The 112,272-nt window shown below is 39.8% G+C and overlaps 2 protein-coding genes across 3 annotated transcripts; one reads left to right on the top strand and one right to left on the bottom strand.

Moving 5' to 3' along the window:
- The first annotated feature begins 16,562 nt into the window (after positions 1-16,562).
- Positions 16,563-23,572, top strand: TMEM14C (transmembrane protein 14C). 2 transcript variants are annotated; one of them, XM_053601576.1, is made up of 6 exons: positions 16,563-16,658; positions 17,678-17,748; positions 18,088-18,164; positions 19,029-19,130; positions 22,080-22,167; positions 23,044-23,572. In XM_053601576.1, exons 2-6 carry the CDS (start codon positions 17,726-17,728, stop codon positions 23,096-23,098), a joined length of 345 nt encoding a protein of 114 aa, XP_053457551.1. In that variant the 5' UTR covers positions 16,563-16,658; positions 17,678-17,725; the 3' UTR covers positions 23,099-23,572. The 2 variants fall into 2 exon arrangements, with proteins under 2 accessions (XP_053457551.1, XP_053457552.1); XM_053601577.1 differs by having other exon boundaries at positions 16,571-16,767.
- A 10,346-nt stretch (positions 23,573-33,918) lies between these two features.
- MAK (male germ cell associated kinase) lies at positions 33,919-111,069 on the bottom strand. The gene is made up of 15 exons (XM_053601566.1): positions 110,983-111,069; positions 95,952-96,283; positions 88,854-88,908; positions 88,069-88,190; positions 84,944-85,023; positions 81,347-81,479; positions 71,203-71,374; positions 69,757-69,924; positions 65,222-65,572; positions 54,111-54,283; positions 52,145-52,293; positions 45,017-45,148; positions 42,340-42,414; positions 39,916-40,035; positions 33,919-35,392 (listed from the first exon to the last, which is right to left on the bottom strand). Exons 2-15 carry the CDS (start codon positions 96,050-96,052, stop codon positions 35,238-35,240), a joined length of 1,986 nt encoding a protein of 661 aa, XP_053457541.1. The 5' UTR covers positions 96,053-96,283; positions 110,983-111,069; the 3' UTR covers positions 33,919-35,237.
- Between the last annotated feature and the right edge of the window lie 1,203 nt (positions 111,070-112,272).

Below are 112,272 nucleotides of genomic sequence, written 5' to 3'. Positions count from 1 at the left end.
ACTCTGTCACTAGATAGCCTCCATGACCCAGAACCCTTTATCCTTGCTGACCCCAGGACCTGACATTTACTCCTGTGAAATTTTGCCTTCCTGGTTGCCATCGTATGTCAACTTGTTCCCATTTTCCCATTTGTATTGCCTACCTTCATCCACAAATTTGAGTCATTTGACTTGAAAAACTATTAATGAAACTGATAGGTGTTAGGTGTCAATTTCAGTACATGAGACATCTCCCTTGAAGTTAAAGGTGATTTGTGAACCCCTTTTACTAAATACCTATTTCCATAGGGTGGAAGTAGTTTCATATCCTAGTTAGCCTATGTTCACCTGCCACGATTTAAATGGCAAAGTCTATTTAATCTTTGAAACTTTGTTTAATGGGCTATATTGTCAATTCCTGCCTTTAAAGATTCTAATGGTTTCAAAGTATGTTAAGATTTGGGGAAATTATAAGCTGAAAGAGTTTTTTTGTTTTTGTTTTAATTTTTATACAAGCTGTATTATACAATATAATATTAAAAACATGGAGCTGAATCAGGTATGTGTATGTTTTGTTGTTACAAAAAAACTTCTAAACTGTTTTCTAAAGTGGTTGTGCTATTTTTCATAGCCACTTGCAATATATGAAAATTATATACTATTAAGAATAGAGTATGAATGTTTTTGCCATAACAAGTAAGCAAGGAGATGGTTATGTTAAATCAGTTAGATGTAAGCATTCCACATTGTATATCAAATCAACACATTGTACCCCATAAATGTATTAATGTACACAGTTGTGATTTAATGAATTAAAAAATAAATTCTAGTTGCTCACATCTTCGCCAACCCTTGGAATTATCAGTGTTTTGTTTTTTTTTTTAATCAGTGTTTTTAATTTTAGCTATCCTGTAGCCATGCAGTGGCATATTTATTATGGTTTTCAAATAAAATTTCTTTAAGGCTAGTCATGTTTAGAATCTTTTTGTCTCCTATGGCTATTTATGTATTTTTCTTTTCTTCTTTTTTTTTTTTATTAAATCATAGCTGTATACATTAATGTGATCATGGGCCACCATACACTGGTTTTATAGACTGTTTGACACATTTTCATCACACTGGTTAACATAGCCTTCCTGGCATTTTCTTAGTTATTGTGTTAAGACATTTACATTCTACATTTATTAAGTTTCACATATACCCTTGTAAGATGCACCGCAGGTGTAATCCCACCCATCACCCTCCCTCCGCCCACCTCCCTCCTCCTCTCCTTTTCCCGCTTCCCCCCATTCTTAGGTTGTAACTGGGTTATAGCTTTCATATGAAAGCCATAAATTAGTTTCATAGTAGGGCTGAGTACATTGGATACTTTTTCTTCCATTCTTGAGATACTTGACTAAGAAGAATATGTTCCAGCTCCATCCATGTAAACATGAAAGAGGTAAAGTCTCCATCTTTCTTTAAGGCTACATAATATTCCATGGTGTACATATACCACAATTTATTAATCGATTTGTGGATCGATGGGCATTTGGGCTTTTTCCATGACTTAGCAATTATGAATTGGGCTGCAATAAACATTCTGGTACAAATATCTTTGTTATGATGTGATTTTTGTTCTTCTGGGTATATACCTAGCAGAGGAATTATAGGATTGAATGGCAGATTTATTTTTAGATCTCTAAGTGTTCTCCAAACATCTTTCCAAAAGGAATGTATTAATTTGCATTCCCACCAGCAGTGTAGAAGTGTTCCCTTTTCTCCGCATCCACGCCAACATCTCTGGTCTTGGGATTTTGTGATATGAGCTAATCTTACTGGAGTTAGATGATATCTCAAAGTAGTTTTGATTTGCATTTCTCTGATGATTAAAGATAATGAGCATTTTTTCATGTGTCTGTAGGCCATGTTCCTGTCTTCTTCAAAGAAGTTTCTCTTCAAGTCCCTTGCCCAGCCTGCAATGGGATCACTTGTTCTTTTCTTGCTTATACGTTTGAGTTCTCTGTGGATTCTGGTTATTAAACCTTTGTTGGAAACATAACCTGCAAATATCTTCTCCCATTCTGATGGCTGTTTGCTTGCTTTACTTTGTTCTTGGCTGTGCAGAAGCTTTTTAGTTTGATCAGGTCCCAATAGTGTATTTTTGAAGCTGCTTCAATTGCCTGGGGGGTCCTCCTCATAAAATACTCACCCAGACTGATTTCTTCAAGGGTTTTCCCTGCACTCTCTTCAAGTATTTTTATAGTTTTATGTCTTAAGTTTAAATCTTTAATCCAATGAGAGTCTATCTTAGTTAATGGTGAAAGGTGTGGGTCCAGTTTCAGTCTTCTACAGGTTGCCAGCCAGTTCACCCAGCATGATTTGTTAAATAGGGAATCTTTTCCCCACTGAATGTTTTTAATTGGCTTGTCAAAGATCAAATAACGGTAAGTAGCTGGATTCATCTCTTAGTTCTCTATTCTGTTCCAGACATCTACTTCTCTGTTTTTGTGCCAGTACCATGCTGTTTTGACCCAGTTGCCTGTAGTGAATAGATACTCCAGGGGGTTGCACCTGCCTGAATCACAAGGAAATCTATTTCTGCTCAGCCAGGCTGCTGCGCTCTGCCTCTATCTAGCAGGGGGAGGTGAGGCCTGACAACCTTGGGCGCTTGATGGAGGCTGGGTGGGTGTTCACTCAGTTCCAGCCCTGCCCCTGATTGATGTTACTGACAGAACAGAACAGAACAACTTTGCAGGAATTTGTTTCTGTCCCTGCTAAATTCCCCTGCAGAAGAGAAGCTGTTTTGCGTTCCCAGAGCCTTTGCCTCAGGGCCTATCTTTTCTCTTGCAGGTTTGTATTCGGTTACTTATCAATTCTAGCCTCCTATCTTCCTTTGTCTATAGGCTGATGATCCCCTGAGGCTGGGTGCATCTTAGGCTCAGTAAAACGGTCCTCTGGGTCAGCCCTGCCCTGGGAACTTCCCGGCTCTGCGCGTGTGTTTCTAGTCCCCGTGCTCCACCCAGCCCGGTACCACCTCAGGCAAACCCTTTAATCAGGCAAACCCTTTACTCACAGGGCCTGCGTTTCCATCCCAGATCTGTTCCGTGGTAGTTGCCACCTGAGTAGATGCCTGGCCTCCTCTGGTTGTCCAGGAAGACAGGGAGTGTGGCTTCAGAATATCTGGGAGTGAGCCCTATTGTTGCTAAAAGACAGCTGCTGGTCTGCACCTCAGGGCACGGCCGCTCTGGTGTGGTTCCCTCTCAGCCGACCATCCTCTCCTCACTCCCATGCCCCAGAGTCAGCACTGCAGTCAGCTGCAGTTTAGGCCCTGTCCACACTTCTCGAATAATCAGAATAATCAGGCCTGTCTGGGACAGGCCTCCAGACCTCAGAGTGAGAGTGGAGGGGAGTGCTGGGAGCTCAGATTTGCAGGTAGAGAATATATACAGTTTTATACAGTTTTATGCCTGGCAGGAGAACGCCATGGCACCCTAGTAGGAGAGGTAGATCCAGTTTTTAGAGGGTCTCTCTCGTGGAGTGTAGTGGGAGGAACTTTGAACTCTGCCCATTTGTTTGTGGGGCACTCTGAGCTGTTCTCATGGGGGAGGGGACTCCCGTCCACTTCATGATGGATTTTATACCTTTTTTTGTATCCTTGAGGTCACAGCTCACCACAGCGGGGTTGATGTGCGTTCTTCAAACTTCTCTCTTGGTGCAGCTCAAATCCACCAGGTTACTTGCTAAATTTCTTTCCTTTAACTCTTCTTCTGGATGGGAGCCTCTGTGGAAAGCTGGCTTCAGTCCGGTTTTTGTTTTTTGTTCTTTGGGTTTTGCTTTTTGTTTTTGTATCTTTTGGTAAACACTTCCTTTGAGGAGTGTGGATTTGCTGGCTTATAAATTCCTACCTTCATGCTTAATCTCTAATACAAGACATAAGCAAGAGAGTGGAGGCCTAGAGGTTAAGGCCCAGGAGCTAGATAGCCTGAGTTCAGAACTTGGCTCTTCTGCTTTGCTATGTGCCTCAGTTTCACCATCTCTTTGGAGTGATACTCCCTCTGTGCCTCCTAGGGTTGTTGTGGGAATTAAAAGGGTCAATGTGTAAAGCCCTCAGAGCAGGGCTTGGCATGTCATCTGTGCTCCGTGAGTACTGGTTATTATTACCATTGCCCTTTTCCTTTTTACTACCATTGTAACAGTAGTAAGGGTATATTTTGTCATTTGGACAAAATGGCAGCTCAGTTGATGTTAATTACCTTGATATCTGAGAAATGAAAGGGTGGGACACTTCAAGGGAGAGGATACTGTAAGTGGAGATCAAAAGGAGATAAAATTAGCTAGGTTCAGTGGCTCAGGCCTGAAATCCCAGTACTTTGGGAGGTTGATACAGGTGGATGACTTGAGGCTAGGAGTTTGAGACCAGCCTGGGCAACAAGGATAGCACCACCAGGTGCACACCTGTAGACCAGCTACTCAGGAGGCTGAAGCAGGAGGATCACTTGAGCCCAGGAGTTCAAGGATACAGTGAGCTATTTTGCCACTGCAAAATAGGGAACAGGATAAGTCCCATTCTCTAAAAAACTATAAATCTTTTTTTTTTTTTGAAAGGAGATAAAATCTGTGATAGAGTTTGTTATGAGAGGTCAAGTAACTTTGATAGGGGTTAAATAGAAACTTGTGAATTTTTAGGCAAATTAATACAACTTGGAATCTGTTGTATCAGATTTTTGTAGCAATATAATACTTTAAATCAGGGGTCCTCAAACTTTTTAAACAGGGGGCCAGTTCACTGTCCCTCAGACCGTAGGAGGGCCGGACTATAGTTTAAAAAAAAAACAAAACTATGAACAAATTCCTATGCACACTGCACATATCTTATTTTGAAGTAAAAAAACAAAACAGGAACAAATATAATCACACCGCCACATGTGGCCCGCGGGCCATAGTTTGAGGACCCCTGCAAATTCTCTGTGGTTTGGTTGTAGCTTGGAGCTTTGACCTCTCTGACATAGAAGTGCGTTGCACTTTCTGATTCAAGTTTATTTAGGGGAATCCTTTGGTTCAAGATTTCTAGGATCCTGGTGCGGTTCCTCCACATTCCTACCACTAGTGGCAAAGAAGGGTGGTGCCAGGTTGTGAATGTGTCCCCCAGAGTTCACTTATTGGAATCAGTCCCCAGTGCAATGGTGTTGAGAGGTAGGGCCTTCAAAAGGTGATTAGACTAAGGGGTCCGCACCTTCATGAATGGACCAATTTCATCATCACTGGAGTATTATCTCAGGAGTCGTATTGTGGGAGTGGGCTTGTAATAAAAGGATGAGTTTGGTTCCCTTCCCCTCTCTTCTTTGCCTGTGTTCTCTTTCCACTCTGCCTTTTGCTCTGGTGTGATGCAGTAAGAAGGCACTCACCATATCCAGGTCCCTTAACCTTGGACGTCCCAGCTTCCAGAACTGTAAGAAATAACTCTTCCTCATAAAATCTTCAGTGTCAAGTATTGTTATTGCAGCACAAAGTAGACTAAAACAGGTGATCTGAGTAGAAATGAAGTGTTGGTGAGGAAAATATATGAAATTGGTCGAAAAATAGGGGTTCATGTCTAATGACGGTTCATCTCCGTCAACCTCACAAGCCATTGGCATGTGCAAAACCTAGTTGCTAAATGTATTTGTTTCTCCTGATATAAATGCCTTTACTTTTGCTCCTGAATAAGAATGGTTGATGTTCTAATTGAGGTGATTGCATTGTCTCACTTAGGCTTCAAGGAAGGTGACAGGGTTTTTATACGTGGTGCTTTAAAAAAAATGGAATATACATTTGCTTTTGAGACTTCAGTTCTGTTAAAGAAGACAAATATTTGCACAATATAGGGGAAAGCTTTTAGTATATGTTAAGTATAAGTAAGTAGTTAGTAAACAGAGTTTTTAAAAGTATAGAATTCATAAAATGAGTTAAGTAGTAAATGGAGCTATGTTCAACATAGGCAGGAGGGAATAGAAAGTTCAAGATACCCAACATTCCTAGGCACTAAACATACTTGGGACATCAGAACACAAACTATTATGATGCATGAAATATACAAGAGGTACTGAATATTCATAGTGCACACATCACATAAGAACACAGAATAGTCATGAGGCCACTCATTTCTGTCTTCAAGTGTCTTGTGTCCACCAAACAATAAAACCCAGGGCTGCTCTACAGGCCAACAGGCAGAGCGCAGCTTCCTGTCAGCCCTACTTGTGCCTGCATCTCTTTGATAGAACAAATGTGCGTCATTGGCTCTGGGCACCTTCCCTCTGTGGGTGCCCTTGCTGAAATCTTGGCCTTCAGCACCACCACCAGAATCCCAGAGGGGCGGTAGGTGGAGGATGGTGGCACCTACAACACCCTGTGTGTGATGTGGGATTTAGGTAGTATGCTGCTTCCTCCCACCAGGCTTGCACCCTCCCCCACTGCATTTATTTATCTCATCTCTTTCCTCTTGATTCTCCCTGCCTCTTTGAAATTGAGTTAATAAACTGTGTCAGTGACCATTGAGAGCTTTCCTGATAGTGTTCCACAGGTCTTTATATTTCTGACAGGGCAGCAGTTCATATCAAAATATAGAATTCATTTGGGGGCTCATTTTGTTTCCCTTTCCCTCATAGGAATGTGTAGCTATGTCTAGTCTCAACTCCGTGTATTGAACTATAGTTTACTATTAACATAGAAGCAGATTTTCCTCCTTCCTGATCCTGAAAATGCCCCATATACCACCTCCATCTTGCCCCCTTCAGTTCCACAGCCATCTATTATATGCCAGGCACCGTCCTAGATTCTGGGTGTTGAAAGGAAAAGTATGATCCCTTATACAATCCCTTCTCAAAGGACAAAAGGTTTGTTAAATAAATTAATGTATTAAATGCAATGGTCTGGTAGGGGCAGTTAGTTTAATGAGTACTAAAAGAAGACAATGAACTTTTTGGATAAGGACAAAAAAGGCTTTTATGGCTGAGGGTACATGGTACTCTCAGCTGAAAAAGACTTAGCTGCAAGAACTGAGAGCAACTCTGCTTATCATAGACTTTAACAGAGGTCACTGGGATATATAAATGACAAGGACACGGGGGTATCCAAGGCTAGAGCAGAAAGAGACAGGATACAGCAAGGGCAAGCTGTCTCATGTCATCGACTCTCTGCGTGTTGTCTTTGTTCTCTCTGCAGACCAACCCTCTCGCTTCTCCACATCAACTCATCCAGTGACCACGTATTTACTGAGCGCTCAGTATGCGCCGTGCTAAGTGCTGCATAAACATCTCAGCTCTGGTAGAATTGACACACTGGAGTGGGGAGGTAGATGTAATGAGTGAGTTGGTTACAGAGCATGTTAGGAGGGGAGTGCACATGGGTTGTAGTTTTAAATAAGGTGTTCAGGAAAGGCCTCACTGAGAAGTGACATTTGAGTAGACTTAAAGGAGATGGGGGATTAAGCCAGGAAGTAGACAAAGCAGATGAAGCAACTCTTCACATGCTCTGACATGGGAGCAAGGAGGCTGGAGCAGCACCAGCAAGGGGAAGAAAGAAAATTCTGAGGTCAGGGAGGTCGATTTGCAGCAGAACACTGCATGATTTAAGGGAGCCGCCAAAGCGTTCTGAGCAAAGTAGTAGTATAATCAGACTTACACTCAAACAGGAGGGCTCTGGTCACACTGTCTTGAGAACAGACTAACAGACTTAGGGCAGTTTTGCCATTTACTGTGTGATCCTGTACTCTCTGCCTCAGTTTCCTCCATGTGTTGTAAAAGCAAGAAGTAAACATTATCTTTACCAGATGGGGTTGGCATGAAGATTAAATGAGTTAATGCATGTAAAGCCCTTCCATGTCTGGCATATAATAAACATATGCCAGTGCATATACTTTTGCTAATATTATTATTGCTCCAAAATGTGAGGTCTAGAAATATGTGGAAGATAGGGTAGGTTGAGAAAATAGGTGATTACTGTTTAATGTTTTAAAAATAAATAAATAAAATAAAGTAATTAAACACCAAAGAAAAAGAGAAAATAGGTGTTTTTTTTCATAACTTCATTTATTAATTTCTTGGAGAAAAGTTTATTGAGTGGATGATTTTGCTTTTCAAGCAATGTTCAAAAATAGTCCCAAAGATGTAAAAATTGGTATGATGGATATTTGGTGGACATGAATTACATTGAAACACTGCAGGTTGGGATTTGTTTTTGATGTTTTTGTTCAGGGGCCTGTTAATTTGCAAAGTCAACACATTCAAGGCTCCCAAAATGATAAAATGCTGCTTAAATTGAAGCCCAGTCCCTCTTCTCTTGTAGCAGATGGTCTCTATTGCTCTGTGTTTACAGGTGTGTGTGTGCTGCAGACTCAAGACCTCTTTGTGGGAAAAAAGTTTAAAACCTATCCATAAGCTCTAGTCACCAAATCTTGGTCCCACTCCTATGACAACTTTTGTATGCAAAAGTTCCACTAATTCAGTGAGGTTTCCAGTAATTCAGTGAGCTAGTAGTTAACAGCTGAGCTATCTCCTAGAGATGTTAATGCAATCTAGAAACACAAATCAATAATTGATTTACTCTGGGACTAATTGAAATAGAGCAGAAATTTCTTTTTTTTTTTTTCAATTTTTTTTTTTTTTATTGTTGGGGATTCATTGAGGGTACAATAAGTCAGTTACACTGATTGCAATTGTTAGGTAAAGTCCCTCTTGCAATCATGTCTTGCCCCCATAAAGTGTGACACACACTAAGGCCCCACCCTCCTCCCTCCATCCCTCTTTCTGCTTCCCCCCCCCATAAACTTAATTGTCATTAATTGTCCTCATATCAAGATTGAGTACATAGGATTCATGCTTCTCCATTCTTGTGATGCTTTACTAAGAATAATGTCTTCCACTTCCATCCAGGTTAATACGAAGGATGTAAAGTCTCCATTTTTTTTAATGGCTGAATAGTATTCCATGGTATACATATACCACAGCTTGTTAATCCATTCCTGGGTTGGTGGGCATTTAGGCTGTTTCCACATTTTGGCAATGGTAAATTGAGCTGCCATAAACAGTCTAGTACAAGTGTCCTTATGATAAAAGGATTTTTTTCCTTCTGGGTAGATGCCCAGTAATGGGATTGCAGGATCGAATGGGAGGTCTAGGTTGAGTGCTTTGAGGTTTCTCCATACTTCCTTCCAGTACCTTTCCGGTACTAGTTTGCAGTCCCACCAGCAGTGTAAAAGTGTTCCCTTCTCTCCACATCCACGCCAGCATCTGCAGTTTTGAGATTTTGTGATGTGGGCCATTCTCACTGGGGTTAGATGATATCTCAGGGTTGTTTTGATTTGCATTTCTCTAATATATAGAGATGATGAACATTTTTTCATATGTTTGTTAGCCATTCGTCTGTCATCTTTAGAGAAAGTTCTATTCATGTCTCTTGCCCATTGATATAAGGGGTTGTTGGCTTTTTTCATGTGGATTAATTTGAGTTCTCTATAGATCCTGGTTATCAAGCTTTTGTCTGATTGAAAATATGCAAATATCCTTTCCCATTGTGTAGGTTGTCTCTTTGCTTTGGTTATTGTGTCCTTAGCTGTACAGAAGCTTTTCAGTTTAATGAAGTCCCATTTGTTTATTTTTGATGTTGTTGCAATTGCCATGGCAGTCTTCTTCATGAAGTCTTCCCCCAGGCCAATATCTTCCAGTGTTTTTCCTATGCTTTCTTTGAGGATTTTTATTGTTTCATGCCTTAAATTTAAGTCCTTTATCCATCTTGAATCAATTTTTGTGAGTGGGGAAAGGTGTGGGTCCAGTTTCAGTCTTTTACATGTAGACATCCAGTTCTCCCAACACCATTTATTGAATAGGGAGTCTTTCCCCCAAGGTAAGTTCTTGTTTGGTTTATCAAAGATTAGGTGGTTGTAAGATGTTAGTTTCATTTCTTGGTGTTCAATTCGATTCCAAGTGTCTATGTCTCTGTTTTTGTGCCAGTACCATGCTGTCTTGAGCACTATGGCTTTGTAGTACAGACTAAAATCTGGTATGCTGACGCCCCCAGCTTTATTTTTGTTACTAAGAACTGCCTTAGCTATACGGGGTTTTTTCCGGTTCCATACAAAACGCAGAATCATTTTTTCCAAATCTTGAAAGTACGATGTAGGTACTTTGATAGGAATGGCATTGAATAGGTAGATAGCTTTGGGAAGTATAGACATTTTAACAATGTTGATTCTTCCCATCCATGAGCATGGTATGTTCTTCCATTTGTTAATATCCTCTGCTATTTCCTTTCTGAGGATTTCATAGTTTTCTTTATAGAGGTCCTTCACCTCCTTCGTTAGGTATATTCCTAGGTATTTCATTTTCTTTGAAACTATGGTGAAGGGAGTTGTGTCCTTAATTAGCTTCTCATCTTGACTGTTATTGGTGTATACAAAGGCTACTGACTTGTGGACATTGATTTTATATCCTGAAACATTACTGTATTTTTTGATGACTTCTAGGAGTCTCGTGGTTGAGTCTTTGGGGTTCTCTAAGTATAAGATCATGTCGTCAGCAAAGAGGGAGAGTTTGACCTCCTCTGCTCCCATTTGGATTCCCTTTATTTCCTTGTCTTGCCTAATTGTATTGGCTAGAACTTCCAGCACTATGTTGAATAGTAAAGGTGACAGAGGACAACCTTGTCTGGTTCCAGTTCTAAGAGGAAAAGCTTTCAGTTTTACTCCATTCAGTAAAATATTGGCTGTGGGTTTGTCATAGATAGCTTCAATCAGTTTTAGAAATGTGCCACCTATGCCTATACTCTTCAGAGTTCTAATTAGAAAAGGATGCTGGATTTTATCAAATGCTTTTTCTGCATCTATTGAGAGGATCATGTGATCTTTATTTTTGCCTCTGTTAATATGGTGGATAACGTTTATAGACTTGCGTATGTTAAACCAGCCTTGCATCCCTGGGATGAAGCCTACTTGATCATGATGAATGACTTTTTTGATGATAAGCTGTAATCTATTGGCTAGGATTTTGTTGAGAATTTTTGCGTCTATGTTCATGAGTGAGATTGGTCTGAAATTCTCCTTTTTGTTTGGGTCTTTTCCTGGTTTTGGTATCAGGGTGATGTTTGCTTCATAGAATGTGTTGGGGAAGATTCCTTCTTCCTCAGTTTTTTGGAATAATTTCTGCAGTACAGGAATAAGCTCTTCCTTGAAGGTTTGATAGAATTCTGGAGTGAAGCCATCTGGACCAGGGCATTTTTTAGTTGGAAGCTTTTTTATTGTTTCTTTGATCTCAGTGCTTGAAATTGGTCTGTTCAGGAGGTCTATTTCTTCCTGGCTAAGTCTAGGGAGAGGGTGTGATTCCAGATATTGATCCATTTCCTTCACATTGTCAAATTTCTGGGCATAGAGTTTCTGGTAGTATTCAGAGATGATCTCTTGTATCTCTGTGGGATCAGTTGTTATTTCCCCTTTATCGTTTCTGATTGAGGTTATTAGAGATTTTACTTTTCTATTTCTAGTTAGTCTGGCTAATGGTTTATCTATTTTATTTATTTTTTCAAAAAACCAACTCCTTGTTTCATTAATTTTCTGAATGATTCTTTTGTTTTCAATTTCATTGATCTCTGATTTGATTTTGGATATTTCTTTTCTTCTACTGAGTTTAGGCTTAGATTGTTCTTCTTTTTCCAATTCCATAAGATCTCTTGTGAGATTGTTGATGTGCTCTCTTTCTGTTTTTCGAATGTAGGCATCTAAAGCGATGAATTTTCCTCTCAAAACTGCTTTTGCAGTATCCCACAGGTTTTGGTAGCTTGTGTCTTCATTGTTGTTATGCTCAAGGAAGTTAATGATTTCCTGTTTTATTTCTTCCTTCACCCATCTGTTATTCAACAGAAGATTGTTTAATTTCCATGCCTTTGGGTGGGCTTGAGCATTTTTGTTAGAGTTGAGTTCCACCTTTAGTGCCTTATGGTCTGAAAAGATACAAGGTAAAATTTCAATTCTTCTGATTCTGTTGATATTTGTTTTGTGTCCCAGGATATGATCAATTTTGGAGAATGTTCCATGGGGTGATGAGAAGAATGTATATTCTTTATCTTTGGGGTGGAGTGTTCTATATGCATCTATCAAGCATAGTTGTTCTAGGGTCTCATTTAAATCTCTTACATCTTTGTTTAATTTCTGTTTAGAGGATCTGTCCAGCTCTGTAAGAGGTGTGTTAAAGTCCCCTGTTATGATGGTATTATCAGATATCATATTGCTCAGACTGAGTAAGGTCTGCTTCAGGAATCTGGGAGCATTTAAATTGGGTGCATAAATATTTAGAATTGAAATGTCTTCTTGTTGTAGTTTTCCCTTGACCAATATAAAGTGACCATCTTTGTCTTTTTTGACTTTAGTTGCTTTAAATCCACATGTATCTGAAAATAAGATTGCAACTCCTCTTTTCTTCTGAATTCCGTTTGCCTGAAAAATTGTCTTCCAACCCTTGACTCGGAGCTTTAATTTGTCTTTTGAGGCCAGGTGTGTTTCTTGCAGACAGCAAATGGATGGCTTGTGTTTTTTAATCCAGTCAGCCAATCTATGTCTCTTCAGTGGGGAATTCAAGCCATTAACATTTATTGAGATAATTGATAAGTGTGGTAGTATTCTATTCGTCTTATTTGGTGAGAGTCCATTGCTTAATTTTATCTTTTGCATCAGTGTGGAGGTTAGGTTTTGTCCTTTGATTTCTGAGTTCTTACTTTGCTGCTGATCCATTGTGGTGGTCAGTGTGCAGAACAGGTTGAAGTATTTCCTGTAGAGCTGGTCTTGTTGTGGCGAATTTCCTCAATGTTTGTATATCCGTAAATGATTTGATTTCTCCGTCGATTCTGAATCTTAGCTTAGCAGGGTACAGAATTCTGGGCTGAAAATTGTTCTGTTTAAGTAGATTAAAGGTAGATGACCATTGTCTTCTTGCTTGGAAAGTTTCATTAGAGAAGTCTGCGGTAACTCTGATGGATTTGCCCCTGTAGGTCAACTGGCGCTTACTCCTGGCAGCTTGCAGAATCTTTTCTTTTGTCTTGACTTTGGACAGGTTCATCACAATGTGTCTTGGAGAAGCTCGGTTAGAGTTGAGGCGACCCGGGGTCCGATATCCCTCTGAAAGCAGTGTGTCAGACTCTTTGGTGATGTTTGGGAAATTTTCTTTTATAATATTCTCTAGTATGGCTTCCATTCCTCTGGGGCATTCTTCTTCCCCTTCTGGAATTCCTATAACTCGTATGTTGGAACGCTTCATAAAGTCCCATAATTCTGACAGTGAACGTTCTGCTTTCTCTCTCTTCTTTTCTGCCTCTTTTACTGTCTGAGTTATCTCAAGAACTTTGTCTTCTACCTCTGAAATTCTTTCTTCTGCATGGTCTAACCTGTTGCTGATACTTTCCATTGTATCTTTAAGTTCCCTAATTGACTGTTTCAGTTCCTTCAGGTCTGCTATATCCTTTTTATATTCTTCATATCGTTCATCTCTTATTTGATTCTGTTTTTGGATTTCCTTTTGGTTATTTTCCACTTTATTAGCAATTTCCTTCATTGTTTCCATCATTTCTTTCATTGTTTTCAACATGTGTATTCTAAATTCCCTTTCTGTCATTCCTAACATTTCTATACTGGTGGAATCATCTGCAGTAGCTACCTCATGGTCCCTTGGTGGGGTTGTTCTAGACTGGTTCTTCATGTTGCCTGGAGTTTTCTGCTGATTCTTCCTCATGAGTGACTTCTTTTATCTGTTTCCTTGCCCTAATTTTCCTTTCACTTCCTCTTGCTCTTTAAGTTCTTATGCCTGTGGACTAAGGGTTATAGGACCAGAAGGGTGAGAAGGTTGAAGAGCAAAAAAAGGGGATGAAAGAAAGGAGGACCGAGTGATAAGAAAAAAAGAAAGATAGAGAAAGGAGAGGGGGTGGGTATAAGGAATATTGACAAAAAGAAGAGAGGCACAGAAAGAGGGAGACAGGGCAATATAGGTGTACAGTAGGGTACTTTGACACAACCTTAAAAAAACCCCACCTTCTGGGGGTGCCCAGTTGCGTGGTTCCCTTGAGGTCAGCAGCTCTTTGCTAACCTGATCAGACACAGTACCCCACCTCCACCAAGTAGAGAGGAAAGACAAAAATGCTATAAATCAAACCAAAAGAAACAAACAGAAAACTTTACGGGGATAAAATTGGGTGAAAAACCAAATTATATCGGTAGAAACACTAGCAAAAATGAAGTTGAAGTTATTAAAAAAGGCAGCAATGGGAAATTATAATTAAACTAGGAAAATTGAGAAAGAAAAAGGGATCTGTGTGGAAAAGATTGAAATTAAAAAAACAAAAGAACATCAGCAACGTCAAAATAAACAAACAAAAAAAACAACCAAACCAAAAAAAAAAAGAAGAAAAAAATACACAACCAAAAACAAAGCAGTTTGTATATGTTATTGAATATTGTCTGGGCAACACGTGGTCTTCTGGGGTATGAGATGTTAGTCACAGTTCTGATACGACTGGAGGCTGCTGATTTCTCAAACCCCAGCAGGTAGACACCCTAAATCTCTCTTCAGCCTACTTAAAAGGCACTTTGAACTTGTAAACTTGCTGAGCAGAAGCTTTCCCAGCTTTCTCGCTGGAATCGCTGCTGAAGTGGCTATGCACTTACTCAGTGTGCCAAAACCGATCTCACTCTGCCCCTGAGGGTTAGGGCTGCAAGGCGGCTCAGACCCCACCCTTAGGCTACTTGGTTGCTGGGTTACCAGCTCCCACCCGTTTCTAGCTCTGCGACCCTGAGGGCAGAGCTTGCCGGGGCAGATCACTGACAATGGATCCGTGTGACCCACCACCAAACACTATCAGCTCCGTCTGGCTCAGCGGCTCAGACTGGGGCCCTAGACAACGGCCAAAGTTCTCCGCACTCCCGCTCAGGCCTTCCCCAAGGCAGCAGTGCCAAGTCCAAGGACATCAAAACAGTTCACAGGTAAGGCCTTTCTGGTTTGCAGTCTCGCTGCTACTGAACTTACAGTTGTGGGCGGGTTTAGACGGATTGAACACACGCGACCACTTGCCGGCTTTCCACTGTTTTAGTCCTCCTCTTGGGGTCCAGAAGTCTCTCGCTGACTCCCTGTATTTTCATAGGAGTGATGATAGGCAGTTCCCACCAGCCAGAGATGCCTGGAGTCCTATCTCCCCAGACTCACGGTGCCCAGATGCAAGGAAGCTGTTACTCGGCTGCCATCTTACTCCGCCTCTCTAGAGCAGAAATTTCTTTATGACATGTGTTGGTTGAGGAATCACAGTATGTAAGGCAGTGTACTGTAGATTTAATGGTGAAGGCTTTGAAATTAGATCTTACTTCAAATAGCAGACCTACCAGTGACAGGGACTAGATGTAATTTAGTTCTCTGAGGTTCAATTTCTTTCGCTATAAAGCTGAGGTGGAGCATCATGGTGCTCTAACTAAGGTTTGCATCTGCATAGGGACAAATGAATCCCTAAATCCATTCCCAGCTGCTTCACACAAATCCCATTGTTCCTTGTTCAGGAAAATCTTCCATTTAATTGGTGAGGGTCTGGCATCTTGGAATTGCTCTTGGTTAGTCGTTATCAGCTTTGGAGGGTTATAAGCACAGGTTTCAATTTTGCTATCTGGAAAGCAAGTACTTTATGCCCTACAATTTGCTTTATTCACTGAATTCTTGAGATTAACCGATTTTGATGTTTGTATAAGTAGTGTAGAGCAACTGAACGAATGGTGGTTCAAGAAATAGAGAAGAGGCAGTTCTGCAGTGGCAATGGGGCTAATGCAATCAATGGCTGTGGACACTCAGAATCCACAAATGTTGGTGGAATTTAGACAATCAACAGTAGAACCTCTACAAGTTGATCATCCAAGGGACTGTTAACAAACTACAAAGGAGGGTGGTAAACACTGGAGGAACTAGATCTTCTGTACTGATACTTACATGTGGTGCATGTCCGGTCTATGAAAATTAGGTCGATTTAAGGCACTGGTCAATGTAGGGAGGTGGTCAACCATGGAGGTTCTATGTTATATTCAATTTGGCCTCTCTCCCCCTTTAAGATGCTGCTCTTAAAATGCTCCTCGACTAGCCTTGCTCCGTAAGATAAATGCAAACACCGAAGTAACCCACTTATTCTGTGGCCACTACATTGTCCACAGGTAGAAAATAGCCCCTTCCTGCAACAACGTGATCCTGCTAGAATTACAATTTTCCCCGACAGCTCGCTCTCCTGTACTTCTGGTAATCTGCCCCTCTATTACTGGGGACCTCAGAATCCAGCTTCAAAAACTCTCCTCTGGCACAGCTCACGGAGCCTTACGCAAGACCCGATTCCAACTCTGGGTTTCCGGCTTTTGGACAGGCAGGCCAAGCGGACTGGTACAGACCGGCCTGTCCAAGAGGACCTGGGACTGCGAGTTAGGCTTAAGATTCCTTCCGCAAGTCCCCGCCCCGTTCCCTGATAACGCTGCGCCAGTCACGATGCCCCGCCCCGCCCCCGGGTGCCGGCTGCGCGCGGCTACTCATCGCCCCAAGCCCCGCCCCCGTGACGCAGAGCGCGCGCCGCGCCGCGCCGCGCCGTTTCCGGCAGGACCTGGGTTCTTCCCCCAGCGGGTTGTGCGCCCTTGGCGGCCTTCGCAGACCTTCGGGAACGCCGTTCGGGTACTTGGGGTTTAACATGATTTTATACCAATTTTGACTTTTGGGATTATTTAAGAGGCCTCACTGCCGCCTGATTTTCGTCCCTCCGCCATCCAGGATTTAGGCCGCGGTGAGGTGCTTTTCGCGTTGCGAATTTTTGCCTTCCTTAAGATACAGTGTGAATCCTGCAGAACCCCTGAGCTCTTGAAGCAGGGGCTTACCCTTGTGTATAGTATAGATTCGTTTCCTGGAGATTTTGCTGCTCCTTTAAAAGTCTCGGTAGCTCAATGCCTCTTCGAATTCATGACTCTGGGCACAATCCCCCAAACTCCACTCCAAAGCTCCCCCTTTCATGGAAACCATTCTTTCAAGAGAACAAAATTGGTATGTATTGCTTCCCATTTTGCTAGACTCGCAGGATAGAAGCTGCTTTTCTTTAAGAAAAGAGGAATTACTTTTCCAAGGGTGCAGTGTTACGTGTAATTACTCGGTTTCCGTGTATTTTATTCTCCCCGTCTCAGTTGAACGAGAATTAGGAGTTTATGTATAGAGAAGTTTCTAAAAGTTAGTTTTACAAACGTTGAATATTGAAATAATTTGGTTCTTGGGGCAGGGTCAAAAAGCAGCACCATTCCTCTCCTCAAAAGAGACATTGAGATAGTTGAATGAAGGGTACAGGAGCGTTTGCTTTCCAGTTAATAACTTAGGTAACTGATGAAATGGTTAACACATCACCTGTATAGAGCTGGTCAATGGATCTCGCTCCCATGGGCTAGTGTTGTTAGAATTGAGGTTGTTACAAAATGGTATCTGTTCAATATTTAGTGTGTGTTAAGCACTTTTACGTATTACCCCTATTGAATGCTCACAACAGCCCCAGGGCATTGGTACTTACCTTCCTTATACAGTGAGGGATACTTACAGAGGTTGGGTAGCCCCTTACCTCTTAACCTACTGAAGTCTAGAGCTTGGACCCACTTCCTTCAGTCTCCTGGAGAGCTGTGCCTTTAACCACCTCTAATCCACCCCATTCTCTGTAGGTGCAGGCCTGGCGTAGTCTCCTGTCTGGACAGAGTGAGAAGTGAACAATGCAGAAGGACACTGGCCCTCTGTAAGTGCACAGTAAATGGGAATGGAATAGCCAGGAGCTTCTTGACACCAGAGTTCCTTTCCTCAGCTGAAAAGGGCCCTAAAAGTAGGCTGCCTGGGGCAGCCTGTGGGATGGAGGATCGCAGACATGTGGGCCAGGGACCTGGATTTGAGTCCAAACTCTGCCACTGACTAGTTGTGTGACCCTCTTCAAGTCATCCAACCTATGTAGATTTTATTTGCATTTGTACAGTGATAGGCTGTGTCTTGAACGATGACTTTTTAATCCCATCCTACAGTTATGTGGTATGTTTTTAAAAACACGATTGGCACTGACTTCTCACTCTTGTGTTTTTTTCAGAGTGCCTTTGCATTGGTTTGGCTTTGGCTACGCAGCACTGGTTGCTTCTGGTGGGATCATTGGTTATGCAAAAGCAGGTATGGTTTTGAAGTCTTTGTACTGAGCCTGTTAACTACTTCTTGTTTCTTTGAAAATTGAGGGTCTCTGAAGACCAGTCTTGTGTGAGCAAGTTTTCTTTAGGCCCCTGAGCTTGACATTGCAGGCTTCATAGTCAGCTTTGTAGCTCCTGCACTTGCCCTTTGGTTATCTGGCTGAGCTGAGCCAGGCTTCTTGTCGAATCAGTTGTTGACTCTTTATCTATAGGTAGGTAGGAGGGGTGGTTGTAGATTGTTGTTATCATTAACTGCCATGCATCAGCCAAAGTGCCATCTCTGGGCTCTTTGAGTAGAGGAAACCTCTGGTCTTCAGAGACTCAGGTTTTGAAGTCTCATTAGATTAGGTGGGAATGTGTAAGTGAATATACCTGTTTCTACCACTCCACCACCCCCCCCGCCCCCACGCCCCCAATCCTTGCCTGCATCCCTATCCTAACACACACACAGCGGAATTCTTAGTTTCTAAATTTTTTAACTGACTGACCTCACTCCCCTTTCCTTTTTTTTTTTTGATTTGCTAGAGGTCCTGCCTGTGCACAACTCCAGCCCTTGCTGGGGTTTATCAGGCCTGGTTAGAAAGAAGGTCTAGCCACAGTGCCATCTAAGGAGGGAAGATCTCTATCCTTCCTTAGATGACAGTACCCTAATGGCATGTGGTGGAAAGACCCTGACTTCTCTTTTAAGATAGCAAACGTCCTAAAACATTTTCCTGCTTGATTTCAGCTTGGTTATGAGCTGTGTGGGAAGGAGTTATGTCTGCTGTTTTCTTCTGTAGGGAAGGGGAGTCTGATGGATTCTGTTAACACGTCTGATGTTACAGTGCAGCCGTCTGTTGCTTCCTTCCAGGTAGTGTGCCGTCCCTGGCTGCAGGGCTCCTCTTCGGGGGTTTAGCAGGCCTGGGTGCTTATCAGCTGTCTCAGGATCCCAGGAACATTTGGGTTTTCCTAGGTATGTATTCCTCATTGTCTTCTTAGGGTGGTTATGTATCCAGCATGCCCCTTTCCAGAAGCCCTGGTAGGATGTGTCAAGTTCGTCATACTTAATGACAGTTTTACTGCTTCTGCCAAGTTTTAGGTTTTAAAATGGGAGAGGGGGGAATTGTGCTGGTTTCTGTTTATCTTTTATATACAGAATATGGAAGAGTTCCTATACCTGATGAATTTATTCACCCAGTAAAATTAGGTTTTGAGGTTGCCCCCTGAAGACCGTCTGCTTCAGCCTTTCTAAGATATCACATGTCTGGGTTAGGTTCACATTGGTATTACATTTTCCCATTTGCAAATCACTTACCCTATAAGTAGTCAGTTAAATGTACAGGCTGTGCCTTCAAAGAGTTTTCAGCTTAATTGGGGAAGTAAGACATGGGCATAAAACAGACTTCGTGGGACTGGAAAAGAACTCTGAGCAGCAGGCACAGGGAGGGATGGGGGAAAGGAAGACCCTTATAGGGCTGGCTTCTAGCACATTGCTCTTGGGCTCCATCCGCATGACAGATACTTCTAGAAGGTGTGGGTTCCTCAGTGCCTCCACAGACCACTGTGTGAGAACAAAGGCAGTGTGGAGTGGGGAGAAGCATGGTAACAGGGTCTGTATTTGGCAGCTGTGGGCTGGGAGGAGAAGTCAGTATGGCTGATGGGTGGGCACAGAGGGTGGGTGGATTCCAGCTCTGCCTGGCAGCTCCCTCCTCTCCTTGTGCTGCAGAGTGGCTGTCAGCCTACTTTCACTGTCTCTGATTCCACTCCCCACTCTTAGTAAGTGACCTCATGAGAGAAGAGACAGCAGTGATCAGGGCTCTCTGAAGTCACCCCTCTCTAGGCCTTCCCTTTGCCTGTTTCTCTCCCCTTTCAAGACCAGTGCCCCCACCTGGGCTTGGGCCTCTTCTCCAGAACTTTGCACCAGCAAGAATCCTGTCTCTTATTTACATTCCCCCTTTAGCTTGATCTCTCCCATTGACGTTCACATGTGCTCATCTCTCACCATTTTTTTTTTTTTTTTTGTAGAGACAGAGTCTCACCTTATCGCCCTCGGTAGAGTGCCGTGGCGCCACACAGCTCACAGCAACCTCTAAATCCTTGGGCTTAGGCGATTCTCTTGACTCAGCCTCCCAAGTAGCTGGGACTACAGGTGCCCACCACAACGCCCAGCTATTTTTTTGTTGCAGTTTGGCTGGGGCTGGGTTTGAACCCGCCACCCTCGGCATATGGGGCCGGCGCCCTACCCGCTGAGCCACGGGCGCCGCCCTATCACCATTTTTTTTTAAAGGACTCTTGTGCCCCCACTTCTTCAGTTGCTTGCTTTTTCCTTCCTCTTCAGAAACTCCTCTTAAAACACCATCTGTGCTCCCTGTCTCCATTTCCTCTCCTCTCGCATGTTGTGGGCCATGCCAGTCTCCATCCCTGTTCTCTGTGTCTCCCCAGAGATGCCAGTGGCCTGTGTTGTACACACTCCAGCACGTTTCAGCTCTCATTTTACCCGGCTTGTTAGCTGTCCTCAACTCCAGCTCACCAGTCATTCTCCAGCTTCCTGGTTTTCCTTTTTAGCTTTTCCTTTTTAGCTTCTCTTTTGCCCACACTTTTTCCTTCCTGGGCATTAAATATTGAAATCCTTTGGGCCTGGCCCTTTTCATCTTTTTTATACTCTCTCACTTGACAATGTCATTGGAGCCCAGGCCTTTAATTACTATCTCTCTCCCATGCTGTACTCTATGTGTACGGTTGCTCGCTTGAGATATTTCAGATATCTCACAGGATCCGCCCAGACTGGACCCTGGGATCTCACACACACCTTATGTTTTGTTCTCTGTCCACTCAGGTCTTGGTTGCTTTCTTCCCCCAGCCTTTGTAGTTCATCAGTAGTTCCTGGCAACACCGCTCCCTGCACATACCCTGAGCTGCCCTGTTCTCCATCTCCACAGCCACCCTCCTTCACCCAGTTATCCCTCTCTTGCCCTGCTTTCACGAGGAAGTTTCTTCATTGGTATTCCTAGCATTCTCCACTTTTCCTTTAGTTTGTACTCCAATTATATTTTTCGAATGCAGCTCTGTTTACATTTATCTCTGCTTAATACCTTTTGATAGCTTCTCATCACTCTCAGGATGAAGACCCATCTCTGATATGGTCTTCAAGGCTCTGTGTGGTCTGGCCCCTCTTCCTCACTGCTTGTATTTTGATTTCCATGCCACCCTGGCCTTTTACTTCCCTTGAATGTGCCATCCTCCCTCTCACCACAGGGCCTCACAAATACTGTTTCTTCTGTCTAGAATTGGCTTTTCCCCTTTTAGCTCATTAACTCCTGCTGTAATTCCAGATCTCAACCCAATCTTGATTTCCTTGACTAAACCTTGCAGTGATCTCCTGAATAGGTTGATCCCTCTATTATATTTTTTATGTAGCCTTAATTGTACCTATAGGACAAATTACGCTTTATTTTCATTTTGTGCAATTCTTCAAAGTCTGTCTCATCAGACTTGAAACACTGTAAAAGGGCAGAGGCTGTTCTTGATAACCATTTTATTCTCCAGCACCTGGGAGGTACTTTGACATCCAGTGGGAAGAGTGTACAGGGTAGAGGAAATCATATTTGAAAAACTCTTACAGCATTTTTGAGAAAACTAAGACAGCAGTGGCTAAAGAGGGTTTTGTAGAAGAAGAGTGGTAAGAGAAGATGACAGGAAGGCAGGTGGGTCCCAGGCCGTGAAGGGCCTTATTTGGCTAATCTTTATGCTTTGACCCTTCCTGTGGGGAGCCTGGAAGTGCCGCCTACCTGGAGAGGGAGGAATAAGTGCAGGATGGGGCCTAGGCCTTGAGAGATAAGTGGAACTTTTACCACTTCTGGTATTTTTGCATAAAAGATGTAATGAATGACTTTTGACATTTCTCTTTTGTCTTTTTCATCAGCTACATCTGGGACCTTGGCTGGCATTATGGGAATGAGATTCTACCACTCTGGGAAATTTATGCCTGCAGGTTTAATTGCAGGTGCCAGGTACTTCCCATTGCATTATGCTTAACCAGTAGAGAGTTCAGTTTATTGCCCAACTTACTTTATGCATTAAAAAATTTGCTTGTTTTAGTAAGCCTAATACTAGGCATCATTTAAAATTATTTAATTTATACACCAATAGGAAAGGCTGCAAAAGCAGTAGCTGATTTAATGCCACAGTGGCGTAAGTGTACCATCTGGTCCATCCTGGCTCCTTCCTGCAGTGGCAGAGGCTTTAGTTTAAAGCCTCTGTTCTTTGTGTGACTTGCAGGGTGGGCTCCGTATTTTTTAGCTGAATAGGTGTTGTCTTTGAAAATTTTGCTAAAAGGGAATTTTGATTGAATCTTACTTTCTAATTTACTCCGATTATAAAACCTAAGCCAAATGGTTTCTTTATAAAGTTCATCATTAAGTAAAATAAAGACATCCTAATGTCAGTGAAGTTTTAAATAGATTTCAGTAAAAGATTGTGTACTTTAATCATAATGATGCTGTCAAGCATAATGATTTATACTTGAAGCAAAAGAGTCAGTACAGACCAAGGTCAAAAGCAGCAAATGAGGAGGTGGAGATCTGCCACCAGTTAACTCTGTGACAGTGGGGAGGCCTTGGTCTCCCCTTCAGTTTCTTCATCTCTTCAAATTGTTGGCAGTTAGATCTGGAACTGCAGCTCACGTGCGATTTTAAGACCTTGGCATATTTTTTTCTTTGGTTCTTCTGTGGATGGAAGTTTTATTCATCTCTGACTACTCTGTCTTGGAACATCCCTTACCATGAAGTTATGAGGGACTTGCAGAGTCCTAGTCCCTTAAAAAAAAATCAGTCACCTGTTCTGTCATTTTCCTGACCTTTTTTTGTTTGTTTGTTTGTTTTAAACAGCTTGCTGATGGTTGCCAAAGTTGGAATTAGTATGTTGAACAGACCTCATCAGTAGTGATCAATGTCCTAGCTTGGACTCATGAAGAATTTAAAAGTCTCTAAGCTTCTCCTGTTTTCGTGTATCAAGAGAGAAAAATGCAGCATTTCTGTATCTCTGACATTCTACTTAAACAAACACTGAACTTAATGGGAAAATTATCAGTCTTTAGTGTTATAACCCTACACAGGTGACAAATGTATAACACAAAGCTTAACAAAACACTCAGTTTGATTCTTACATACTGATGTTATCTCTTCTTTCTGTACCTATAAGTAAAATTTCAAGGGGTAAAATTTTAGGTGTCAACATTGGGTGCCCTGAAACCTCATGCCCTAGTCCCTTAAAAACTTCTGTTCAGGGGAACAGAATGAAAAAAATCTTTTAGGAGATTTAGGGTATCTGTTCTTTTGCTTATCTTAGAGCACAGACCTACTTTGAAATTATGTTAAATGAAATATGTAATATTGATGAAAATAAAGTTTACTCTAAATGATACTTTCTATTGTGTCTTCATTACCAGCACTGTGAGCATAAATGTGATGTGGTTAGCCGGAAGATGAAGATAAACACGAATATATTTAGTTAATATTATACTTAAGAATTACCCATTTTGAGTAATTTAAGGAGCAAGGAAAGTTACTCTTTGATTATATATTGTGTTAAGGATTATTTTAAAAAAGATCTGTAAGGATGTGGAAGATTAAGACTTGCATAAAAAATATTTTGGTTAACTAGTTCATCTATAAATGGAAAACAGACTTTTTTAGAGCTTGAATCACCTAATTTGGTCTCTACGTTGGATACATTAATTGCATACTGGTACCTTTTCATTTTTTTCAGCATTAAGAATTAACTGAATCTGGTACCACTTGCTTTAGTTTTTTTTCCTTCTGTAAAAAGGGAAAGATATGTGCTACACACCTCTCTTCTAACTGGCATTGTTTTAGAATATAATTCAGGCACTTTATGTGTTTGCTTAAGCTCCTTGAAAGTAATCCTAGCATACATGCTCACACTTGCCTTTGACAATAAGGGCACTTGTGATGAGACAGGCTGTCCAAAGTCCCCAGGTTTTGTGCTGCAGTGTCAGTCCTGGTTTCTCACGTGCCATGCCGTGTTTCCAAAGGGCACCTATTAGGACCACCTTCAGCCCTAAAGGAGGGACCCTAGTGCATCAGACCCCAAATAACACAAAGTTCTGTGAAGGTGGGAATTAGTTTAGCTACAAAGCAGATACTTGCATGACTATTTGATCCCCAGTAATAAGCTCTGAAAATTCTGAAGCTATCCACAGATGGGTGACAGGTGTTCATCACCTGCTAACACTGATGAGGCCCTTGCCAAGACCCCTCCTCCCCTTCGCCACAAGATTCCTGGGTATTTACTGTCCTGAGGATTGTGCTGGGTCCTAGAAATACGCAAAGAGCAAATCATGGTGCTTGCCCTACGAGTCTAGTGGAGGAGACTAAACAGATAAAGGCGGTATTGATGTAAGTGCATCACCCGGCGATATACATTATGGTCGGGGCACAAGGAAGAGTCAGGATAGGCTTCACCAAGGAGATGATAGTTAAGCTGAGCCTTGGAAGGTGAGGAATTCACAGACAAGGACAGGAGCAAATGTTGGAGATACAGGGACCAAAACATACAGAGCCTCAGAGGCATGACAATACCTGGCACTATTGGATAAAACAACACCCAAACTTATCTGGACAGGAGATGTAATTCTTTTTAATGACTTTTTAATGGAATGGATGTTTACCAGTTTACCATTGCCCTACTGATAGAGATAGATCTTGTTTAAAGCCTTTCACTCTGTAGTATTACAAAGGATGCTGTACCAAGGCACATCACTAAATCCAGGTGGTGCACATGTGCAATGAATCTTGAGGTTATATTCCTGAAAGCTCAGGCAAAGTGTATGAGCCTTCAAAATTGTGATTGCGCTCCAAAGAGCTTACACTAGTTTTACACTTCCACCAATACTGGTTCAGAGATTTTGTTTTTCTGCCTTTGCTAATATTAGGTAATCAGTTTTTTTGTTTGTTTGTTTTTTACCTTTGACATTAGGCCAGGAGTCTGCCTGCAAACTTTTTTCTGTAAAGGACCAGATAGTAAATAATTCCAGCTTTGCAGGACATATTCTTTGTCCCAACTACTCAACTGTCCTTCATAGAGCAGAAGCAGCCACAGACAGGACATAAACTAATGAGGGTGGCTGTGTGCCAGCAAAACTCTGGACCCTGAAATCATGAATTTCATATGATTTCCACATATCACCAAATAGTAGTAATCTTATTTTGAGTTTTTGCAGCCATTTAAAAACAAAAACCACTTCTAGCTTGTCTGCACAAAGGACTGGATTTGGCTCCCTGACCACCATGCCAGCCTAGGATCTACACCAAAAAAGTTATCTAATGATCCTAATCATTTAGTATGGAGTTATTGAGCATCTTTTCATATACTGATGTATTTTTTTCTGTGAGCTGCCCTTTCATATTTTATGTCCATGTTTTTGGTTTTTTTGTTTTCTTATTGAAAACATTGAACACTTGGACAGTGCCCGTAGGTCAGTGGGTAGGGCACCGGTCACCTACACCAATGTAGGCGGGTTTGAACCCAGCCCAGGCCTGCTAAACAACAATGACACCTGCAACAAAAATAATAGCCAGGCATTGTCATGGATGCCTGTAGTCCCAGCTACTCGGGAGGCTGAGGCAAGAGAATTGCTTAAGCCCAAGAGTTAGAGGTTGCTGTGAGCTGTGACGGCACATCACGCTGCAGAGGGTGAGGGCAACAAAGTGAGACTGTCTCAAAAAAAAAAAAAAAAAAAGAAAACATTGAATATAATAAAAAAAAGTATTCTTTATTCAAGATATTTTCCTCTGATTTATTACTTTCTTTTGATTTTATTTATGGATTTTTTTTGGTAGAAGTCAGATATATTTTTATGGAATCAAATTCAACATGTTTTCTTTATGGCATTCAGATTTTGTATCTCACTTAGGAAAACATTTCACATTTCCAGACGGTAAAATGAAATTCTCACATTTCTTTTCACTATTTATGTAATTTTTTTAGGTTTCCACTTTTTAAATTAATAGCGTGCATATTTGTGGGGTACCAGGTGATGTTTTAATCTTTGTGTACATCATAGGAGGGTTCAATCAAGCTAATTCACATCTAGCATCTTGTCAATTTAGTTTTTTGTGGTGAGAACATTTTTATTGACAAAGAATTTACTTTTTGCGTGATGGTATAAATTAGCGATTTGATTATTTTCTCTAAAAAACAGCTATTACTTTATCTGTTGAACAGTGCATCTGTTTCCTCTTCGCTTTGATATATTACCTTTATCAGGTACTGAATTTCTATGTTTGGGATTGGTTGGAAGGATTTTCTAGCCCCTTCCATGGATTTATCTTCTGTCCCAATTACAAATTGTATTAATTTTTTGATCACTGTAGCTTTGTAATATATTTTGATATTTGGTAGAGCAAGTCTGTCATTGTTCCTTTTTAGACTTTTCTTGCCACAGTTGCTTTTCCAGATAAATCTATAATTAGCCTTTTAATTTACTTAGCATCTTATTAAGATTGCATTGAATTGTATAGATACATTGAAGTAGGGACTGGAAAGCTTTAAAACATTTACTCATCAATTCAGGAACATTGTACATCCCCTCATTTAATTCAGGGCTTTGTGTGTGTGTATGTTTTTAAAGTTTTAAAGTAGGAGTGCCCAGCCCGTGGACGCAGGGGCATGCTGATTTGTGAGGACTTTTTTTGCTTATCTATGGTACGGGATATCAGAAAAAGCATACACAGACCTTTTTTTTTTTTGCTAATCAGCTTTTGTTAGTATTTAATGTGTGGCCCAAGATAACTCTTCTTCTTCCTATGTGTGGCAGAAGAGAATAAAGGTTGGACATTGCTGTTTTAAAACAATTATTTTAGGGTTTTATTCACGTAGTTCTTTACATTTTAAGTAAGATTACTGTGGGATACTTTCTTATTATAAATGGTAATTTTTTTCATGTATTTTGTACTTGGGTATCAACCTGAACAAAATTAACTCCTGGCATTAATGTAAATGCTTCTGTCAATTCACTCAACCACATTTACTTACTTTAGGTTTTTATTATCTACTCTATTTAATCCTATGGCTTCGTGTGATAGAAATAATATGCTTGTGATCACTGGGAAAATTCACCACAGTTCTAGAGACATTAAACAAGGCAATAAGAGAAATAAATGAGAGTTCTAAATTAATAATAGGAAAGGAAAGAAATTAAAACACTTAAAAAAAAAACACTTTTAACAGCTAATACAATTACCTATTTAGAAAATCCAACACAAGTAACTAAAAACCTACCAAAGATCTATAGCAGCAAGAAATAAGATCAACACCCAAACCAATGGCTTTCTATCTGTAGCCATCATCAGTTCTCTCCCATGCTATTGCTAACACTCAAGTCCGAATCTTACCCACCTCTTAGCAGGTTATTTAAATAGTGTAATAGGACTCCTTGTTTTTATGATTTGGTCCTGCAATTCAGTTTTCTCCCTGGTAGGCAGAGGCATATTTGAAGTATAATTAGACTACTGGACTTGAAACTACTCGGTGGTCTCTCATGACATACATCTCTATAACATCCTGTCCTTTCTCTTAATAGCACCAGTTACAATTTGTAAATATTCAAGTATTTGTGTTTGTTTAATGTCTGCCTCTAGAATATATGTTCAAAAAGGGTAGGGAAAATAAATATTCACTATACTTGGTACATAGAAGGCACTTTTGTAAATATTTGGTGATTAGATTGATAAAATCTACTTTTAAAAAAGATTTTATTTTTTAGAACAGTTTTCAACTTAATAAATTTAGAAGATAGTACACAGAGTTCCCACATACCTTGCACCCAGTTTGCCCTATTACAGGTACGTATTAGCATCTTACTTACACTGGTATGATAGATACGTTGCACTAATGAACCAATGTTGATATTATTAAATAAAGTTTATATTTCTTTTTTTTTTTTTGGAGATGGAGTCTCACTTTGTTGCCCCCAGTAAAGTGTCATGGCGTCATAGCTCACAGCAACCTCAAACTCTTGGGCTCAAGCGATAATCTTGCCTCAGCCTCCCAAGTAGCTGGGACTACTTGGGAGTCCCAGGTAGGTGGCAGGGCCACAACACCCAGCTGTTTTTAGAGATGAGGTCTTGCTCTCGCTCAGAATGGTCTCAAATCTGTGAACTCAGGCAATCCACTCACCTTGGCCTCCTAGAATGCTAGGATTACAGCCCTGAGCCACCATGCCCGGCCCTTAAAGTTCATATTTCATTCAGATTTCTTTAGTTTTTAACTGATATCCCTGTTTCTGTCCCAGGATACCATACAACATTTAGTTGTCATATTGCCCCAGGCTCTTCTTGGCTATGACTATTTCTCAAACTTCTTCTTTTTTTTTTTTTTAATGATTTTGAGTTTTGAGGAGTACTGATCAGGTACTTTGTAGAACGCACTTCTATTAGAATTTGTCTAGTGTATTTCTCTAGGTTAGATGGGGTTGATGGGTTTTTAGAAAGAAGAGCAGAGATAGCTACCATGCTCATCACATCCTATCAAGGTTACATGTATTAACATGATGTTTGATGTTGACCTTGATTATCTGGCTGAGGTACTGTTTGTCAGGTTTCCCCACTGTGAAGTTACTCATTTCCTCCCTTTTCATACTAAACTCTAGATGTGGGCATTGTGCACACTCTACAAGTAAGGAGTAAGGAGTTATGCTCCACCTCTTTGGAAGCAGGGTACCTACATAAACTATTTGGAATTCAGAAGCAGGGGAGATTTGTCACCTCTCCCTCATTCATTCATTCACTTCAATATGGACTCGAATGTTTTTTCTTTGAGTTATAATACAATACTTATTAAATTTTGCATCTTTGGCTGTTGGAAACTCTTTCTGTTGGTTTCTGTATCCCTTTGACATAGCCCATCAATATAGGCTTTTGGGGATGGTTTATGTGTGTTTTTTTTTGTTGATGTTTCTAAAACTTCCCTACTCTCTGGCACTACAAGATGCTCCATTCTCATCTTGTATATTTTCTGCCCTAGTACTAGAATCTTGGCCATTTCTCCACAGCGCCTCAGTTCCTTTCATTAGACGATGGTATTAGGAACCAGTATCTGGGTGCTAGGTATGCTTCTTACCACTGGGGTGAAACCCGCATTTTTTATTTCATTATTTTATACTTTTGTGCTTAATCTCCTTTTAAAATTCCTTTTTTCCCCTAGTTTCTTTTTCTTTCTCTTTTGTTGAGAGAGAGAGAGTCTCAGTCACCCTGGAGTTGAGTACCATGGTATCATAGCTCACAGCAACCTCAAACTTTTGGGCTCAAGCAATCAATCCCCTTTCCTCAGCTTCCCAAGTAGCTTGAGACTACAGGCACACACCACTATGCCCGGCTAGTTTTTTTGTTTGTTTGTTTGCAGTTTTTGGCCAGGGCTGGGTTTGAACCCGCCACCTTCGGTATATGGGGCCAGTGCCCTACTCCTTTTAGCCACAGGCGCTGCCCTCCGGATAGTTTTTAATAGAGACATAAGTCTCACTCTTGCTCAGGCTGGTCTTGAACTTCCACACTCAGACGATCCACCTGCCTTGGCCTGCCAGCGTGCTGGCGTTACGGGCATGACCCACTGCCTCCCTTTTTTCTAGTTTCTTAAGCTAAATGGTCAAATTCAGCATATTCTCAGTGCTCCGTATTTTTTTCACAAATGGATCAAATATATAATTTTTTTCTCTGAAATCTCTTTTTGCTAAACATTACAAGCTTTAATATAGTGTTATAGCATCCATTTCTAAAGGGTTTTTCGTTTGAATTTTGATTAAGTGTTTACAACTATATTTTTTAATTTTTAAATGTTTAGATGGTAGTGTCATGCCTTTTTATTGCTATACAAGAATATACATTCTAGTGTATTTTATTACACTGTAGAAAAAGAATGTAGCCTACATATTTCTACATTTAACAATTGAAGATTTTCTTTCTGGCCTAACACAGGGTTAAATTTTTTGCGATGTTACATGTATTTGAGAGAAACATGAAGATTTTCCTTACTGGTTAAAGTTCTATATGCTACATATTGGTAGCATACTGGTAGTTTATTGTTATTAAGTATTCATTTACTTATTTTAGGTCTCTAAATCTGTTTTCTAAGAAAAACTTCCCCCTCTGATCATGGTTATATTATTTCTGTATTTGTGAGAAATCCTTGCTTCATATATTTATGTTGTTTTAACATTTTAATTTGAAAATTTTCAAATCTATAGAAAATATGTCCTTAATCTAGTTTTAACAATTCACCAGTTGTTAACAGTAGGCCCATACTTTCTGTCCCCCTTCTCTCTTTGAATACACAGACACACGAATACAGATGAAAAATCTTCAATAAAATATTAGCAAGTCATATCCAATAATGTATAAAAAATGTCATACAACACAACCAATTGGGAATTATCCCAGGTAGGTAAGGCTGGTTCAACATTTGAAAATCAATTAATATAAGTATCACATCAACAGGCTAAAAAAGAAGAAAAATCTCATGATCACATCAATAGATGCAGAAAAAAATTGACAAAAACCAAAACACCCACTTATAATAGTAACTCCCAGCAAACTAGGAATAGAGGGGAACTTTCTGAATTTGATAATACACATCTATAAAAAACCTATAGCTAACATCGTACTTAATGGGGAGAAAGCAGATGTCTGTCTGCTCTCACCACTCCTATTCAACACTCTATTGGACGTGATAGCTAATGCAGAAAGACAGGAAGGAAATAAAAAGGTTAACTCTTTGGGGAGGAAGAAATAAAACTCTTTTTGCTTGCAGATGACATGATTTTAGAAAATCTCAAAGAATCAACAAAGGATCTCCTGGAACCAAGAAGTGATTATAGTAGGTGTTAAGATATAAAGTTAATACACAAAAGTGAATTTATTTTTATATATTAGTAATGAAAAACTGAAATTTGAAATTAAAAATACAACACCATTTACCCTAGTACCAAAAAAACTGCACACATACTTAGGTATAAATCTATCAAAATATACATATATACGATCTACATGAGGAAAACTATGAAAACTAATCAAAGAAGTCAAAGGTCTAATAAATGGGTGACAGTCCATATTCACAGGTGGAAGACACAATATTGTCAAGATATCAGTTCTCCCTGGCTTGATCTGGATTCAATGCAATCCCAATCAAAATCCCAGTAAATTATTTTGTGGATATTGATAAACACTTTGAAGTTTATGTGGAGAGACAAAAGATCCATAAGTCAATACAGCCTTGAAGGAAAAAACAAGAGTGAAGGAAGAGACAACCGGATTAGTGGAATGGAACAGAGGACCCAGAAATGGACCCCGCTAAATGCAGTCATCTCTAAACAAAGAAACAAAGGCAATTTAATGGAGAAAGTCTTTTCAACAAACGGTGTTGGAACAACTGGACATTAAGATAAAAAAAAAAAAATCAAGACCTAGAACTTATACCTTTCACAAAAACTTACCTAAAATGGTTCACAAATCTAAACGTAAAATGCAAAACTACAAACCTCCTGGAAGATATGATAGGACAAAACAATAGGCAGCCTTGGATTTGGTGATAGCTTTTTATATACATTATCAAAAATACTGTTCATGAAAGAAAAAACTGTTAAGTTAGACTTTATTAAAACTAAAAACTTCTGCTCTTTGTCACACTGTCAAGAGAAAGACAAGCCACAGACTGGGAGAAAATATTTGCAAAAGATATACCTGATAAAGGACTGTTACCAAAATAAAGAACTCTTAAAACTAAAAAATTAGAAAATGAACAATCAATTTAAAAAAAATGGGCAAAAACTGTAATCCTAGCACTTTGGGAGGCCAAAGTGGGCGAATTCCTTGAGTTCAGGAGTTTCAGACCAGCCTGAGCAAAGCAAGACCCTGTCTCTACTAAAAAGAGAAAAACTAGCCAGGCATGGTGGCAGGTACCTATAGTCCAAGCTATTTGGGAGGCTGAGGCAAGAGGATCACTTAAACCCAGGAGTCTGAGGTTGTTGTGAGCTATGATGCCACAGTACTCTACCCAAGGTGACAGAAGGAGACTCTGTCTCAAAAAAAGAAAAAAAAAAACAATGGGCAAAAGATCTGAACAGATATCCCACTAAAAAAGACATACAAATGGCAAATAAGCATATGACAAGGTGCTCAACATGTCATCAGGAAGTTGCAAATTAAAACAGTGAGATACCACCACACACCTATTAGAATGACAAAATAAATCTGGCAGCGCCCGTTGCTCAGTGGGTAGGGCGCCGGCCACACAGACCAAGGCTGGTGGGTTTGAACCCAGCCCCGGCCAGCTAAAAAAATAACAATGACAGCTGAAAAAAAAAAAAAAAAAAAATAGCCAGGCATTGTGGTGGGTGCCTGTAGTCCCAGCTGCTTGGGAGGCTGAGACAAGAGAATTGCTTGAGCCCAAGAGTTTGAGGTTGCTGTAAGCTGTGATGCCATTGCACTCCAGACACAGGCAAGGAAGTGGAATAACTGTGTCTCTCATTCATTGCTGGGGGAACGCAAAATGGTGCAGCCACTTTGGAGGACAGTTTGGCAGTTTCCTCACAAAACTAAATGTGCCCTTTACCATAAAATCCAGCAATACCCCTCCTTGACATTTTTCCAAATGAGGTGAAATCGAATGTCTATGCAAAACCATGCACATAAATGTTTATTGCAGTTTCATTCATAATTGCCCAAACTTGGGACTAATCAAGGTGACCTTTCTTTTTACCAAGTTTTCTTTTTTTTTGTTGTTGTTGTTGTTTTGAGACAGAATCCCAATCTGTCGCCCTGGGTAGAGTACCGTGGCCTCACAGCTCACAGCAACCTCCAACTCTTGGGCTTAAGTGATTCTCTTGCCTCAGCCTCTCAAGTAGCTGGGACTACAGGCACCCACCGCAACACCCAGCTATTTTTTGGCTGTAGTTGTCGTTGTTGTTTGGCAGGCCTGGGCTGAATTTGAACCCAATGGCTCTGGTGCATGTGGCTGGTGCCCTAGCTGTTTGAGCTACAGATGCCTAGCCTCAAGGTGACGTTTCTTCAGCAGGTAAATGGATAAACAAACGATTATTGTTCATTTCAATACAATGAAATATTATCCAGCAATAAACAAAATGAAGTATCAAGCCAAGAAAAGCCACGGAGAAACTTTAAACGCATATTACAAAGTGAAAGAAGCCAATTTGAATAGGCTGCATATGATTCCAACTACATGACATTCTTCCAAAAGAAAAACTATGAAGGCAGCAAGATCAGTGGTTACTCAGGGGCTTGGCGGAGGGAGGGGTGAACAGGTGGAGCACAGAGGTCTCCTAGGGCAGGGAAATTTGTGTATGATACAGTCATGGTGAATACACATCTTGTATTTTGTCAAAACCTATAGAATGCATAACACAAAGAGTAAACCCTAAGATAAAATATGGACTTCAGTTACACATAATATTTTACTAAATATTACTGTATAATGGTTTCAACAAATGTCCCACGCTAATGCAAGATGTTAGTAATAGGGAAAATTGGGGAGGAAGACATGAGGAATATAAGGGAATTTTCTGTACTTTTTGATCAATGTTTCCATAAATCTAAAACTACTTTTTCAAAGGTCTACTAATTAAAGCAGCAACACCAAATAGACTTCCGGGTATAAAGTTTAAAAATGTGAAGAAAACACACAAGTTAACTATATTCATTTTAATATCTATTCAGAGTTTAAAAGTTTCCCACCAACACAAAAGACTTTTTTAGTTTTGAGACATTAAACTGTACAAATACATATAACCTCTAGGATAAATACTCTTTAGATTTTAACATTTTTCAACATCTGAAATCTGAATAGCTGAATCTTCTATACATAAATACCGTATCATTTTATAATCCGCCTTTGGATAATGTTCACAAGAAGACACCAATTACATTAGCATTTGTTTCAAAGTCATAAAATACATGGAAATCTAAGTTGTTCGTAACACTATTATTCTTTAAAAAGAATATATAGTGCTAATCTCCAGTCCATAAAGTAGCTGGTTTAAACAGAATAATCCTAAATTCAAAATGTCTTTAAAATATCAATTTAGACATAAAACTCAGAAAAAAAAATTTATGTGCAACCACTGCTATAGCAGCTGAACACATTTGCTCTAGAGCAAATGTGAAGGTCACGGCTGAGTCAGTGACCTGCAGCAGCACTAGTAGGTTTGGGAGGAACAGCTGGCACGTGTCATCTTTGTGTCCAGTGGACATTTTTAAAGTCCAATGAACAAACATCAGATGCAGTTTTAAGGACTGACTTGAGGTGAAGACAAGACAACCTTGACTTGGTTAGCACAGAAGCCATCAAGCCAATGCAGTCACCACGAATTCAACGCAGTTATATCGGGCAAGAACAAACAAATAGACTTTCCACTAAAATTAGGTGGCATAACTCGGGTATTCTCTATGTTAAAGATACATTTATTTCTAAGACATCCAGCTCCAGATTAGAATTACCAGCGTTCCCACAGCTTCACAGCAAAAAACCAAATGATAATTGCCCTCTTTCTGTCATTGCCAAAGTGGTAGGGCAGAGCCTTAGCCAAATTAAGAGCCACAGCAGACAGCCCACTGAGATCAGCCTAATTTGCTATGGAAAAATAACAAAAACCCAAGTCTCTCAGGTCAAGCACTGCAAAGTGATGAAAGGTTAAATTATTTAGGCAAATATACAACAAATGAAAACTGTAACACTCTAAACACTTTCTCTCTGGAGACTTTTCTTTTAAAGTTTCTTTTGAACTTACGATCTATTAACATGTAGATCAAATGCTCGATACTTTGGCAAATAGTTTATTCAATACTTTGTTAAGTCCTACTCATATACCAGCACTGTGGGCAACGATGCCAAGAAAATGCATTTCATTTCTCAGAAAGAAATAAATAGGAGGTGATTTTTGCTCTTCAGAGTACCTACTATTGCATTTTTCTTCCAGAATTCAGCAGAAATAGATATGTGTAGACATTTCCCAGGGTTTGTGGGGCAATGCTGTGGGACTTCACACCAGAGACTCCTACCGATGGCCTCCGTACTTAGCCACCCAGTCTGTCCTCCCAGGGACTGAGGGAACCGGCTGCACGTGGTTCACGATATTTAGGTTTTTTGCTGTAGGGTTGTAAGGAGGTCCTGAAAGCTGCCCCCGACCAGTTTTTGTGCTCCAGGTATATTCTGAAAGAAATCAGAAGCAGACATTAGAATTTTATTTTTTTGATTATCAAATTCAAAATAAAGCAGTTTGTCCTCTCATTTGGTGGGGGAAATCGGAATACAGCCTATACAGCCCAAGATGAAGGGGGAGGGGAGAGGATGGGTGGAGGGAGGGTAACTGGTGGGACCACACCTATGGTGCGTTTTACAAGAGTACATGTTAAATCTACTATGTGTAGTATATAAATGTCTTAACAAAATAACTAAGAAAATGTCTATATTAACCAGTTTCATGGAAGTATTTCAAATTGTATATAAAACTAGCACATTGTACCCCATAATTGCATTAATGTACATAGCTATTATTTAATAAAAAAATTAATTCAGTAGTCTCCAAAATTTAAAAAATTTTAAGCCCCCAAATTCTAGGGTAGTATTATACTGACACCGATTAGAATTTTCAGTAGCCTACGAGCCAATATTCCTAGTTTGTAGTACTGACACTGCTCATATTGCCAATATTTCACATTTGGATAGGAATACCAAGTAAGATGACCAAGAGAAATTCTTGGTTCAAATTCAATGGGCAACACCCACACACAGTGTTAGTGGCTTTGTAATATCATACCGTGTCAAATCAAACACAGTGTCACTACAGAAAAAGTATTTGGAACTGTGAAGCTATACAACTCTGGCTTCATGGGGCTACTTTAGACTTCTTTTTAAGTGAAATGAGGTTTTTCAGAATCAGGAGACTTCATTTTTTTTTTTGCTTTTTTGAGACAGAGCCTCAAGCTGTTGCCCTGGGTAGAGTGCCATGGCATCACAGCTCACAGCAACCTCCAACTCCTGGGCTCAAGCGATTCTCTTGCCTCAGCCTCCCAAGTAGTTGGGACTACAGGCTGCCACAATGCCTGGCTATTTTTTGGTTGTAGTTGTCGTTGTTTGGCAGGCCTGGGCTGGATTTGAACCCGTCAGCACTGGTGAATGTGGCTGGCGCCTTAGCCGCTTCAGCTACAGGTGCCAAGTCAAGACTTTATCTTTCATTGGGAAAATTACAGGTGATAACACAACCCCCTCAAACAGTAACTCATTTCTAGGATCCCAAACCTTTAATCACAAGTCATTCATTTGACTGCTTAAAGATCTGTGAAAATTTTAAAATTTGTTAAACATATGTTATCTCAACAATTTATAACCTAAAACTGCTTAAACATTGCAAATGCAAAGCGATCATTTTAAGGGGAACTTTAATGTCTTCTTTGGTGCCCTCCCCTCACCAAATTTGTATCACAGGTACTCTCCCTGAAGAGGGCTATGTCATGTTGCCATTCGGGATTTGAATGTCTTTTCATACTGTGTCACAGCTGCCATTGTTGGAGTAAACTCCAGGGGTCGATACTGAGATGAATCCAGCTGCTCTGCATCCCTAGCCCAGCTATCCCATGTTTACTGGAATGGCCTCCCCTGTTTTCTTACACTTCCTACTATAAAACTGAGAGGCAGGAGGTCATGTGCCACTGACCTCAATTAGGTGAGCAAGGCACTGAGTGCAGGCGCCCTGGGGGAGTCAGACCCTGCTGCTGCGAAGTTTAGTTGAGGCTGGGCGGACAAGAGCTCTCCCTTCCATGGTGTGACCAGTCATTTCATCCCACTCTTTAAGTGGGATTAAAATTCTCAAAGTCAAAGCCACTATAAAGCTACCTAATGAAGGCAGGGACCATGTGTCTAGAAGGACCAGTTAAGGCATTGTGTTTTCCAGAAACAGCCCTTTAGTTACACCCTTTAGAAGATGAACAACATCACCTGCCAAATTAGTGAGCTCGCAGGAGGGCCACAGGTCAACATGGTGCCATGGGGGGCTGGGAGTGCAGGAGGGGATGTGAAGGGAGGGACAGAGGGAGAGGCTATAAGCCCAGGAAATTCTAGGGCCGGGGAAAGGGAACACAGCCTTAAGCTAACGGTGAGGCTCTTGGGGTAAGAAGTGAGGGTTTGGGGGATCAACAAAAATACAAGCTTTTTTTCAGGTCATGACATAGCCTCAGTCAAGTCCTAAACACATTTAAATGAAACTGTCCAGGCCAGCATTTTGTAAACTTTTCTGAAAGGAAATAATTTTGCTAAGAAGGTGACGGTGTTGAGATTAGGAGTCCTATCCTAGAAATAATAGAGTTTTAGGACACAAGCACCCATGGTGAAGAACCCAAGGGCTGACAGAGGAGCCTGAATCTCATGGCAGGCCAAGACACGCTTTTGTGCCCTAGACCACCCACACCTTGCCACCTCACCAAGAGTGGAGCAGTCAGCTCTGCAATATTTGCTGTGTGTCATGTCAAAGGCATTTAGCTTCCTGTAGAAATGTGCACTAAAGAAAGGAGTTTGCCTTGAGCTGTGGATTTAATCAATACAACTATAATGTAACTTTTTGCAAGATATAAACAACTGTGAGATGGAGATGATCTATAATAGAAACCCTGGCAAGATTAAATGAACTAGGGTACAGGGAGTCTTGAAACAAGGCACTGGGCATCTAAAGGGGGCTGTATGTGAAAGAAATCACTCTTTGAACTCTTTGTTGTTTCAAAGCCCAAGATGAGGAGATATTAGGAGGTTCAGGAGGAAAGGTTCCATGGGAAGGGAGGAAGACATTAATTTGATTTTCCTTCTCAAAATGAGAGCGAGTTTGAGAAAGAAGAGTAGACTATTCGAGGAAGGGGAAATAGTTGAGTAAATACGGTAATGACCTTGTTTTATTTTCTTGTGGGAAACTGTCACCCAAGTGGGAGGACTGGAAGACACATCTCTTACAGAACAGTGTTTTCCTAAGGATTTGCATTGACCACTTGACAGTGGTTAATATTTACTTCTCTTTTTTACCTCTCCTCCTATCACGGTCTGTAGAAAAATATGATAAGCAGAGTAAATGAAGAGATGAAAAGTTATCAGAATGCATTTACTTAAAAAAGTGAAAACAGGAATATGCATGCTAATCCAACAGAACAATTAAAGGTCTTCAATATCTTACAAAAAATATTTTTAGTAAGAGCCACTCTCAATTACTAAGATCGTGTCAGACAACAAAATAATTTAAAACATTATGATTACCTGTTTTGTATTAAAAATTGCTAAGTCATGGCAAATGATTCGTTGTAAGGCTGGCTTAAAATATTCAAGGTTTTATAAAAATCACTGCTGTACATAAAATGTTCATTTATATTTTTGTTTCAGCAGAGAGAGACTGAAGCAGTGCTTTTCACAGATAAGGTAACTGAACAGTGTTTGCTTTCAGCAGTTTTACTGTGGTAAGAAATAAAAAATTAAAGAAATCCAGTGCTTTTTTTTTTTACATTTTTAGCTCCAATAGCATAAACTGTAAAGATTGGCAACTCTGGGCTTGATACCTATAGTTCAGTGGTTAGGGTGCCAGCCACATACACGGAAGGGGATGGGTGGGAGGGGGGGGCCTGCTAAAAAACAATAACAAAAAAATAGCCGGGTGTTGTGGCGGGTGCCTGTAGTCCCAGCTACTTGGAAGGCTGAGGCAAGAGAATCTCTTAAGCCCAAGAGTTTGAGGTTGCCATGAGCTGTTACACCCCGGCACTCTATTGAGGGTGACATAGTAAAACTCTGTCTCAAGAAAAAAGATTGGCAACTCTGCTCAGGAGTTTTAATATAGGATCCTGGTTAGGATAGGCCATCAGATACTTTCAGAGTCACCTTTTAAATTAAACCACAATTAGGAATGCTCCCGAACTTCTGATTCTCTGCCTTTATTTCAGGGGCCTCAGTAGGATATCTATTTCAGATTACAATAATGCAGAGAACAATCATGGGCAAATCTGGTCAGCTCCAGTATGTACAGCATCCTCGCCCTCGCTCCCAGCGTGTGCCCTGCTTGTGGCTGTCACGTGCTACGCCGTGACATCCGAGGGCAGAGGGATAAACCCTCCACCAACTAATACTACTGCAAAGCAAAAGGCAGGGTGTGAAACCTGCCACTGTTAATTTCTATCTCTAAACTGCAACTGTAGGAAAACCACAGGTTAATGTAACAGACTGTGAACGTTTACTGAGCTTTCACTCTGTGGCAGCAGGGCCTGGGTCTAAAGGCCTGAAGAATACATCTTCCCACAACTCACCATGTGTACAGCACAATCTGTGGCCGTGGGCTGACCCAGTGTCTATGTCGGCTCCACTAGCTGTGTGACCATTCAGCAAGTTACTTAACGTCGAGTTCCTCATCCATAAAGGAGAGATCTTTGGACACCACCAGGTCACCATGAGGAGTAATGCCACCATCCCACCAAGCCCTGGACTTGGTGCCTACCAGGGAGTAACCATGTAATCAGAGGCAGATTTTCTTATAATTTTTAGACTCTCAGAGCCCATTTTTGGCAGAACAACAGGACGTTTTGCCAACTGTGTTAGGAAAGTGAGACTAAGTTAGAAGTCTTCACTAGGGAAAAGTGAACGGACAAACTTAAAAAGGAAAAAGCTCCTTTCTGCTCAGAAATCTCAAAAACTGTGTCTGAAGCTGTTCTTACCTGAAGCTGATGGACCAATAGGTGCTAAGTGGATCCTCTGGCCAGCTGACCCCACTTCTTTTTTGAGAACAGAGGGAATATATCCTGACGGATTGTAAGTAGCATAACTTCCAAGATTCCCTAGTGACATATCACAAAGTGTCATCATCAGAACACGAATATTTTAAGGCTCCACAGAATAACTTTGAATATTACCCAGTAACTTCTAAATACTAATTTTTTGAGCATCTTTTATCTTCTAGGCACTGTGCTATGCTTGTTATAGATATTATTATTCTGTCCATATAACAACCCTTTTAGATACATATTATTATCCACACCACGTGGCTCTTTGAAGTTAAGTAACTTACCTAATTTTCACAGTTCATGAGTGAGTGACTGAGCTAGAATCTGAACTCCTGGCCTAGGCATGTTCATCCCACCCTGAATGCATCAGGCCTTTTTGTAACCCCAGTTCTTACACGGGGGTGTGTCTCCTGCCACAAATCCCTCGTCCCTGAAGGGCTCTCCGTGTCTGTCTTCATTTTGTAAAATTGTTGTAAGCACAGCTGTTCTCGTGGGGTTGTCTACAGCCTGAGTAAGACTGAGCACAGCCCTTGGCATGGGCTCTGGTACTTGCAATGTCAGCACCACCACCATCATCATCACTGTTAGTGAGTGACCAGTCTGGGCAGCACAGGGATGGGCTGAAGAGGGAAAATCTGAAGGCAGGTGGTCACCGCTTTGGCTGAAATGAAAGGCTGAGGGTCTGAACTGAGGCAGGCATAGAGGGACGCAGAAGGGAACAGAGCAGGGGTGGCAGGGGAGGAGGGGAGTATGGACCTCTAAGTTTGCAGCTTAGGTGACTGGCTGGGTTGTGTAAGACCAGCAGGAGGGGAGTCAGGTTTAGGGGAGAGATATGGTGCCTGGCATGTATTTGACTTGAGGGCAAGTGGGCCAGCTGGGAGACTGGTAATGATCAGGGTGTGGAGGTCGTGGAGCAGTGGGCTTGGAGGGGCAGCTCAGAGAGATGGCAGAAGGTTCAAAGAGCAGGACTAGATCCCCAAGGAGCCTCTCATTGAAGGAAAGGAAAGAAAGGGACTCTGGGGAGCAGAGAGAACAGGTGCATGGCAGGAAGAGCAGAACTGCAGAGTGTGAGGGGACAGGAAGGGCACGGAGGAGAGAGGCCGATGGAGGCAGCGCTGCCAGGGACCCGGCCACTGGGGCAACGTCAGGGTCTAGCAGGAGCTGTTTCAGTGGCTTGAGGCAGGCTAGGACAAACCACAGGGAGGTCAGGAACGAACGGGAAGCGGTAAGTGCTAAGAAGCCAGCCATGCAGGCAAGAGAAAGGTTTGCCAGCGAGAAGGCAAAGGGACTCTGAGCGCTCTGATGGTTTCAAAGAACTGTCTGCTTGGCAGCTACGACGGCAGTGAGTTTGTTCACGTGTCTGAACTCTGTGTCCCTGCTGTCGCTCATGGGGCTTCCATACAAGTGTTTGCTCTCAAATCATGGAAGGTCAGACAGCAGTATTACTTACGGGGCCCTAAAGGCTGTGACACAGTAAGCACGTGTTGACAGTCTACACAAAATCTACTGACTTTTGCATAAGTACAGCTGCCTACTTTGACCTTCCCCTCTTGGGAACTCTTTCTGAATCTCTAATCAGTTCTTTACCTCAAAAGACTTTGTGAAAGGAACTTCTAATCAGTGATCACATGTCAGAAGCAGCTTCAGATCATGGCTCTTGTCCCCTCCTCATCCTCAGAACAAACATTTACTAAATGCTCAGTGGATGACAAAAATCCTAGGCATGGGTACATAATAACGCCTATGTCTTATTTTTTCTCCACTTTATAAATGGTAAAATTGGCTTAAATAATTTGTCCCAAATCACAAAAGCTAGTGGTTGACAAATGAACAGAAAATTAAGTCTTCTTAAATTATTTTGGCATATCTTGAAACACCTCGTGAGCTGCATTTTTTTTTAGGTTAGAGCCAGTGTTTAGCACTGTTGAAACCAATGACACCAAGCCCCTCAAGCCCCTAAGATGCCCACCATCTCTATCAACCCAGTTAACCTTTTCTTTTAAATGATTGTTAAAGCTTAAGGAACCAGTTTCAGAACTTAAAAAGTTTCCAGGAATATTGATTGCAAAATTAGAAAATTCTCTTTTAATTCTTCTTAGCAGAATTATTTGCTTGATTTCTTTGATAAATCGCCATAATTAATTTAAGAAGACAAGCATATAGCTTTTTGAGAACAAATTACTCTTAGAATCTCAGCTTCAATGTTCCTGATGAAATACTTGTCCTTCTCCCATTCCTGAGCTGACTTCCAAAAGCAAGTCACCCTGGCTTTTTATGTCAGAATCAGGGGGAAATGTTGAAAATCTGACAAGAGATTCAAAGAACAAGTTGTACTCATATTTAATGCCCAGAAATTACCTTGTGGGTCCTCTAATTTTTCAGGAAAACTTTCATTGCATGATAGTTTTTCGATTGGTTTAATTATGCTTTCTTCTGAAGAGAAGGCAGATGGAAAGAATGAATAGTAAGGAGAATATTTTAGGAAAAGCAGAGAAAAAAGGGATTAGATGATTAATGAAAATATGTAGAAAGAACTCTTAAAATGAATATATGTGCCCAAGTCTGGTCAAAGCTTTTATTTGATGCCAACTGTATATTCCCTTGCTACTCAAAGTTATCCTGCTGTTATTTAAAGGGGTGAGTATAACTGGTTGATTCAGTGAATATTATTTTTAAATACCTGAGGGAAAAAAAGTAAGTAAATTACAGCACTATAGCATGTAACTCACCTCAACACCAGTCCATGGATAAGCTAAGTCTTTAAAAAATCTGGAAAACTTGTAAAAAGTCTAAGTGTATCAATGTTATATCAGAATACCTCATTAGACTACTCATTTGCTAGAACAGCAATGATCAAACTTTTTGATCCAATAACATATACATTTTTAAAGAAAGACTTTGTACTCTTTTCACAGACTTTTAATTTGATATCTAATTTTAATCATAAAGTTAACACGTGCAAAGAATGCTATCTCTGGCATATTGTGATTATAGGCATTTTAAAAATACAATTATTACTTTTTTTCTTTAAACATAACCAGTGGAATCTAAATGCCATGGTGACTTAAAAATCTGACACAAAAAATCATGAACAAGTTCCCTTTTTTTTTTGGAGACAGAGTTTCACTATGTTGCCCTTGGTACAGTGCCATAGCATTGTAGCTCACAGCAACCTCAAACTCTTGGGCTTAAGCAATTCTCTTGCCTCAGCCTCCCAAACAGCTGGGACTACAGACGCCTGCCACAATGCCCAGCTATTTTTTCATTGCAGTTGTCATTGTTGTTTAGCTGGCCTGGGCTGGGTTCAAACAGGCCAGCCTGGGTGTATGTGGCTGGCACTGTCACCACTGAGCTACGGGTGCCGAGTCACAAGTTCCTTTTTCACATTGGGAAATTTCATATTAATTCCTTTTCCCTCTAAAATTATATTTTTATTTATACCCCAACTTCCAAATTTTATCTAAATATAATCTTAGGCTTAGAAGTCTTTTTTTTTTTTTTTTTTGCAGTTTTTGGCTGGGGCTGGGTTTGAACCTGCCACCTCCGGTATATAGGGTTAGCGCCCTACTCCTTGAGCCACAGGCACCACCCGGCTTAGAAGTCTTTAATCACTCAAAAATGTTCATAAATTTAAAAAAATTAAATTTCTTATATCCATGAGTATATGCAATATTTTTTCTGAATTAAGTTAATCATAATGATAATGATTCATTATGTACAATCAATAAAAAAATGACTATCATATACTTAATTACAAAACATACAAAAAAGCTTTTATGGAAAAGCATCTCTTAAGAAAAAGGGAACATTTTTCCAGTAGTTTACATATCAACAAATGAATAATTATTGCTAATCACACAGGGTTGAGCATCAGTGCCATTTCTTTTCTCTCTCTTTTTTTTTTTTTAGAAACAAGAGTCTCACTTTGTAGAGTACTGTGACATCACAGCTCACAGCAACCTCCAGCTCTTGGGTTTAGGTGAGTCTCTTGCCTCAACCTCCTGAATAGCTGGGACTACAATGCCTGGCTTTTTTTTTTTTTTTTTGCAGTTTGGCAAGGGCTGGGTTTGAACCCACCACCCCTGGTAAATGGGGCCGGTATCCTACCAGCGAAGCCACAGGCGTCGCCCCTTCTCTTCTTAATTTTTGGAGAAACCTTATTAATACAAATATACACGTGGAAATGAAAGGGGTCTTGTTATAGCTTTGACGCTATTCTTTAAACTCTCTTCAAAATTACACGACCAAAAGTCGTGATCTTATAAAAAAAAAATTTTTTTTGAGACACAGTCTCACCCAGTCATGTTGGATAGAGTGCTGTGGCATCATAGCTCACAGCAACCTCAAACTCTTGGACTCAAGCAATCCTCTTGTCAAGTTGTAGCTGGGACTACAGGTACCTGCCACAACACTTGGCTAGTTTTTCTGTTTTTAGTAGAGATGGGGTCTTACTCTTGCTCAGGCTAGTCTTCAACTTCTGAGCTCAAGCAATCCGCCCATCTCAGCCTCCCAGAGGTGTGAGCCACCACACCCAGCCTAAAATATATATATATATATTTTTTTTTTTTTTTCTTTTACTCAGTTAGCTCTTCCTCCAATTTTCCAAAAGCTAAGAACTGAAACCCAGCTGACTTTAAAAAGGATTTGTTCTCCAGTCATCAAGGTCATTTTCTCAACAGTGACATCAACATATCAAATTTTTCATTTAATTGGCACCTCAGATATTTTTACATTTTGGGGAAACAGGAAACACACCAGAGTAGCCAGTGAAAAGTCCGCTTTTCTTTTGCATGGAAGGACAATAGTAATCTTGCTAAGGTTTTCCATTTGGGGAAAATCCAGATGGAAGGTGAGGATCTAGCAAATGATTCCCTTAAAACAATCTGGGCTCAAGTACTAGCTGGAAAACCTTGGTGTATCCCCTCTAGGCATACACATATTTGGGTTGGAAGCAGGTAGGTGCAATATACTTAAAAGTAAGCATCTATAAAAGAAAACAGTGCATATTTATATTTTAAAAGTATTCTTGTGTTACCTGCATTATTTCTTTTGAAAGCAAGTTCTGTGCCCGTGGGTCCCAATGACTTAGGAAACAACTGATTGTTCCACGCATGTGGGGCTATATCCTTTCCACTGGCTATCAAGGACACATTCTTGGGATTTACACCTTAGAAGAACAAAGCAGTCATGTCAAAGGTTAGTGTGATCATAAACGTGAAAAGAAAACATATGATACATTCAAATAGAAACTAGAACTACCTTGGACAAGAGGATGGAAATAAATTTAGGTTAAAATGTAGCATCTATTTGCTCTTTGATGAACCCTAACATGACTCCAAGCCTGAACACAACCACCGGAAATACTCACAGTGTACTTTATAAACAGAAGATACTGTCTATAATACAAGTAATAACAAAGTTAATGTTCTTGCTAAATGTCTTGTAAAAACTGAGGTGGCACAATTTTTTTTTTCAAAAACATGACATGTCCGTGTCATTTGCTTGTTTTGCTGTCTGCTCTGGGCTGGACACTTGGTGTGGTGGGGAAAAGAGACACATGAACAGGAGCTCAGGGAAAGCCGAGAAGTTATAAAATAGATGTGTGCAGATCCATCTGTGATGCTTATGTGTATCTCTGACATAGTAAAATCCAAGGACTACATCACCCGTGAAGCAGAAAGATGTGGGAAATGAACTTGCCAAAGAGGACAGTTTAAACTATTTGTGCTCTTCCGACGTCCTTGGGCTTTGGTGCTAGTGGTTCAGGGAACTTGCTTTTAAGAGATTTGAAAACTTCTTGAGCTTGTTTTCTTTCTACTGATAATTAAACTTGATTGAACTTGTAAGATGCTAAAAACATCAACGCAGTTTACTTTTAGGTCATACAGTTAGTGTTTTCTTTAGTTAATATAGAGATCTTTACTATATCTAAACCTAAACTAAGACTCCTTTAATTTAGGCAGTTAGAACTGTGTCCAGGCAGTAAGAACTTTTGCTTTTTACAAGTTGAACTCTTTAGAAAGGTTCCAACTTATGAGCTATATAATAATATCCCTTACTTTGAAACCAGAAATACTGAGCCTCAAGTTAACCCAGCATCAGGTCTCTTAAGGAAACATTCCATCAGACAAGTAAGTTCCCTTTCTTACAGGATATAACTCCCCTAATAAAACTCCTACAAATAGACTGTAACAGGCAATTCCCTGATAATAAAGAAAATGTATTAGGTGGCAATTACTCACATTAAAAACATCTTCACCCAAAAAGAAAGTGCAGAGGAGGGGGAAAAAAATAAAAATCTCTTTAAGTGAACACAGTTTTCATAAACATAGTTCAACAAAGAATGGATCTTAAATATTTAAGTTATGTCATTAATCCAATTGCCTTTGGCAATATCCTTTATTTAAAAGTAAATTGATACATTCTTGAAGATAATCGGTTTAATTCAAGGTCTTTTTAAGATAAAGATTCCAATTTTGTTGAAAATAGATACATCCTAGAATTTAAAATTATTTGTTTATAAGATTTTATTGGTCACCTTCTATATAACAAACACTGTTAGGAAGAAGCAGAAATGAGTATAATTTGAGATTATAATCCACATATGATAATAATTGCTCATTAAAAGTCAGTTAGCAAATATTTACTGAGCACCTTCCATGTGCCAGTGTGTGTGGCATTGGAGAAAAAGCAGTAAACAAAACAGACCGGTCCCTATGCTTTTGTCTCTTATAATCTAATGAGAAGGACACATTCATAGTTATAATTAAGTAAATAATTAGCAGTATGCAAATTGTTTAGAAGAATCTGGTGCTGGCCAGGCAAATAACAGAAGCAACTCAGCCAGTCTTTCTTTCAAAAAAGCAATTTTAGGCTGAAATGTGAATCACGTTTAGTGGGTGGGGAGGTGTCCTTGTAGGAGAAGCAACAGCTTGGGCAGAGGACCTGTGGTGGGGACGTCCTCAGAGGTGGTCAGCATGGACTCAATAAGAACTAGAAGGGGTACGAAATGAGGCTGGACAGGGGAGGAGGGTCAGATCACTTTGTACGTGGTGTTAAGAAGTTTTAGATGCAGTAGAAGAGGGCAATACAGAAGCAACACAGGACGTAGAATAAACAGGTGGAAGTAAGAGCTACATGGGAAGGATTCTGTGGATCCTTCTCTCATGAGGAACACCGGGTTTTAAACGTGCTATTTAAACGTGCTCTTCTAGCCGGCAGTGGTGGCTTCTATTCATGCTGACGGTCCTGGTTCCAGGAGCAGAGGGTGAGACCGGAGGGCACCTGCTAGCGTTACATTGCACAATCTATTTGCAACTACCTTGTGATAATTAAGTACCTAAGGCTTACAGGGTGAGCGGGTAGATGACTGAAGTCCCCTTGTAAGTAACAGAAAACAGAATCTCAAAGTCTTGCTCCAAGTACACAGCTGGTCAGTCGCAGGTCAATAACTATGACTCTTGCGTCTCTTTCCCTGAAGGTCAGTGTCACAGATCTGCCAATCCTTGTAGCATAATGTCATGCTGCCCTGTAATCATATGGTACATTTCTAGAGCTCCCATAATCCTAAAGGTTGATGCTTAATAAGACCTTTTATACTTGACTTCAGGGTATAAAAAGAAGGCCCCCGCAGTTATTAGTTTTTATTCCTGAAGTTATTTGATTACAAAAATACCTATGGATCATAAATAAATGTCAAAGATTTCTTCTCATTCAGATTTCTATCCTCTGCATAATTGCTGGTTCACAGTAAGTGCTCAATAAATGTTTGTCCAAGTGACTGAACTGAGCCCAATTCTTGTTCCTAATCTCATCCAGCTCTAGAGGGGTCATATTCAGAACAAGGAATGCCAACAGGGTGAAAGTAAGGCTCAAGTTTACACTTCAAACAATGCTTTGTAGTTTTGAGTCCATTTTTTAAATGTCAGTTACAGCCATACTCTGATTTCAAGTAATTAACAGAATTTATTATAGCTTTCTAGTTAAAAAAAGAAATGATCAGATAGACCTCAAATATAAAACATATTCTTAAAAACCACATTAGGTATGAAAATGGGGTGTATTGGATCCATTTACCCTTTGCCAAAAATCTACAGTAGTCTTTCCTACCGCAAGAGGGCTCACTTCTGTAAGATAAAAAGTGGCTAAATTTCAGTAATTTTTTTTTAAACAGACAGAAGTTATCTCCCATGAATTTACATCCTGTCATGTTTCTTACATCCCTGCTTTTGCAGTCAGATCAGAACTCTCTCATGGTTTTGACACCAAAATTTACAAATCTACTGATACCTAGAGATTACAACACAGGTATTTTTGCTCCTTTCAAAAGTGTGCCCCAACCCGTAGGGCCTTAATTCCAACTCTGCTCACCTTCCTAAGGACTTTGTGCCTCAGCCGCCTCCTTCTTCTCCTGCCCTATCCATTCCTCCCCCTGCGAGCCTCATGCCCATCTCACCAGACCTGCTGAAGGGCCACCCTCTGCATCTCACAAAGATTAGGTTCCTTTTCTTTGTGGCAAACTAAGATGAAACAGCTTAAGTGAGAACTGCCATTGTGACAAAGTCTGACTAGAAAGAGATATGTGGGCAAATTTTCATTCTATGATTGTAACAATATGATAATTTCCTATACAAAAAAGTTAGAATAAGTTAAATGTGTGTCTCACTTTCAAGAATCAAAGCATAATGTCACAAATAGAACAGTCTTTTTCCAACTGGAAGAAGACATTACCGTGGTGAAAATTTGACCTGATGAGGAAGAAAGAATAGGGACTTTAATGTCAAGAGATGTCCAAAAATTCAAAATGTTTCTAGGCTGGGAGAGGTAGCTCACGCCTATAATTCTAACACTCTGGGAGGTAGAGGCCGAGGCAGGTGGATTGCTTGAGCTCAGGAGTTTGAGAACAGCCTGAGCAAGAGTGAGACCCCATCTCTACTAAAAATAGAAAAAAATAGCTGGGTATATAAGGCGCCCGCCTGTAGTCTCAGCTCCTGGGAGGCTGAGGCAGGAGGATTGCTCAAACCCAAGCATTTGAGGTTGCTGTGAGACAAGACGATGCCATGGCACTCCATCCAGAGGGACACAGTGAGACTGTCTCAAAAAAAAAAAAAAAATTCAGTTTTTAAAAAGTAATCAAGAAAACAAAAAGACTAACACCACGTTCACACTTTACATTAATAAAAATAGTATAGTGAATTTTCTAATCCCTATCCCTTGGCTCACAAGAATCTGTATCTCTGCTCCCCCCTTTTCTTTTTTTTTTTTTGAGATTGAGTTTCACTTTGTCACCCTGATTAGAGAGCTGTGGCGTCATCATAGTTCACAGCAACCTCGCACTCATGGGTTCTAGCAATCCTCTTGCCTCAGGGTCCCAAGAAGCTGGAACTGCAGGCATGTAGTTCTATTATTATTATTATTATTATTTTTATTATTATTTTAAGTAGAGAAGGGATCTCACTCTTGCTCAGGCTATTCTCAAACTCCTTCCCAGAATGCTAGGATTACAGGTGTGAGCCTCTGTGCCCAGCCTCTCTCTCCCTTTCTTTTTGGTATTTTTAAATTACTATATACGTATCATAGTTACATGTATTTTTAGAATACACATGCTATTTTGATACGTGTATACCATGTCTAATGATCAAATCAAGGTAATCGGGCTATCCATCACCTCAAACATTTTATCTCTTCTGTGTATTCGGAACATTACAAAATTCTTCTCTTTTAGCTAATTTGAACTATACAATAAATTATTAACTATCATTCTCCTACTATACTATCAAATATTAGAACTTATTCCTCTTATCTAACTATATTTTTGTGCCCATCAACCAATTCTCTTTCATCCCTCCCAACTATTTTGATAAGATACTTATAAATTCATTTAGCATATGCTACCTATAAAATACATGTAAATGTTTTCCCTCTGTTTCTCTATCTAGATGTACAAAATCTCTCTAATCTTATGACCCATGTTTTTATGTTTTTTCTTTTCTTTTTTGTTTTTGCAGTTTTTGGCCAGGGCTGGGTTTGAACCCACCACCTCTGGCATATGTGGCAGGCGCCCTACTCCTTTGAGCCACAGGCACTGCCCTTTTTTTTTTTTTTGAGACAGAGTCTCACTATGAAGTACTATGAAGTCACAGCTCACAGCAACCTCAAACTCCTGGGCTCAAGCAATTCTCCTGCCTCCCGAGTTACTGTGATGACAGGTGCCTGCCACAACGCTTGGGTATTTTTAGAAACGGGGTCTCACTCTGGCTCAGGCTGGTCTCGAACTCTTTAAGCTCAGGCAATCTACCCACCATGTCCTCCCAGAGTGCTGGGATTGCAAACATGAGCCACACTGCACTGACCGGACCCATGTTTTTTCAAGCCTGCTTCTCATATCGCACCCTGCTGCCACAGAGCCTAAATAATTTGCTTACAATGAAACAAACCTTATTTAACCTGCTTAGGTTTCCAAATACCAGGATTATAAAGTTTCTTCTCTGTCCTTGATAACTTCATGCCAATCTCTTCATCCTCTCTTAGGGACGTTAGTGTCTTCATCTTTACCAACCAGCACCAGAGCGCAGTCCTAAAGCCTTGATTTGCTCTCCATAAGTTTATTTCAACTTATTAAACACCTGTGGCAAACCTGTACCCCCTTCTATTTTCTATCTCATTCATTTCTACACCATCAGATCAATTTCTTTTTTTTTTTTCTTGCCAATTACTAACAACAGGAATGGGTCCCAGTTGGAGTCCTAGAATTGAAAAGCATATGCCTACTTGCAGGCACACAGGAGAAGGTGTTAGATATCAATCTCTTGTTAACAAACCCAGTCTCAGCTTTTTCTCTCATCTGTCTTACCCTTCCCTCCCAGAAAATGAGTTCTCTGGCTTACTCAGGAGACTTAGATGTGAAAAGCAAATCTTCCTCAGATAAACCCAGTGGCCTGCTGACTGCAAACTGTAAGTGACCAAGCCCACCAAAACACAAAAGAAGGGCTGGTGTGGTGGCTCACACCTGTAATCCCAGCACTGTGGGAGGCCAAGGCAGGTAGACTGCCTGAGCTCAGAAGTTCAAGACCAGCCTGACCAAGAGTGAGACCCATTTGGTAAAAACAGCCCAGCATGTGGCAGCACCTGTAGTCCTAGATACTTGGAAGGCAAAGGCAAGAGAATTGCTTGAGCCTAAGACTTTGAGGTTGCTGTGAGCTGTGACACTACAGCACTCTACAGAGGGCAACAAAATTAGGCTTTGTCTCAAAAAAAAAGAAAAGAAAAACACACACAAAAGAAAATGATCACCTCCTCCTCTCATTGCATTAAAGATATATCTGTACAGACACACGGTTTAAAAATTGATTCCCTTTTAGATTAAACTGTATCTAAAAATGTTCTTTTAAATTAGATTAAGAGGAGAAAGTGGTATATGCAGGCACATCATAAACTCCCCACTGTCTCTCTAGATCTTCCTCCCCGCTCCAGATTCTTGTATCCAGTTGTACATTAGATCACTAAGATGTTTAACAGGCATGGCAACTCTCCTCTTAATTCTCTCACCCCACACTCCAGTGATCTGTTAGTCTTCCCTTTCTCAGTACAAGTCACCACCATCCATACACCTGCATAGTGACAACCTCAGAAGCTGACACTGATTCTTTCTACTCTTTCCCATCACCCCTGCTTGCCCGTCCTCAAGTTCTATCAGTTCGACTACCAAGATCCGTCCAGATTTTACCCACTTCCATCTCTGCTGCTTCCACTCTGGAACAAGCCTACTCCTCCCCACCTGGACATACGCACTGGCCCGTTGCTCAGTGTCCCTGCCTTTCCTGAGCCCCTAGCACGCTCTACCCAGCAGCCAGAATGAGCTTTTTAAAACTTGCATCATTGAGGAAACAATATTTAAAAGCCTACATTTTATAAAAAGTTGTGATGGGAGTGCAGAATTGCTTTAATAACATTTAGCATTTACGAAGTGAATAGCTCTGCCAGGGAGGGTGAGATTGTTTAGAAGCATATTCATAACCTTGACAGGCTGAGCTTCCAAAGAGCATCTCAGTTTCTACTTTTTATTTCACTGGTGCCCTTTCTTCAGAGATTTCAAGACACTTGAGCCTGACCTTTCTATACTCTAGTTAGCAGTAACTATTTTATTTTTATTTTTTCTACTTACCTGGAAGGTATCTTGATTGTTTCAAGTAGTACTGTTTAGCTGTTGAAGCAGTTGATAATTCAGAATCAGATTTTAGAGAAATAGCTGCAGGTAAACTCTTATTCTCCCCTAGGGAGTGGTCGGAGCCCGAGGGGACAGACTCTGGAAGCCTTGAAAGTCAACATAAGGTAGCATTACAAGGCGAACGAGGAAATATTCTCACCCAGCCTCTGTACATCTTTTCAAACCAGTCAGTGCTTTTCATCAGAGTCCTTTGGCTAAATGACAATGTCCATCTACCTCCAGAAGATATTAAGCAGTGCACGGACTCATTTCTAATTCCAGGCTGTATGCGACAGGAAGCTTTATAACGGAGCAGCACTTTGCTTGTGTATGGTATGATTCTATCTCTCCTGTAACCACTGCAGTGTGAAGTTGGTGCATTGGAAGGGAAGACAATCATAGCCACCTTCATCTGTCGACTGAAATGACCTGTGATCATCACTAAGGTTGTTGGGGCATGGCTTGCATGGGCTGATAAAACTGAAGTGGGGAAAGAAGTGCTAGAAAAGTTCTCACGTAAAATCTCCAGTTACCCTGGTGACGTGCTTAGAAAACAGGTATTTGCTAAGACAGGCCCGTTCCGCAGTGTAGAATCTGCAGTGGAGCACGTAGCTAGCTGCTCAGTGGTGTCAGTACTAAGACAGACTCAGCCACTCAGTCCCTGCCTCCCACAGCCCTGTGTCTGTGTAGGAACTGGGACTGGCAGCTTCAGGCTTAGCTCTGGCCCATTCCTGAAGCCATTTTAACCAAGCCGCAGTGCGCGTGGCAGCCATCACTACCAGAGGACGGGGCTGTGACAACGTGTTCTGCTCCCCCTTGCTCTATGTGCTTTAACTGAACTGTACCACAGGTAACCAAAACCGTAGAAAGCGGAACTGTGAATAAGGGCAGACTACTGTACCCTGATGTCTAAGGCAGGGTTTTCCACTTCAGAGGAATACAGGGTGGACATAAAGTTCATGTGCAATTTAAATTACTTTACTATTGAAACTATATAAGAACTTTATGTCCACCCTGTATGTATAAGAAACAAAGCCTGATGAAGACACCAGTCTTCTGATTTCTCTCTTTGTTTAGCCTCTACTGTCATGTAAGATTTGAAATTGTAGAGAAGTGTGAGTTTCCTGCATAAAGTGGGGGAAGAATTAAGAGGGCTTTTCCTTAAGTTCAGGTATTTTAGGAATGATCCCCTATGGGGATCTGGAAATTGACTGTCAAGTAATTATCCAAGTATACATACCCCTTAGAGATTCTTCAAGCATCTTGAAGGGTCTGAGTGCCCCAAATTCTGCACTATACTAGGCTAAACAGCTATTGGACAAGTTTCCCTGACTGAAGACACAATTATTCTCCTGATCCCTCTTCTGTTCCAAGGAGGAAAAAAATGAAACTATCTTTCCAAATTGTTCACCAAAAATTTAACCCATCCTGACTTCAAAGTTGAATAATGCACTCATGGTGATCTAACTTATAAAAAGAAAAGGAACTCCTAGAGATATTAAACATCCAGAAAAGTTCAGAAAATGATCGAAAAAGTTTACAACAACAAGCAAGATAATAATTAAATCTGAACATCACCAGAAGAAACCATTAACTTCGCACATGGAGCTCTGCTTTCTGCAAATAGGCTTGTAAATTTCAAATGGGAATAATGATGATCATAATTCACAACAGCACCATAAAAACTGAACAAGAACCCCTTCCTACACACACACTCTATTAATACTTAGAATCTTTCCTGTGAACAGTCAAGAGTCTTACCTTTTCAGACGTATGCAGAAATATTTGGGTTTTGGAGAAGAGAACAATATTAAGCCAACTTTTTTTCTTTTAAGGTCTACATTTCTTTATATGTATTAAAAGAGCAAAATAAAGTTCACATATGATAAAACTATTTTTTTTCCTGAAGAATTTGAAAACTCACCAAAATGGAGTATCTTTCTTCCTCTTTTCATTGAAAACACCCATGCTTGGCTTTTTGGAATGGGAGGCTCCAAAATCATAGTCCTCAAACTCTTCCCAGCTATCTCCAGACTTGAAAACAGCTTGACCCCAACGCCTCCTAGCATTTTTATGACCCACTGTGCCATTTGTCTTCTGTGGTGGAAAAATCAGTCATCATAATCTTTAATTATTTGCTGAATGATTGCTTTCATGCACAAATTATTATGTTTGATACTAAGACTCTCCATTCACAAGGAGATAACACATATACACATTTAAAAACCTTAACAAAAATAGGTAGTAAATGCCAAAAATATAATAGGTATTCAGAGGTGAGGTCTCTGTGAACTTGGGTTGGGAGGAGACTTAAATATGTAGGATCTGATTTGAAAGATGCAGAAAACTGAGCCTTGGCTGTGTCTCTTTGAGCAAGTGACTTAACTTCTCAAAACTAACTTAGTGTCCTTCTCAAGAGGGGACAGCCTTAAGAAGAAGGCAATAAGGCTGCCACGTGCTAGTATCTTTTATTCTTCTCCCTCCTAGAATGCAGATGGGACATCTGAAGGAATGACAGCCATCTCAGGGCCACAGGTGTGAAAGCCACCCGCTGAGGTGATGGAACCAGAAGACAGCAGCAGGCTGGTTCCTCTGGAAGCTGCACGAGTTGCCCACCACTCAACTTCTCCAGTGAGCAAACCCCTATTGTTTAAGCTACAGTGGTTGAGGTTTTTGTCATAAATCACTGAATGTAATCCACATGGACAGAGAGGGAAGTCTGAGTCTGATTGTGTCAGAACGTGGCACCAAGGAAAGACACAAGAGGGTAGACAATCTGGTTTGGGACATTGAATTGGTTTTAGGTAAATTTACACAAAGTGGTTTGGTGGTGTATATATAGTACAATTCAAAAGGCAATTCAAAGTCAGAAAATAGAGCTTGGAAGGAAGGGCAGCCAAATACAGCTATGTTGGGAGCAAGAAGGTGCTTTAAAAAGGGGTATGCTGTTGCTGGAAGCTGGTGATGTCACAATGACACATGAGCCCTAAGAGTGTCACCTGCCCACTTCCATACTACTGTTTCCTCTGCCAGGAAGAACGACCTCCAGACTGAAGAGAATACAAATACCTGAAGCTCCAGATGAGCAGAGTTAGTAAAACATTATATTTCACTGAGTTCAAGCCCCCTTTCCACTGCACTGTGCTTAGGGTACCAATGCTGAACATGGTCAGAGGTATCAAAGAATCACGTATGTCCGGGAAGACTGGAAAGGGGGAAAATATAAATAATTTTCACCAAGTAGAATAAGAATATTTGCAAACTCCACACTAAGTTTGGTATAAGATAAGGGCAAAAATTATAAAATCAATTATCAAAGAGAATGTTTGTGCCAGTAAGGGCAAAAAAAATATTGGCAAATCTTAGAGGCCCATCGTTTTTCCTAAATAGCAAAAAAGGAATTTGTTAGATGTAGTATATGTGGACGTCAGCTAAGTGGGTGACATAATTTTTCATGTCAACCTTATCACTGAAATAAAGTGATGAAAGGACAGCAAAGAGACATCAGTACATAGTTCAATAATCTGACCCAGAGTGCTGTCAACGTAGACCTGCCCAATAGCTTGTTGCTATTCTGTTCATCATGAAGATATAGGAAAAAAACAAAAAACCAAATAAATCCATAGCTATCAATGACCTAGACAGAATGGTCAAACAGAACAAAAATTAAGAGTTCAAAAATAACTAGAGGCCAGATGTGGTGGTTCAGCCTGTAATCCTAATATGCTGGGAGGCTGAGAGAGGAGAACAGCTTGAGCAAGAGCAGGAAACCTGTCTCTATGAAAAATAGAAAATTAGCTAGGTGTAGTGGCAGGCACCTACAACCAGCCACTCGGGAGGCTGAGGCAGGAGGATGGCTTGAGCCCAGGAGTTTGAGGTTGCCATAAGCTAGGCTCATACCATGGCACCCTAGCCCCATTACAACTCTTTGAATCTTAGACGTCAAATATGTGAGCATAGGTAAAGGACACATGATTTAGCAAAAGCATTAAAATAAACAGGTAGACTTAGAGATTTTAGTTGACAGAATGCCAAATCCTAGCTCTGGAATGTATTAGCTATGTCAAACTTTAAGGCAAGGTTTAACTTAGAGAGTGCACATGGGGCCTTAGCACAGTGCCCACAACTTAGTATCTGTCAATACATATGAACTGCCTTTCCTTCCTTATTAATATGAGTCAACATTAGATGTGCCTTCTAGGGGGGCAGCGGGAGTGAACACGTGATGCTGGAATGTTAGAGGTGATGCCCTGGCTCTGTACTGTCTCCCTGTTAGTCTGCCCCTAACTCCCGTATCCCCATTCCAGATGGGACGCAGGATGTGAGGGGACATAGAGGCTCCTTCACCCACAGGAACTGAGGGCCATATGATGTCATATGTGGAGCATTTGAGGCAAGTGGGATTGTTTCTCCTAGGAAAAAGGCAGATCAAATGAGGGCTGTCTTCAAATATCAAAAAGGCTGCCTTTTCTAGAAGTGATTAGATTTTATTAAAAGCTCTAGAAAACCAGATTTTAGCTCAGCATAAGAAAGTATGTCCCACAGATGAAGAAGACTTCCCAGGACCCTGGAGGTGGTTTAAAAACAGTGTGGACAATTACTCATTCATTCAACAAATATTTATTGAGAATCTACCATGTGGCAGGCACCACTCTGGGTTCTGGGACTATAATGATAAAAATTCCTCACAGAACTTGCTTTCTAGTAGAAAGGGCCAGATAATATACAATAATGTAAGAAACAAGTGATTCATAGCATGTTAGAATGTGATTAGTGCTGTTGAAGGGCGAGGGACCCTCACTTATACTAGGATGGTGGTGGTGGTGGGGGACTAGGTAAGGAATCAGACAGACTGTTTGAGATCCTTTCAGTTCTAAAGTGCCACAGTGCTCAAACGCATCAGCAAGAAAAAAACAAGGGATCCCATCGCAGGCTGGGCAAGGGATTTGAAGAGAAACTTCTCTGAAGAAGACAGGCGCACGGCCTTCAGACATATGAAAAAATGCTCATCATTTTAATCATCAGAGAAATGCAAATCAAAACTACTTTGAGATATCATCTAACTCCAATGAGACTAGCCTGTATCACAAAATCTCAAGACCAGAGATGTTGGCGTGGATGTGGAGAAAAGGGAACACTTCTGCACTGCTGGTGGGAATGCAAATTAATACATTCCTTTTGGAAAGATATATGCAGAACACTCAGAGATCTAAAAATAGATCTGCCATTCAATCCTGTAATTCCTCTGCTGGGCATATACCCAGAAGACCAAAAATCACAACATAACAAAGATATTTGTACTAGAATGTTTATTGCAGCCCAATTCATAATAGCTAAGTCATGGAAAAAGCCTAAGTGCCCATCGATCCACGAATGGATTAATAAATTGTGGTATATGTATACCATGGAATACTATGCAGCCTTAAAGAAAGATGGAGACTACCTCTTTCATGTTTACATGGATGGAGCTGGAACATATTCTTCTTAGTAAAGTATCTCAAGAATGGAAGAAAAAGTACCCAATGTACACAGCCCTACTATGAAACTAATTTGGGACTCTCACATGAAAGCTATAACCCAGTTACAACTTAACAATAGGGGGAAGTGGGAAAAGGAGGGCGGGGTGGTGGGTAGAAGGAGGGGGATCGGTGGGATCACACCTGTGGTGCATCTTACAGGGGTATTTGCGAAACTTGGTAAATGTAGAATGTAAATGTTTTGGCACAGTAACTGAGATAACGCCGGAAAGGCTATGTTAACCACCATGATGAAAATGTGTCAAATGGTTTATGAAGCGAGTGTATAATGCCCCATGATCATATCAATGTATACAGTTATGATTTAATAAAAAAACAACAACAAAAAAAAACAAAAAAAAAATAAAAAAAATAAAGTGCCACAGTGCTAATGCATTTGTGAGTGTGTGTAGCCAAGGGAATGGCTAAAGTAACATGGCCCTAGATGGCTCCTCGAACTGAACAGAAGGAGTGGGGAGAGGAAGTTTTATACTATGTCTGTCACTTACAAAAAAATTCTCTTCACGTTCATTCGTATTTAAAAACAGTGTAAAATTATAGTGCTGTTAAAATAACTAAGACTTAGCATCAGTACTCTGGAATACTTGATTCTCATTCTTTCTTTGATTTTTTTTTGCATCAAATGCACTATTAAAGGAAGTCTGCAGCATGCAAATTTGATTGCTTCCATTGTGAAAGTTTTCCTTTTTAGGGAGGTGGAGCAAGATGGCAGCCGAGTAACAGCTTCCTTGCATCTGGGCACCGTGAGTCTGGGGAGATAGGACTCCAGGCATCTCTGGCTGGTGGGATCTGCCTATCATCACCCCTGAGAGGATACAGGGAGTCAGCGAGAGACTTCTGCACCCCAAGAGGAGGACTAAAACAGTGCAAAACCGGCAAGTGGTCGCATGTGTTCAATCCGTCTAAACCCACCGCAACTGTAAGTTCAGTAGCAGCAAGACTGCAAACCAGAAAGGCCTTACCTGTGAACTGTTTTGGTGTCTTTGGACCTGGCACTCAGCTGAACTGCCTTGGGGAGAGCCTGAGCGGGAGTGCGGAGAACTTTGGCCGTTGTCTAGGGCCCAAGTCTGAGCCGCTGAGCCAGACGGAGCTAATAGTGTTTGGCTCTGGGTCACAGGCAGCCATTGTGAGCGATCTGCCCCAGCAAGCTCCGCCCTCAGGGTCGCAGAGCCAGAATTGGGTGGGAGCTGGTAACCCAGTGACCAAGTAGCTTAAGGGCGGGGACTGAGCCGCCTTGCAGCCCTAACCCTCAGCAGCAGAGGGAGACCAGTTTTGGCACACAGGGTAAGTGGATAGCCACTTCAGCAGTGATTCCAGCGACAAGCACTTCCCTGGGAAAGCTTCTGCTCAGCCAGTGAACAAGTTCAAAGTGCCTTTTAAGTGGGCTGAAGAGAGATTTAGGGTGTCTACCTGCTGGGGTTTGAGAAACTAGCAGCCTCCAGTCGTATCAGAACTGTGATTAACATCTCATACACCAGAAGACCACGTGTTGCCCAGACAATACTCAATAACATATACATACTGCTTTGTTTTTGGTTGTGTTTTTTTTTTTTGGTTTGGTTGTTTTTTTTGTTTATTTTGATATTGTTGATGTTGTTTTGTTTTTTAAGTTCAACCTTTTCCATACAGATCCTTTTTCTTTCTCAATTTTTCTAGTTTAATTATAATTTCCCATTGCTGCCTATTTCAATAATTAGAACTTCATTTTTGTTAGTGTTCCTACTGCTATTATTTGGTTTTCAACCCAATTTTATCCCGTAAACTTTTCTGTTTGCTTGTTTTGGTTTGATTTATAGCATTTTTGTCTTTCCTCTCTACTTGGTGGAGGTGGGGTACTATGTCTGATCAGGTTAGCAAAGAGCTGCTGACCTCAAGGGAACCACCTAACTGGGCACCCCCAGAAGGTGGTTTTTTTTTAAGGTTGTATCAAAGTACCATACTGTACACCTATATTGCTCTGTGTCCCTCTTTCTGTGCCTCTCTTCTTTTTGTCAATATTCCTTTTACCCACCCCCTCTCCTTTCTATATTTGTCTTTTTTTTCTTATCACTCGGTCCTCCTTTCTTTCATCCCTTTTTTGCTCTTCAACCTTCTCACCCTTCTGGTCCTGTAACCCTTAGTCCACAGGCACAAGAACTTAAAGAGCAAGAGGAAGTGAAAGAAAAATTAGGGCAAGGAAACAGATAAAAGAAATCACTCATGAGGAAGAATCAGCAGAAAACTCCAGGCAACATGAAGAACCAGTCCAGAACAACCCCGCCAAGGGACCATGAGGTAGCTACTGCAGAGGATTCCACCTATACAGAAATGTTAGGAATGACAGAAAGGGAATTTAGAATACACATGTTGAAAACAATGAAAGAAATGATGGAAACAATGAAGGAAACTGCTAATAAAGTGGAAAATAACCAAAAGGAAATCCAAAAACAGAATCAAATCAGAGATGAACAATATGAAGAACATAAAAAGGATATAGCAGAGCTGAAGGAACTGAAACAGTCAATTAGGGAACTTAAAGATGCAATGGAAAGTATCAGCAACAGGTTAGACCATGCAGAAGAAAGAATTTCAGAGGTAGAAGACAAAGTTTTTGACATAACTCAGATAGTAAAAGAGGCAGAAAAGAAGAGAGAGAAAGCAGAACGTTCACTGTCAGAATTATGGGACTTTATGAAGCGTTCCAACATACGAGTTATAGGAATTCCAGAAGGGGAAGAAGAATGCCCCAGAGGAATGGAAGCCATACTAGAGAATATTATAAAAGAAAATTTCCCAAATATCACCAGAGATTCTGACACACTGCTTTCAGAGGGCTATTGGACCCCAGGTCGCCTCAACTCTAACCGAGCTTCTCCAAGACACATTGTGATGAACCTGTCCAAAGTCAAGACAAAAGAAAAGATTCTGCAAGCTGCCAGGAGTAAGCGCCAGTTGACCTACAGGGGCAAATCCATCAGAGTGACCGCAGACTTCGCTAATGAAACTTTCCAAGCAAGAAGACAATGGTCATCTACCTTTAATCTACTTAAACAGAACAATTTCCAGCCCAGAATTCTGTACCCTGCTAAGCTAAGCTTCAAAATTGACGGAGAAATCAAATCATTTACGGATATACAAACATTGAGGAAATTCGCCACAATAAGACCAGCTCTACAGGAAATACTTCAACCTGTTCTACACAATGACCACCACAATGGATCAGCAGCAAAGTAAGAACTCAGAAATTAAAGGACAGACCCTAACCTCCACACTGATGCAAAAGATAAAACTAAGCAATGGACTCTCACCAAATAAGATGAATAGAATACTACCACACTTATCAATTATCTCAATAAATGTTAATGGCTTGAATTCCCCACTGAAGAGACATAGATTGGTTGACTGGATTAAAAAACACAAGCCATCCATTTGCTGTCTGCAAGAAACACACCTGGCTTCAAAAGAAAAATTAAAGCTCCGAGTCAAGGGTTGGAAGACAATTTTTCAGGCAAATGGAATTCAGAAGAAAAGAGGAGTTGCAATCTTATTTTCAGATACATGTGGATTTAAAGCAACTAAAGTCAAAAAAGACAAAGATGGTCACTTTATATTGGTCAAGGGAAAAATACAACAAGAAGACATTTCAATTCTAAATATCTATGCACCCAATTTAAATGCTCCCAGATTCTTGAAACAGACCTTACTCAGTCTGAGCAATATGATATCTGATAATACCATAATAACAGGGGACCTTAACACTCCTCTTACAGAGCTGGACAGATCCTCTAAACAGAAATTAAACAAGAATATAAGAGATTTAAATGAGACCCTAGAACAACTGTGCTTGATAGACGCATATAGAACACTCCATCCCAAAGATAAAGAATATACATTCTTCTCATCACCCCATGAAACATTCTCCAAAATTGATCACATCCTGGGACACAAAACAAATATCAACAGAATCAAAAGAATTGAAATTTTACCTTGTATCTTCTCAGACCATAAGGCACTAAAGGTGGAACTCAACTCTAACAAAAATGCTCGACCCCACCCAAAGGCATGGAAATTAAACAATCTTCTGTTGAATAACAGATGGGTGAAGGAAGAAATAAAACAGGAAATCATTAACTTCCTTGAGCATAACAACAATGAAGACACAAGCTACCAAAACCTGTGGGATACTGCAAAAGCAGTTTTGAGAGGAAAATTCATCGCTTTAGATGCCTACATTCGAAAAACAGAAAGAGAGCACATCAACAATCTCACAAGAGATCTTATGGAATTGGATAAAGAAGAACAATCTAAGCCTAAACTCAGTAGAAGAAAAGAAATATCCAAAATCAAATCAGAGATCAATGAAATTGAAAACAAAAGAATCATTCAGAAAATTAATGAAACAAGGAGTTGGTTTTTTGAAAAAATAAATAAAATAGATAAACCATTGGCCAGACTAACAAGGAATAGAAAAGTAAAATCCCTAGTAACGTCAATCAGAAATGATAAAGGGGAAATAACAACTGATCCCACAGAGATACAAGAGATCATCTCTGAATACTACCAGAAACTCTATGCCCAGAAATTTGACAATGTGAAAGAAATGGATCAATATTTGGAATCACACCCTCTCCGCAGACTCAGCCAGGAAGAAATAGAGCTCCTGAACAGACCAATTTCAAGCACTGAAATCAAAGAAACAATAATAAATCTTCCAACCAAAAAATGCCCTGGTCCAGATGGCTTCACTCCAGAATTCTATCAAACCTTCAAGGAAGAGCTTATTCCTGTACTGCAGAAATTATTCCAAAAAATTGAGGAAGAAGGAATCTTCCCCAACACATTCTATGAAGCAAACATCACCCTGATACCAAAACCAGGAAAAGAGCAAACAAAAAGGAGAATTTCAGACCAATCTCGCTCATGAATATAGACGCAAAAATTCTCAACGAAATCCTAGCCAATAGATTACAGCTTATCATCAAAAAAGTCATTCATCATGATCAAGTAATCTTCATCCCAGGGATGCAAGGCTGGTTTAACATATGCAAGTCTATAAACGTTATCCACCATATTAACAGAGGCAAAAATAAAGATCACATGATCCTCTCAATAGATGCAGAAAAAGCATTTGATAAAATCCAGCATCCTTTTCTAATTAGAACACTGAAGAGTATAGGCATAGGTGGCACATTTCTAAAACTGATTGAAGCTATCTATGACAAACCCACAGCCAATATTTTACTGAATGGAGTGAAACTCAAAGCTTTTCCTCTTAGAACTGGAACCAGACAAGGTTGTCCTCTGTCACCTTTACTGTTCAACGTAGTGCTGGAAGTTCTAGCCAATACAATTAGGCAAGACAAGGAAATAAAGGGAATCCAAATGGGAGCAGAGGAGGTCAAACTCTCCCTCTTTGCTGACAACATGATCTTATACTTAGAGAACCCCAAAGACTCAATCACAAGACTCCTAGAAGTCATCAAAAAATACAGTAATGTTTCAGGATATAAAATCAATGTCCACAAGTCAGTAGCCTTTGTGTACACCAATGACAGTCAAGATGAGAAGCTAATTAAGGACACAACTCCCTTCAGCATAGTTTCAAAGAAAATGAAATACCTAGGAATATACCTAACGAAGGAGGTGAAGGACCTCTGTAAAGAAAACTATGAACTCCTCAGAAAGGAAATAGCAGAGGATATTAACAAATGGAAGAACATACCATGCTCATGGATGGGAAGAATCAACATTGTTAAAATGTCTATACTTCCCAAAGCAATCTACCTATTCAATGCCATTCCTATCAAAATACCAACATCGTACTTTCAAGATTTGGAAAAAATGATTCTGCGTTTTGTATGGAACCGGAAAAAACCCCGTATAGCTAAGGCAGTTCTCTGTAACAAAAATAAAGCTGGGGGCATCAGCATACCAGATTTTAGTCTGTACTACAAAGCCATAGTGCTCAAGACAGCATGGTACTGGCACAAAAACAGAGACATAGACACTTGGAATCGAATTGAAAACCAAGAAATGAAACTAACATTTTACAACCACCTAATCTTTGAGAAACCAAACAAGAACATACCTTGGGGGAAAGACTCCCTATTCAATAAATGGTGTTGGGAGAACTGGATGTCTACATGTAAAAGACTGAAACTGGACCCACACCTTTCCCCACTCACAAAAATTGATTCAAGATGGATAAAGGACTTAAATTTAAGGCATGAAACAATAAAAATCCTCCAAGAAAGCATAGGAAAAACACTGGAAGATATTGGCCTGGGGAAAGACTTCATGAAGAAGACTGCCATGGCAATTGCAACAACAACAAAAATAAACAAATGGGACTTCATTAAACTGAAAAGCTTCTGTACAGCTAAGGAGACAATAACCAAAGCAAAGAGACAACCTACACAATGGGAAAGGATATTTGCATATTTTCAATCAGACAAAAGCTTGATAACTAGGATCTATAGAGAACTCAAATTAATCCACATGAAAAAAGCCAACAATCCCATATATCAATGGGCAAGAGACATGAATAGAACTTTCTCTAAAGACGACAGACGAATGGCTAACAAACACATGAAAAAATGTTCATCATCTCTATATATTAGAGAAATGCAAATCAAAACAACCCTGAGATATCATCTAACCCCAGTGAGAATGGCCCACATCACAAAATCTCAAAACTACAGACGCTGGCGTGGATGTGGAGAGAAGGGAACACTTTTACACTGCTGGTGGGACTGCAAACTAGTACAACCTTTCTGGAAGGAAGTATGGAGAAACCTCAAAGCACTCAAGCTAGACCTCCCATTTGATCCTGCAATCCCATTACTGGGCATCTACCCAGAAGGAAAAAAATCCTTTTATCATAAGGACACTTGTACTAGACTGTTTATTGCAGCTCAATTTACAATCGCCAAAATGTGGAAACAGCCTAAATGCCCACCAACCCAGGAATGGATTAACAAGCTGTGGTATATGTATACCATGGAATACTATTCAGCCATTAAAAAAAATGGAGACTTTACATCCTTCGTATTAACCTGGATGGAAGTGGAAGACATTATTCTTAGTAAAGCATCACAAGAATGGAGAAGCATGAATCCTATGTACTCAATTTTGATATGAGGACAATTAATGACAATTATGGTTATGGGGGGTGAATCAGAAAGAGGGAAGGAGGAGGGGGCGGGGCCTTGGTGTGTGTCACACTTTATGGGGGCAAGACATGATTGCAAGAAGGACTTTACCTAACAATTGCAATCAGTGTAACCTGGCTTATTGTACCGTCAATGAATCCCCAACAATAAAAAAAAAAAAAGTTTTCCTTTTTAAACCATATAGAATTTTAAGTTATCTTACATTGAGCTCCTACCACAGGGAGCAGGGGTTTTAACATAGGATAATCTTTCATGTCTTCCCCAACGTAATTAGAAATGCCTTGAAACAGAATCCTCGTTGCATGAGACAAGCTATTTCCTATCCAGTGTCACTGTTGGCTACTTACAGTTGGCATGTGTTTGATGATGCTTGGAAATAGGGTTTGTGGTGGTTTCTGCTGACTCTGTTGCTTTGGAGGTTGCTGGACACTCACGTTCTGTGGCGGCTGAATGGGCTGCAGTGGTTGGTGGCTGGGTTTGGGATAAGGCTGTCCAACCGTCTGATCAACTGAGTCTTGCAGAGGCTTAGATTCCAGTTCAGCTAACGGTGGCTTTGGTTCCAATGGCTGCAGGTGCTTGTTTAAAGGTGGCTTTGGTTCTAACGGTTGCAGGTGCTTGTTTAAAGGCTGTTTTGATTCCAGGTGATTTAAGGAAGGGCCTAATACCTGACCAACTTGAAAATATGGATGTTTCAATGCCTGTAAAAGCATGGACATAACAACAAATGGGAAAAGGTTCCGCTTAAATTTATTGCACATAAACTATGGTTTTTCTGGCAGTTATCATTTAGCCTACAGAAGCTTCAGAGACTTAGACAGCGTCCATATTTTCCTCCTATGCAGTGCCCTTATGCAGTAATTTTAACATTATAACCAGGAAAAAAATAATTTGAGAAACAAATTCCATTAAAAAAATTTTAAAGTACATGTCAGAAAAATATAAAACTCACTGTAATTTTAACATCTAGGCAAAATAACCGTTCTATTTATTTAGATTTTGTATGAAAATAAAATCTAATCTATAAGCATTGGTTAATTGATATGATTAATTCAAACTAAAATACTAGATAGTGATAATGGTTTAGAGCACATCAAAAGGCATTCAGAAGTTAGTTAGGAAAAACTTCCACATAATTTATTTAAAATGACTAACCCCAGCTGTATAAAAAATTAAGGATTACTCTTAGCCTGAGTATAACAATATACCTACCAGCAATAAAAAAGTGTAAAAAAGGAGACTACAAATACATATGTGTTAAAGTTTATCAATATACCAGCAAAGAAAAGACATTTATGGGAAGAAAATATAAAAATATTAGTAAAAATTATCATTGGAGTTCTACCTACATTAGTGATCTAATTGCTTACAGAAGGGGAAAGGATCTCCTGACGTCTGGGTAGCACAGTCTATACAGTGGTTCTCAACTGGGGGCAGGTTTGTCCCAGAGAGACATTTGGCAATGTCTGGAGACATTTTTGACTATGATGACAGGGGTGGGGAAATGCTACTGCCATCTAGTCTAGGCCCGCGGGCTGCCTGCTGGTTTTGTAAGGACTTTTTTTTTTTTAAACTTACAGTGTTGAATATCACAAAAAATATGCATGAACCTTTTCTTTTGCTAGTCAGGTTTTGTTAGTGTTTGTGTATTTCGTGTGTTGCCCAAGATAACAAGTATTCTTCCAATGCATGACAGAGAGAAAAAAAAAGGTTGGATACCCCTTATTTAGTGTCTAAAGGACCAAGAAAGAACATTGCTAAATACTACATAATGCACAGGACAGCCCCCTAGGATAAAGACTTATCTGGTCCAAAATGTCAGTAGAGTTGACATTGAGAAAATATTCTAGGGAACATCTGAAGCCTTCCATGCAGTGCAGCTGGGAGAAATTGCCTGTCAGCATCCTGTACCTGGGCTAAGGGGAGAGGTTCCTGGCCCTGCTGCCTTTGGCTGTTCTTGTTTTCCAGGGATGGGTTCTTTAAGAGACCCAAGCCCTGCTCCCCTGCCGTTAGCCAGGACCCGCCTATGTGGGAACACGGCCTTGACCAGCAGCTAATCCCTTCGCATACGTGTTTTCAGAGGCTAGAAGACAGCTCTGTATTTTAGATAGTCTCTGAATCCTGCAACTTAACAACCTCTGTCCCTAACTAGGTCTCTCTGCTTCCACTAAAAGCAAGGCTGAGAAAGAAGAAAGAGTTAGTTAAGCATTAGGGGAAGGGCAGGGAAGCATATTTTGGCAGAAGTACAGGGAGTTTTTCTTTTAAGATGCTCTCGACTGCAATAGATGTATAACTAGATTAACATTGCCAAGTGGAATGCAACAGATAATTTAACTATCTCAGAACCTAGCACACAGAAAGTACTCAAATTCTGAATTAAGCCACATTAATTAATTAGTATGTCAGCACTCCCAAATTAATAATGCATATTTTGGAGCAGAACCTTTGAAGATGCGTTTCGTAATTTCAAGCCTTCCTTTGTAACAGCTCTTTCCTTTTAAGATACCAACCGCCATCCTTCAAGAAGGGAAACGTTAAGAAATATTGGCATTTGTTTTTCTATTTGTTAAGGGAATAAGAGATAATTGTAGACAACAAGAAATCGTTCTTGAGAAGAAAATAAAAATCATCTCTAATCCTAACACCCAAAGAAAACTACTGCTGCTATTTTTGGTATTTTTTCTCATTTTATAACATATATATAAAATCATATTACATGTATAATAGCATTTGAGCATGAGATCTCTATACCTCAAAGGCGCACATAATTTAAATTGGACACATTTAGAGATTAACTTTCAATGGGCAGTTTTCAACTGTAACTGAACATCTTTGGACCTAAATATCTAATTTTCTTACTGTGTTTCAGGCTCTTTATATGTACAAAGTTACTTTCTCTTACTAAGAGAGAGAGAAAGCTGAAAAATGGTATCTTACTTTTACTTGCATTTTATGGTAATAAACAAGGACTGAACATTTAAAAACATTTTTGGTAATTTGTATGTCTTTTCCTATGGTATTTTTTCATGTCCCATGCTCACTTTTCTTTCCTAAATACATTTGAAAAACTTATTATATCTTTACTACAAAGATAATGAATACTTAGAAAGATCAGAAAATGTACAAAGATTTCAGCATTTTCCTTGTTTTTGCAGAAGCCTTATATTAAGGATACTAACACCAGGATACTTGTTAAAAATAATTTTTGCTAACTTATCTTTCCATTTTAAGATTTTTATGTAGTGAAAAATTTTAATTTTTATGTAATTAAATCTTCTGAGTTTCCCTTTAGTGATTTCTTCTATTACTTTTATATCCATCTTTTTCTCATCTTGAGATCAAACATGCATATATACTTTCTCTTAGTTCCTAATGGCTTAGGGTTTTTCTATACTTTTAAAATTTAATCCTTTCTCCTAACGGTCAGTGAATTGTCCCAGCATCATTCCTGGATTCAGTCCTTCCCCCATGAGGCCACCTCTACTTGCTTCTCCCTTACATATTCTGTAACACTGAGCTACTTGGCAACTGGTATCCCTGGACTTTCACTGTTATTATTGTCACTTTATAGACTAGTATCTGACGGAACACTATACCACCACTCTCTAATTACTTATTTTGACTATTCTTTCCCATTTCTTCTTCCAGATGACCTTTAGAAAGCATTTTCTTTGGAGTACAGTTGAACTCATGCTATAATCCTAGCTAGTACTGTGGGATCCTGAGGCAGGTAGATTGTCTGAGTTCAGGAGTTGGAGACCAGCCTGAGCAAGAGCCAGACCTCATCTCTAAAAATAGCCCAGAATGGTGGCAGGCCCTGTAGTCCCTGTTACTCAGGAGGCTGAGACAAGTGGATTGCTTGAGGCCAAAGAGTTTGGGGTTGCTGTGAGAAATGACCCCAAAGCATTCTATGAAGTTTGACAAAGTGAGACTCTGTCTAAAAAAATAAAAGGAAGGAAGGAAGGCAAAGCATCCACCTTATCACTTTTTTTGAGATAAAAGTATGGCGTTGTAAAGGTCAGGAAAACTACCATGCACTGTACTATGTGGATGTTATCAGGTGTAGTCACAAAGGGGAAACAAAGTCTCGTCTATTCTGACAATACATTTGGAAATGGGGGAAGGAACAAAATGTGGTGTCACGGTGCTGCCCTCTTGTGGGAGCCAGAGATAGAACACTATTACTCAAGTCCGAGGAAGGGAAGATACTTTTGTGTGAAATGAAACGCAAGCCCACCTCTAAACCCTAAATAGTGCATAGAAAAGTTTACTCTGCTGAATGATCAAAGAGATGCCTTTTTGCTACCCATGACAAGTTCCTTCTTAGTCTCAAATGTATAAATTTTTACCCTAACAGATTGATTCCTTTTAGCCTCAACCTCATAAGGTTCTTCATTTGGACCACAAAATACAGAAAACCACTGGAATAGGTATTTTTGCAAATTTTCCACAGTTTTTTTTTTTTTTGAGACAGAGTCTCACTTTTTTGCCCTGGGTAGAGTGCCATGGCATCACAGCTCACAGCAACCTCAAACTCTTGGGCTCAAGAGATTCACTTGCCTTATCCTCGTGAGTAGCTGGGACTATAGGAGCCTGCCACATCGCCAGGCTACTTTTTAGAGACGGGGTCTTGCTCTTGCTGAGGCTCATCTTGAACTTGTGAGCTCAAGCAATCCACCCACCTCAGCTTCCTAGAATGCTAGGATTACAGGCATGAGCCACCATGCCTGGCCTTCACAGATCTTATACGCCCAGAGATTAACTAAATACCCTGGATGCTGTAGAGATTAATTCTCTCGGTAAAACTCTGGCTGAGAATGGACTTGTCTTTGTCAATAAACACATCCCTAAATCTGTAAAACCTCAAAATTTTAAAAAGCCTTACCTGGCTTGCTGTTGGTCGTTTCTTTGGATCCCAATTCAACATTTCATTCATAAGCTGAATGGCTTCATTACTGGCATTGGGAATAAGAGTTTTTAAGTTTATAGGAACACACTGGGGAAAGCGGAAATTCATAGAGGATGCAAGCTGGTATCCTTCTGGCCAGTCACTCTGTGTAAGGAATATAGAAGTGTGGGTGGGAGGGAGCAGAAAGAAAAATTATTTTTAGTAATCCGTTTAAAAACAGAGTAGTATAAAAATCATTCATGTGTGAACATTTCAATGTTGATTAAACAAATGTGCGCATAGAATACCAGACCATATATACAATTCATTTGATGCTACAAACAGTGTAGAAAGAACGCTGAATGCGAGTTAGGAGAAAATGAGAAAGCGCTTTTACAAATTTCAAAATGTTAAACTCTTGTCTGGTTTTGGATCTTGGTGATTACGATACTTGGGTGACTTTGAACAAATAAGGGCACATACTTTACAAAAAGGCTAATTACGACAAAGATCCTCATTATATACAGTAGAACCCCCATAGCCCAGAATGGTGGCAGGCCTGCATTGACCACCTCTTTACATTGACCTAACTTTCAGAGACCAGACATGCACCACATGCACGTATCAGTATAGTAGGCATTGCTCCTTATGTTGACCACCTCCATGGGTTGACCAATTGTTCCTTATGTTGACCACCTCCATGGGTTGACCAATTGTTCCTTATGTTGACCACCTCCATGGGTTGACCAATTTGCTACAGTCCTTTGGCTGGTCGACTTACATAGGTTCTACTGTGTTATATATAGCATCCAGTGTTAAAAATGTCACATAGCTGGGAAATGACAATCATGTCAAAGCTTTAAAAGCTACATTTACTTGTCTAATGTCAACAAGGCACACACTAACTTAATTAGGATGTAATTATACACACATTTATTAAGCACATCTCAGAAAGTAAGGACTAAAAGTCAATCAAAAAATACTCAGTTCATGAAGTCAAATACCCATGGCAGAGCTGTATAAAGGGAAACAAGAAAGGGTTCAGGTTCAAGACCCCAAAGTTTAATGAGCTTATACCACTAGACAGTCACAGAGCAAGTAGGAATGAGCCTAACCAAGTTGGTCTTACACAGTTGCCAGCCTAGTCATCCACCCAAAGTTACACTCTCTATAGAGAGAATTTTCTTAAGTTTTTTTTTAAAAAGCACCTTTTTTTTTCAGTCCAGTGGCTTCTTGCAATCCTTATCCCATCCCAATAAAAAGAAATGCAAACATTATAAGAAAACTAACCATTAAAGTCTGAGCCCTTTTATTTATTTATTTTTTAGCCTATTTAAAAATAAAAATATCTGATATCTAGACAAAAATTATAATTAAAAGTTATAAAGTTAAAAGCAAAGTAGCAAGTATAAGTTACAAAAACTGAGGGATAAAAATACTTACTTTTTTGGGAGTCCCTAAAACTTGGCAAATCTTAAAGATTTCATCAACCTCACTTGTTCCCGGGAAAAGTGGCCTTAATGTATACAGTTCAGCCATTATACTTCCCACAGCCCACATATCAATGGGAGAGCTATAAACTGAAGATCTTAATAAAACTTCAGGAGCCCGATACCTATGAAAATAGAAAACAAAAAACGATAAAGGCTATTTTGATTGTAATTTGAAACATGGATGGGCAGTAACATTCTGCCCTGTCTGGTCATGCATTTCAATCAAGGAATGGGTATTTATTAGCTTCTGTGTTTTAGGTGTTTGTACCACATACAAGGGACAATTGGACATAACATGTTTCTTGACCACAAACAGTGAGTGGGGCTGGAGACAAATGTAAATGTCCAATGAAATGCCAGTGTAGTAGCTATACCTATAATCCTAGTACTCTGGGAGGCCAAGATGTGTAGATTGATTGAGCTCAGAAGTTCAAGACCAACCTGAGCAAGTGTGAGACTCTATCTCTACTAAAAATAGAAAACTAATCAGGAATGGATTAACAAGCTGTGGTATATGTATACCATGGAATACTATTCAGCCGCTAAAAAGAATGGAGACTTTACATCTTTTGTATTAACCTGGATGGCACTGAAACACATTCTTCTTAATAAAGCATCACAAGAATGAAGATGCAAGAATCCAATGTACTCAATTCTGATATGAGGACAATTAATGCTAGTACATGATGGGTGGGGAAATGGGAGAGCAGAGAGGAAAGAAGGGAGGGGATGTGGGGTGACAGTGAGTGACACACCTCTTAGGGGCAGGACACAATTATAAGAGGGATTTTACCTAAAAAAATAATAATAAATAAATAAAAATAATAAATATAGGTGTGGTGGCCATATGTAGTCCTAGCTACTTGGAAGGCTGAGGCAAGAGGATTGCTCTAAACCCCAGGAGTTTGAGGTTGCTGTGAGCTATGATGCCACAGCATTCTACCCAGGGCAACAGAGTAAGACTCTGTCTCAAAAAAAAAAAAGAAAGAAATATCCACATAACTTAAGACAGAAACTCAACTGAATAAATCTGGAAATAAATGCTATTCTATATATTAAGAAAAAAGGGAGAAATGCCATATTATAAAACATTATTAGAGCCAGCATGTATTCACATGAAGGATACAAAAAAAGATGAACAAAGACTATCCCTGAGTGATGGACTTTTTCCTTTTTTATTAGTTTGAAAGTACTGATACCCTCAGTTGACCCCTCTCTGTACATAATATTTTTAAATATTTATGAGAGCAAAGGTATCTAAGTTCAACACAAAGTCTGCCAAATAGAAGATATTCTCAATTCCAACTCCTTCCTTCACATTAAAATGTAAAAATATTTTAGTCCGAATGTTTTGTAATGCTGTCTTTTTGCTTTCATTCAGGGTACAGCAGGTCCCCAAATATCATCATTTTGTTCAATGTCGTTTTATTATAACATCGATTAGGGAAAAACAAAATTGATTCTCAGCTGTGGCTCTTGTCTGTGTGGAGTTTACACATTCCCTCCCACATCTGTGTGGGTTTTCTCTAAGGCCTCCTGTTTCAACCGACACCCCAAAGATGTCAGGTGGTCCCTGTGTGACAGTGTGTGCGTGTGTGGTTTTGCACCTTGTGATGGCACAGCATCTGGCCAGGGCTGGGTCTCACCTAGGCCCTGAGTTGCTGGGACAGAATCTGGCCACCCACGACCCTGAGCTGGAATAAGTAGGTAAGTAATTATTTTCCGTGTTTTTTTTTAAATCTTTTTAAAATTTATATATAGCTCACATTTATTTCAATGTTTAATATTAGAAGTGTTTTGTTCTTTATATAGAAGTTCAGTGATGTGTTTGTGACCAGAAATATGCCAAAGAACTATCACTCTTCTTTATATCAATCAGCTTATGGGGAACACTGGTTTTGTTACACATTTTACTTAAAGGTTCAGTTTCTGAGAACCTGTTGACTCAGTTAAGTGAGGACTTACTGTACCTTTTTTGACAAATATTTTTAGCGGCCTTATTGAGATATAATTTACATATATACAATCCATTTAAAGTGTACAATTCAATATATTTTAGTAAATTCACAGATCTATGCATCTATCACCATGATCAATCTTAGAACATTTTTATTAACCACCAAAGAAACCCTATGCCTCTTACCCATCTGTATTCTTATGTCCCCACCCCTAGGCAACCGCTTTCTGTCTCTGTAGATGTGCCTGTTCTGGACATTTCATATCAATTGAATCATAGGCTATCTGGCCCTGGCTCCTTTGACTTAAGTGATGTTTTCAAAGTTTGTCCACATTGGGGCATGCATCAGTATTTCATCTTTTTATTGCTGAATAATATTCCATTGTATGAATATACCATATTTACTTATCCATTCATCAGAAGTGAACATTTGGGTTGTTTCCACTTTTTGGCTATGATGAAGAATGCTGCTGTGAACATACATATACAAGTTCTCGTGTGGACATGAGTCTTCATTTCTCTTGGCGGTGTGGATTTGCTAGATCATGTTGAACCACTGAGAAACTCCCAGACTGGTTTTTCAAGAGGCTGCACCACTTTATATGTCAGCAGTGCATTAGACTTCTCATTCCTCCGCATTCTTTTTTTTTTTTTTTTTGAGACAGAGTCTTACTTTGTTGACCTCAGTAGAGTGCCGTGGCATCATCATAGCTCACAGTAACCTTGAACTCTTGGGCTCAAGTAGTCCTCTTGCCTCAGCCTCCCTAGTAGCTGAAACTATGGGTGCCCACCACAAGGCCTGGCTATTTTTTTTGTGGTAGTCGTTACAAAAAATATTCTTTGTGGTAGTTGTCATTGTTCAGCTGGCCTGGCTGGATTCGAACCTGCCAGCCTTGGTGTACGTGCCAGCGCCCTACTCATTGAGCTATAGGCACCGCCCCATATTCTTGTTTTTATTAGTGTTTAATAAACACGAAAAGGCACATATTGTAAAGTACCACTTGATGACTTTTCACAAATAGAAAATATCCGCAGACCCAGTACCCAGATCAAAAATGCATGTTCTCAGCATCCCATAACGTCCTTCGTGCAGTCATCCAGTTATTATACACACCCACCCCCCCAGGAACTGGTGGGTATCTTGACTTTTCATTGTTGTTGTGGTTGTTTGGCTATCTTGACTTTTAATGGCACAGGTTATTTTTCTCCATTTTTGCACTTTATACAAATGAAACTGTGCAGTGTGCGCTGTTTTTATGTTTGGCCTCTTGCTCTCACGTTGCCTCTGTGAGACTCATCCACCTCGCCGTACACAGTGCAGACTGATCATTCTCACAGTTGTAAGCATTGCACTGGGGGAACCCACTATTCTGCTGCTTGGGGACATTGGGCAGTCTGCAGTTGTGACTAGGATATGTCTTTTGATGAACATGTGTATAGCTTTCTGTTGGTAATTTGTCATATTTTTTTCTTTTTTCTTAATTAATTTATTTTTTTATTGTTAAATCATAGCTGTGTACATTAGTGCAATCAAAGGGTACAATGTGCTGGTTTCATATACAATCTGAAATATGCTCATCAAACTGTTCAACGCAGCCTTCATGGCATTTTCTTAGTTATTGTATGTAGACATTTGTATTCTGCATTTAGTAAGTTTCGCCTGTACCCATTCTAAGATGCACCGTAGGTGTGGCCCCACCCATTACCCTCCCTCAACCCTAACCTCCCCCCTCCCTTCCCCTTCCTTGGCCCTTTCCCCATATTCTTGTGCTATAGTTAGGTTATAGCCTTCATGTGAAAGCTAAAAATTAGCTTCATAGTAGCGCTGAGTACATTGGATACTTTTTCTTCCATTCCTGAGATACTTTGCTAAGAAGAATATGTTCCAGCTCCATCCACATAAACATGAAAGAAGTAAAGTCTCCATCTTTCTTTAAGGCTGCAGAATATTCCATGGTATACATGTAGCACAATTTGCTAGTCCATTTGTGGGTCGATGGGCACTTGGGCTTCTTCCATGACTTAGCAATTCTGAATTGGGCTGCAATAAACATTCTGGTACAGATGTCTCTGTTATATTGTGATTTTTGGTCTTCTGGGTATAAACCTAGTAAAGGAATTAAAGGATCAAATGGCAGGTCTATTTTTAGGTCCCTAAGTACTCTCCAAACATCCTTCCAGAAGAAACGTATTAGTGTGCATTCCAACCGCCAGTGCAGAAGTGTGCCTTTTCCTCCACATCCATGCCAACATCTCTGGTTTTGGGATTTTGTTATGTGGGCTACTCTTACTGGGGTTAGGTGATATCTCAAAGTAGTTTTGATTTGCATTTCTCTGATGATTAAGGTTGATGAGCTTTTTTTCATGTGTTTGTAGATTGTGCATCTGTCTTCTTTAGAGAAGTTTCTCTTCAAGTTCCTTGCCCACCCTGAGATGGGATCACTTGTTCTCTTCTTGCTAATACATTTGAGTTCTCTGTGGATTCTAGTTATTAAACCTTTATCGGAGGTATAACCTGCAAATATTTTCTCCCATTCTGAGAGCTATCTGCTTGCTTTACTTCTATGTTCCTGGCTGTGCAGAAACTTTTTAGTTTGATCAGGTCCCAGTAATGTATCTTTGATACTGCTTCAATTGCCTGGGGAGTCCTCCTCATAAAATATTCACCCAGGCCGATTCCTTCAAGAGTTTTCCCTGCACTTTCTTCAAGTATTTTTATAGTTTCATGTCTTAAGTTTAAATCTTTTATCCAGTGAGAGTCTATCTGGGTTAATGGTGAAAGGTGTGGGTCCACTTTCGTTCTATTACAGAGCGCCAGCCAGTTCACCCAGCACCATTTGTTAAATAGGAAATCTTTTCCCCACTGAATGTTTTTAATTGGCTTGTCAAAGTAGCTGGATTCATCTCTTGGTTCTCTATTCTGTTCCAGACATCTACTTCTATGTTTTTGTGCCAGTACCATGCTGTTTTGATCACTATGGATTTATAGTACAGTCTCAGGTCTGGTAGCATGATTCCTCCTGCTTTGTTTTTATTGCTGAGTAATGTTTTGGCTATTCGAGGTTTTTTCTGATTCCATATAAAATGAAGTATTATTTTTTCAAGATCTTTAAAATATGACAATGGAGCTTTAATAGGAATTGCATTAAAATTATATATTGCTTTGGGTAGTATAGACATTTTAACAATGTTGATTCTTCCCAGCCCCATGAGCATGGTATGTTTTTCCATTTGTTAACATCTTCAGCTATATCTTTTCTTAATGTTTCATAGTTCTCTTTGTAGAGATCTTTCACGTCCTTTGTTAGATTTACTCCCAAATATTTCATCTTCTTTGGCACTACTGTGAAAGGAATAGAGTCCTTGACTGTTTTTTCAGCTTGGTTATTGTTGGTATACATAAACGCTACAGATTTATGGGTGTTGATTTTGTAGCCGGAGACATTGCTGTATTCCTCGATCATTTCTAAAAGTTTTGTAGTAGGCTCCCTAGTGTTTTCCAGATATACGATCATGTCATCTGCAAAGAGTGAAAGTTTGATCTCTTCTGACCCTACGTGGATACCCTTGATTGCCTTTTCTTCCCTAATTGCAATGGCTAAAACTTCCATTACAATGTTAAAGAGCAATGGAGACAATGGGCAACCTTGCCTGGTTCCTGATCTAAGTGGAAATGATTTCAATTTAACTCCATTCAGTACGATATTGGCTGTGGGTTTGCTGTAGATGGCCTCTATTAGTTTAAGAAATGTCCCTCATATACCAATTTTCTTAAGTGTTCTGATCATGAAGGGATGCTGGATATTATCAAAAGCTTTTTCGGCATTAATTGAGAGAATCATATGGTCTTTGTTTTTTAGTTTGTTTATGTGCTGATTTACATTTATAGATTTACGTATATTGGACCAGCCCTGAGACATTGGGATAAATCCCACATGGTCATTGTGTATAATTTTTTTGATGTGTTGTTGGATTCTGTTTGTTAGGATCTTATTGAGTATTTTTGCATCAGTATTCATTTGTGATATTGGTCTATAATTTTCTTTTCTTGTTGGGTCTTTCCCTGGCTTTGGGATCAAGGTGATGTTTGCTTTATAGAATGTGTTGGGTAATATTCCTTATTTTTCTATATTTTGGAAGAGGTTTAGTAATATAGGTACTAGTTCTTCTTTATAGGTTTCGTTGAATTCTGACGTAAAGCCATCTGGTCCTGGGCTTTTCTTTTTAGGGAGATTTTTTATAGTTGATGCTATTTCAAAACTTGATATAGGCCTGTTCAACATTTCTACTTCGTTCTGGCTAAGTCTTGGTAGGTGGCGTACTTCCAGGTATTGGTGGATTTCTTTCAGATTTTCATATTTCTGAGAGTAGAGATTCTTGTAGGATTCGTTAAGGATTTTTTGAATTTCTGAGGGGTCTGTTGTTATTTCATCGTTACCATTTCTGATAACAATGAAATTAGGGATTTTACTCTTTCTTTCCTGGTTAGGTAGGCCAAAGGTTTATCTATTTTATTGATCTTTTCAAAAAATCAACTTTTGGATTTATTGATCTGTTGTATAATTCTTTTGTTTTCAATTTCATTTAATTCTGCTTTGATTTTGGTTATTTCTTTTCTTCTGCTGCATTTGGGGTTGGAATGTTCTTCCTTCTCCAGTTGCTTGAGATGTCCCATTAGGTTATTAACTTCCTAATTTCCGTTTTCTTGAGGAAAGGCTTACAGTGCTATAAATTTCTCTCTTAGGACTGCCTTTGCAGTCTCCCAGAGGTTCTGATAATTCATGTCTTGTTTTGTTCCAAAAATTTGGTGATTTCCTTCTTAATCTCGTCTATAACCTATCTATCCTTCACCATAAGGTTGTTTAGCTTCCATGTTTTTGTATGGGTATGCAGATTCCTGTTGTTATTGAGTTCAACTTTTATTCCATGATTGTCTGAGAAGATGCAAGGAATAATTTCTATTTTTTTAAATTTGCTGAGGTTAGATTTGTGGCCTAGGATGTGGTCAATTTTGGAGTATGCTCCGTGGGCTGAGGAGAAGAATGTGTATTCACTTTTGTTTGGGATGAAATGTTCTGTAGATGTCCATTAAGTCCAGATGTTGAATGGTTAAGTTTAAATCTAAAATTTCTTTGCTTAGCTTCTTTTTGGAGGATCTGTCCAGCAGTGCTAAAGGGGTGTTAAAATCTCCAATTACAATGGAACTGGAGGAAATCAAGTTGCTCATGTCTGTTAGAGTTTCTCTTATAAATTTAGGTGCATTCTGGTTGGGTGCATAAATATTAATAATTGAAATCTCATCATATTGAGTATTACCTTGAAAAATATGAAGTGTCAATCCTTATCCTTCCTTATTTTGGTTGGTTTAAAGCCTATTTATTGCATCTGTGAATAGGATTGCAACGCCTGCTTTTTTCTGCTTTCCATTTGGAGTATAGATGACCATCCCTTCACCTTGAGTCTATATTTGTCTTTTAATGTAAGATGAGATTCTTGTATGCAGCAGATATCTGGCTTGAGTTTTTGTATCCAGTCAAGTCAACCTCTGCCTCTTTAGAGGACAATTTAAACCAGTCACATTAATTGAGAATATTGATAAGCCTTTTGAGAGTCTGGTGGACATTTTTAATCCTTTTGCAACTGTGGAAGTTGGAATTTGATCAAAATTTTTTGGGTAGGTTTACTTTTGTGGTGGAGGGTTACACTGGTCTTTTTTTTTTTTTTTTTTTGGCCGGGGCTAGGTTTGAACCCGCCACCTCCGGCATATGGGACCGGTGCCCTACTCCTTGAGCCACAGGCGCCACCCGGTTACACTGGTCTTTATGAAGGATAGGTCTGGGAATATCCTGGAGAGCTGGTTTAGTTATGGCAAATTTCTTCAACATTTGAATGTCATCAACTATTTAATTTCTCCATCATAAATGAAACTCAGTTTAGCTGGGTACAGGACCCTGGGTTGAGAGTTATTTTGTTTTAGGAGATTAAAAGTCGATGACCATCCTCTTCTAGCTTGAAAGGTTTCAGCAGAGAGATCTGCAGTTATTCTAATATTCTTGCCCTTCTAGGTGATGGTTTTCTTTCGTCTGGCTCCTTTCAGAATTTTCTCCTTCATATTAACTTTAGTGAAATTGATTATGATGTGTCTGGGGGATGTCTTATTTATGTTAAGTTGTGCTGGAGTTCTGAAACTGTCTGCTATCTGAATTTCAGAATCTCTTGGCATGTCTGGAAAGTTCTCCTTCATAATCTCATGGAGAAGAGACTCTGTGCCTTGTGAAGCCATTTCGTCGCTTTCGGGGATCCCTATAAGACAAATATTAGTTTTCTTTGAATTATCCCAGAGCTCTCTGAGAGAGTGATGTGTTTTTGCCCTCCATGTTTCTTCCTCTTTGAGAGGTTGGGAATGTTGGAAAGCTTTGTCTTCAGGGTTGGAAATCCTTTCTTCTGCTTGCTCCATTCTGTTACTGAGGGATTCTAGTGTGTTTTTCAGATCTTTGAGGGATACAACTTCTTGTCTCAATGTGTCATAATCTGTGGTCATTTGGTCTTTGAATTCACTGAATTCGTGAGAGATCTTTTGGGTTACTGCTTGGAATTCTAATTCATCTTATTTGGTATCCAGATTCTGAATTTGATTTCTGACATCTCACCTATTTGTTTGTGCATGGGATCTTGTGCTGTGTCTGCCCCATTGATCCTTGGGGGAGTTGATCTACTCTGATTATTCATATTTCCAGTGTTTTTGTGTTGATTTTGCCTCATGATTGTTTTTCACCATTGCCTCTGGTCATCCTCAGAGTTGGGGAGGTGTCTCTCCAAGATTAGACCCCAGCGGGATCACTCTATTGTTGCTGCATCTTTGTAGGGAGTGACCCTGTGTAGTTCCTCTGGGGCTGCTCCAGCCAGGGAGTTCTGGTTGTGGAGGCAGCTATGGAGTGTGACACACCTGGATCCAGCAACAGGGAGGAGGGTGCAGCACATGGTTCTGGGAGTGCCTGGCGCCCAGTGACTTTGGCAGAGAGCCCAAGGCTCTAGCAGTCTCTGGCCAGGAGAAGGGCTCCGCGCAGAGACAGGGAGGGCTCCGGAGGGCACGCGGCTACCAGAGTCCCAGCCAGAAGAGTGGGCTGGTGTGGAGACAGGGATGGTACAGGAGGGAGGACACGGGGTTTCATGACTCCTGCAGTTCCTGGTCAGGGTGTGCGGAGGCCCGGCGGGCACGGGTCATGGTGCAGCTCTTACCGAGGTCCGGGTGGGCACTGGTTGCGGTCACAGCACAGCTCTTAAGAAGGTCCGGGCAGTGCAGCTCTTACGGAGGTCCGGGAGGTATCTCAAGATTTTATACTCATAGTTCTGGAGCCTAGAAGTCCTGGACCAAGGTGTAGGCAGGTCTGTTTTCTTCTGAGCCTCTTTCTTTTTTTTTTTTTTTTGTAGAGACAGAGTCTCACTTTACGGCCCTCGGTAGAGTGCCGTGGCCTCACACAGCTCACAGCAACCTCCAACTCCTGGGCTTAAGAGATTCTCTTGCCTCAGCCTCCCGAGTAGCTGGGACTACAGGCGCCTGCCACAACGCCCGGCTATTTTTTGGTTGCAGTTTGGCCGGAGCCGGGTTTGAACCCGCCACACTCGGTATATGGGGCCAGTGCCTTACCGACTGAGCCACAGGCGCCACCCTTCTGAGCCTCTTTCATTGGCTTGCAGATGGCCTCTTTCTCTTTGTGTCTTCACATGATCTTTCCTCTGTGCAGGACTATCCCTGGTCAACTCGTCATATTTTTAACTTGTTTACGTGTGTTGTAAGCAGTAGGAGGCAAAGATTTTTCTCTGTTTGTTCACTGATGTGTTCCCTGTACCTAAATGGCAGGTGTTCTTGTCAAATGAATAATGAAATTCTTTTTCTTTCTTTTCTCACTGATCAGAATAGTAAAGAACCAATCCTCGTAAGTACTTGTTGAATAAATAGTAAAATTCCTCTTTCTTCTTTTCTCATTGATCAGAATAATAATGAACCAATCCCTTCTTTTTAAAGAATACAAAATTCAGTTCTATATGAAACCTCTAGAAAGATAATGCAACAATCCTTTGACAGAAAACTTCAACACAGACTTATGCCTCAGGGGAGTCCTATAAAACTACTCACCATCTGGTAGATACATAATCAGTATATGGTGGCTGTGACCTTAATTCTCTTGCAAGTCCAAAATCAGCAATTTTCACAAGTTCTGGACCCATACAAAGCAAGTTTTCTGGTTTCATATCCCTATGAAAAAAGCCTTGATAATATAAAGGAAAAAAACACCAATAAATCATCACATTTAAACATAGCTTTATCTGATTTATAAACAATATAAAGTTGAGCCTCTTTATCATAATTAGAAGGATGATCTTAAAAAAAAAAAAAAAACCACCTAAAAAGTGATAGGCTGTAGGACTCTGCTTTCAAAATTATTTGGTATGAAATTTCACATAGGATGTAAGACCATCAAAAGTAACTGTTTCAGGTGGTGCCTCTGGCTCAGTGGGTAGGGTGCTGGCCCCATGTGCCGAGGGTGGCGGGTTTGAACCCAGTCCCAGCCAAACTACACCAAAAAATAGTTGGGCATTGTGGTGGGCACCTGTAATCCCAGCTACTTGGGAGGCTGAGGCTGGAGAATCGCCTAAGCCCAGGAGTTGGAGGTTGCTGTGAGCTGTGTGATGCCACGGCACTCTACTGAGGGCAATAAAATGAGACTCTGTCGCTACTAAATAAATAAATAAATAAATGAATAAATAAATAAAAGCAACTGTTTCACATGTATTTTTATTTGTGGCTCCAGCAGGTTCAGGCAGTGGGCTAGATACTACCGCATTATGCTGTCTCCTCACGAAACTATCTTAAGGAGGTATTGATATGGCTACTGTGTACCAGAGGGGGAGGTGGACTGTGGGAAGAGCACATCCTGATCTGGATTGTATCAGCGCAGCTGGTTCCTCCAGGCTACTCCACTTGTTTGACAAGTCCATTAGACAAAAATGGAACTCCACACATTATAATTAATTCCTTCATTTAAAATTACTTAATATCCAGTTCTCCTCAACAGCTATGTCACTGAAAACTCCAATAATTATAACGCTTATATTACTAATTCAATATACAAAATAAACGGTTAGTTACCCAAGGTATTGGGCAACCCAAAGGAAATGAAAGAAAAGCTAGGGGAAAAAAATTAAAGCCCTCCTTGCAAATCCGATTTGTTCTTAAGAAAGTCTTTTTTTCTAAGGGAGATTAGGAGTGTATTGGTTATATGCTGAGGGGATTCTAACCGCCTTGTAAGGCAGGGGGATTGCAGGTGGTCATCAGAAGAGTATTACTATACATTCATGTAGCACTGGGCTAGGAAGACTTTCTAAGCCTCAATGTTTTTAATCACTTCACAGCCAGCTTGGAGTCTGCATTTAGGACATCTGCAACAGTTTTTCACTCCAAATTTATGTGGTATTCCTACTCAAAACAGCTGGCGAGACACATTTCACTAACATCCAAGAGAAATCCATGGCCCTTTCACAATGCAAAGATAGGAATGGAAATGTGAGGGTACAGCAAAGTCACATTAATCCATGAAGTCTTAGAGAACTAAGCCAATTACATATTTGTCCAGTTGAGGTTCTCCCCATTGTAATATAAATATATTGTTAATCTAGTCCTGTTTTAACTACATATTAGTCTCATTTTTGACAGCAACTATTTAAAGATATCTATTTTCTTGAAATATTACATCTGAGATGTTTGACTACAGCAAAGAATATGATTTGGGGCTCGGTGCCTGTAGCTCAAGTGGCTAAGGCACCAGACACATACACCAGAGCTGGAGGGTTCGAATCCAGCCCGGGCCTGCCAAACAACAATGACAACTACAACCCCCCCACCCCACCCCAAAATAGCCAGGTGTTGTGGCAGGCGCCTATAGTCCCAGCTATTCGGGAGGCTGAGGCAAGAGAATCGCCTAAGCCCAAGAGTTGGAGGTTGCTGTGAGCTGTGACACCAGGGCATTCTACCCAGGGTGACAGCTTGAGACTCTGTCTCAAAAAAGCAAACAAACAAACAAAAAAAACCAAGAATATGATTTAGCTTTTGTAAAAATGTCTAATTGTTCTTAGAGTTTGGTTTCCCAAATCACTAAGTAGTCAACTATATAATCAACTCTAGACAATTCATATGTTATTTACTATCAGGCACAATTTTTAAATCCTAAATGAACTTCCTTTTTTAACCCCTTATGCTTTGGAAGTTGCTGATAGTATAAATCAAGCCAGGCAATGTCAAGACTTACCATGATGATCAGAGTCTAAAGCAAATTAAGAATCAGGACTCTATTGTGAATAATTTAAAAAACATGTTATCTCTTATTTCTGGGTAATTAATAAATTATTGATATTTACCAATATATTATAGTATATTATTAGGGGATTTAGACGTTTAAAGTCCCGAACAGTTTATATGAAACAAAAATTAAGGATTCAGAAATGTTCTTAAAATACTTATCTGAAATGCTGCATAAAATTTTTAGAAGATAAAATTATTTTCTGTTGGAAGATAAAGGAGAAAAGAGAATATAAAATATGGGATCAGACACGAAAGAAGACCCAGGGTGATTTTTGACAGCCAGCATGGAAGGCAGCAACAGTGTGGCACAAACTTCTCTAACTTCCTGTCTATGGAGTTAGTGATTCTAAACAAATTTTCATTAAAAATCATCACATTCACTCTAAGAGCAATATTTATTTTGGTGTGATAAGAAAAACTATATAAATTAAAACATATTATAAGATATTCATAGAAAATGGACCAAGTATTTGCTTTAATTCCACTCAAGGAATAGACACAACTGAACGTAAATACTAAGGAAAACTGTAAGACACCACGCCATGTATGCAGCAATCTAATCTCTTCCGAAGAAGAGATTTCATTTCCATGATAAAGGGGAGATGAGGTTGCAGGTTGGATTTATGATGACTAGACTAAGGGCAGATGATCAAACTGTTAAAAAATTCAAGTTTTCTTGTTTTGTTTTGTTTTTTTTTTTGAGACAGAGTCTCAAGCTGTCACCATGGGAAGAATGCCCTGGTGTCACAGTTCACAGTAACCTCAAACTCTTGGGCTTAAGCAATTCTCTGTCTCAGTCTTCCAAGCGCCGGATCTACAGGTGCCTACCACAATGCCCGGCTAAAAAATTTAAGTTTTTGGCTCAGCGCTTGTGGCTCAAGCAGCTAAGGCGCCAGCCACATACACCTGAGCAGGCAGGTTCTAATCCAGCCCAGCCCACCAAACAACGAGGGCAGCAACCAAAAAATAGCCGGGCATTGTGGTGGGTCCCTGTAGTCCTAGCTACTTGGGAGGCAGAGGCAGGAGAGTCGCTTGAGCCCAGGAGTTGGAGGTTGCTGTGGGCTGTGATGCCACCGCACTCTACCCAGGGTGACAGCTTGAGGCTCTGTCTCAAAAAAAAAAACAAAACAAGTTTTTAATAGATACAGGTTATTATAGGAAGGAAGTTATAGTATATAGAAATTCCATTTTCTATCATACAGAACTGAAGAAATTCTAAATGCTTTTAAATGAAAAGTCAATATGTATAAACACATACCCCAAACTTGTAATTATCCAATAGAATATTATTAATAATAGTTCATATGCAATTTCTGTGCATATTCTTGACAGTACTCTAAAGAGGCAGAAAAATGAGACTTAAAAGAAACCTACCATGTTTATGGATAAAAGCCAGCCCTTGCAATATTTGATACATAATATTTCTGATGACTGACTCAGGGAAAAACTTGTTTCTGTGAAGAAATGAACACAAAGTCACATAATTCTGTTAAGCAACCAACCAACTAATCCAAGGAAGGTTTATATTCCTTTTGCCTTAGAGCTTCTGCTGGCCTCATGATACTGGCTAGAAGTATAATTTATAGATCTGTAGTGGTAAAGGTCATAAATTAAAAACATGAAAATTAGTAGTGTTTTTTTTTTTTTTTCATTTTGGCATTTGATAAAAACTCAAATCCCAGAGTATATTACAAAAATAGTCAATAGTTAAATTTTAAACTGTCCCAAGAAAATCAAAGTAAGTTGGGAAGCTGAATCACTGTCAGATCAGCCAGGCATGCAAAGCTATATCAGTAGGCTTTAAGAGTTTGGGGAGTATAAATGCTTCAGTTGTACGCTGCATCTTGGAGCTATACAATGGAAATCTAAGAGCTACAAAAGAGACTCTTACATCTTCAATATTTTTCGAGTAGCCAAATTAAAAACAAAACCAATGAAACAGGTGAAATTAATTTTAACACCATATTTGATTTAACTTCATATATACTAAATATATCAATAGATAATCACTATAAAATTAATAAATTTAATTTTTGTAGCAAGTTTTCAAAATCTGGTGTGTAATTTATTTTACATTTACAACACAGTTCAACTGAGATATTTCAAGAGCTCAATAGCCAATCTGATTACTGGCTATTGTTGTACTGGACAGTGTGGCTTTTTATGATATTAACCATAGACTCTACAGTAAGATCTTAATAATTGCCTAACTCAGGCTGAAATACTAATCTCTGCCAGGCCACCAATTAAAGTGATTATCAACTAATTCTTCAATCCTAAGGCCATACTGTGTAATAAAGGTTATTATTTTAAGTTTTTAGACTGTATCATAAGTTCAACATTTTCTAACATTTTTATTTCAGCAGGAAGTATGATGGACCAGATTCATTTAGAGGATTGATTAAAAATGCTTTTGACATATGGCAAATGGCCTATTTTTCCATATTATATTTTTAGCCATTTTATATCCCTATATTATGTCCTAAAACATTTCACCATTTAAATTGTTAGGCCACCACATGGATGCAAAACACATTTGACAGGGAAAGACAGACATTGGGTTATCTCAGATTAGTATTGATCACGCGTTACTGAAAATATTTTTAAATTCACTTTCATAAGCTGTAAAATAAATTTTAAAGTCAATAAAATATTTGAATTCTTGCCAAGAATTTAACTTTATAAAAAGAATGCTATCCATTGAAGGTGCAGTCATAGCATCAGTGCAAAGGCTTATGGCTATTAGTCTTCAGCTGAAATGGGAAAGCAGCTTACTACAATAAAATTCAAAAGGGACATATGGATTAATTTCCCCCTTCAGAATGTTTCAGGGAGTAAAAGTACTCAAACAAAGTGTAAAAATACAGCTTATCCTTAAATAGCTTTCATCTGTACAATTGTTAGTAGTCAAATTTATTCTTAGAAATTAAATAAAATTCTAACACAATTTTTATTCCCATTTGATTTAGAAGCCTAGAATTAAATCATATAATTCAAAACTTTGTAGTATTTATTTGTTATTCCTTTAACAGCTTCAATTGTCAGATTCATACGTATTTTAAAAATCAGATAAAATAAAATAATTCTTGTATTTATATGTATTTAATTTTTTTAATTCATGTATATCCATGCATATAGTTTTAATTTCATGTATTTTAAAATGTAAAATTTATTAGAAGCTGAAAAGTAAGATCACCCATAATCCCACGACCTGATCAAGAACTTTTGATTTTTTACTATTCTAATCTAGTTCTAACCCATTTGCATGCATAACTTTTATATTATGTACCAATGTTACATAAATACAGTTTTGATTTGTTTTTCCACTTATAAGCATTTTAATAATCTTTATAATTATTACCTTTAATGGCTGCATAATAATTCCATCAATATCATATACTATAATTACTGAGTCTCCCATTGATAGTCATTTTTTTTTAAATAGTTCAAGGAGAAAAGTGAAGCTTAGTATAGCAGTTTAACAGAATACATATAATGTTTATGGTAACTACAAAGCCTTTATCAGCATAAAAAGGTACTTATAAGTGAATATATCAAATAAAAAATTGTATTATCATTAAAATTACAATTAAGTAAAAGGTACAGGTACATACAAGGGCTAGAAAGGACTTGAGAAAAATGAACACTGATTTGGGGGTAGAAATTTACTTTTATTTTTCACTGATATTAACATTATAATGATGTCAGCCTGAAACACAACAGGCATTCAATAAATATGTTTTTGAAAGAAGAAAGGATATGGTGAAAGAGAAAACTCATTTACTATCTTTAGGCTTTGTGTATGGTGTATAAGAAATAGAAATCAACACCATTACATTAGAAAATTACTTTATTTCTAAGTATTTTAGAGTCTTTTGTTGAACAACTTTCACTGTAAAAGCAAGCAAAATGGACTTTAATCTCCTAGATGTGACCAGAACCAGGACCACCAGAACATTGTCTCCCCAAGCCCAGGGCAGAAGACTGAAGCTTTCTCTTTAGAGATCCTACCCACATGTTTAAAAATTAAAATGAGAATTTCCCTGGAACTAGTAATACATTAAATTTTCACTTATACATCCTAATGAGTAAGTTTCTTAGATCCTTTCTTAAAAGCTACTTTATTCCTTTCTCCAGTCATTCTTTCATTAGCCTTTCACAAGACACTTCAGGAAGCAACAAAGATAATTTTCTCCAGTGCCCAAGACCATTTTTGTTACTAAATATTAAACTACAAATAGATTTTTATTTTAAGAAGTATAAGTAGATAGTATGTGTATTCATATGACATATGACCTTGACTGTTAAGGATTTACAACAGAAAAATCATGGTTCTGTCATAGATGGTTCTTCCCCAATGTTAAGTGCTACTTGTTGATAGAGATAACAGAATTAATTTAAATCTAAATATTGCAAAGTAAGACGTATGAAAGGATCCAGAAAACTCACAGAGGTAATAACAGGGAAAAAATTATAATTTCCACAGAATAAAGACATACCTATCTTTCATTAATTGATAGAGGTTTTCTTTCATATATTCAAATATAAAATAAAGATGGTCATTTTCTCTGATAACTTCTTTCAGTTTAATCACATTCGCATGATTAAGTTTTTTCAGAGACTGCAAAACAACACATAATTGTGAAAACTTCTTAAAGAAAAGTTATAGAAGTTGGCAAAAATCTCATCAATGGTAAGTATGATCATTACTTTAAGTAACTTTTCATTTCTTCTGGGTTCATTAATGAATTACATTTTAATGTCTACATAATTTAAAAACCTCTTAGAACATCAACTTAAAGCAAGCAATAACTGCTTTGCAAAAAGAATGCCAAGTGCAACAATAAGCCAAGTCAGCAATGCCTGCCCAACACTTCAGTCTGTTTAACATGCCTAGATTTTGTCTGATTAAAGATGCAAAAGTCTCCAAAAATTTATCCAAGTTTTTAAGCACAAAATATAAGGAAATAGTATACAGTAATTTAAAATTTGATCTTTCCTTTGAGAATGGTAATTAAAATGCTCGTTACTTTTTTTATCTCAAGATTACTAAAGAGTACTAAAGTAAAAATGAACTTTCGAATATGAGAATATAACTGTATCCTGTTTTCCACTGACATCAGAACAAGAAAAGAATGAGAAATTACTGTACTTTTGGAAGATAAAGGAAAAACATAAACACAATGAACTTTGCAATGCTTCCCACAGAGAACAGAATAATCTTAGCTACTATCCTCAGACAGAGCTAAGGGCTTCTTGGGTCCTTTCATCTTCAGGATTTTACCTTAACTTCTCTCAAGTTCATACATTCATCCCAAGAATAGAACTTTCTCTTCATCCTAAAATAAATTTAAAAAGTTTAGTGCACAGGGACTGAGGATTCAAAGACATAAAATGTTCCATTGGCTTTCTTACTCTATCACAGGGTCACTTTCCTCATCCTCAGAAGGAAATCCCCTTCCTTCTATCTCAAGGCTACTAGGCTCGTGTGTGTGTGTGTGTGTGTGTGTGTGTGACATCTGAAATCCTGCCTTAACAAAAAGGTGGAAAATTTACCATTAATCTTCCTTTCTTGGGCCAGTTCTGAACATTTCTCTACTCAGTTTTATTGTGCTTTTTCAAAAAGGCCCTCTTAAAAATTTCCTCTCTTTCTGGAACTCGAGACATAAATGTGAAATACTATATTTCAGAGGTAAGAAGAAAAATTACAAATATTGATAGCAAATTTAGTCAGTGATTTGATCTCACAACTTTTATATCACTACCTCATTTTTAGACAAGAGACCCATAAAGTTAAGTGATTTAAAGTCAGTAAAAATTCCAAAGTAGACAAACTTTAGAAACTGCTTTCTTGAATTGTAATTTCTCCTCTTCCATCCCAATGTTACTTATCTCTATAAGTATAACGAAAGAGTATTTACGATAATGAAGTATTTCCCCTGTAGACACCATAACTAGTGGTGTCTTTTATCGTTGTGTTCTTTTTTAATTTTTTTGAGACAGAGTCTCACTTTGTTGCCCTTAGTAGAGTGCCATGGCGTCTTAGCTCAGAGCAATCTCAAACTCTTGGGCTCAAGCATTCTCTTGAGTAAGTAGCTGGGCTCAAGCCTCATCCTCCTGAGTAGCTGGCACTACAGGCACCCGCCACAATGCCCAGTTATTTTTAGAGACAAGGTCTCACTCTTGCTCAGGCTGGTCTTCAACCTGTGAGCTCAGGCAATCCACCTGCCTCAGCTTCAGAAGTGCTAGGATTACAGGCATGAGCCACCACACCTGGCCATGGCTGTGTTTTCTATGAATGGATTTTTAGTCACCATACAAAATAGAAGGAAAAATAAGATTCATAAGTCTAAAAAAAGTTTTGCACATCCAAATATGGGGATTATGAGGCTGGGTTATAAAAGATAAAAACTAAGTATGTCCTGCTGCTTTCATTTAGTATTCTAATCTACTATTGAGATGTCCTAGAACAGGGTTTCCCTTTTTTATCTCACAGAGCACTTGAACCAATAGTTAAATTTCCACAGCACACTTAAATTATGTTGATCCAAAAAAAAAAAAAAAAAGAGCAAGGGTGGCGCTTTGAGCCTGTGGCTCAAAGGAGTAGGGTGCTGGCCCATATGCCAGAGGTGGGTTCAAACCCAGCCCCGGCCAAAAACTGTAAAAAATAAAAAATTAAAAAAGAGCAAAAAAGAATATACTTACTGTGCTTTGAAGTTCTTAGGAAAATAATTAAAACTTTAAAACTTTTCATGGCATACCTAAGATCTTCACAGCACACTGGTTGAAAATCACTCCTAGAAGTCACTCTGGAAGTTCAGAGTTGCCTTTATTAGTTAGAATAATTCTTATGATGCAGAAACTATTATACCCTCTCTGAGGGTGTGAGGGCGTAACACACAGGTAAGAAATGAGTAAAGATTTGGCAGCACAACATCATGGTCGAGAACATAAGGCTGTAAAGGTGGGCTGCCTGGATTCAAATCCTTGCTTAGCAGCTTTCTGATTGTATGACCTTGGACGATTTACCTGGTGACTTCTCTGTGTCTCACATTCCTTAGCTAGCCATAGTGTAGAAATTACTGCATGAGAAAAACTCATTGCAAACTGCTTAGTTCAGCACTCAGTATCTACTGGATGGTATCATTTTTACCAGTATCCGTGACTGACTATAATAAGACATAAAGGGCATCATTGCTTTTATTTCCTTAGTGAATCAGAATTAAACGACTGAAAAGCATCTGAATTAGTTAGGAATGCATCTTGCTGCAAGTAACAAACATATAAATTAACAGCAGGTAACAGATCTGAAGGCTTAAGGAAGGAGTTTATTTTTATGACCTATCAAGCAATCTGGAATTTGGTGATTCCAGAGCTCTCTTGGCTCAACAGTGCACCTATGCAATCCAGAGCTTTCCTGTCATTTTTATACGGAATGCTTAGAACTTTTTTGTCCTCAAATGTGTCACCTAATGACTACATTATGGCTACTTCACCTTTCGGCATTATATCCGTGCTCAAGGTGGAAGGAAGGGAGAAGAGTACCAAAAAACTCTTCTCTCATCTTTTATCAGGTAGTCATCTTTCTTTCCCACACCTTCCTCAGGGCTTTCCCTACATCTTATTGGCTGGCACTTGTCCTGTGGTCTCAGTTATTTCCAAAGGGGGCTAAGAAAGTGAATATTCACTCTTTCAGCCTCTGTACCAGTAGGCAAAAAGGAAAGGGGCTGGAAATGGCTGTCCGGCCTCCAGAGGAGCTCATCTGCCGTGGGTGTCCCTTGGATTTGGGGGATCTGACATAACTAGCGGCTGTGATGAGTGTTGTTGCAGATTGCGATAGGGGGAGCAGCAGGAAGAAGTACAGTGGGTGGAGGCATTGAGCTTTAGCTTTGAGGAGTTGTGAAGAATTCTTGTTATTAAGTTACTAAGAAAGTCACAAAAGGATTGTCAAGTATGACTAAGAGTCCACCTTTGATTACACGGGATGAATATGAAAGTGGAACTACTGGAAACATTTACAGGTACATGATTTTTCTTCCAGTCTTTACCAGTTCATATGGAAAGTAGACTGAAGGATGGCAAGGCAGGAGTAGTGAGTCACTGGGAGAGGGGGGCATTCAGAATATGTGTGTGATCTTGAGAGGTGGGACATTGGGAGAGGGGAAGATTCAGAATATATGTCTGACCTTGAGAGGGTAGTGTGAAGCGTTGACTGCAGGGCTCATGCTAGATGAGCAGGTGAGCCAAGCCAAGTGGGCAATAGTGGAAATAGCCAAGAGTTAAATAAGCGGGGGTATAAAGCAGCCTTGAGGGCGATGATGGAGAAACAATAGGAGGTCATGGTCAGAGTCTGAAGTCGTAATGGTGGAAGTCTTAGAAAGCAGAACCAGCTGGGTGCAGTGGCTCATGCCTGTAATCCCAGCACTTTGGAAGCCGAGGCAGGTGGCTTTCCTGAGCTTACAGGTTCGAGACCAGCCTGAGCCAGTGTGAGACCTCATCTGTAAAAATAGCCAGCATATTGCAAGGGTACAAGTCAAATCTATCAAGTATAGAACATAAATGTATTAACACACTAAGTAAATGAGGTAAAAGGTATATTAATTAGTTTGATTGAAACACTCCAAATTGTGTAAAAAATCAACACATTGTACACCACAAATGCCTCAATGTATTCATAATCTATGTGTATATGACTTAATAAAAGGAAAAAAAATAGAAATAGTCAAGTGTTGTGGCAGGTGCCTGCACTCTACCAAGGGCAACCAAGTGAGACTCTGTCTCAAAAAAAAAAAAAGCAGCAGAACCATCCCTCAAGATAACAAGGTGTTTGTGAGTGACTATGGTAGGACAGAGATGACCACCTCTTAGGAGTGCAGGAACTGTGAAGCCTGGCTACTGGCAGGATTATCAATATGAATAATTGCTATACCTATAACTCCTCAGGATTCTTTCTGGACAAGATATAATTAGGATAGTTTTTGATCTTGCCTGCAAGAGTCACACAGGAAGGCTTTGCCATTTCTCTTAAGCCTGGTGCAAAGGAATACGCTTTACCTGACAATTACACATACATAGTATTACACCCCTTATTCTCCATTCTTATTCCTATTTGTTACCAAAAACCTCATATCCTATAATATCCAATCATTTTCTGTTTGGTGGTATAAAATTTTAGGCATTTCCAATTTAGGCCAGAAATATTCTGAGCATAGTACTTTAGATAACACTTTAAATCCTCCCATACCTTTCCCCCAAATTAAAATTAAATCCCATATTGAATACATTTTTGTGTAGAAGACTTCTGGTTACTCCTCATTGGCCAGAAGGTGAGACAAAGTACTAGCCCGGGGCATATCTCAAGACTTTAAAAAGTATTAATGATAACTTACTTGAGTTATAATTTACATATTATACCATTCACTCATTTCAAATGTATAATTTGGCTAGATATAGTGGCTTACACCTGTAATCCTAGTACTCTGGGAGGCCAAGGTGGGAGGATCACTTGAGCTTAGGAGTTCAAGACCAGCCTGAGCATGCTTGAGACCACATCTGTACCAAAAATAGGAAAATTAGCCAAGCATGGTGCCGCATGACTGTTGTCCCAGAGGAGGCTGAGGCAAGGAGGATTGCTTGAGCACAGGAACTTAAGGTTGCAGTGAGCTATGATGACACCACTGCACTCTAACCCGGAAGTTCAAAGTTGCTGTGAGCTATGATGACGCCACTGCACCCTAGTCCAAGGAGACAGAGCAAGACTGTCTCAAAATAAAATTTTAAAAGGTAGTGTATAATTCAATGGTATGGTTGTGCCAAGAGTTTTTACTATGTGAGAAAAATAAATGCCTGTTTAAGGCACTTTTGGATAGATTTAAGTAATTCATTCATAAATATTCACAAAAAGCATTTCTAAATTATCTCCTTCTGGTCTCGTCTCAGCCCTCAGTGTCTTTGACTTCTTACAGTGTTTGACCCCTCATTGCTCCCAAGGTTTACCTAGGTCTATGCAAATGAGGCCCCATTCCCCACTTTATGAAACTGAAAGATAAAACAAACACCCTGTTTTTGCCAACCAGAGGAAAAATGTACATTTTTTTCATATAAAATCAAACAGTAACAACCTTCCAGATACCACAAGACCCAACTCCCTTCTTATTCTCCTACCCACCTCTCCAGAAACCACCGATACCATGAATTTTACATATTATCTTCCAAGGCCTTTAAAAATAATACTGTATAGGAATGTATTTACGTATAATAAAGAATTCCTTCATGTGAATTTACACAATCATTTAATCTACAAATAAGGATAATTTCATCTTTTGTCTAATACTTACACCTCATTTCCTTGGCTTTTGTCTGATTGTATCAGTTAGGACCTCCAGGGTAATCCTGATCAGCAGGTTGAGAAAAGGCATTCTGCTCTTAGAACCAACTTTACTAGCGATACTTCTGATGTTTCACATTAAAATGAGGAATTACACAAGTTTTCCCAGGTTAGGGAAGTTTCTTTTTATTTCTACTTGCTAAAAGTTATTTTTCTTCCCTTGATTGTGAGCTTTTAAAAAAAAAAAAACTGAGAACTTTTTAAAATTAATTAAATCATGAAGGGGTATTGCCTTTTAGTGATTTCATTCAATAAAATTCTCATTCTTAGTAATTATATATGGTCTTGGTTATTTGAAGATAACCAAGCATCACAGCTGGTCAAATAACCAAGACCATATATAATTCAATATTTTCAAATAGCGACTATTTTTATTTGATAATAATTACTATTTGAAAACATTTTATAAAATTATTTCCTTATACATGTACTGTTTTAGAAGATCGGGATGCTTTAAAATATTTGTCAAAGTATTTAAATATAAATTGTCATACTTTGGTTGAAGTGGTCACCACTCATGCCAATGGAAGCCGACTGCCATGTCATGAGGATACCCAAGCAACCCTCTGGAGAGGCCCATGTGCAGAGGAGCTAAGGCCTCCTGCCAGCAGGAAATACAAACTTCCCAACCACGTGAGTGAGTGTTGAATTGTGTCCCTCAAAAATATACATGTTGAAATCCTAACCTTGTGGGACTGTATTTGGAGTTAGGGTTTTTACCGAGTGATCAAATTAAAGTGGGGTCATTGGACTGATGTCCTTATAAAAAGGGGAAATTTGGACACAGAGAGAAGATGATGTGAAGAAACACGGGGATGATGGCCATCTGTAAGTCAGGGAGAGGCCTGGAATAAATCCCTCCCTCATGGCGTTCAGGAGAGATCACCCCTCCCGACACCTGGATTTTACACTTCTAGACTCCAGAATGGTAAGAAAATTTATCTGTATTTTAAAACACCAGGTCTGCAGTATTTCAGCCCTATTATGGGCTGAATTCTGACATCTCAAAACTCTTAGGTTGAAGCCTAACCCCCAATCCCTGATGTGTGACTGTATTTAATGATAGGAGAGGGTACTTTAAAATGAATGTTAAGTGAGGTCTTTGGGGTGGGTCCTAATCTGATACAACTGGTATTCTTATAAGAAAAGGAAATTTAGACACAGAAACGCACAGAGGGAGGATCATGTGAAAACAGAAAAGACAGCCAGCCATGAGCCAAGGTAGAGGAAACCAGTGCTGTCAACACTTTGACCTCAGACTTCCTGCCTCCAGCATGGTGAGGACAGAAATCTCTGTTGCTAAGCCACCATCTGCAGTACTTTGTTACAGAAGCCCTAGCAAGACTGAGCCACCTTGAAGGGGATCCCCCAGCTCTGGGCCAGTCTTCACATGACTGCCACCTCTTGAGAAGGCCCCAACCAGAACTACCCAGCTAACCACTCCTGAACTCCTGATCCACAGAAACCATGTAAATTAATACATGCTTGCTCTTACTTTAAATCACTAGGTTTTGGGGTTTTTTTTTATGTAGCAAAAGATAAAGACAGTGGGTTAAAAGGAAATAATTAAATTAATAATTAATTCAATTTAACAAGTAAGCTCAGACTCTGTGCCCTTCAGAATATCACATGATTTTAAAGCCTATTAATTAAAGAAATAATAAATCGTACTCTACTTTAAATTTGAAAAACATCCCAAAGATTACCTTTAGTTTCAGTCCATATGTATTATGCATAAAAAGCTTAGCCTTTTGTTATCGTTGTTGTTTTTTGTTTATCAATGTAGCTAGACAGGTCAGAAAATTAAAGTAACATAATAGAAATCAGCAGAATTCCCTTCTGGCAATGTTTTATTTCAAGAGTGACATTCTATATCAGCCAAAGTGTCATGGAGTCTAACTAGCCCTCTCTGTGCTTGCAGACACTCTTAAGCAAGCAAAAGAAAACAAACATTAGAGTTTTCAAAGGTAAACTTTGCAGCGCTGAACACAGTACCTTTTGATGGCTACCAGCTCCCCGGATTCGTTGTTCTTGCCCATAAGCACACTCCCATAAGTGCCGTCCCCCAGTTGCCTCATGGTAGTGTAGCGGTTCATCTTGGAAAATAATGCAGCAGAAATTGTTGATTAAAATGACTTCCTTGTTGGGTATAACTTGGAATCCTCCTTTATTTTTATTTTTTATTTTTGTCCTCACACTGTTGTTGCTATACTGATGACAGATTTCTCATCATTAAATACAGGCTTTTCCCCAAGATTATGTAAGTTCATGAGATACAGCAATAGGGAACCTGGCAAGGAAACACTGCTTCCATTCTTATGAACACCCTATAAAAAAGAAAACAGGAATAAAATGAATTTCCATTTAAGAGCCTCTTCAGAACTTTTACTGGCAACCAAGACCATGGGAAAATTATAAATAAAATAAACACTACTGTGTTAAACATTTGTCAGTAAATCATTTGTGCGATGAGGAATGAAGTTCACATATGCTACGTTGACAATACTCATCTGATAAATGCATCACAGACACGGTACTCTGCTAATTATTCTATGAATGTTCAATGAAGTCAACATAATAACTTGTATGATTCCTTTTTTATTGACTATAATCTATATTTTCCAAAATAAAACTTAGAAAATAGACATCTATGCTATATACACCCTTCAAATCAATTTTATAGCATATTTAATCTAGCATGTTAAATTTAAAACTGTACCATTTGTAAATACTTGTAGAATACAAGTATCCCAGTTGGGTAGGGTACATATAAAGCAAACTTTTATTTTACATGAAGGGAATATTATTGCAAAACTAATTTCATATTCTACTTAAATGATATGTTACTTGGCCAGGCACGGTAGCTCATGCCTGTAATCCTAGCACTGTGGGAGGTGGGTGGATTGCCTGAGCTCAGGAGTTCCAGATCAGCCTGAGCTAGAATGAGACCCTGTGTCTTAAAAAAAAAAAAAATAAATAAATAGCCAAGCATTATGGCAGGCACCTGTAGTACCAGCTACTTGGGAAGCTGAGGCAAGAGGGTAAGAAGATCACCTATGGCTCAGCGCTTGTAGCTCAAGTGGCTAAGGCGCCAGCCACATACACCTGAGATGGTAGTTCGAATCCAGCCTGGGCCTGCCAAACAATGATAACTACAACAACAACAAAAAAATAGCTGGATGTTGTGGCGGGTGAGGCAAATGAATTGGTTAAGCTCAGGAGTTGGAGATTGCTATGACCTGTGATGCCACAGCACTCTACCCAAGGCAACAGCTTGAGGCTCTGTCTCAAAAAAAAAAAGAGGATTGCTTGAGCCCAAGAGTTTGAGGTTGCTGTGAGCTATGAAGCCATAGCTCTCTACAGAGGATGACAAAAGGAAATTCACACAAAGAAATAAGAGATGCAAAACTATGTTCACAGGTATCTGCTTAATTGGGAATCTACATGATTACTTTAGATGGAGTTCAAGAGATACAACTTTTAATTTCATCTTTTAAGTCTTTTATTTAGAAATAATTTCAAGCTTAAAGATGAAAAAAAAGATAATAGTACAACATACGAGAATCCAATGAACGTGGATTTATCTATTGTTAATATTTTACCCCCCCCATTTTTTTTGTAGAGATTGGGCCTTACTATAGTGCTGTAACTGGTCTCAAACTCCTGGCCTCAAGCAATCCTCCCACCTCTACCTTAGAAAGTGCTAGGTTTAGCTGGGCGCCATAGCCCATTGGTTAGTGCACCGGCCCCACACAACAGTAGGTTTCAACCTCGCCTCTGCCTGCTTAACAACAACAAAAAAAGGTGGCTGTAATCTTAGCACTCTGGAAGGCCGGGGTGGATCCCTGAGCTCAGGAGTTCGAGAGCAGCATGAACAAGAGTGAGACTCCATCTCAACCAAAAATAGAAGAACTAGCCAGGTGTTGTGGTAGATGCCTGTAGTCACAGCTACTCAGGAGCCTGAAGCAAGAGGATCTCTTGAGCCTAAGAGTTTGAGGTTGCTGTGAGTTATGACATCATGGCACTCCACCAAGGGGTGACAAAATGAGACTCTGTTTCAAAAAAAAAAGAAACTGCTAGGATTAACAGGTATGGGTCGCTGTACCTAGCCTACCCCATTTCTCCCCATCATTTAAGAACTCTCTTTATACACACACAACAGGCACACACATAATTTTTTTTAATTATTAAATCATAACTGTGTACATTAATGTGATCATGGAGCACCATACACTGGTTTTATAGACCGTTTGACACATTTTCATCACACTGGTTAACATAGCCTTCCTGGCATTTTCTTAGTTATTGTGTTAAGACATTTACATTCTACATTTACTAAGTTTCACATGTACCCTTGTAAGATGCACCACAGGTGTAATCCCACCAATCACCCTCTCTCCACCCACCTCTACTCTCCCTTTCCTCCTTCCCCCAATTCTTAGGTTATAACTGGGTTATGGCTTTCATGTGAAAGCCATAAATTAGTTTCATAGTAGGGCTGAGTACATTGGATACTTTTTCTTCCATTCTTGAGATACTTTACTAAGAAGAATATGTTCCAGCTCCATGCATGTGAACATGAAAGAGGTAAAGTCTCCATCTTTCTTTAAGGCTGCATAATATTCCATGGTGTACATATACCACAGTTTATTAATCCATTCATGGATCGATGGGCACTTGGGCTTTTTCCATGACTTAGCAATTATGAATTGGGCTGCAATAAACATTCTGGTACAAATATCTTTGTTATGATGTGATTTTTGGTCTTCTGGGTATATGCCTAGTAGAGGAATTATAGGATTGAATGGCAGATCTAATTTTAGATCCCTAAGTGTTCTCCAAACATCTTTCCGAAAGGAATATATTAATTTGCATTCCCACCAGCAGTGTAGAAGTGTTCCCTTTTCTCCACATCCACGCCAACATCTCTGGTCTTGGGATTTTGTGATATGGGCTAATCTTACTGGAGTTAGATGATATCTCAAAATAGTTTTGATTTGCATTTCTCTGATGATTAAAGATGATGAGCATTTTTTCATATGTCTGTAGGCTGTGCGCCTGTCTTCTTCAGAGAAGTTTCTCTTCAAGTCCCTTGCCCAGCCTGCAATGGGATCACTTGTTCTTTTCTTGCTTATATGTTTGAGTTCTCTGTGGATTCTGGTTATTAAACCTTTGTCGGAGACATAACCTGCAAATATCTTCTCCCATTCTGATGGCTGTTTGCTTGCTTTACTTACTGTGTTCTTGGCTGTGCAGAAGCTTTTTAGTTTGATCAGGTCCCAGTAGTGTATTTTTGAAGCTGCTTCAATTGCCCGGGGGGGGGTCCTCCTCATAAAATACTTGCCCAGACCTATTTCTTCAAGGGTTTTCCCTGCACTCTCTTCTAGTATTTTTATAGTTTCATGTCTTAAGTTCACACATGATTTTTTTACAAACCATTTAAGGTTAACTTACACATTAAATCCCTTTACCCCTGCTGAAGAAGAATATAATACAGCTGACTTAATCATGCCCTTTATAGCATTTTCTCCCTCCAATATAGAATCCAGTCTAAGAACAATATTACATTTAGTTGTCATGTAACTGTACAGTTTGCAAGTGCATGACTAGCTACAATTTAAAGTAATGCATAAAATCATACCAATCTTACATGTATAGTAACTGCAATTGAATTTTCATTATGACTCAGTGAGCTTATTGTAACATTGAACTCCTGGGCTCAAGAAATCCTCCCGCCTCAGCCTCTGGAGTAGCTAGGAGTACAGGTGTGTGATAGCATAGTCAGCTAAATTTTTTGTTTGTTTTTATAGAGACAGGGTCTTGCTATATTGCACAGGCTGGTCTTGAACTCCTGACCTCAAGTGATCCTCCCACTTTGGCTTTCCAAAGTGCTGGGATTTACAGTCATGAGATCCTGTGCTTGGTCAGAAATTTATTATTTAAAAAAAAGAAGAAGCTGGGCACCGTGGCTCACAGCTGTAATTCTAGCATTATGGGAGGCCAAGGCAGGTGGATTGCTTGAGCTCAGGAGTTCCAGACTAGCCTGAACCAAAGTGAGACACTTTCCCTCCCCCAAAAATATCTGGGTGTTGTGGTGGGCAACTGTAGTCCCAGCTGCTCAGGAGGCTGAGTCAAGAGAATCACATAAGCCAGAGTTTGAGGTTGCTGTGAGCTATGATGCCACAGTACTCTACCAACAGTGACAATAAAGTGAGACTTTGTCTCAAAAAAACCCAAAAAACAAGTGACAGGGTCTAGGTTAAAAATCAGGTACTCTTAAGTCCAGTGAATAGTGCTTAAGCAGAAAGTAAATTGGCAAGTAGTCCTATGGGCAGCTATTTTCCAGTTTGAGTCTTGGCATCTGCCATGGCCAATATCTGGCTGAGTAGGAAGGAATCATGATATTTATAAGCAATCAAAGAAGAGTGGTACTGACATAAATAATCTAGTAAAGGCCCTGGAACCCTTATGTGAAACTCTTAGGCCAGATGTATTATGGAATCTAGAAATTTTCATATTTTAGAAAAGGAATATGGTATATATAACATGTTATACCCTACAAGCAGCATCTTAATGTACCTGCAGAAAAATGTATGAAAAATAAACTAAGTAGGCTGGGTGTGGTGATTCACACCTGTACTCTCAGCACTTTGGGAGGCTGAGGCAGAAGGATCGCTTAAAGCCAAGAGTTCAAGACTAGCTTGAGCATGAGCGAGACTCTGTCTTTGCAAAAAAAAAAATATATATATATATATATATATTTTGTACACACACACACATATATATAAAAGCCAGGTGTAGTGGCAGGCACCTATAGTCCCAGCTACTCAGGAGGCTGAGGCAGGAAGATGGCTTGAGCCCAGGAGTCTGAGGTTGCAGTGAGCTATGAATCACATCACTGCACTCCAGTCAGGGCAACAGACAGAGACCCTGTCTCAAAAAAAAAAAAAAAAAAAGAATAAAAAAACAAGAAAAGAAAAGAAACTAAAATAAATGAAGACTATAAATGGCCTCACACCATTCAGGTCTTCTTCTGTTGCAAATGAATTTGTACAAATGTATTTCTTAAATTTCATTTTCAAAGCTTGGTGGATTTCAAAACTACAGATGAAGGATTGTGAATGTATATGTATTAGAAGGGTATAATTTTATGAGGAAGACCCCCTAGCAATTGCAGCAACACCAAAAATAAATAAGTGGAATTTGATCAAGCTAAAAAGCTTCTGCACAGCTAAAGTTACCACAACCAAAATAAACAGACTTCAGAATGGGAGAAGTTTTTTGCATGTTACAAAGCTGACAAAGGCCTGATAACTAGAATCTACAGAGAACTCAAATTAGTCAACAAGAGGAAAACAAACAACCCCACTTATAAGTGGGCAAGAGACTTGAACAGAAACTTCTCTGAAGATGACAGATGAAAGGCCAACAAACACATGAAAAAATGCTCATCATCTTTAATCACCAGAAATGCATATCAAAACCACTCTGAGATATCACCTAACTCCAGTGAGATTAGCCCACATCACACAGTTCCAAAACTGCAGATGCTGGCATTGATGTGACAAGAAGCGATCATTTCTCCACTGCTGGTGGGACTGCAAACTAACACAACCTGTGTGGAAAGAAGTATGGAGAACCCTCAAAGAACTAAAAGTTGACCTTCCATTTGATTCCATAATCCCATTACTAGGTATCTACCCAGAAGAACAAAAATCATTTTACCATAAGGACATTTGCACCAAAATATTTACTGCAGGTCAATTCATTTTTTTTTTTTTTTTTGAGACAGAGTCTCACTATGTCACCCTTGGTAGAGTGCTATGGCATCACAGCTCACAGCAACCTCTAACTCTTGGGCTTGAGCAATTCTCTTGCCTCAGCCTCCCAAGCAGCTAGGACTACAGGCGCCCGCCACAACACCCAGCTATTTTTTTTTGTTGCAGTTGTCATTGTTGTTTTAGCAGGCCCAGGCTGGGTTCAAACTTGCCTGCCTCAGTGTATGTGGCCGGCGCCCTAACGACTGAGCACAGACACTGAGCCCTGCAGCTCAATTCATAATCACCAAGTCATGGAAGCAACCCAAATGTCCATCAACTCATAAATAGATTAACAAAATGTGGTATATGTAGTGGCAGGCACCTGTAGTCCCAGCTACTCAGGAAGCTGAGGCAGGAGGATGGCTTGAGCCCAGGAGTCTGAGGTTGCAGTGAGCTATGAATCACATCACTGCACTCCAGCTAGGGCAACAGACAGAGACCCTGTCTCAAAAAAAAAGAAACTTAAGATCAATGAAGACTATAAATGGCCTCACACCATTCAGGTCTTCTTCTGCTGCAAATGAATTTGTACAAATGTATTTCTCAAATTTCATTTTCAAAGCTTTGTGGATTTCAAAATTACAGATGAAGGATTGTGAATGTAGAACTATAAAATGGAGTACTATTCAGCCATAAGAAAATATGGAGACTTTACAGCTTTTGTGTTTACATAGATGGAGTTGAAACACATTCTTCTTAGTAAACTATCTCAAGAATGGGAAAAAAAGATACATCCAATGTACTCAATACTGATATGAAACCAATATATACTAATATGAAACCAATGTATAAATAATTACACACCCATACAAACAATAAACACAAAAGTAGTCTAGCGAGGGGGAGAGGGAGTCGAGGGGGAGGAGGAAACGAAGGGAAGGGGAGGGCATTTGGTGGGATTTCACCTAATGTGCGCAATGTCAGGGTGGTTCAGCACACACCCTGGGTGAAGGGCTCTACTACAACTTGAACTTTACCTGGGAAGTAAGAACAATGTAACCTAAAAATTTGTTACATTAATTTGTAATATTAATTTGAAATAAAAAATTTTTCTTAAAAATAGAGAAGGGTATAGGCAGACCTTTAAGGTTTCAATAGGTTCTGATTTTATTATTACAATTAAAAGAAAACAAAACAAAACGCACACCTTAGTGTCTACCCTATTACAAAAATATTCAATAATTTCATTCCATGTTTTATGTTAGTTCCACATTTCAAGGAATTGTTTCTCAATACATATCTACTTATTCTTATTTTGCTTTGAAAAATATCACTGTTTCAAGCTTTTGATGCTTAGTTGCAGATGGTAACAAAATGTTTGGCACCATTACAAGTTATGCCTCCTTTTACTTCACTTCACCTTACGATTTTTTTATAAATTGAAGGTTTATGGCAACCTTCCACTGAGCAAGTCTGTTGGCACCATTTTTCAATAGCACGTGCTTACTTTGTGTCTCTGTATCACATTCTGGTGATTCTTACAATATTTCAAACATTTTCACTATTATTATATCTGTTCTTGTGATCTGTTATCTTTGATATGAATATTATAATTGTTTGGGGGTGCCGTGAACTTCATGTAAGACAGCAAACTTACCGGTAAATGTTGTATGCATTCTGACTGCTTCACCAAGCAGCTGTTCCCCCATCTCTCTCCCTCTTCTTAGGACTCTCTTTTCCCTGAGGTACAACATACTACAAGTAGGCCAGTTAAAAACCCTACAGTGGCCTATAAGTGTTCAAGTGAAAGAAGAGTCACATATCCCTCACTGTCAATCAAAAAATAGAAATGATTCGACTTAGTGACAAATTCATGTCCGAAGCCAAGATGGGCCAAAAGCTCCTCCCTTGCACCAAACAGACAAGCTGTGAATGCAAAGGAAACGTTCTTAAAGGAAATTAAAAGCCTTAGTCCAGTAAACACATGAATAATAAGAAAGCAAAACGGCTTTACTGCAAATAAGGAGAAAACATTGAATGGTCGAGATAGAAGATAAAAACCAGAGACTAAGATAAATCTTCCCTCTCCTTAGTTCTATAAAGGCTGAGCGGGGTGAGAAAGCCACAGAACAAAAGTCTGAAGCCAGCAGAGGTTGGTTCATGAGGCTTAAGGAAAGACCCACTCTCCATAATAAAGAAAACAAATTGAAGCAGCAAATGCTGATGTAGAAATTGCAACAACTTATCCAGAAGAAGATACAGCTATGATCACTGATGAAGGTGGCTACTCTAAGCAACAGCTTTTCAATGCAGATGAGACGGCCTCCTGCTTGGAGAAGATGCCATTTAGGACTTTCATAGCTTGCAAGAAGTCAATGGCTGGCTTCAAAGCTTCAAAGGACAGGCTGACTATCTTGTTAGGGGCTAAGGCTGCTGGTGACTTTAAGTTAAGGCCAATGCTCATTTATCAGTCCGAAAATCCTACGGCCCTTAAAAATTATGCTACATCTCCTTTGCCTATTCTTTTTAAGTGGATAATAAAATTTAGATGACAGCACCTCTGCTTACAGCATGGTTTACTGAATATTGTAAGCTCACTACTGAGACCTATACTCGGAAGAGTCTTTTCAAAATATTACTGCTCACTGGCAATGCACCTGGTCACCCAAGACCGCTGATGGAGATGTACAGGAAGATTAATGTTGTCTACATGCCTGTTAACACAACATCCGTTCTGCAATTCATGGATCCAGGGGTAATTTCGACTTTAAAGTCTTATTATTTAAGGAATATATTTTATAAGCCTGTAGCTGCCATAGACATAGTGATTACTCTGATGGATCTGGACAAAATAAACTGAAAACCTTCTAAAAAGGATTCACCATCTAGACACCATTTAGAACATTCATGATTCACGGGAGGTCAGAATATCACTATTAATAGGAGTTTGGAAGAAACCAATCCAACCCTCATGGATGACTTCAGAACTCGGTGGAAGAAGCAGCTGCAGATAAGGTAATCAGCAAGAGAACTCGAGTTAGCCGTGAAGTCTGGAGATGGGACTTGAACGGCTGCAATCTCATGATAAAACTTTAACAGATGAGGAGTTGCTTCTTATGGATGAGCAAAGTGGTTTCTTGAGATGGAATCTTTTACTGGTGAAGATGCCATGATCATTGGTGAAATGACAACACAGGATTTGGACTAACACATATATACACTCCATTGATAAAGCAGAGTGGGAGGGCTTGAGAGGATGACTCTAATTTTGAAAGAATTTCTACTGTGGGTCAAATATCAAACACTATTGCATGCTATGGAGAAATCTTTCATGAAAGGAAGAGTCAAGGTGGCAAACTTCACTCTTGTCTTATTTTAAAAAATGGCCCCACACACACAAAAAAAAACAAGAAACGGCCACAGCCACTCCAACCTCCAGCAACCACAACCCTGATCAGTCAGCAGCCATTAACACTGAGGCAAGACCCTCCACCTGTAACTCGATGAAGTCTCAGATGATCATTGCTATTTTTTAGCAATTTTTTTTAAAGTCAGATATATGCATTGTGGTTTTTTTAGACATAATGCTACTGAACACTCGACCGACTATAATATAACTTCAATATGCACTGGAAACCAAAAAACATGTGAGACTCACTTTATTGCAATTCTTTGCTTTACTGGAGTGACTTGGAACTGAACCTGCACTATCTCCAAGGTATGACTGTAGTTTGTTTTAAAACGCCTTTTATAATCAGGTGTTTTCTCTAAAGAATATTCTTCTTATTGTAGCACTTTCATAGAGAAATCGTTTTTCTATTACATGCAGAACTTTAGGACAAGGACATATTGTTGCTTCCAGAAACAGGTTTTCTAGAAAAAGAAGCAAAAACATGTGCAAAGAAGTACAGTAAAATTATGTTGCTTCCTATTTCAAAGGAAACTTTAGAAGAATCCAGTGGAGCATTTATTTATTTATTTATTTAGAGACAGAGTCTCACCATGTTGCCCTTGGTAGAGTGCAATGGGGTCACAGCTCACAGCAACCTCCAACTCTTGGGCTAAAGCGATTCTCTTGCCTCAGCCTCACAAGTAGCTGGGACTACAGGCGCCTGCCACAACGCCTGGCTATTTTTTGGTTGTAGTTGTCATTGTTTGGCAGGCCAGAGATAGGTTCAAACCCACCAGCTCTGGGGCATGTGGCTGGTGTCCTAGCCACTTGAGCTACAGGGGCTGAGCCCCAGTGGAGCCTTTAAATAGGAGGGAGTGTTTATAACTTAACGTTTATCTTACTTCATAGAGACAATAATCCTTTCAAAGGCACATGTAAAATAATTTAAGCTATGTTGATTCCATGGCTAAGATCCTAAAAAAGAGAAGACCAAGACAGGGGATTCCATTTCCATTTAGGAGTTTATTTTTCTCAGATTAAACCTGAACCACTGGTCTTAACAAATGCCAGCAAACGGTTTCTCATTTGCTTAAAAAAGAATAGTTTTTTGTATGGCTTGGTGCCTGTAGCACAGTGGTTACAGCGCCAGCCACATACACTGAGGGTGGTGGGTTCCAACCCAGCCCAGGCCAGCTAAACAACTGCAACCAAAAAAAAAAAAACAAAACAAACAAACAAAAAAAAAAGCCAGGCATTGTGGCAGGTGCCTGTAGTCCCAGCTACTTGGGAGGATGAGGCAAGAAAGGCTTAAGCCCAAGAGTTTGAGGTTGCTGTGAGATGTGACGCACTCTACCAAGGGCAACATAGTGAGACTCTGTCTCAAAAAAAAACAGTTTTTTGTAAATTGTCTTTATGCTAGGCTTAGACACTAATTCTAAATATTAAGGTGTTAATATAGAGAAAGGCAGTATCTCTCCACATGGTTCTAATCAAAACATGTATTTGTAGCCAGGCTTTGTGGTGGGTGCCTGTAGTCTCAGCTACTCTGAGGGCTGAGGCAAGAGAATCGCTTGAGCCCAAGAGTTTGAGGTTGTTGTGAACCATGATGACACAGCATTCTACCCAGAGCAACTGAATGAGACTCCATCTCAAAAAAACAACAAAACATGTATTTGATTTTCTTAAATGTTCCTTTATCTGTATAAGGAAATACAATTTGCAAAGATCTTTTGGGTTATTTTGTTTTGTACTAGGTGCTATGATTAAACAAAATGTGAAATGTGAATTACAATATATTATCATTTAGGAGTACATTAAATCAGTACTTTGCAATTTATCACCAACATATTAAATCATTATACATTCCTTCCTAGCTATCCTATTTTAAGTGAGACACCTATCTTTAAGGAAATGCGCTATCTCTAGGTTTACTGATTCTTTCTGGTTAAGTAACAATACAGAAAAAATATTTGTGTAAAAGGCCATTGTGTTCTCATGACAGTAAGATTTTAAAATACAAAACATGAAAGGAGGGCAGCGCCTGTGGCTCAGTGAGTAGGGCACCGGCATGTACTGAGGGTGGCGGGTTCAAACCCAGCCCCGGCCAAATTGCAACAAAAAAAATAGCCGGGTGTTGTGGTGGGTGCCTGTAGTCCCAGCTACTTGGGAGGCTGAGGCAAGAGAATCGCCTAAGCCCAGGAGTTGGAGATTGCTGTGATGCCAGGGCACTTTACCGAGAGCAATAAAGTGAGACTCTGTCTCTACAAAAAAAAAAAAAGAAAGGATTAAATAATCTCAGTTCAAGTTCAATTAAGCAACAATGGAGTCAGTCTAACACATGCATTAGGCTTGAAGCTGTTCAATTTTCTTTGTAGTCTCTAACTTTGATTTTATCTGGTTTTTTTTTTTTTTTTTTTAGTCTCTGATTTATAAACGACTAATTCCTATAAGCTCAGTGCCAGGTTCTACAATCACTGATGTGGTTAAGGAACCATCCTCTCTGCTCCATGCAGACTGGGCCCCACAACTCAAGCTGCCCCCATCTCCACTAATGCTCCTAATGCAACTCCTCACCCTAATATACCAAGAGACTGTTGACTGAATGAAAATGTAAATGGTACAGCTCCCTACCAGGACTAAACCCTAGCTGCATCTGGGTCATTCAGATACTCAGAAATACATTGTGAAAAATAATAGAAACAGAAAAGGGAAAGGAAATGTGAGATGTAAGAACTTGGAAGGTTAAAAAGAAGGAGTCTACTTAGAGCCCCCCCTGTGAGAATCATTTAATTCAGAAATGTATGAGTATAATAACATCATCTTTTCTTTTAACCAAATTTTTTTCTTTTCTTTTTTTTGTTTGAGACCGGATCTTACTCTATTGCCCTAGGTAGAGTGCTTTGGTGTCATAGGTCACAGTAACCTCAAACTCTTGAGCTTGAGCAATCCTCTTGCTTCAACCTCCCTAGTAGCTATGGCTACAGGCACCCACCATGACAGTCTAGCTCTTGCTCAGGCTGCTGTGGAAGTCATGAGCTCAAGCAATCCAGCTGCCTTGGCCTCCCAGGTTGCCAGGATTATAGGTGTGAGCCACCATGCTCCACCCTAACCAAATTATTTTCATGTTAACACCTAACCAAGGACAAGCATTTGAGGTACTAAGAGGTAGAAAGTAACAAAAACAATTCTGAGTAAGGAAGTATTTATTGTGAAGGCAATGAAAGAGGGCGCTGCCCCCAGTAACATGGTGATGGGACTGGGAGTGTTATCCAGGAGGTGGAAACAGAAGTTCAGAGGGAAGAGGGTACCAGAAACAATTACTGAGATTTACCTTGCATTGGCCCAACAACCTAAAAAGGTAGAATTGATTGCCCCTCTCTCTTATACTACTAAAGCCATCAGCCACCTCACCTCACAGGGCGACCCCGAGTCTGCACAGCACTATTAGCACAACAGAGCATTCAGTCCATGATGACTCTGTGTTGGCTGCAAGCCCAGCCATTTTTGAAGTAGCTATTGCTGAAACCTCATTCCAACTTTCAAATAAACACTAGAAACACAAATTTCATCTTACTTGAGCATAGCTACAGGATAGGATGTATTATGTTGAGAGAAGAATAAATAAGGAACATGAACATTTCCCAGCTTCTTTATGTTTGAGGATTGGACTGGTGAAGACAACGGACATGACACAGATTTTTAAAAGGTCAGATTTGCGGCTCTGTGAACATCTGTTCAGTTTAAGCACTATCTACCCTTTAAATAAAACAAGTTTACATACTATACTCTCTGAGTAAAACTTTGGAAAGGCCTATCTTGAGCCACATAAATTAGAAAATAAATAGCTCTCTAGGGAGAGAAGCTCATCATTTCAGCTGACCCTTCCATCCTTTTGAAAATATAGGGACAATGGTATAATGTACAAGGCAGAGAAATAAAGGTAAAGCTTTCAGAAAATCATTATTCCCAGGTGCCTACTCACTGATACTGCTTGTATCAGTGTAATACAGCAACTACTGATTACTAGTCAAAGTGTGTATGTAATGTAAACACAGACGTCCTATGTTTCTCTAGCACAATATTATCTCTCTATAAGCTTATATACTCTTTCTTGTTGATCTACTGAAAACTAATTCTATAAAATGGGGGTGATTTAACAGTTTCTTATGTACATAAATATACACACACATATGTATATGATATATATGCAACAAGCCAAAGCCCAAGTAAATGTAATATAACTATTATATCCTTAACTAACAGAATTGTTAGGAATTTTCTCCAGTCAAGCTTTGGGGAAAACAAGCTGTATATTCTGATACAAAGAAAAAGAAACACAGAGGCTCAAGAATAGACCTGCACACACACACAAAAAACCCTCTTATAATTTATCTCTCCTTTAGTTTTTCATACCTTTTAATCTAAGTACATAATTACCCTTTATCTAAGTGCACAATTGTTGTAAACTTGGGCTTTATTCTCATCAGCTTCTGCCAGCTAATAAGGATTTAGGTAGGATAAAGAAGATCAACATAGAGGGCAAATGAAGGGTAAAACTTGTGTTTGCCAATCACCGGACAGATAAGGCTTGGAGGTCTCAATTTGGCTTTGTAGAAGATGCTATAAAGATATCAGGCCAAAGCTGACATTAACCTTTGTAATAAAAAAATGGTAATTAACATCTTAAACATCATCAAGTTGCATAAATGCATCTCAGCAAACTAGATTTCAAGCCAAATCATGTTTACAGAAATTTAAAAAGAACAATTCAATAAGAAAACAAAGATTCTCCAAAAATAAAAGCACAGTTCTCTGTGCCAACATTCACATATTATTTAAAAACTAGCAAACAAAAATACCCCACTAGGGTGAAAAGATCAAACGTTTGCCCAACGCCAGCTAGTGTGAGCTGGTGGCCCATGATTAGGGGATGTTTTTCCTTTCCCCATCAAGCCACTGGAACAGAAAGTAACTCAAAAAGAAAGTAACTTTTGCGTCCATCATTATTTTGACTCAATGTGTTGTTTTTCCAATTAAAGTAAGTTCAATAACTTTTGGTTCCCTCTATGAGGATTCCCTTACATAAATCTCTTTGCTTATAGAATTGAGATTACCAACCACTCAATACCAGTTTTATTGCTCCTGACACCGGACTCTTGACCTATCCTAAGTTAAAATGTACAAGGTATTTGCAGAAAAGGACTTTTCATCACACGCACTAGGATTCTGCACCGCAAACCGGCAGCCGCAGGCGGGCGATCCCCTGGCACCAGCCCGGCGGGGGCACGAGTGCACGGGGATCGCACTTTCACCCGCGCATCGCTTGGGACGCACCAGCGAGGGCTGGATTCGAACTCGGTTTCTTTCTTCTCCCTCCTTTGAATTGTTCAATAGTTCTGAACTCAGTTCCGCTGCCTCCCTGAGACTCAAGCCCGCCCCATCTCCCTTTAGCTCCCCCCTCCAGCCCACGCCGCGGGAGGAGAGGAGGAAGGGAGATTCCAGGAGAGAAGTTGGGTCGTGGGTCTCCGAGACCAGTGGATGCCCCACCGTCATCTCCCCACGCCCGACGGCTCCCGCCGTCCAGAAGGGCGGGAAAGTTCTCACCGAAGACTCCGGGCCCAGTGACCGCAGTCCGCGCAGCCGGACCCCTCCGCCCTCCTCCCCAGGCGGAGCCCCCCTCCCCGGTACCCTCCTCGCTCCTGTCCTTCCCCTACCGGCGTCCAGGCCCGGTCTCTCAGCGGGGTTTGGCCTTGATAGAACAGGGCGCCAAGGGGACATGCCAGGCCGGCCTCCCAGGCCAGGCTCGGGCTGGGTCGGAGGGAGGGTGACGACTCCGCAGCCCGCTCGGGATTACCTGCCTGCGCCGGCAGCTTACCTCGCTCCCTCCCTTGTGAAGCTCCGGCGTCCTGTGTGTTTCATCTCCTAGGAAACGGCGGGGGCGCGCAGGCTCCCGGGCCGCCCGCGGCTCACACCCCGCCCCGCCCGCACAGGCCCCGCCCCGCCCCACCCGCACGGGCCCCGCCTCTGCGAGGGGCGGGGCCTCAGGGAACACCCGGACGTTCCGCCGCTTGGGTTGGGCGCTCCCGCGAGGTGACTGATTACCTTTTAAGTTACTTCTTTGTCGGAAGTTGGTTTGTTTGCCCCTTGTGTTTTGTTTTGATTTTGCTCCCATACTTTCTACAAAGTCTTGATTAGTTAACTCTGGTTCCCAGACTGGGCAGGGCAACTTGTTTGCCTCTTACTCGCGCTTGTTTTCTTACGTAGCGCCTGGGGAAAAACTGTTCTTGTATTGCGTCGTATTGGTCAATTCCTGGGGTATGTATTATCTCCTGAGCTGTGCTTCTAAGTCTGTTTCAATGTATTCATTCAGAGAACCTGCTCAGTACAAATCACGAGGCTAGATAGCGGTAGTTCCAAGATTAATGAGTGAATGTGTGAGTAAATAAGTAAATAGTAATTAAAGTTCTGAGAGGAGGGTGCGCTTCTGTTACTGACAAGTTCAGATTAGCTGGGAAAGGAGGGAAACAAACAGAAGGGAGGAGGCAGTGATGCATCCATTTAGTAACTGTCTAGTAGGTGTCAGGCTGTGGACTTGGCACTGAGAGTAGTGGTAGACAAGCTTAGGGTCCTCTCACAGCTTAACATGAAGCAGGCAGGCGAAAGAGAGATCATAGAGGTCTCGGAAACCTAAGCCTCAATGTGTCAATGAAGACTTTCCCGCAGAGCAGTGATGTATCTGTACAATGTGGCTAAATCAAGCTGTCTGACATTTGCATTACCTCAACTAATCATTTTTTTGTGGTGTGAACACAAAATCTACTCTCTTAGCACTTTTCAAGTATATGATATTTTGTCATTAACTATAGTCACCATAATGAATAATAGATTTCTTGAACTGATTCCTCCTGTTTAATTGAAATTTTGTGTCCTTTGACCAACATCTTCCCAATTCTCCTTCCTCAAACACTCTGATAACCACCATTTTACCCTCATTTCTATGAGTTTGACTTTTTTACACTCCATATATGAGTGAAATCTTGTGATGTTTTTCTTTCCATGCCTGGTTTATTTCCCTTAACATAATGTCTTCTAAGTTCTTCTTGTATGTAACAAATGACAGGCTATATACATGTATATATGTACAACATATATAATGAAATACTAG

This window comes from Nycticebus coucang, chromosome 9 (assembly GCF_027406575.1).
Source record: "Nycticebus coucang isolate mNycCou1 chromosome 9, mNycCou1.pri, whole genome shotgun sequence".
Taxonomy (NCBI): Eukaryota; Metazoa; Chordata; class Mammalia; order Primates; family Lorisidae; genus Nycticebus; species Nycticebus coucang.
This window is presented reverse-complemented; position numbering and strand designations above follow the sequence as displayed.

Bases quoted from the DNA above. Each gene is read 5' to 3' on its own strand.
- TMEM14C (XM_053601576.1), top strand. From the start codon at position 17,726: ATGCAGAAGGACACTGGCCCTCT. The intron at 18,165-19,028 runs GTATGGTTTTGA...GCTTCCTTCCAG, and splicing joins CATTGGTTATGCAAAAGCAG to GTAGTGTGCCGTCCCTGGCT. The intron at 19,131-22,079 runs GTATGTATTCCT...CTTTTTCATCAG, and splicing joins GAACATTTGGGTTTTCCTAG to CTACATCTGGGACCTTGGCT.
- MAK (XM_053601566.1), bottom strand. From the start codon at position 96,052: ATGAACCGCTACACTACCATGAGGCAACTGGGGGACGGCACTTATGGG. The intron at 81,480-84,943 runs GTAGGTTTCTTT...TATATTATCAAG, and splicing joins GGCTTTTATCCATAAACATG to GCTTTTTTCATAGGGATATG. The intron at 42,415-45,016 runs GTAACACAAGAA...CCTTCTCTTCAG, and splicing joins TTTCAAAAGAAATAATGCAG to AAGAAAGCATAATTAAACCA.